We start from the raw sequence: 125,133 nt of genomic DNA on the forward strand, positions 1-125,133 counted from the left end.
GTACATGGGTTCCTACCAATCTACCTTCTGATCGTACTCCTATAAAAAATAAGTGAGTTTACAAGACTAAAACAAAGGCAGATGGATCCTTTGATAAATTCACAGCTCGTTTATGTTGAAAATACAAGTGAATAGGGTGTGTGCGGGAACAAGCTCTTGGATAGAGGCTGTAAAAGAGAAGATGTAATTGTGAAAGAACCTGTGAAAAGGTGAGAAGAATCTACTGGGAGAGAATAAAGGGTAGCATGAGAGAATTTAGGAGTGTGGAGTTATTCTGGGAGATAATCAGGGAAAAGAGAAGAGGTGGAGAGAATCAAGCAAGAGGTGGAGATATTCTGGGAGTGAATCATAGAGAAATCAATGGGATTTGTTGCTTGATATAAACTCTATAAATTGAGGCATAGAGAAATCAATGGGATTTGTTGCTTGATATAAACTCTATAAATTGAGGCATAGCCCTAATGAGAATTTGCTGGTTTTTGAGTATCCATGTCTACATTAATCTATTTGCTAATTACCCACTAATTACGTCTTAATTATTTTTTAATCACTTTGTTAATGATGTTGATTCTAGTGTTTGATCCACCATAGCTCATCATTATGCTCAAATTTCAATATGGTATCAGAGCCATGCCTAGAATCAATTAGGTTTATGAGCCCATTAGTTAATTAATTAGGATTAGTAGATAATTAGCAAAAAATCAAATTTTTAGTGAGCTTTTCACTTCCCCCTTCACCCCCAGCCAGTGGTGGAGGGTCTCTAGCACCTTGCACACATAAAATTAGGGCAAGCCCTTCTAGCATATGGTAGCCACCTCAAAGCTCTTCAATCCTATCCAAACAAAAGCGCAAACCGTCAAGCGATGAGGGAGAAATCGCAGATTTGCTGGGTGCCATTTTTCTGAAGTATTTTTGCCATTGCTACTTCATCAAGTCAAATCCTTCTAATTCCTCCTAGCCCAAGGGGTAATCAAGCATGCTCTACAAGCTGGTGAAGACAGAATTCAATTTCATCAAGTCTACAGTGAGATCCAAGCTCTTCATCAAATCTACAGGTGACTTTGGTAAAACAGAGATTAAGCTTTCAATATTTGGTCAAATCTTGTGTTTCTTGGCTTAATCCTCTACTAGACTCATTGCTATTGATGCCTTTGAAAGCATTTGAGCTCATTTGAAGTGGAAGGCACTAGATCTGGACTCCCCGCATACTCCATTTTTTGCACACAAAACAGAGCATTAATTAATCAGTGCTAATCACTGTATTTTGGTGCAATTGAGGGTTCAAATTAACCATTAGGTATCTGATACACATCCCTATAACTTCAGATTGCAATTCGGAGTTGGTTTGATACTCCAACCATCCCGTACAAATTGGTTACCCTTGATTTAATGAAATTTCTGGTAAAATTGTGCTGATAAAATTTATGAAAATCATCATTTTGCATTTAACCCTTGGTTAATGCCTATAAATATCACTCAAATTCAAGATTATTCACAGCCAGAGTTGCATTTGGAATGTGCATGAAAATGAATGCTATACGCATTATGTATTGGGCACATTACATCAGTGTAAAAATGGGAACAGACACTACCCTTGTCCAGAATAAGGCAAGAGGTAAGACCTCCCGCATAATTTTGGGTTTGCATTGCATAATGACAAAATATAAACATCAAAAACCCAAAGGAACTGTCAGCAAAACATTGAAACATGTTGCTCACATGGAGCAAAATGACCTGGGACGAGCTCATGGCCCCAGCCATGGAAGAAGAAGAATATCTCTTTCCAAGAAAAGGATCCACACCAAGAAGAAAAGCTGAAGGAAGACATGGACACGAGAAGAGAAGCTGCCACAAGAAGAAAAGCTGCCCCAAGAAGACTGAAAGAAGAGACGGATGCGTGGAGAGATGCTGCCACGAGAAGAAGACTGAAGACAAGAGAAGATGTGAGGCTCCAAAGAGTGAGGAGCCATGTGAAAATCTCTGAGAGAGAGAGAGAGAGAGAGACCCCACAACCCAATGTAACCTGCCCTAATAAAGTAAAACCACATCTGAGCCACCGTGATGTAGGCCACGTGGTAGATGTATGTGTGAGTACTTTAGTCAAGGTCACGGGCACTTATAGTAGCCTTAGACACATAGAGAGAGAGAGTGTCAAGGACTATGGAGTTTAGGGACTTGAGGCACTGGTCGCGGACTGTCAAGTAAGAGAAAGAAACTTGATACAGGGTCCAGGTGTGCTGAGATAACTTGAGGGGAGGAGTAGACACTGGTCGCGGACTACCAAGTAAAGGGGAGGCAAACTTGGTATAGGGTCTAGGTGTACTAGGAGTATTCACTTGAGGGGAGGTGTTGAAAATACAAGTGAATAGGGTGTGTGCAGGAACAAGCTCTTGGATAGAGGCTGTAAAAGAGAAGATGTAATTGTGAAAGAACCTGTGAAAAGATGAGAAGAATCTACTGAGAGAGAATAAAGAGTAGCATGAGAGAATTTAGGAGTGTAGAGTTATTCTGGGAGATAATCAGGGAAAAGAGAAGAGGTGGAGAGAATCAAGCAAGAGGTGGAGATATTCTGGGAGTGAATCATGGAGAAATCAATGGGATAACTCTATAAATTGAGGCATAGCCCTAATGAGAATTTGTTGGTTTTTGAGTATCCATGCCTACATTAATCTATTTGCTAATTACCCACTAATTATATCTTAATTATTTCTTAATCACTTTGTTAATGATGTTGATTCTAGTGTTTGATCCACCATAGCTCATCATTATGCTCGAATTTCAACAGTTTAGTTGCAAAGGGATACTCACAAATTGCAGGGATTGACTATCATGACACTTTTTCACCCATAGTTCGTAGTACAAGCATTTGAGTACTACTAGCTTTTGCAACTCAGTTTGATTTGGAAATACATCAAATGGATGTTAAGACAGCTTTTCTTAATGGAGACTTAAAGGAGGAAATATATATGGAGCAACCTGAAGGATTTACAATTCCCGGAAAGGAACATCTTGTATGCTAACTCCACCGTGCTTTGTATGGACTAAAACAAGCTTCACGATCACGGTACATCAAGATTGATCAATTTCTCACATCTCAGGGGTTTGTTTCTTGCTTCTGTGATCCAAATCTTTATATCAAGCGCAATGTGGATAGCCATTTTGTGATATTGGCCCTTTATGTTAATGACACTATACTTGTGTCTAATAATCTATCTTTCATGCAACAAGTAAAAAAGGTTTTATCCTCAGCCTTTGATATGGTGGATCTTGGCGACATCCATTCATGCCGTGGTATTCAAGTTCAAAGGTATTGTCATAATGGTATTTTGCTTCTTTATCAAACAAATATTATCCAAGATATTGTTCAAAAGTTTGGATTGACTACTGCACATTCGGCAAACACTCCTTGTATTGCAAGCTCTACTAGGAGTACTTCTGCAAATATTGAGGCTGAATCATAAGCTTTAAATCAACCCTATGCTAATCTTGTTGGTTGTCTTCAATTTGTGGGCATGAGCACTCGTCGTCCTGATATTCTGTTTGCAGCAAATATGTTAGGACAATACTTGTCCTCTCCATCTACAAGACATTGGTCTCAAGCTAAACGTGTTTTGAAGTACTTGAAGGGCACTGTAGATTTCAGACTTGTATATCGCCGTTAAGAAGACATATCTTCATCAACTTCTCTTAATCTTTTGGGTTATTCATATGCTGGTTGGGCAAGCTCTAACTTGTCCATGTGATCAAGCAGTGGTAATTGCTTCTTTATCAATGGTTGTTTGGTATCTTGGGCTAGCAAGAAACAACACTGTATTGCAGTTTCTACACAGAGTCTGAATATGTAGCTGCATCTTTGCAGCTCGTGAATTGGTTTGGCTTCAACAATTGCTTGCTGATATTGGTATTCTCCTTCCTCAAGCACTCCTCTTAGATGTGACAACAAAAGTGCTATTAGTATAGCCAAGGACTGCGTGCAACATAGCAAGTCCAAGCATATTGCAGTTCATTATCACTATGTTTATCACTATGTTCGACATGAAGTAAGGAAAGGAGCAATAATGGTAAAACATTGTCCAACTGATCAAATGATTGCAGATATTTTCACCAAAGGACTCCATGAAGCACATTGCACATGGACTTTAAGGTGGCATTGTACATTTATATGTAGGAGCTCGGGTTTTTCCCTTGTGCTCCCAAGGGTTTTTTTACTCGCAGTTGGAGACCTTTATTTGAGTGGGGGTGTTGGAGCTATATATAGCTAGTCCTAACTCACTCTAGGTCTTGCCTATATATATGTGACTTGTGACTAATATGATTCATTCTTGTGGAGCGTATATGGTGTCTCTTGTCTCGTCTCTCTCCCTCTCTCAACAATTAATCAAACGGTGATTTACATAAATCTTTTTTCCTCTCCATTTGTTTTGTGCTTGGATAGCACTTGAGTTTTTAAAAGCTTCATATCTTTTCTGTTTGAAATCTCTTTTCTATATCTCTAAGTGTCTAAATTATCTTAGATGACTTTAAGGTTTCTTTCTTGTGTAGTTGTTGGAGTATTCTATGGTAGAACCATTGCATGCTGTTTGCTTTAATCCTTCCTCCACCATATTGTGTATGCCTGAAATATGCATTTCGTGCCATATAGTGTGACGTTTCCATCCCTTGAGTGTTCCAAATACTAGGGTTTTCATATTTTTGGAGTATTCTATGGTAGAACCATTGCATGCTGTTTGCTTTAATCCTTCCTCCACCATATTGTGTATGCCTGAAATATGCATTTCGTGCCATATAGTGTGACGTTTCCATCCCTTGAGTGTTCCAAATACTAGGGTTTTCATATTTTTGAATAAAAAATGGCATATGGTTATAGAGAATATGCTGCATATCAACAAAGAGAGAATTAGTTATGCATCAATCAGTTGTGAATATCAACTAAAAGAACATAATCATGAACCTTACCATGTAGTGTGTTATGTTGGAATCTGTCCAAGCTATCTTCATGACTCTTTTGAAAGTTTGCAGGTTGTCTTGAAAGCTCTTTTTATCTTGTTGTGTCTAGTTAACTTTGTCACACATTCTAAAAAGAACATCAATTGATTGCCAAACCTTTGCCTTGGCATGCCTTGATTCACTCTCTTGATCTTTCACTGCATTATGGAGATTTTTCCATTGGTTGTACTTGATTCTGCTAATGTAGTTAGATTTATGTACTTTTCCTATCTTGGTGCTTTTGTGTTTCTAGATGTGGAGGGGTTTTGATAGAAATCTTCTTACTTTAACACCTTCAATTGATGGTTTCATTGATACATCATTCTCATTGGTTGACTTCTTAGTGTCTTTCAGAATACGAACGTTCCCTCCATGTAGTCCAATCTCAGACAACACCTTTTCCAATGAGCAAAGGGCTTCTTTTCTCTCTAACACCTTGTTTATCTTCCAAGCAAAGCCAAAGTAAAGAAACACCAATTTCTCAATGATACGACGCAACACATGAAGGGTACAAATATGTACATTAATGAGAGAAATCTCAAATACAGGGTGAAAGTTCTCATCAATCAAATTTCGTTTTGGTGGTCTTTTCCACCACTTAGAGTCTAGCTCTTTTGCGGAATCCATGCAATAAAGACAGGGTGACCTTGCGTTAGCTCCCTTGCTTCAATTGCATAAGCACTTGAGAGTCTTGAGATCACCTGCAAGATGCCACTGAACTTGGAAGTCTCCCTTGTTGTCGGCTAATGATTATGTTTTCCCTTCATCTGTTTGCTAATCAATTTAGGAATGGGTGTATGATGAAACACCCAAAACAATGTTTCACGGTCTTCTTTCTTGACCTATACAGATAAATAGATGATGTCAACTTTCTTCCTAAACAAGAGAAAAACAAGTATGTAGATAAATGCAATATGATTTACCTAAAATGATCCTAGCCACCATATATTTGTTTCAGATTGCATGCTGAAATATTATGGATTATCATCCTTCTTCATGCATTTATTGAGTGCTCTATTCATTAGTGTTATTGTCACTCTTTCTACCTTTTTCTCTTTGATAATCTCACATTCATCAAGCTTGATGATTGAAGCACACCCCCTGTCTCCTTGTAAGTGATGTCATAGAACTCTACCATTCTCATGCAAAAGCTCCATTTCTAGGAATATATTGTTGAATTGACTATATTGAATGTTGCCACTTTCTCCATTGAACACCAATGTAGTAGGGTTTACCGATGTATTGCAATATATTGTTGAATTGACTATATTGAATGTTGCCACTTTCTCCATTGAACACCTCTTCAATGTAGTAGGGTTTACCGATGTATTGCAATACCTCTGCATTCATCTTGTCCCAAAATCTCTAGACATCTGTAGGAGTTGGAAGTAGTTTCCCTTTGATTCCCTTGGCATCAAGAACTGAAGATAGTGACTTCTGAATAGCATTGTAACCTCTTCGACTGACTCCATTACATTCCATAGCTTCCTGTATTTCTGTTGTTTGTTGAAGACTGCATTACTACTCACAAATTGTTCTGTTATATCTCTTTTAACCACCTTGAACTTCTTTTCTTGCAACATTTTCTTTGCCATTCTTGATGTAAGAAAGGGTTTAAATTGCTTTGCTGGATGGATATTCGGATCAAAATTTTCCTTATTAAGATGCAGTACAACCCTATAGTCACAACAATGATAATTTCTGACATTAAGGAATAGTCAATGATAATTTCTAACATAGTCATACCTTATTGCTTTGATTCTTTTCTTTAAGCCACCTAATGATAAGTTCTAACATCAAGAACACAAAATAAACAAAGCTTTAAATACATCTCTTACCTTATTGCTTGGATTCTTTTCTTTAGCCCATCCGAGCCAGGCTTGAGGTTCTCAAAGTTCTTGAGCTTTCTCTTCCTTTGTCGTAGTCCAATGCTTGTTTCCTTTTGCCTAAACTGTTTCCATAGTCTTGCAAGTTCAATATCATTTTCCTCTATTCTCAATTTTAGTGCCTTGCATTCTTCTATTGAATGAAGAAGTTGAGCTGCTTGGTATTGAGAGTATTGCCAGTATCCTAGCAATCCATTGACTCCATCTCCTCTAAAACGTAATAGAGTTGTGGGATTAGAGAAGGGAGGATGGGAAGCGGTTGTAGGGTTGATAGGATAGATTGATCCATCACACCAAAGATCTATGTGCTGCAAACCAGACTCTCTCATGTTTGCCTTATCATTTCATGATGAGAGCGTTGCAGATTGTTTTCTGTGCTTTTGAATGGACTCATACTCACTATCAAGATCAATGTGGAGATGATATTTTCTCTTATTATCTACTTCGTTAAGCTCATTTTAGTAGAATGGTTACTTACACTGTTTCTCTCCATGGACTACGTGTAAGGGTGAAGAGAGGGTGATAATATCTTGCTTATACTATGAAGGGGTTTAGAATTTCAATTCTAAGCACGAAATGCTTCATTAAAGAGCCCTATCTTGGTGTATAAGATTCAAAAATAACTACTTTATGACAAGTTGACAAGAATTATATTAAAATAATGTTATATTAGGATTCGAATTTATGACAATCTTGTAGCTATTCATAAATGCAAGAATAGAATAATCGCATCTTAAAATTCGGTTGTTTTATATTTGAACATTTTTTCTAGAGAGAGAAAATAGGAATTCGTGAATTTCTTAGAAGGCCCTACAAATGATCTCCAAAATGTTCTAATGCCACACTTGAGGATGGCAGTCTTGAACTTTATGGTTAAACATTAGGGGATTCAGGGATACTTTCACACAATGGGGCATCATCTTCTACACGAAGATGCATTGAGCCAAGAGAGGGGACTACCACTAGTGGGAGACTACCACTAGTGCATTGAGCCAAGAGAGGGGACTACCACTAGTGGGAGAGTCAACTTATCACGGTAGGAGACCTGAGTAGACCTGCTAGGTGTGAGGGGATCAGGAGGAGTAGATTTTTTATTCAGAACACACATACAACCCACAATACAAGGGATGAGGAGGCTTGATCCATGTGGGCTCAATTACAAATTACAGCCTTGAGATGCATCCATGTGGCAATCATTCTGGATTCTTCATGATATGCTCCACAAGGAGCAAAGGGAGTCTCCAAACGTACCTCTCTCCTAGGATGATACTAGCTTCTTGGGACTAGGTGAAGTCCTCTTACTTGGGGAATTTAATGCTAGGATCAAGACTAAGCACATACAGATGTATGATTTTGAGGACCCTATCAGGTTACATGTGATAGTAGAGTAGGATGGCATATGGCTATAAGAAATCTCACAAGAGGAAGGAGACATCACTTTATATGAGAGATGCCTCCTACAACTTGGCTCATGCCATAGCCTTACTTTCTATAATGGGATGGCACGGTGACCTACAATGGGAGGGCTTACTAGTTTTCCATACAAGGGGGTCTCCAGCATAGCCGATTATCTTATGGGACCTCTAGACTAGCCACCAACAACAAAAATTACAAGCCTTGCTAAACCACACACATAGTGACACTTTCAACCATTATTTGAAGAAAAAAGTTGGGTATCATTGAACGACATTTTGTGTCGTTAAAACAATACCGTGAGATATGAATCTCATAGAATCATAGGTTTATACTATGGATCATTAATATAGTTCAAATCTCATTTCCCAGCACCTCCATCCCTTCAACTCCATCTCAACCCTCACCTCATCTCTTTATCTATTATCTCCTTCTTCTCAGATACCTCCATAGAAACCCTCACCTCATCTCCCTCTAATCAAAAGGTAGTACTATTTCCCCCTCTCTTCTCTCCCACAAGCATGCAATACATGAAGGTATATGCTTTTTAATGTAATGATTATACATGTGATTAGGGTTAAACTCATCCTTACCTCCATCTATGAAGAGTGCCTCTTGCTATTGCCCTTGCTTCTTTTCTTCTCCTTCTATTACCAATAAGTAGGGATATGTGGGTTTATGTTTTATCTCACCTAATATTTAATTTTTTTTATTTCTATAGGATATTTTCACATAAGGTGAGCAACCCTCTCCTCCACATAAGGTGAGAAACCCTCTCTCTCAATTTTTTTCAATAAGCTCTAGGTTTATGGTTCATGGCTAATCGGTTAGTAGGTCTTCTTTGTTTTGGTCCAACACCTTGCCCTTCCTATTTAGGTAAGCTCAAAACCCTTGACCCTTTCTATTAATGGTAATCCTCGGGTGCTATGGGAGTTCTCTTTCATGTTGCTAGTATATACATAGAGGGCTATATGCATAAAGAGGCCTCTATGCATGCATATTAGAGCATATGCATAGATCGGATATACGTGCATGCATATATATGATCTATGCAAAGGAGGAACATTCGAGATGCCTAGAGCAAGTAGGAGATGGATCAAGCTTGAACCTAGATCTAGGCAATGGGTGCTCACTTCAAGAGTTTGTTAGGGTTTACTTAGGGGTTAATCATACCCTTATCCTTTCTACTCCAACCTATTTAAGGGCACTCATCTAATGCAAGAGTACACCTCCATTATCATACTCATTGAGTCATTATGTTGTCTATTTTGATTAAGATGTGACTAGCAATAATCCCTCTTTTATTTAGTTTACTCTAATGCCAGCACATTGAGCTCTATCATCTTGCTCATGCCTACTTAATTATAACATGGTATTAGAGGTAGGTTTACCTCCCTTGAGATTACATTATCTTGTCTTATCATTTTCACTAATTAGGATTAGTGGTTAAACCTCCTTCCACACTCAACCAAAGTCAGAGTTTCCTTTTGTCGGCCCTTCTCAGCTCAAAGGCGAAGAGACGTGGAGCATCGATGCTGGAAAATGTGCACACAGTAGCCTGGGAGAGAAAAAACGCTCGTCGCCTTCTATTTTGGGGGAAACCACAAAATCGGCCACCTCACTCATCATTGCCTAATTCCTTTACCCCTAAGGGTCTTTGGCAACACGCTGATATGCTCAGTTTTGTGAATGGTGGCTGGGAATAGTCGGGTTAGCTCTGTGCACTCTTCAGAAAGATACATTACTTAAATAGAGATTAATGTCTAGGTATTAAGGCTAATCAAGTTCTTTAAAGCATGCTATTGAAACACTTATCTAATTGTTTACAAAGTTCCTCTATTCCATATTTTAATGTGTTGTAGTTTTATTGCCCCACAATAGTGAGTCTTCTCACTAATCCTTGCACTTCAAGGATTAAGCCTTAATTAACAAAGTTTAATCATGCCTTCATTATGTGAATCTACAAATGCCAAACATTTAAAGCCCAAGAGAAAAGGCAAGAAGTTAAAAACCAAGAACACAAAAGATAAAAAACCTTGGTAATCTTGAAGTGGCTTATGGGGCTCAAAATAGCTTCCCTTTTACAAATATGTCCATCTTAAGCAAAAAAAATAGCTTGCTTTATTGAACGTACTACTCAAAATAGGTGTGAACCTTTAACTATTTAAATGTGTACAACCTTTGTAATAAAATCAATTGTCCATAAGCAAGCTTTCATATATCCAAATAAATATATCCACTTGTCAATAAATATGAACGTCACCCAAAATAAAAGAAATGGCATGTGTGCACAAAATCGAGTAATAATCTGCCGACACCCAAAGCTGAGTGTCTCGAAATCTTTCGAATACCACCAACTTGCGTCCATTATTCAACCCAAGGATGTGCACTTACATCAGCTATACTAATCAATTAGTTGATTAAAAATATGAATAATCATATGAAACTCAATAAATCTAGACGATGTAACCCATACTTGCTTGCCTTTATGGAATCACGTGCGTATGCTCAAAGTTTTCTCAGATTTAGAAACCCATCTAGGAGAATTCATTAATAATGAGAATTATGAAAATGTTAAATTCCATGAATTTACTTTTCATAAGATAAAGAGTTCCTAGGCTTCTTAGTCAACCCTAATATCCAAAAGAAAAAGGAATTCATGACCTAACAAAAAACCCTAAACCTCAAAGACTCAGAGAGAGAGAGAGAGAGAGAGAGAGAGAGAGAGAGGAATCTTTGTAAAAATCCCATGCACCAAGTTTGGTTGTTAAGGGGAGAGCAGGGGTTATATAAATCTATTATCATAAACATATTAAAATCATATTTTAAATATATACATTTATTCAATTTAGAGAGAAAGTAAAATAATATAAATGTGTATATGTATATATAACTACTATAAATTATAGTTAATTAATTTTATATACATAATATATATTTGATATAATTATCTAAATAGATATAATATATCAATATTATAGATATAGTAAATCGCATAATAAATATATTAGATATTAAATATGTACACTATATATTCCACTAAGAAATTTGACGTATGATTAAGTAAATAGTTGAATAGTCTAGTAATCTTCATTTTCATCAATCAGATGAGCAAGATTATTTGCCATGTAGCTGTGCAAGCTTCTTATTAGTAATTGTAGTCTCACACATAGAATTTGACATAGTTATGAAAAGAAGGCATCCAAAGCCAATGAGTTCACCAATCAAATAGTGATGGGTGTGTATGTGTATGGTAATGTGTCCACCCTTTTGACTATTGTACTCTAATGGGTGGCCTCATATCTACACTTTCGACTCTTGTTTTTCCTTTTTGAAGGTGGAAAGAGCACCACTCAAAATACCTCCCTTTTGTCTTCTCCCTCTCCATCTGCTTTGTCCGCCCTCCTAGCTTTACTCATCCAAAAGAACATTTATCCTTTCCACTCTTATTATCCAAAAGGGTGATCATTTATCTATCCTTTCAACCCTTAAATTTTTTTTTTTTGCTTTTGACCCCCCTTTTTTGTAGTGACAATACCATCTACCACAATTCATTGATATACCATCTACCATAATTCATTGATATACAACAAATCATAAAAATGACTTTTAGGAAAAATATAGTTTCGAAATGAGGAGTGTGGTAAAAGAGAAACAATTTCCGTGACACTAGTACCTTGAAACTTGATGAAGTGGATTATTTAGTTAGGAATTTACTATTACAAAGACATGATATTTCAAGAAGTTAAAAATGCCCATTTTAAGAAGAATTCTTAGCTTGTATAAGAGGAATATTTGTGAAGGTCTAAGGGATGTGTGCACTAAGAAGTAAACTCAAAGTTTATTAAACTATGTTCTTCACCTAATAGAAGATAATATTGTTATATATATCACTAAGGAAGATGCTTCCTCCACATCATCTGGTAATGTAACTGATGATGATAATAGTGATGGTATAGACGATGAGGAAGAATAGTTAAACTCAATGGTGTCAGTGTCAAAGTTTTTATTATTTATAACGAGCAATGTTTTTTTCAATGTATTTGGTTTTGTGCTAGGTATAAATCACAATGTATACTTGTTTAAAGTGTAAAGCAATCATGTTCATGTCGGAGTTTTTCTATTCCAAAAATCATGTCATTTTCTTGAATGTTGATGTTGGTTGAAACTTTTTCTAGCTCATTTTGAGGAAGACTTTAGTAAAGATTTTGTTAAAATTACTTTTTAAAATACCCCTTATATGAAAGAAAATCTTCCAAGGATTCTAAATGTTTTGGCTTAATGGCTTGTGGGCTTGCCGATTTAGCGTCTTACGGGCTTGTGGGCTTGGCGGCTTACTGGCAACTTATCGACTTGTGGGGTTAGGAGGTTACAGGCTTTTTGGGTTGCACACATCTACATGCATAAGCTTTATGAAAACTTATGCATAAGCATAAAGATAAACCCTGTGAAAACTTATGCATAAGCCTATGAAAACTTATGCCTTAGAACACTACTACATGTTAGCCTAATATCGGCGCTTATACCGACGTCATTCAATGGGGTCTAAAAAAGCCCCGTCATCATCGGTATAAACGCCGGTATACGCACCGAAACCACGACGTCGGTATAAGCGTCGGGGAACAATACCGATGCCTATACCGGTGTCTATACTGACGTCTCACCGGCACTAATACCGACGACTATTCCGGCGTCTATACCGGCTACTATACCAGCACTTATACCGGGGTGTATACCTGCCGCTATATCGACGTTCACCGGCATCTATACCGACGTCAATACCGGCAGATATACCAATAAATATACCGGTGTACATACCGGGGAATATACCGACGCTTTACTAGAAATTTTTTTTTGGGCAGAATAGTGTTGCCTGGCTGCCTGCAATGAATAGGATCAACAACAGCAAACAGATAGTACCATTCTGTCTAAAATAGAGCACAAAAACAACCGTGCTCGTTTTTTTATTTTCCAGATCGATAAACAAGAAATTAAATTAAACATTAATACTCAAGAATGTTTTGATCATATACCATTAGTTTGAAGGTCATCTTACATCATGGTAATGCCTCCCAATTGATGGTCTCTCCTTCTTCAAGCATCTCAAATAAGGCCACAAGGCCATGTTTGTGAGCGTACTTCTCCTCTCGCCTACTTGGTGGGCGATTCATGGCCAACTCCTACACAAACGATTAACAATTATAACTTTTAGAAATCAACATTTAGCCCACATACATACATTTACATAAATAAAATTGCTACAAATACTTACGAATTCATGGCGCATGGTTTCGTAACTACCACTCCCAAGATGAGAAGCCCCTACTGTTTGGAGTCTTGTCCTTGCCGCCTCTCTTTGTTGTTGAAACCTCTCTGGTGTCTCTGTGAGTCATCTGAGCAATGGCTGCCCACTCTTTGTTGTTGAAACCTCTCTGGTGTCTCTGTGAGCTCCTGAGCAATGGCTGCCCACTCCCTGTCATCTAGCCAAACAGGTTTCTCTTTCCCCTCTCTAAATGCATCCCTCGCCTCTGACCTACGATGCCCCATCAAAATGCGAGCTGTATACTGTATCCACTCATTAGAGATGACATTCATAGGGTCAGAGGACTGAAACTCTTGATTTATCTTTGTATTTATATAATTTTTCTTCCCCTTATCTTGGTGATCCCATTTAGTCATGACAGAGTCGTGAAACTGTATAGTGCACAATTGTCGAATGCGTGTCTTCATTGCCTTCCCTGCACTATTCATTATTGGTGCCCCATCCCTAATTGTGTATATCTTGCTGTTGTCATGGTCATGTGCACCCCCCCCAGGGAGTGGAAGGTGACCCTATGGGTGTGCTATCAACAGATGAGAGCGAAGGACGACGCTCACGTGGTGGTGGTGTCACAGCATCTGTGGCACTACCACCACAACAACCTCCCCCTGAAGACCTACTACGTGAGCGCCGTCTATGTGAAGAGGTGGTAGATCGAGCTGTAAGAGGAGTGGAAGGCTATGTGGTATGAGGTGTGGGAGCTGCTGTCGTACCCACAGGTGTGGGAACTGGTGTCGGGAAGCCAGATGGTGAGGCAGATATCCCTGCTCCAGAACCCCAATAACTCTGAGCCATGGCTCTCTGCTCTCTGGAGTCATGGACGAAAGAAAACCATATAACTGTTGGGGACTCATGCCCTGCGGTATAGGATTAAATGAGAAATCAGGACTGTAGTCGTAGGGAGGGCAGTGAGTCACCCATGGCCTGTTGGACAAAAAACCATATGACAAACTTGTGCGAAATGAAAATTACACGGTAAACAATGAAAGAACCATATGACAAACATTAACAATGATAAACAACATTGGTAAAACTATATCAACTTGCTCCTACAGTAGTGACTATGATGGTAAACATTAACAATGGTAAACAATGAAAGGACCTTCAATGTCATAAAATCATTACAAATATGTCATAACTATTTGCATAATCATTAAGATACATCATTTTAAAAATCATTATCTATTCTATCATCCTCATTAAGATGAGTAGCCCCACATCACCTTGTTGTAGCTCAAATTCTTCAAAAATTTACTTACTGCGGGGGGCGACTTGAACCACAAATAGCCAGCGTGGATCTTTTAGATCCGCTTTAAAGACAACCTGCTCACAATGCTCTGGGCGCACAAAAGTATCTTGCTGATCGGTCCATACCTTTGTGGAGTCCACTTGGATGAGGCCACTCTTGTCTCTATGTACAGTTGCATGTGGCCCATTCGTGATTACCTTGAACCACTTCACATCAAAGATAAACAACTCAAAACTTCTGAAGCCAACCTTTAATATATCTTGAATGGTTCCAAAGAAAATCAAGCATTCCAGTAATTGTGTTATCATCACTTGCACTTGCACGACTTTCTTGAACAAACTGTGCTGTGACACCACAATCAAAGGTTGCTCTTCTTTGGTCTATTCGTTCTACTCGAAAATGACGTCCATGTGACCAAAACGCCCCATATTTGTGATACTACAAATAGCACATAAAGATTGTTGATGGAGAATCAAACAATGAGACATGTAGAGAAAAAAAAGAGAGACATGTAGAACTTAAACACTTACATGCCAATCGCATCCTTTTGTAAGCTCCTCCTCCTCCTCTGTTATAGTTAAACCAGCACGTTTGGCTTCTAAAATTGTAGCTTCTAGCCATCTACATGTGGGAAAGTCCGGAAGAGCTTGCATACCTTCTGGATATGGGAGATTTCTTGTAGTACGATTCCTTCTGAAACTTAAACGATCTTGTACTCGCTGTCGCTTGAGAGCTTCATATGTCTCAATCCACTTCTCCACTACATGAGAGTTCAAGATGCAAAATTTGTTGAATTTTTTTCCTCAAATTGTTATCCATCTTTCTCTTAATGCCTTGGCCTTGAGGTTCCTCACCAATGACTCGCCTGTTAGACTCTTGAGACCATAGTCAAGGTATCTCTGGATCTGAGGAACTTAAATATTCAGTGATGTAAACAAGGGACTCTTGTATCAGCCACCCTTCTGACATACTACCCTCTGGGCGAGCCATTTGGCGAACAAATCCCTTTAATGTCTTCATAAACCTCTCCAAAAAGAACGTCCATCTTGAATGGACTGTTTCAGCAACTGCAAACTCATCTACAACATGAACTAGCAGATGCATCTGGATTGTTAATAAACTTGTAGGGAAAAACTTCTCTACCATGCAGACTGCCTCTATGGAGTTTAAACGCGCTGTCTCCAAAGTGTCTCTCTTTATCTCTTTTGAAGAAATCCAGCGCACCAATGTGCCAATCTTATAGATAGTAGCTCTAATGTCTTCAGTGAGGCAATCTTTTATTGCTATGGGTAGCACAAATTGTAGAAACTTGTGCCAATCATGACTCTTTGAGGCCACTAAGATCATCATCCTTTGTAAATGCACTTTTCAAGCAATGCATACAACCTGTAGGAGTCCGAAACTCTGAAATTGTCCTCTTGACTTGTTGTTCCTCCATCTTACTAAAAACCCATGGGGCTCTTGGAAGTAGCCCCTTTCCATTGGGTCTAGTGCGAGCCCACAACTCTTGCATGCAACCAATCTCTTCCAAGTCATCCCTTTGGCCTTTAGTCTCCTTTTTTCCTGTCATGGTCTTCCACAGAATGTCAGCTACATTCTTGAAAATATGCATCGGGTCAAGCAAATGGTTTATAAGGAGATCACCCCAATAGGGAAGTTGGTGAAAGATAGAGAGCCTCTTCATCCCAGGACATGCCAAGTTGCCACATTCCTCCCATTTGATCTTCCAATTGCTTGCCTTCAATGCACTTGGAGGAGGTCTTCCAATTGCTTGCCTTCAATGCAATTGGAGGAGGTCTTCCAATTGCTTGTCTTCAATGCAATTGGAGGAGGTCTTCCTAGATTACCATCCCACAATTCATGATTTTCTGGAAGATACCTAACATGTCCTTGGTAGACATTCTTTCGTAATGCTTTTGAGTATCTTGAATCAAGTCGAGGACCACATACAGGACATGCATTGTAACCCGATATAGACAAACCTGAGCATTCTCCATAGCCAGGCCAATCAAGCATTGTCCACATGAGAATACCTTGCACAGTTGTAAGTCTTTGGCCACTCTGCTGCTTTGACATGTCCTTCACTTCAATTCCGTTCCAGAAGGTGCATAACGCATCAATAAGTGGTGCCAAATATACATCCATGTTCTTCACCTTGTACTTTCCTGGAACTATTAATGAGAGCAACAAATGACCTTTCTTTATTGCTAACCATGGCGGAAGATTATAATTCACAAGGCAAACAGGCCATGTGCTCCATGAAGAGCTCCTTAAACCAAAAGGGTTTACACCATCCATTGCTAGGCCAAGACGGAGGTTTCGAGGTTCTTCCTTAAAAGCCGACCATTTCTCTTCAATGTGTCTCCATGCGGGTGAATCAGCAGGCACACGCATCACTTCATCTGTGGATCGAGTTGTGGCATGCCATGTCATCAAGCTTGCTATAGATTTGCACCTGAACATGCTTTTTATTCTTGGGATGATTGAAAAGTGCCTAAGAACCTTTACCGGAACAGCTTCCCCCTAAACATCTTCTCTATATCTGTTAGAGCCACAATGGGGACATTCTTGTAAATGCTCATATTCATGGCGGAAGAGGCAACAATCATTGCGACAAGCATGAATATTATTGTAATCCATGCCTATGGATTTCAATAACTTCTTGGCATCTGCACGAGATGGAGGCATCTCGTTGCCAGGGGGCAATATCTGGTCTTTCAAAAGCCTACAACAAGTATGGTAATATCTGATCGTTACTATTAAGATTTTCTCAAATACAAGTTGAAAATTTATCATTTCAACAGTAGGTGTAATCTCCAAAAAAAGTCCTTACTTGAATAGTTCAGTGACACTTGTATTAGACCATCCAAAAATTGACTACAAATTTAGCATCGTAAGAGATGCACGCAATACAGATATGTTGGCACCATTGTATAATGGAAGGCGTGCAAGTTTACGCATGGCCTCTTCCTCTGGTTCATAATTTGACCGTTGATAATGTCGTGGTTGATGATCTTCATGTTCATGCTCCTCGAAGAGAGCTTCTTGTTGCTCGATGGAGGCATCCAACATTTCTTCCATTGGACCTTCTTCCATTTCCTGACCTTCTTCCATTCCCTCGGGTGCTGTTAATTGAGCTCCATCTGTCACTCCCTCCTGCGATATCCTCATCCTTTGTTGGGGACGAGAATTCACAGGCACAATGTTATCAAGATGCGGCTGCACACTTGCTTGGTTGTACGATTGAAACCGTAAATTTTGCAAGCGCTCCATTGGAAATATGCCAGCGTCATGAACATGCTGGTTACAAATCCTTCGTTTTCAAAAGATTTAGTACTTACATCGCATGCATGGACACGCTATTCTCTCTTCAAGATTGAGAGGCTCCATCTAGCAGGATAACATGTATATGTAGCTCATTAAATACAAATCATTATGCATTACACAAAGCATTATGTAAACCATAAAACAGGGCTTCTTTTCCCCAGCTGTGAGGGAGATTTTAAAAAATAACATTTAAAGCGTCAAACGGGCTTCTTTTTCCCCGCCGCCGCCGTTGAGGGAGACTTTAAAAATATTAAAAAAAGCGTCAAACGGGCTTCTTTTCCCCAGTCGTTCAGGGAGATTTTAAAAATAACTTATACATTAGCTTATCTTCTCTCCATAATGCATTAAGAAGGTAATGAGAACAAGGATGGAGAGAGAAGCTATCTCTATTCATAAATAGCTATTTATAAAGGCCTTATGCAAAAATCTATATGCATAGATTCTGTAAATAGAGCCTACACATTGAGCTCTATGCATAGAAGCCTATACCTAAAGCTGAATGCATAGAGTCTTATGCATAAAGCCTATGCATAATGATCTATACATAAGCTTATGTGTAATGCTCTATACGTAAGTCTTATGCAAGCTTTATGAATTAAGTTTATGCAATCGTATGCATAGTAAGGCTTGCAAGCCTTAAGTATAAGCTTGCATAATAAGGCTGCAAGACTTATGCATAAGCTCTATGCATAAACCATATGCATAAGTCTTATGCATAAGCTCTATGCATAAGTCTTATGCAAAAGCTCTATGCATAAGCCATATGCATAAGTCTTATGCATAAGCTCTATGCAAGACATGCATAAGCTCTATGTATAAGCCATATGCATAAGTCTTATGCATAAGCTCTATGCTATAAGCCTTATGCACTATGCTAACCCTTAATCCCATCACCCAATGGTGTAATAAACATGATCTTGTCTTACATGGATAAGAGATCTTACCTTGATAACATATATAAACTCTATGAATAAAGAGAATACCTTATGGATAGAAAACAGAGCATAAGAAATATATGTTATATGTATAAGAGAGTATAAACATTCAAAAAGCTTATGCTCTCCATCCATGCAAGGCACTCTACATCAAAAAAAGCTTTATGCATAAAAACATAACGCATGTGAAGCCTTATGCATAAAGCTCATCCATAAGATTTATACATAAAACATTATGTATTAAGCTTTATGTATAGATCTTAATTCATGCATTCAACTAGATTCATATAGCTCTATGCATAAACTCTATGTATAGACCTTGCATAAGCTTACAAGCCCTATGTATAGACCTTGCATAAGCTTACAAGCCCTATGTATAGAGCTTTCATAATCTTACAACCTCTATGTATAAAGCCTATACATAGAGCATATGCATTAAGCTTTTACAAGAAGGCTATGCATAGAGCTTTCAACAAGAAGGCTATGCAAGCTCTATGTACAATGTCCATGCAAGCTTTCAAGAAACCTATGCATAGAGATTTTATAAGCTTGCAAACTCTATGCATAAAGCCTATGCATAGAGCTTATGCATAGAGATTTCACAAGCTCGCAAGCTCTATGAATAGAGCTTATGCATAAAGCTTGCAAGAAGGTTATGCATAGAGATTGCAAGCTTATGATAGGTTTTATGCATAGATCTTGAATTAATCCTATGTATAAGCTTACAAGAACCCTAAACTAACCCTAAACCATAAAACAGGGATGCAATAATACGTAGAAAAAAGCATAAACCAGGAAAATCGAAAGAGGATCTACCTCTTTTTTGCGAAGCTGAAGGAGAGGATTGGTGAAAGATTGGTGAAAGAGCTGCAAAATAAAATATTAAACAAAATAATTAGTAAATTAAACACAAGAATAAGAACTAATACAAAACCCTAAAATCTCTATGCATGCATTAGGGGATCTATGCATACATAGAGAGCTCTCAACATGCATAGAGAGCCAAAAAAAACACAAAACCCTAAACGTCCTTTATCCTAAATTAAAAAGCAAAAGCAAGAGCATATTAGTAAAAGTGGAGAAGGAGAAGAGGAGAAAAGAAGAAAGAAGGAGAAAAGAGGAGAGAGGAGAAAAGAGGAGAAGGAGAGAAAAGAGACGTTGCATACCTTCTCTACAACGCCACGAAAAACAGAGAAAATACGCTCTCGGTTGTAAAAAACTTACGAGCGTCGGTATGTGCATCGGTATATACTTCGGAATATGCGTCGGTATATGCTTCGGTATACGCGTCGGTATACGAAAATTTCAAATTACCCCGCCCGACTTGTCTCCTCCAAGATTACGACGGGCGTACCGACGTTCGACATTTGCGTCGGTATTTTAACGTCGGTATGCCCTCAAGCTCTAGTAGTGAAATAAACCCATTTGTGTATAGGTCTAAGCATACATCTACATGCATAAGTTATATGCATAGAGCTAATGAATAGCTCATACACAACGAAAAGAAAAGATAGAAAGAAATAAAAATTTAATTACCCAAACTCACCAAATTTAAACATATAAACTTGAGAGGACTTAACTTAAGGGGTTTGAAGGATAAGAAACAAAGTAATTAAAAACATACATTATTTAGTTTAAAAAACATGCATAGAGCTATTTATAAGCTCATACTAAAAGAAGAAAAGCAATAAATTCTTTAATTGCCCATATAAAAACTTTAAGACAGAAAGTTTGTTGGACTTGCCTTAAGGGGATTGGAAGGACAAGAAGCTACAAAATAATTGAGAAAACAAACAAGCATTATTTAGTAAAAAAACCTTGAACATAGGGTTAATTGAGAGAAATAAAATGGAAAACAACACACCTTTGCATATAGAGTAGGAATGAAAACACTCGCCTTTGCTTGAGAGAGAGGAAGAGAAGAAAAACATGAGAATTAACATTTGTTAATGTGTGATTAGGAGAGGATTTAGATTGGGTTTGGAGTGCGAAAATAGGAAGCAAGTGCAAAAGAGGAAAGTTTAATAAAATACATTATGAAAATAGAAAGCAAGTGCAAAAGAGAAAAGTTTAATAAAATACATAATGAAAATTCTATGCATCGATATAAATGTCACTAACCCGTGCAAATAATAATAATAAAATAAGCATCGGTAATAAGCACCACGAGTGATGCTTCTACCAGTGCTTTATTGATGCTCCATAAAATGCCAAAAAACATTGGTACAAACATTGGTATAGCCCTTGTATATTATAGTAATAGCCGACATCTTCACCAAACGACCTCATTAGAGACAGATTCGAAGCACTTCGTTAGAACCTTGGCATGCACACCATCAGAGAGTCGGCATTACTTCCATGCCCATGCAACCAACCGACAACTCCACACTTATAGTAACTGACTTGAGACAATACCATAACAAGTACCATAACAACATCACGATAGAGACATATAAGAGACATAAGGGAACACACATAAGTAGCCAACAAGGAGAGCACCCATCTACAACAACGAAGTAGTAACCTACCTGTAAAACGAGGGTGGCGTTAACAATTGTGTGCCACCTACTTAATTGGACCACCCATGTGTTGAGGGAGTGGGAGTTTAATAGTGTGTGCTTGACACGTGGATTTCTCCTTTCCTGTCATTGTACTACAGCCATCAGACCCAAAAGCAATTAGCTTCGTTAGATCAAACTTACTTCTTTTTAGCTCTGAAAGAATGGTGTTAAAAATGGTCTTTACACTCCCATCACTCACACGAATAATACCATAAAAAGAATAGGCAGGAATACAATCATCAATAAGATAAGACAAATAAATAATCAAGTGTCCATGCTTGGAAATATCAGTTGATTCATCTACAAGAACACCAAAAAACGGACTTCGAAACACTTTCTTCAATGTGGTGTTCATCAAACACTTACCAATACAAAATACCATCTCTGCGCAGCCTTGTCATCATTATACAAGGATGTTGAGAATGGCACATGACAATCCTGTAAAAGACTAATCATATCTGGAAAACCAACAAAAGCATATCTCTTTTTTGCCATATGATAGGCAACTTTAAAGAGAGTTGTCAATGCCTCATCTTTAAAATTTTCAACCTTTTTCATGCTAGTTTGAATAGTTTCCTTCCCTTCAAGTAGAACTGCTTCCATAGAATGTGCATGACAAAGTGTTCTACAATGTGCTTTTAAATTACTAAACTTAAAAATAATGGAACCATCCTTTGAATATGCACTATGGTGATGGGGATACTTTAAACAAAACTTACAGTACATCTTAGCTTTCTCCTCGTCGTAGACAAGCCAATCAAATGTTTGAAGCCAACTCTCCTGGAAAGCTGCTCTTGCTTCTATTCTCCTTTGAAGCTCTAATCTCTCTGGCAAAGACAAACTAGACAACACCTCATCAGTAGTACTTGCTTTAGATGAATTAGTATTCTGACTTTGTACATCACCTTTCTTTTTTTTGCCATTAACCTTTGAAGCCATCCGACCAGCCCACTGGAGAAGCGTACCTTGCCTTTTTTTGTTATCTTTCATACCTTGTCTTTTACTGGTTTCAACATTGTTGGGCTCCATTGACACAAAGCCACTATAACAAACAAATCAGCTTACATGTTTAAACTTCCCATGCTATAAACTCAATCGCAAAAAACTATCAAATATTATACCAAGAACTTTAGAATTAAAGGGGCCCTTTTGCCCTCTTTGAAATCTTTGCCATCTACCACCAATTATGGACATCTCTGCATTTCTAGCAACTGCAGAACTAATCGAAGACAAATCAGGTATACTGTCATTAGTGCTGGTGGTTGGCCGTGGCTCTCCATCGAGCCCTCCTCTATGGACATCAAGTCTGTGCAGTGTCAGACGCATTGTGGCTGCAAAGCTTGATGATGTGAAGCCATGGATGTTTCATGTGCAGCAAGGAGAAGCTGTCGCTATTAACTCAGTCCTGCAGCTTCACCGCCTACTCCATTCTGAGAATTCTCACACCCCCATAGATGAGGTTCTGCAGTCAATGAAGAGCTTGAACCCAAAAATAGTCACTGTGGTAGAGCAAGAAGGGGACCATGCAACGGCCCACCAGTCTTTCAAGAGAGGTTTATGAAAGCCTTGCAGTATTATTGCACTATGTTTGATTCATTGGAGGCATGCCATCTTCCTCCTGAGAGCATGGAAGTTGCTCTGACTGAGATGTGTCCAAGAACACAATGGCTGTCTAACTCTAGGTTGCCATAGCATCCCTCTCATAGCTGCCTCAGCATGGCATTGTGGCTAGATAGCAAGCAAAAAGCATGTGTGTTAGATGGCCAATTGAAGAAACCATCATGGGGAACATCATGTAGAAATTATCTCATGTAGATGGAGATAATAATGATGTGCAGTATGTTGTACATGCTTAGAATGAAACGTACTCAGGCATTTGGGGCATCAGTATTCACTTGGATGCTCCTGGAGGCTGAGGCCAGTAGTCTCTATTTGCAAGCCATACGAGGCTGGAGCACATATCAGACCTTCTTTATACCTATGCCGGACCCATCAGACGCTATTCAGCCTGCAGACAGCCACCCATGAGGGACATGCGGGTGAGACCCTCTCATCGAGGTGGGGATCATGTCCGTGAAGCACCTCTCTAGTAGATGTGTAAGTTATGGCCAATCTCTCTTGCTCAGCACATGTATAAGCCATGGTCCATTTATCTAGCTTAACACGTGTATAAAGCCCTATTCTTGTTCTTGACAAGCGGCGCCAGCTGCTGCGTGTGAAAGAAGGGAACCTTAGAGTCTAGACAGTCATAACAAGGAGCTGGCGGCTACAGCTCTTTCTTTCCTGTACAGATGCAAAGGAGGAACTACGGAGTGTGTCGATATATATCGTGGAGGAGAAGGTGATTACATGGGCTGAGGGCACCATGGCAGTGTTGACATGGGCTGAGGAAATACTTCAGACTTCTGAACCATTAGCATATACTACGCTTGGCGGCTGCATAGAGGGAGAGAACATTGAATTTTACCTTGAAAGTTGAAAGTTGACAGGCTTGCCGCTCTGTTCGTCTTCGATAATGCAGATCTCTGGAAGGGACAACGCTTCGAAGTTCGATCCCACGGCAGGCTCGATTTTTGAGATGGTGCCGCCTTTCCCTTGAAGGCTTGATCTGAGCCTCTGAGGGCGATTGCTCCTTGCAGTCACCAGTGTGCACAGCAAGCTTGGAAGTTTGGCTCTGGAGACCTTGAAGGCTTGATGCGTTCGGCCAGGAGATGGAGGTTTGGCCGCTGGCGATTGTGGAAGAGAACCATAAACATGCAGACTTGCAGTCAGGGTTAGGTGAGCCTTGAGCCTTGAGGTGACGGTGGAGATAAGGTTAACCGTTACTGGGCAGTGGGCACGCCGCACCACTGGCCAGTGGCACACTGCCTGGTGGAGAATCGAGATAAGGAGGGTGACGGACGGTGAAGAATCGAGGGAGAATCGAGTTTGAAACTTTAAGGTTGAATATATATAGAATATATATATTCACTTACTATTTCAAACTCCAGTAGCATATATATTCACTGAAATAGTAAGTGAATATATATAGCATATACTACAAGATAGTATATATTGTATTTTTAAAACCTTCTCAAATTATGTGAGTAGTGCTTTTTTCCTTCTCCCACGCGTGCGAACCGGCCTAAAGCCTTTTGAGAAAAAAAATCAACAATCGGCATAAGCCTCCTCGTCCGGAATTGAACCAGCCCATGGCGATCGCGAGCAGGTCTTGGATAAAGTGAACCTACCTTTTCCCGAGCCCTGGAAGCGAGTGGCTGTATGAGTGGGTAGGTGGGGTTTTTTCTTCCAATCAAATATCGCCGTCGCCCAGCCGTATTAGTAAATCTGTTGTCATGCCCTAACTGAGTATCGTACAATCTTTACAGTACGACTCTTGAGTCTTAGGGCTTCTCGGTCGGCACGGCCTGTTTTGTGCTGGGAGGGCTTTCTGTCGTGCTTGAGCGCCATAGCGTGGAGAAACGAATTTTGAAGATTGCTACCAGGGGTAAGAAAGAGCTTCGCTGCTACGTCTGTGTCTGTGTTTTTTGCAGGAAAGGTGTGCTTCGCTGTTGTGTATAATATCTCCGGCAAAACCTGCGGCCTGTGGAGAGAAGGCCGTGTTTTTCTTCTCTCTCTCTCTCTCTCTCCCCATGCGGAGAGCCGGCTTTTTGAAGCTTTCTGTTGCGTTTTGCACTCGACTCACAAATAAACATCTTTGGGTGTTTTGTCGTGTTTTCTCCAGCCGGCGAGGATGGTGCGTCGCAAGATCAAGATCAAGAAGATCGAGAACGCAACCACGCGGCAGGTGACCTTCTCGAAGCGTCGAGGGGGATTGATGAAGAAGGCCCATGATCTCTCCGTTCTGTGTGATGCCGAGGTCGCCGTCATCATCTTCTCCGGCAAAGGGAAGCTGTTCCAATTTGCTAGCCCCAGGTAGGTGCATAAGATCTTGTATTCGTTTTTGGGACTGCTCTAGACTACTGACCTTGGCTCTCTGCAAACTTGGGTGTCCATTCTACGGCCCTAATTAACTCCGGCTAATTTTCTTCCTTCGTAAGATGTGCGAAATCTTGACCCAGTCTACGCCCACCGGCATGATTTACCGTGGAACTCACGCGGAGCTGCAGTCTGGGCTTAGCCCAGAACCACACGAAACAACAGTCTCTACACAGTCTTGGTCAAACAAGAACCTAACCACCATTGTTGCCGTTAGAGAAGAGCAATCGAGGCCTCCGGAGAATCGACCCCATCATTTTTCTTGTCCTTAAAAGAAGACCAAACAAGGTCTCTGAAAGAAGCGAGCTTCTTGAAGATGAGCAAAGATCTCTGCTCATCTTCGAGGCCTTTGGCTGCAGCTAAACACAGTATTGCACCATGCGGCCGCGGGCTATGCCGGTGGCCCAATCCACCACATACGGGCCTCGTTCCTAATTTAGGTTTATCCCTGCTTCTTTTACTTGACAATCATGCTTGGGTTTTGCCAGTTCTCCTTTCAAAAATCTACGCATCAGTTTTGTTTGGGGGGAACACTTCGGCCAATGTTTTTTGAGGCCATCCAACTTCAATCACTCTTTTCCAATCTTAGCCGTGGAAAACACAATAAAGAACGTTTTTTTTTTCAACACTAAGATCCAAAAAGCAGTGTTGAAGTCAAGCTTATACCAAAAAGTAGTAATGAAGTGACAAGCAACCGTTGTGTGCCTCGGGGCTTGACTATTTAGTTTTTAACTCTGTTTATATCTTCTTCATTTTCATGGCTTGATTATGCATCCAACTGATGTTGCTTTAAAACATGGAAAATAATCTTCACCTTCACGGCTTGCTTGTAGTGTACATCCAACAAATGTTGCTACAAAACATGGGAAGCAAGGAGCTCCATAGTCCTTAATCTTCCTATCGCTCTTGCAACTAGGGTTTCATCGCTAGCAGCATGATATGGGTTATTCGCGTGTTAGAATGCGCAGCAGAAGACTAACGCACGTAGGAGACGCATCACCATCGAGCTCCACGAACACCCCCAACGGGCACTGTAGTATCCCTCCACCACCGGGCTCCCATCTCCCAGTGAGCTACCTCCCAAAACACCGACCGTAGGAGATGATTATGACAAGGTGCTACTCTAGCCTATATATGGCTCTTCAACTTCCCATGCTTCCACTTATGGGATAATCCAAGGCACCTTCTAGCCATAGATCACAAGCTCGAAATCACCAACCTTCCAACACCCTCCCTCGATTCGCTTTCCTGGCTCTAATACCATGTCAGAATGCACAACGAAAGACTAATGCACGTAGGAGATGCATCACCATCGAGCTCCATGAACACCCCCAATGAGCACTGCAGCATCCCTCCACTGGGCTCCCATCTCCCGGTGAGCTGCCTCCCAAAACATCGACCGAAGGAGATGATTATGACAAGGTGCCACTCTAGCCTATATATGGCTCTTCAACTTCGCATGCTTCCACTTATGGGATAATCCAAGGCACCTTCTAGCCATAGATCACAAGCTCGAAATCGCCAACCTTCCTACATCGTCTTGTCAGCATGATATGGGTTATTCGTCTTGTTTGCAAGTGGAGCTCAAAATGTTACTTTCACCACGATTTGTGGCTTTTGTGTTTCTCCTTATTAAGCGTAGACATTGCATTCATTAGGGACATTTCGGTTACCCTATAATGAGTGTTTGTTTCTTTTTTCCCCCCTTTTTTCCCCCCCACTTCCTTACCTAGTTCCACATGGGAATTTCATCTGGCTACATGCACACCCCTATTAGTGCAACACTTCATTCGGATACCCTCACACTAATACTAACCCCACACACACCCCCGAGTACCACAAGGTGGTACCACCCTTCTCCAAGTATTGGCCTTGTAGTGTAACAATTATATAAGACTCATGTACGGGTAACACCCTTCCAAATATTGGCCCTATAGTGTAACGATTATATTAGACACGCATTGAGTGCTTGTCTCTTGAATTCTTGACCTCTTTGAGAGTCTTAACTTTTTTCCATTGAAGAAGAAGCTCAATTTTGACCAACAATTTCGTTGGTCTACATAGCTTTCACATTGACAATGTAGTTTTGTTTTCATGTGTATTATAGATTGTGAACAATGTAGATGCGTCAATGTTATTATATTTTGTAGAAAGCATGGTGATACCAATGTGTTAGTGGTAGTCACATTATTGTGATGATTTAAGTGGCAACTAATACTAATGTAAGGGCACACTCACACCCAACTCCTACAATGGGTACATCATCTTACAAGAAGGGATACCATGTTTTCAAATACTAGAAGGGGCACCACATTTTCAAATATTTTAAACTCAAAATATAGGATGAGCTAGAGGACAAGTTGAGTAGCACGGCTCAATGGAAGTGAACACTTTGTGCCGCTTCCAAAACAACCGTATGAAGAATGATATTGTGCAAAAAGAAGACCAAATCTAGACTGCATTGGTGTGTTGGAAAACATATTTGGGTGTCACATAGGTGTGGATAAGCAAGCTGTGGTTTGCTTTAGGAGACTAGTGCGATTATGATTCGCACCCTTCCCCTTCTCACTATTTTTTAATCAATCTTTCTAGGGTCTACATGAAGCATGTATATGAAGGTGGATACATTTGTACATAAGTGGTAGCCGAAGTGCCTATAAAAGTATGCGGCGTTAGTGACTCAATTCAAAGAGATTGAGGGAAAAAGAGAGAGAAAAGATAGGGAGATTTGCACAATACGTGCTCCTTATTGCTGCAAGAGAATCAAGTACAAGAGATGGATAAATCTACCCTAAATCAGGAGCCCTCACTTGGGGGAATGATAAAAAGAGGGATTGTGGACTTTTATTCTCATGAGTGGACTTCTTGCCCCAAGTCTCTCAGTGCCAAGTTGACTCATGTCCATGGTGCCTTTAAATGCATTTTAGCCTTCCTTTAACGTTGCTAGTAACCTTAGGACTTCATGTTGACATTCAGAGACCTATTTGAGTGACTTTGAGTGCTACTAGATACTTGATAGAAACCTAATAAGTAGGACTTGAACATAAGCCTTGACACTAACTTTACCCTAAGACCCAGATGATGCTTGGTTATATGTATTGGACAAAGACTTACAATATGCATAGTGCCCTTCTGATGTCCTTAGTGTGCATAATGTTGGGCATCCTCTATTGGGCACTGACGACGTTAGTGGAGATGTCGTAGTATCTAGTCCATACTATGCATAATGGAGTTGATAGTTATATAGTCTCGTGGGTTGACTACCATGAGTATATAACATGTACGTTCCTAAAAGGTGAACTTGGGCATGTTCTTGGATTCATCTAGGTATATAATTCAACCATATTAGCAGACATACATATTTCACATTGTGAAGTTTTCATCCGAGTTGCGGCTAGTTGATATTATGCTTATTCTTTCTATCTTTAGCGGTGCATTTGCCCTATCAACTACTTATTTGCCATACTAGTTCTTTCTATTTGCTACTTCCCTAAGTGCTAGGCTTCATTATGGTGGCTGAGTTTGCCCTGCATCTCCGGAGGTTTGACAAAAACTCAGTATGAAGGGCTTTGTGTGAATATATGCTCTTATGTGTGTGTGTGTGTGTGTGTGGAGTGCGTGTGTGAGAGCATATCTTGATATAGAGCTCTACACCCACTATTGGGCACTGATGACGTTAGTGGGGACGTCATAGTATCTAGTCCATACTATGCATAATGGAGTTGATAGTTATATAGTCTTGTGGGTTGACTACCATGAGTATATAACATGCACGTTTCTAAAAGGTGAATTAGGGCATGCTCCTAGATTCATCTAGGTATATAACTCAACCAAATTAGCAGACACGCAGATTTCACATTTTGAAGTTTTTGTCCAAGTTGTGGCTAGTTGATATTGTGCTTATTCTTTCTATCTTAGCGGTGCATTTGCCCTATCTACTACTTATTTACTATACTAATTCTTTCTCTTTGCTACTTCCCTTAGTGCTAGGCTTCATTATGGCTGAGTTTGCCTTGCATCTCCAGAGGTTTGACAGAAACTCAGTAGAAAGGGCTTTGTGTGAATATATGTTCTTATGTGTGTGTGTGTGTGTGTGGATTGCGTGTGTGAGAGCATATCTTGATACAGAGTTCTACACCCACTATTGGGCACTGATGACGTTAGTGGGGATGTCGTAGTATCTAGTCCATACTATGCATAATGGAGTTGATAGTTATATAGTCTTGTGGGTTGACTACCATGAGTATATAACATGCACGTTCCTAAAAGGTGAATTTCGGCATGTTCCTCGATTCATCTAGGTATATATATATATATATATATAATGTACACATGGTAACCTTGTATAGCCAAGATGCATGTGACATCCCATCTTGTTTATCTTGATGGGAGTTGCTTCCCATTAGGAATTTTTTGGACCCAAAAAGAGCCTCTTAAGGATTCCTAATTTTAAGTCTAGATTAGAGCTTAAAAAGTTGGGCTTAAGGGAGACAAAGGCTATGATAACCCTGACCCCTATTTTTTGCCTTGCCACATCAGCCATACCCCCCTAGTTTCACTTTTTAAAGGGAATGTTCTCATACTCTCTCTCTTACTTTTTGAATTTTTTATCTTCACTCTCTACAAATTGAATCTTTCTTGTCAGTTTGAAATTTCCTTTCTCATAAACTCCCACCATATCTCCCTTCCACATCAGCAAAACATTCTCATATTTAGGTGGGTCCCAAAAAGTGAAAAATTCTATTTTTTTTATTTTTTTACATTTTGAGGTGGGAAAAAAACCACCCAACCAATATGTATGAATTTTTTATCTTCACTCTCTACAAATTGAATCTTTCTTGTTAGTTTGAAATCTCCTTTCTCATTAACTCCCACCATATCTCCCTTCCAGATCACCAAAATATTCTCGTATTTAGGTGGGTCCCAAAAAGTAAATTTTTTTTATTTTTTATTTTTTTACATTTTGTGGAAAAAACACCACCCAACCAATATGTATGATGAAAATATTTTTTTTCCTCCAAAAAACTTGTAATTCAAGGGTCACGTCAGAAGCCTGTCAGGAGCTAGTATATCCATAACTAACTGTCAGGTCCCCACAACCCCATAAACATAACTAACTGTCAGGAAGCACTATATCCATGAGATCCGAAAATTGTGGGGACCCCAAAAATTATTATTTTTTAAATTTTCTCATAAATGTAATTTATTGATGAAAAACTCCATGTTAGTATTTTGTATATCAAAAATATCATTTTCTACTTAGAAAAACGGATTTGTGTTTAACTTCCAACAGCAAAGTTATAACAGCCTCTCTCACTCACTCACTCACTCTCTCTCTCTCTCTCTCTCTCTCTCTCTCTCTCTCTCTCTCTCTCTCTCTCTCTCTCCTCTGAGGATCTCTCTGCCTGTAGCTTCTTCCTCTGCTTAGCTATGGAGCCTTTGCAAGCTGTGTGTGTAGTCCCTTGTGAAGCTAGAAAACGGAAGGTTGATTTACACATTCGTATTCCTGAAGAGTATGGCAGCTCTTAAAAAATCCATCCTACTGATGCACAATATGTCCAAGCTCGTAGGATAGCGAAGGAGAAAAATGTAGATCTTTGGGTTGATGGGCATCTCTATCCAATTGACCCTCCATTAAGAGCAAACCCTCCTTTCCGTGATTTATCATCTTTTATATAATTTGTTGGTGAAGGAGAGCTTGGCTTATTAGGATACTGCAAAAGATTGGCTACAAGTGGAGCTTGGCAAACCCATATTCTCCAATCTCAATTGCAAGCATCATAATAAATCAAGAAATCAAGTTTTATCAGAGGAACGTTGAGTTGCTGATAAGAAGAGCCCCTTTCGCTCACACAGTGAAGGAGATTCTCCAACGATATAGAGTAGAGTTCTGTGTGCAGGACATTGTCCTTGAAGCATTGCAAGAAGCCTTCGAGACTTACCTTGTTGGGCTTTTTGAAGACACCAACCTCCTTGCAATACATACAAAGAGAATTACCATATCTACCAAGGACATGCAACTAGCTCGGCGCATTCGAGGTGAGCGAGACACGATCTAGAGATCTTAGATGTTAACCTTCTTTTTGAAGCAACTCTTCTGTTTCAAATCCCCCTTTGTAAAACAAGCCTATTTGGCTTTCATTTGTAACCTTCTGATAATTAAAATTTTAAGTTTCTCTTACAATGTCTCGGCGTCATCATGTTTTTTTAACATGGAGTGTCTATCATGTGGTGCCAATTTGTCACCCAAGGCATTAGAAATGCTTCTGGAGGACTGAGGAAGCTGTGCTAGTTCAGTGCGAATTTGACCTCTGCAACAACGGCGATCTAGGCTCAAAATTCGCACTGTTCTGGCACTTCTCCCCTAGCCACTCAGGATCATTTGTGATGCATTAATAATGAAGTTGAACACACTAATTATGAGAAACAGTAGTTTACAAGATAAAAACACCTTTAATTATGTGTGAAAATACAGTGTTTATCATCCAATGCATCGAAATTGCTCCTAGAGAACTGCAACGGCGTTGCAGGCTCAAAATTCATACTGTTCTGGCACTGCTCTCCCAGCCACACGCACGATCATTTTTAATGCATTTATAATGAATTTGAGTACACTAATTATGAGAAACAATAGTTTATAAGATAAAAACAGCTTTAATCATGTGTAAAATTACATTATTTATCATCCAATGCACCAGAATTGCTCCTGGAGGACTGGGAAAGCTATGCCAGAAAAGTGCGAATTTAGGCTCTGCAACGGTGCTGCCTGCAGGCTCAAAATTTACACTGTTCTGGCACTGCTCCACCAGTCACTCAGGATCATTTCTGATGCATTTATAATGAAGTTGAGTACATTAATTATAAAAAATAGTAATTTACAAGATAAAAATACCTTTAATCATGTGTAAAAATATATTATTTGTCATCCCCAATGCACCAGAATTGCTCATGGAGGACTGGGGAAGTTATGCCAGAAAAGTGCAAATTTAGGCTCTACACCGGCACTGCAGGCTCAAAATTTGCATTGTTCTGGCACTGCTTCCCCAGCCACTCAGGATCATTTTTGATGCATTTATAATGAAGTTGAGTACATTAATTATAAAAAATAGTAATTTACAAGATAAAAATACCTTTAATCATGTGTAAAAATATATTATTTGTCATTCAATGCATCAGAATTGCTCCTGGAGGAGAGCTGAGGAAGCTGTGCTACCAAAACAGTGCAAATTTGGGCTCTACAACAGCGGTGTAAGCTTAAAATTCGCACTGTTCTTGCACTCTCTCCTAGGCTCCCAGGATCATTTCTGATGCATTCACAAAAATATTGATGGTACAAACTAGAAAAAACAATGATACACTTGATGAAAATAAGTTTGCAAAAACTGTATTGTATTCATAATAAGAAGTGATACATCATCTTTACAAAAGCTTTCTTACAATATTGAGCTTCCTTCTCTTGTTATTGGGCAGAGTGTGCTCAAGGAGTGATTGGACTATTTCTTGAGGATCCTCTATGCCTATGCTTTTTGGCTATACCTATACGAGCAAGAAGCTTACCCCTAAATCCAGAACCAAAAACATCGAAGGCAAGGGATTTTTTAATTAGAACTATAGCAATTTGCATCTCCCAAGATTGATTATATACAGGATCCGATCTTGGTTGGTTATGAGGTTTTTCATATCTTCTCCAAGCTGCATACATGACATGCGACTTTGGGGAGTGTTCTTAGACTTGGTTTTGAAACTACTATTTGGAGCAGCACGTCACAGCCTACATGGTTGTTTTCTTTAAGAAGAGTGGTGTACCTAGCAGCTTGTTCTGTTGCTTTTGTAGTTGAGTTGCTGAGGAGATTGCTTGAGCTTTCTTGGTACCTGTTTCTATAGTCTTTCATCTTTGATTAAGGACGTCGTCTCTGGCTTCTTAGAGTTTACTCAGCATCCAGTGCTGAGAGGGGGTATTAGACATCATCTCCTTCTTGTTTGCTGGCTTCCTGTTTGGTGTCCTATTGTAGCCTCTAGGGGTGACCATGTTAGCTAGAGGGTCTGGTCACCCCTCACATATGTTTTCCCATATTATTTCCCATTTCATGGGGTCGGGGGTATTTTTTCCTAGTCATGGAGGACCTTTTCCCTAGTCAGCTGCCTTCATATGGGCATATATATAGCTAGTTTAAGTTTATATGCAACTGTGTCAATCCGATGTATAAATTGAAAAAGACCACAATATCTAGGAGATAAATTCGAGCATTTTTCTATTCACAAAGTCACAGAATCTTTAGGAACTTTTAAATAAACCAACGCTCCTAGTTCAAAAGAACAAGTAGAGTGTCCTCTATCAGCATACAACCGTGCCCTATCCTGAGCACTCCTGATAGAATCCCGAGCTTTGGTCAGCATTTCCTACATATCACGGAAGATACCCCTCGATACATCAAGCTCGATGTTCTTAAGACCAACTTCAATAGGTGCCCTGGGTTGATACCCATACATAAGCATGAACGGACTAAAATCAATAGCCGTATATTTAAGACTGTTATAGGTAAATTCCATCATTAGAGTATATTTTTTTCAATTTGATGCTTTTCTTGAGACATATGCACAAAGCATATCCTCTACAGTCTGATTCATACTCTGTTTGTCCATCAAACTACGGATGATCAGAGAAACTCATACTCAAAGTAGTTTCCTTGTTAACCATTGGGAATAAAGTAGAAAAACATGGCATTATAACAGCAGGAACCAGGGATTCATCGGCGTCCCGACGTACCCATATCTGCACATGGAATTATCGGTGTCCCGAGTTACCCATATCAACATAGAGAGTCATCAACGTCTCGATGAGTCACATATGTCCAACAAAGGAGAAAATCTAAATTTTCTTAATCCGAACACAACAAGATAAACTTGTTGAACTCTAAAGAAAGAGATTTCAACAAATGAAAATGCTGACGAGATTACACTCATCAAAACATGCAGGCTATAGATAAAAGAAGTTTATCTAGAGAATGCCCACACACTACAACTTTAAATGAATTCAGAAAATGAGATTGTCCTTGAATTTTGAGGTCAACATGCTAAGTGATGTAAGCAAAGCAACAATCTTGAGCCCAAATTATCCCATAAGATAATATATGTGAGGGATCGCTAGCGTCCCATACCACCATGATACCACCCATACATACCTTATTAATTTGTAACTCCCTAGTATGTCATCTAGGAAATATGAATAAAATCCTATATAAAAGGAATAAGATGGCCTTATCCTAGACTTTCACATACTAAAACCTATCTCTATATTCCTGAGACGACATCAAGGAATAACTCTTTTCAAGTACATCATTAGAAAAGAATTTTGAATTATTGGCGCCTTTCTAATGATAAGTACCCAATAAACTCAATAAAGTTAGGGTAGAGAAATAACGATTCACCTAGATATATACGCAACTAGGTATCTAAGTTGGAATATGTACAAAAGTACAAGGAACATAGTCCAAAATTACGTGCAAAAAACAAAGGAAAATGCTACCTTCAAAGCACATGATATTATCCAAAAGATCAGAAGATCCTTATAAAACCATGGATAAAAGCATAGAAGCTCCTCGAATCCATAAAAACCATAGTTGATCTCATAAAAATCAATGCATACCATCTAATGGTCATTAATCATGCCAAAAGAAGCATTAAAATTGGTGGCCAACTCATCAATTCGGAGTATATGAATGTAGTGTCATTCAAACAAAACTCCAAAGTAAGCAAGTGAGACACATGAAAAAACCCATAGACACAAGTGATCTATGCAAAACCTGCTGAGTCCATATAAAACTTGAAAAACATCCAATAAAATCCACCAAAACAAACAGATCAACTAACCCACATGGTAGAATTTGTCTTAGGCTTAGGAAATTAAGCATAGACCACACTTAAAAAAGTATAAAATAAATTATCATAGAAAAGTGTCAAAGGTGAAACACACTTTGAACGCAGATTATAGCCATCAAAAGTATGGAACATGTCCAAAAAGAATGACTAAACAATGGCAAAAAATCATGAAAATATCATTTAGAATTAATCCAAACAGAAATATCTACTAATACGAGGTATAATCGTATTAATAATATGCAAATAATTTGCATCTATCTAATTTCAGCATGAGAAAACGTACTTCAATATTAAATAATTCTCAAAAATATTAAATTCTCGAGAAATTTTTTTTATATCAATTTTCTCTTATTTTATAGGGCTTCAAAATACAATAATTTTGAATTCCACCAAATCTATCTTATGGCATTCCAAACCTATATTTTTTCAGAAAATTTTTAGCAATTTAGATTTGCCAAAATACCATTGATATTTTAAAAATAATAATTTTTAGGTTTTTTGAATATAATTTCTAGAAAATTCCTAATTTCTTCTAAGAATCCTATCCTTCACGAAATTTCCAACTTTGCCTAGACAGTTCTCAAATCCAATGAAAATTTCTAGTTTTAATGGATTTTTAAAATTTTTGGATCAAAAATATATATTTTTAAAGGAATTTGAATAGTCACGAGTGCCCGAATGGATACACCACATGCCAAACACCAATCCCACATTTTTCAGAAATTTAAAATAACCTTTGTTTAATTTTCCACTAATTTTCAAGGAATTTTTAAAATTTTTAATTAACCCCGAATGCAGTTAGAATACGAACGGTCAAAAAATTTCAGAATACCAATGGTTTTCTCGGAATACGGGAAGGGAAGCCAACAGTTTCCGAAAAATGAAAAGATAAAAAAAATCTGAATGTGAAAGGTCAAAAGATTTTTTGGAATGCGAAAGATCAAAAGATTTTTCGGAATTAGAAAAGCCAAAAGGTTTCTCGGGAATGCGGAAAGCCAAAGGTTTCAAGAAAAATAAATAAATTTTCAGAAGGAAAACAAAATATCTTAGAGAAGAATTTTTTTTCAAATATCTCTTATCCCTTTTCAAGATTTTTTGAAAATAAAAAACTCTTTTGTAATATATTTTAAAGCTTTTTTTAAAAACATAAAGCTTTTTGTAAGCTTTTAAAAAAAATTCTAACTAAGGTTTTTTTTTAAAAACCTTAAAAAAATGAATTAGGGGGGGGGAACTGAGAAGGTCAAAAGATTTTTCAGAATTCGAAAAGCCAGAAGGTTTCCCGAGAATGCGAAACCCCCCCACCCCACCCCCGCCTGCGCGAAAAAAACTGAGAAGGATGGAAATCCATCTCTCCTCTCCGTCTTCTCCACTCCATTCTCTCTCCACCCACTCCTTCTCTATTAGAGAGGAGCTTGATTAACTTTTGATTAACTATTTTAATTAAACCAAGCTTAATTATAATTAAATATTAATTACAATTAATGTTTAATTAAAAAAATCTCTATTAAGAGAAGTTCACACGGGCGGGTAGAAAATAGAAGAGAAAAATCAGATTTAAGAGGCGAAGAAGGTCCCACGCACACGGGAGAGCATTCATGCATCAACATGCTGCCCCCTACTGCATTTCAGTAGAAAATCGGTAGAAATTTGATAGCATACCCGCCAAAAACTCGCAAAAATGTATAAAGAATACATTTTAAACCATAAAAATGCTCTAAAAATTCTAAGAAATTAGAAAAAAATTCCTAAAAATTTCTAAAAATTCAAAAAATCCATTCTACCAAAAATATCAATAGTAAAGTATGTGGTATTTTGGTAAAAATTTCCATTGATGCTTATTTTAAACCACAAAAACTAAGAAAAAAGAACATTAAACTCACGAAATTTCCCCGCAACGTCGATTCATCCATTGAATAGTAGTAACACATGTTCCAACCGCCATATCAACAGTCCACATGCAAATCATCATACAAGTCAACAAAATAATATTTTTTATTTAGTAAATATTAAAATTTACTTCAAAAATGCCAAAAAAATTATAATAAGAAAGAAAAAATAACAACAATTAACTAGAGATTGCTCTGATACCACTGTTAAAATCCTAATGTCTCTCTAGATAATTTTTATGCATAAACATGCATAAAACAGGCATAAACTCATCCATCCGACCACCCTCGAGCCCAAGGGATGCACACATGAATTATAATAAAGTACATCATATCTTTACCTTGATGTCCCATACCATCAAGAGGTATAACTCCAATCCATCAGCATGTAGCTATATTGTGAAATGGTAAGTGAGTAGTTATGATCCTCTACACAAGAGAACATAACATAACCTAGTCTCAAGATAACATCAAGAGACCATAGCCTAAGCCTTAAGTCCCCTTGAGTGTGTCCCTTGCCCCTATTATATAGGAGGGCCCTCAAGTGACTCTTGAGTCTCCATTTTCCATATGTGACCCTTGGATACCTAACTCTAACCTTAAGCCTTAAGGTTAGTCCTAACCCATGCTCCCATGCTCACAAGCCTAATGTGGGTTAGCCTCCTAGTATATGCACACATAATGTGTATATAACATGAAGCATATTCAAATCAATCAAAATATCTCTCAAGTATGAAAACAAGCTTTTAATTCAAACAGTCGTTAACTTCTTTGTATCTTTTAATTATTTCAAGTCATACATGAATCTTTATTTTCAACATAATTAATTATCACGTTCTAACCAGTAAGATCATCTCTGGTTGGTATAGCTAAGTCATAACTATGCTTACGTATTAGTCCATCCGGTCTATATAGACGAGATAGTCAATCTTGATAACAATTTATAAGGTAAAGCCTGAGAACTGGTCACTTTGGGAGAGTAATATCTTCCAATCCATTTGGAATTAGAGAAAAGTCAAAACTATAAAGTTTTAGAAATTCTAACAGTCTATAAAACATATCTCAGTGATCATTCACTAAAAATGAGTTCTAAGGTCTTTTTGAGAGCATTCAAAACGGCCAAGGTGTTTTCAACATAAAACTATAAAAAACAGCCAAGTGCCCCACTTTGGACTCGAATAACTAAAAAACAAAAGGGATGTGGTTTTTCTAGAGTCCCATACACTCTTATATAGATTCTTGTCCTCTAAAACTTTCGTGTTTATCTCAATATTTGATTCTAATCACACGGAAAGATAAACTCTTCGCAAAATAGCTCCCAATGAAGATTAAACCTAAAATCTAGTCATAAACTAGTCAGATATTCTATCTTTTAATTCTTTAACTCCAAAAGTGTTTATTCTACGAGTCTTTAGACTAAGGCGATCATGTTTAATTAATAAATTCAAAAATTACTCATCACATACCATACATCAACTCAAGTTCTCTCATATACACGCTTATCAATTTATTTATTTAATCTCAAAAGACTTTAAGAAAAATAATAAAAAGAGAGTATGTGTACTTCTCGGATATATTTGAAGATGTCTTGATTGATTGGGAATCTATGTCTACTCTCTAGAAGTTGTGAAAGTGTTGTTTGTAGATTTGGCAAGCATCTCAGATCTGCTGCTAGGGTTGCAACCTGCAGAAGTTGTGGAAGCCTGATCTGATATCACGGCTGCAACCTACAATAGATATAACTTCACGCATAATTATCAGAAACTAATCATGTGGGTACTTAAAATTACCATAACGTGTGCAATCTATAATCCAAAATCAACTGTATATGAAAGTCGACTCTAAAATTATATAACGTTTTATTTTTTTTATCAAATGTCGATACCCATGTCTATATACACACTTAATGGTTGCTTTTGAGCATATTAACTAATAGAAAACTTAAACTTGAATTTTTACTTAATTTTATGACTTAGAATTTTTACTACTGAAAATCTGCTAGAATTCATTACTGAAATATGTTGCATCCAAAACTCAAGATGATCTTTAATCATAACTTGGTTAATCTTGGAACTATGTTACATTCTCTCTCCATTGAGAAATGGTTGTCCTGGATGATAAAAACATCTTATCCTTAATCATCAGACCTTGAGAAATAGTTTTTCTTACTCAACTATTATACTTTATATAGTACTTGAGAAGTCGTATGCTTTTGACTTTCAAGAAAACTACAAATATCCATATGTCTTTGTCTTAAGATTTTTTCAAGTAGCCTTGGAAAGAACGACTTGACGACTTGCTTGTCCAAGATCTTAACTTCATATAATAAGCTCTTAACTTGATTCTTCATTTCTTACCTATTTCTTAGATAAAATCAACATACTTGGTAATCACTGCATCTATTAAACTCTCAATACTATAGCATTATTTTCTCTTAGTATTGTGCTCTCTTTCGTTTATATCTCCGATAGATCTTATCTTAGATAAACAATTATATATGTTAAGCTAGTCATGTATATGCTAGTGTTTAGTAGGTCTCCTAAACTCATCTTAATTCTATAAAATTTAATTCTAAGTAAGAAACTAGATAGATCTTGAGGCATTACACAAAGTATCTTGATCTTGTAAATCAGTCACTATCCATGTTATAAATAAGCCTTCTTAGAATCACAACTTAATAAACAATAATAAGCCTTCTTATCATTGCATTGTCTTAAACTTCAAGGTAATCAAACAATTTGCAAACTCTTATTTTCACTTTGCTTGCAGCTTTAAGCTCAGTCAAATTTCTTCCTCACAATAGGGAAATGATATTGAGAGCACGTTCTCACCTGTGTTTCCTCTCCATCTCTCTCTCTCACTCTCTCTCCTGTGTTTTCACTTTTCCTTTTTTTGTTGCACATTCTATCACCCCTCCCCTTGGGTTTGCGTAACACCAGTAGCTTTTGGAGGTCTTGTCAGAATGCGTAGCGGAGATGATGATCGAATTTGGAAACACAAGAGCAAACACAAATGCAGAAAAAATAGCACAAGAGAGGGAGAGAGATAGAGGCGTGTAACTCTGCTCTATATACACAAAGAAGATCCTGAATACAAGACAAAATGACAAGGGGCTGAGGGGCCATTTTATATGGCCCCCAAACAGCAGTCGGCCTGCTGTAGGGCAGCTGATAGGAGCATGTCCACCACGACTAGTAATAAATTAGTTGGCCAATACTGTGTATAGTCATCCAGCACCAAGGTGTCCACACAGTTCGCCAACATCAGTAAACACGTACAGCTGCAATTGGCCACATGCGGACATCCTGCCACCTCTTAGGGCTGCCACCCAAACCACAGAAAAATAAAAAAAAGCAAGAAAAAATACAAGGAGTGAGGAAAAATGAGAAAACACCTACAATGGGCAAGCACACCCACAACAGAGGCCCTAGTGTCCACATAAAGACAGGAGATGACTTCTAACACCCCCTCTCAGCTCCTGGCTATGAAACCAACCACAGGGAGCTGGGGTGCCGCCTGAGCAAATCCTGAGATACGTCCACCGTACTGTCCTCCGTCGAACAGAACTCTAGCAAGATGTCATCAGCAACAACGATCTGTTCACACGAACAAAGTGCCTCTGGTGGATGACCATGGGTTCCTCTAGTGGAAGCCCAATCTTGCAATGCAACCTCTGCAGCCTCACCACCTTACAAGCAGCATCACAAGCAGCTCGGTACTCTGCCTGTATCAATGACGACAAGGCAAAAGATGACTGCCTCTCTTACTGCTCCATAAAACTGCTCCTCGGCCTTAAGTAGATCTCCTCATGTCCGGATCTCCTTCCCAAACTGAGTCACTCCAACCATGGAGTTGGACTCCATCAATCAATCCCCCTCCTATGTAAAAGAGTCCATGATCCTTCGCATGCCGCAAAAACTACAGGATACGGAATCCCGCCTCACAAAGCGTCATCTGCAACCATGAGCTCAACTACCTCATCAAGAAGCTCCTGTCCAATCTTGTGTCCATCAACCAGATCAATGAACCATTCTTGCGCTTGAAGGATTAAACCGTAATTAACATAGTTTAATCATGCCTTCATTATGTGAATCTACAAATGCCAAACATTTAAAGCCCAAGAGAAAAGGCAAGAAGTTAAAAACCAAGAACACAATAGATAAAAAACCTTGGTAATCTTGAAGTGGCTTATGGGGCTCAAAATAGCTTCCCTTTTACAAATATGTCCATTTTAAGCAAAAAATAGCTTGCTTTATTGAACGTACTACTCAAAATAGGTGTGAATCTTTAACTATTTAAATGTGTACAACCTTAATAAAATCAATTGTCCATAAGCAAGCTTTCATATGTCCAAATAAATATATCCACTTGTCAATAAATATGAACGTCACCCAAAATAAAAGAAATGGCATGTGTGCACAAAATCGAGTAATAATCTGCCGACACCCAAAGCTGAGTGTCTCGAAATCTTTCAAATACCACCAACTTGCATCCATTATCCAACCCAAGGATATGCACTTACATCAGCTATACTAATCAATTAATTGATTAAAAGTACGAATAATCATATGAAACTCAATAAATCTAGACGATGTAACCCATACTTGCTTGCCTTTATGGAATCACCTGCATATGCTCAAAGTTTTCTCAGATTTAGAAATCCATCTAGGAGAATTCATTAATAATGAGAATTGTGAAAATGTTAAATTCCATGAATTTACTTTTCATAAGATAAAGAGTTCATAGCCTTCTTAGTCAACCCTAATATCCAGAAGAAAAAGGAATTCATGACCTAACAGAAAACCCTAAACCTCAAAGACTCAAAGAGAGAGAGAGAGAGAGAGAGGAGGGGAATCTTTGTAAAAATCCCATGGACCAAGTTTGGTTGTTAAGGGGAGAGCAGGGGTTATATAAATCTATTATCATGAACATATTGAAATCATATTTTAAATATATAAATTTATTCAATTTAGAGAGAAAGTAAAATAATATAAATGTATATATGTATATATAACTACTATAAATTATAGTTAATTAATTTTATATACATAATATATATTTGATATAATCATTTAAATAGATATAATACATCATTATTATAAATATAGTAAACCGTATAATAAATATATTAGATATTAAATATGTACACTATACATTCCACTAAGAAATTTGATGTATGATTAAGTAAATAGTTGAATAGTCTAGTAATCTTCATTTTCATCAATCAGATGAGCAAGATTATTTGCCATGTAGCTGTGCAAGCTTCTTATTAGTAATTGTAGTCTCACAAATAGAATTTAACATAGTTATGAAAAGAAGGCATCCAAAGCCAATGAGTTCACCAATCAAATAGTGATGGGTGTGTATGTGTATGGTAATGTGTCCACCCTTTTGACTATTGTACTCTAATGGGTGGCCTCATATCTACACTTTTGACTCTTGTTTTTCCTTTTCGAAGGTGGAAAGGGCACCACTCAAAATACCTCCCTTTTGTTTTCTCCCTATCCATCCGCTTTGTCCGCCCTCCTATCTTTACTCATCCAAAAGAACATTTATCCTTTCCACTCTTATTATCCAAAAGGGTGATCATTTATCTATCCTTTCAACCCTTGATTTTTTTTTCTTTCGACCCCCCTTTTTTGTAGTGACAATACCATCTATCACAATTCATTGATATACAACAAATCATAAAAATGCCTTTTAGGAAAAATATAGTTTCGAAATGAGGAGTGTGGTAAAAGAGAAACAATTCCAGTGACACTAGTACCTTGAAACTTGATGAAGTGGATTATTCAGTTAGGAATTTACTATTACAATACCATCTATCACAATTCATTGATATACAACAAATCATAAAAATGCCTTTTAGGAAAAATATATTTTCGAAATGAGGAGTGTGGTAAAAGAGAAACAATTCCCGTGACACTAGTACCTTGAAACTTGATGAAGTGGATTATTCAGTTAGGAATTTACTATTAAAGACATGATATTTCAAGAAGTTAAAAATGCCCATTTTAAGATGAATTCTTAGCTTGTATAAGAGGAATCTTTGTGAAGGTCTAAGGGATGTGTGCACCAAGGAGATTAAACTATGTTCTTCACCTAATAGAAGATAATATTGTTATATATATCACTAAGGAAGATGCTTCCTCCACATCATCTGGTAATGTAACTGATGATGATAATAGTGATGGTATAGACAATGAGGAAGAATAGTTAAACTCGATGGTGTCAATGTCAAAGTTTTTATTAATTATAATGAGCGATGTTTTTTTCAATGTATTTGGTTTTATGCTAGGTATAAATCACAATGTATACTTATTTAAAAGTGTAAAGCAATCATGTTCATGTTGGAGTTCTTCTATTCCAAAAATCATGTCATTTTCTTGAATGTTGATGTTGGTTGAAACTTTAAAAGCTTTGTTTTTCTAGCTCATTTTGAGGAAGACTTTAGTAAAGATTTTGTTAAAATTACTTTTTAAAATACCCCTTATATGAAAGAAAATCTTCCAAGGATTCTAAATGTTTTGGCTTAATGGCTTGTGGGCTTGCCGGTTTAGCGTCTTACGGGCTTGTGGGCTTGGCGGCTTACTGGCAACTTACCGACTTGTGGGGTTAGGAGGTTACAGGCTTGTTGGGCTGCACACATCTACATGCATAAGCTTTATGAAAACTTATGCATAAGCATAAAGATAAGCCCTGTGAAAACTTATGCATAAGCCCTATAAAAACTTATGCCTTAGAATAAACCCATTTGTGTATAGGTCTAAGCATACATCTACATGCATAAGTTATATGCATAGAGCTAATGAATAGCTCATACACAACGAAAAGAAAAGATATAAAGAAATAAAAATTTAATTACCCAAACTCACCAAATTTAAACATATAAACTTGAGTGGACTTAACTTAAGGGGTTTGAAGGATAAGAAACAAAGTAATTAAAAACATACATTATTTAGTTTAAAAAACATGCATAGAGCTATTTATAAGCTCATACTAAAAGAAGAAAAGTAATAAATTCTTTAATTGCCCATATGAAAACTTTAAGACATAGAAAGTTTGTTGGACTTTCCTTAAGGGTATTGGAAGGACAAGAAGCTACAAAATAATTGAGAAAACAAACAAGCATTATTTAGTAAAAAAACCATGAACATAGGGTTAATTGAGAGAAATAAAATGGAAAACAACACACCTTTGCATATAGAGTAGGAATGAAAACACTCGCCTTTGCTTGAGAGAGAGGAAGAGAAGAAAAACATGAGAATTAACATTTATTAATGTGTGATTATGACAAGGTTTAGATTGGGTTTGGAGTGCGAAAATAGGAAGCCAGTGCAAAAGAGGAAAGTTTAATAAAATACATTATGAAAATTCTATGCATCGATATAAATGTCACTAACCCGTGCAAATAATAATAATAAAATAAGCATTAATAATAAGCACCACGAGTGATGCTTCTACCAATGCTTTATTGATGCTTCATAAAATGCCAAAAAACATTAGTATAGCCCTTGTATATTATAGTAAAAGCCGACATCTTCACCAAACGACCTCATTACAGACAGATTCGAAGCACTTCGTTAGAACCTTGGCATGCACACCATCAGAGAGTCGGCATCACTGCCATGCCCATGCAACCAACTGACAACTCCACACTTATAGTAACTGACTTGAGACAATACCATAACAAGTACCACAACAACAACACGATAGAGACATATAAGAGACATAAGGGAACACACATAAGTAGCTAACAAGGAGAGCACCCATCTACAACAACAAAGCAGTAACCTATCTATACTAACGAGGGTGGCGTTGACATGAGTGTGCCACCTACTTAATTGGACCACCCATGTGTTGAGCGAGTGGGAGTTTAATAGAGTGTGCTTGACATGTGGATGACTACTCAAGCATGTGGCCAACTAGTAACTTGTAAATAAACAAAAGTTAACCATAGTCACAGTTTATTTTATTCCCAAGAAAAGATTACCAAAAAGAAGGGTTTAGTGAATCTGTCCTGAGTTGTAACTACACCGCCTATTTGAGACATGTATGAGAATACTAAGTGGAATTGAGTGGGAGCCAACTCACATGCACAATCTTCCATCTTAATAAGCTTAGCTAATCTATCACTCTAATTACCAAGATTAAAAGCTCATTAGTTGCCAAGGAACATACTACTTTTGGTCACAGAAGAAGTCCTCGAAAAAAACTTACCGTTGGTGTCTTTTTCATTCGCTAAATCTCGAAAAACCTGGCTAGACCTTGTCTTCAAGAAAGCCAATGAAAATTAAACATTTTTAGTTTAAAACCGACCAATCATAAGATCATGACGAAGGGAAATCGGTCTCACTCATAGTACAAATTTGGTAACCACCTTTGGAACCAAACGACTAAAAAGTTACAAATTGTAATCTAATTTAGATTGATGATTACCATTTGGTAACTTTGCACTACCAAATAATAACTCCCTTTTAAGAAAAATTACCATTAGGGTTTTTCTATAAGCCTATATGATGCATGCTTAACAAGGCTCAAATTGATAACTTGAGGCTCACCAAGTAGAAATCACTATAATATCTTGCTATTTTTTCCAAGTTCTCTCAATAACTGATAGAAATAGCTTTAATTTTTTGAAACTCATACAACATCTAGCATGCATGAGAGAAATGAAGAGATCTTTGGAAACTTTAAGATCTAGAAAATTAGCAAATTGTAACTCAAAATTTGGAATATGTTACCAATGGTAATTTTATGAAAATCTCAAATTTATACTATGGTCTCACTCCAAGCTTACCCTTTTTCTCACTAGCTGCGAAAAGCACTGCATGGAAGAGGGAAGTCTTGCTTGAGAAACTCTTCCGGTCGATGACGAGTTGGCCGTTCTATAACTAATTTGGAAGAAAATCTGTCACATATAGCATATCACACGGTAAAGGGGAAGTCATCCAATTCCGTAGAATCAATTATTGTGATATGATATGTGAACATACGCAAGTCTAGAGAGAGAAAATCGGGATGTACGTGGCACGTGCGGTCTTGTCGACACTTCAAAGTTCAAACTTGTGAAGGCCAGGTGGAGTTTTTTCTTCCAATCAAATATCGCCGTCGCCCTGCCGTATTAGTAAATCTGTTGTCATGCCCTATCAGTATCGTAGAGTCTTTACAGTACGACTCTAAGGGCCTGTTTTGTGCTGGGAGGGCTTTCTGTCGCCATAGCGTGGAGAAACGAATTTTGAAGATTGCTACCACGGGTAAGAGCTTCGCTGCTACATTTGTGTCTGTGTTTTTTGCAGGAAAGGTGTGCTTCGCTGTTGTGTATAATATCTCCCGCAAAACCTGCGGCCTGTGGAGAGAAGGCCGTGTTTTTCTTCTTCTTCATTCTCTCTCTCTCTCTCTCTCAACCCCATACGGAGAGCCGGCTTTTTGAAGCTTTCTGTTGCGTTTTGCACTCGACTCACAAATAAACATCTTTGGGTGTTTTGTCGTGTTTTCTCCAGCCGGCGAGGATGGTGCGTCGCAAGATCAAGATCAAGAAGATCGAGAACGCAACCACGCGGCAGGTGACCTTCTCGAAGCGTCGAGGGGGATTGATGAAGAAGGCCCATGATCTCTCCGTTCTGTGTGATGCCGAGGTCGCCGTCATCATCTTCTCCGGCAAAGGGAAGCTGTTCCAATTTGCTAGCCCCAGGTAGGTGCATAAGATCTTGTATTCGTTTTTGGGACTGCTCTAGACTACTGACCTTGGCTCTCTGCAAACTTGGGTGTCCATTCTACGGCCCTGCTAATTTTCTTCCTGCGAAATCTTGACCCAGTCTACGCCCACCGGTATGATTTACCGTGGAACTCGGAGCTGCAGTCTGGGCTTATCCCAAAACCACACGAAACAACAGTCTCTACACAGTCTTGGTCAAACAAGAACCTAACTACCATTGTTGCCGTTAGAGAAGAGCAATCGAGGCCTCCGGAGAATCGAGCTTCGACTCGGCCCCATCATTTTTCTTGTCCTTAAAAGAAGAGCAAACAAGGTCTCTGAAAGAAGCGAGCTTCTTGAAGATGAGCAAAGATCTCTGCTCATCTTCGAGGCCTTTGGCTGCAGCTAAACACACTATTGCACCATGCGGCCGCGGGCTATGCCTCCACCACATACGGGCCTCGTTCCTAATTTAGGTTTATCCCTGCAAACTTGGGTGTCCATTCTACGGTCCTAATTAACTCCGGCTAATTTTCTTCCTTCGTAAGATGTGCGAAATCTTGACCCAGTCTACGCCCACCGGAATGATTTACCGTGGAACTCACGCGGAGCTGCAGTCTGGGCTTAGCCCAGAACCACACGAAACAACAGTCTCTACACAGTCTTGGTCAAACAAGAACCTAACTACCATTGTTGCCGTTAGAGAAGAGCAATCGAGGCCTCCGGAGAATCGACCCCATCATTTTTCTTGTCCTTAAAAGAAGACCAAACAAGGTCTCTGAAAGAAGCGAGCTTCTTGAAGATGAGCAAAGATCTCTGCTCATCTTCGAGGCCTTTGGCTGCAGCTAAACACAGTATTGCACCATGCGGCCGCGGGCTATGCCGGTGGCCCAACTCCACCACATACGGGCCTCGTTCCTAATTTAGGTTTATCCCTGCTTCTTTTACTTGACAATCATGCTTGGGTTTTGCCAGTTCTCGTTTCAAAAATCTACGCATCAATTTTGTTTGGGGGGAACACTTTGGCCAATGTTTTTTGAGGCCATCCAACTTCAATCACTCTTTTCCAATCTTAGCCGTGGAAAACACAATAAAGAACGTTTTTTTTTCAACACTGAGATCCAAAAAGCAGTGTTGAAGTCAAGCTTATACCAAAAAGTAGTAATGAAGTGACAAGCAACCGTTGTGTGCCTCGGGGCTTGACTATTTAGTTTTTAAGTCTGTTTATATCTTCTTCATTTTCATGGCTTGATTATGCATCCAACCGATGTTGCTTTAAAACATGGAAAATAATCTTCACCTTCACGGCTTGCTTGTAGTGTACATCCAACAAATGTTGCTACAAAACATGGGAAGCAAGGAGTTCCATAGTCCTTAATCTTCCTATCGCTCTTGCAACTAGGGTTTCATTACTAGCAGCATGATATGGGTTATTCGTGTGTCAGAATGCACAGCGGAAGACTAATGCACGTAGGAGACACATCACCATCGAGCTCCACGAACACCCCCAACGGGCACTGTAGCATCCCTCCACCGGGCTCCCATCTCCCGGTGAGCTGCCTCCCAAAATATCGGCCAGAGGAGATGATTATGAGACAAGGTGCCACTCTAGCCTATATATGGCTCTTCAACTTCCCATGCTTCCACTTATGGGATAATCCAAGGCACCTTCTAGCCATAGATCACAAGCTGGAAATCGCCAACCTTCCAACACCCTCCCTCGATTCGCTTTCCTGGCTCTGATACCATGTCACAATGCGCAGTGGAAGACTAACGCACGTAGGAGATGCATCATCATCGCGCTCCATGAACACCCCCAATGAGCACTGCAGCAACCCTCCATTGGGCTCCCATCTCCCGGTGAGTTGCCTCCCAAAACATCGGTCGGAGGAGATGATTATCACAAGGTGCCACTCTAGCCTATATATGGCTCTTCAACTTCCCATGCTTCCACTTATGGGATAATCCAAGGCACCTTCTAGCCATAGATCACAAGCTTGAAATCGCCAACCTTCCTACATCGTCTTGTTAGCATGATATGGGTTATTCGTCTTGTTTGCAAGTGGAGCTCAAAATGTTGCTTTCACCACGATTTGTGGCTTTTGTGTTTCTCCTTGTTAAGCGTAGACACTGCATTCATTAGCGACATGTCAGTTACCCTATAATGAGTGTTTGTTTCTTTTTTTCCCCCCTTTTTTCCCCCACTTCCTTACCTAGTTCCGCATGGGAATTTCACTTGGCTACATGCACACCCCTATAAGTGCAACACTTTATTCGGATACCCTCACACTAATACTAACCCCACACACACCCCCGAGTACCACAAGGTGGTACCACCCTTCTCCAAGTATTGGCCTTGTAGTGTAACGATTATATTAGACTTGCGTACAAGGGGGTAACACCCTTCCAAATATTGGCCTTGTAGTGTAACGATTATATTATGGGTGCTTGTCTCTTGAATTCTTGACCTCTTTGAGAGTCTTAACTTTTTTCCATTGAAGAAGAAGCTCAATTTTGACCAACAATTTCGTTGGTCTACATAGCTTTCACATTGACAATGTAGTTTTGTTTTCATGTGTATTATATTTTGTGAACAATGTAGATGCGTCAGTGTTATTATATTTTGTAGAAAGCATGGTGATACCAATGTGTTAATGGTAGTCACATTATTGTGATGATTTAAGTGGCAACCAATACTAATATAAGGGCACACTCACACCCAACTCCTACAATGGGTACATCATCTTACAAGAAGGGATACCATGTTTTCAAATACTAGAAGGGGCACCACATTTTCAAATATTTTGAACTCAAAATATAGGATGAGCTAGAGGACAAGTTGAGTAGCACGGCTCAATAAAAGTGAACACTTTGTGCCGCTTCCGAAACAACTGTATGAAGAATGATATTGTGCAAAAAGAAGACCAAATCTAGACTGCATTGGTGTGTTGGAAAACGTATTTGGGTGTCACATAGGTGTGGATAAGCAAGCTGTGGTTTGCTTTAGGAGACTAGTGCGATTATGATTTGCACCCATCCCCTTCTCACTATTTTTTAATCGATCTTTCTAGGGTCTACATGAAGCATGTATATGGTGGATACATTTGTACATAAGTGGTAGCCGAAGTACCTATAAAAGTATGCGTTAATGACTCAATTCAAAGAGATTGAGGGAAAAAGAGAGAAAAAAGATAGGGAGATTTGCACAATACGTGCTCCTTATTGCTGTCTGCAAGAGAATCAAGTACAAGAGATGGATAAATCTACCCTAAATCAGCAGCCCTCACTTGGGGGAATGATAAAAAGAGGGACCATGGACTTTTATTCTCATGAGTGGACTTCTTGCCCCAAGTCTCTCAGTGCCAAGTTGGCTCATGTCCATGGTGCCTTTAAATGCATTTTAGGCTTCTTTTAACGTTGCTAGTAACCTTAGGACTTCATGTTGACATCCAGAGACCTATTTGAGTGACTTTGAGTGCTCCTAGATACTTGATAGAAACCTAATAAGTGGGACTTGAACATAAGCCTTGACACTAACTTTACTCTAAGACCCAGATGATGCTTGGTTATATGTATTGGACAAAGACTTATAATATGCATAGTGCCCTTCTAATGTCCTTAGTGTGCATAATGTTGGGCACCCACTATTGGGCACTGACGACGTTAGTGGGGATGTCATAGTATCTAGTCCATACTATGCATAATGGAGTTGATAGTTCAATATATGGTCTTATGTGTGTGTGTGGAGTGCGTGTGTGTGTGTGGAGTGCGTGTGTGAGAGCATATCTTGATACAGAGTTCTCCACCCACTATTGGGCACTGATGATGTTAGTGGGGACGTCATAGTATCTTGTCCATACTATGCATAATGGAGTTGATAGTTATGTAGTCTTGTGGGTTGACTACCATGAGTATATAACATGCACGTTTCTAAAAGGTGAATTTGGGCATGTTCCTAGATTCATCTAGGTATATAACTTAGCCAAATTAGCGGACATGCAGATTTCACATTGTGAAGTTTTTGTCCAAGTTGTGACCAGTTGATATTGTGCTTATTCTTTCTATCTTAGCAGTGTATTTGCCCTATCAACTACTTATTTGCTATACTAATTCTTTCTATTTGCTACTTCCCTTAGTGCTAGGCTTCATTATGGTGGCTGAGTCCGCCCTGCATCTCCAGAGGTTTGACAGAAACTCAGTACAAAGGGCTTTGTGTGAATATATGTTCTTATGTGTGTGTGTGTGTGAATTGCGTGTGTGAGAGCATATCTTGATACAGAGTTCTACACCCACTATTGGGCATTGATGACGTTAGTGGGGATGTCATAGTATCTAGTCCATACTATGCATAATAGAGTTGATAGTTATATAGTCTTGTGGGTTGACTACCATGAGTATATAACATGCACGTTCCTAAAAGGTGAATTTCGACATGTTCCTGGACTCATCTAGGTATATATATATATATATATATATATATATATATAATGTACACATGGTAACCTTGTATAGCCAGGATGCATGTGACATCCCATCATGTTTATCTTGATGGGAGTTGCTTCCCATTAGGAATTTTTTGGACCCAAAAAGGGCCTCCTAAGGATTCCTAATTTTAAGGGATTAGAGTTTAAGAAGCTAGGCTTAAGGGAGACAAAGGCTATGATGACCCTGACCCCTATTTTTTGCCTTGCCACATCAGCCATACCCCCCTAGTTTCACTTTTTAAAGAAAATATTCTCATACTCTCTCTCTTACTTTTTGACTTTTCTCAAACTTTCTCTCTTACTCTTTGAAATTTTTATCTTCACTCTCTACAAATTGAATCTTTCTTGTGAGTTTGAAATCTCATTTCTCATTGACTCCCACCATATCTCCCTTCCACATTAGCAAAACATTCTCGTATTTAGGTGGGCCCCAAAAAGTGAAAATTTTTATTTTTTTATTTTTTTTTACATTTTGAGGTGGAAAAAACACCACCCAACCAATATGTATGAATTTTTCATCTTCACTCTCTACAAATTGAATCTTTCTTGTCAGTTTGAAATCTCCTTTCTCATTAACTCCTACCATATCTCCCTTCCACATCAGCAAAACATTCTCGTATTTAGGTGGGTCTCAAAAAGTGAAATTTTTTTATTATTATTTTTTTACAGTTTGAGGTGGAAAAAACACCACCCAACCAATATGTATGATGAAAATAATTTTTTCTCTCCAAAAAGCTTGTAATTCAAGGGTCACGTCAGAAGCCTGTCAGGAGTTAGTACATCCATAACTAAGTCAGGTCCCCACAACCCCATAAACATAACTAACTGTCAAGAACCACTAAATCCATGAGATCTCGAAATTGTGGGGACCCCAAAAATTATTATTTTTTAAATTTTCTCATAAATATAATTTATTGATGAAAAACTCCATGTTAATATATTTGTATATCAAAAATATCATTTTCTACTTAGAAAAATGGATTTGTGTTAAACTTCCAACAGCAAAGTTTTAACAGTCTCTCTCACCCACCCACTCTCTCTCTCTCTCTCTCTCTCTCTCTCCCTCTCCACCTAAGGATCTCTCTGCTTTAGCTTCTTCCTCTGCTTAGGTATGGAGCCTTTGCAAGCTGTGTTGTGTGTAGTCCCTTGTGAAGCTAGAAAACGGAAGGAAGATTTACACATTCGTATTCCTGAAGAGTATGGCAGCTCTAAAAAAACCCATCCTAATGATGCACAATATGTCCAAGCTCGTAGGATAGCTAAGGAAAAAAATATAGATCTTTGGGTTGATGGGCATATCCAATTGACCTTCCATTAAGAGCAAATCCTCCTTTCTGCGATGTATCATCTTTTATACAATTTGTTAGTGAAGCAGAGCTTGGCTTGTTAGGATACTGCAAAAGATTGACTACAAGTGGAGCTTGGCAAATCCATATTCTCCAATCTCAATTGCAAGTATCACAATAAATTAAGAAATCAAATTTTATCAGAGGAACATTGAGTTGCTGACAAGAAGAGCCCCTTTCGCTCAGTGAAGGAGATTCTCTAACGATATAGAACAGAGTTCCGTGTGTGCAGGAGATTGTCCTTGAAGCATTGCAAGAAGCCTCTGAGGCTTACCTTGTTGGGCTTTTTGAAGACACCAACCTCCTTGCAATACATGCAAAGAGGATTACCATATCTACCAAGGACATGCAAAGAGGATTACCATATCTACCAAGGACATGCAACTAGCTCGGTGCATTCGAGGTGAGTAAGACATGATCTAGAGATCTCAGATGTTAACCTTCTTTTTGAAGCAACTCTTCTGTTTCAAGTCCCCCTTTGTAACAAGCCTATCTGGCTTTCATTTGTAACCTTGTGATAATTAAAATTTTAAGTTTCTCTTACAATGTCTCGATGTCATCATGTTTTTTTAACATGGAGTGTCTATCATGTGGTGCCAGTTTGTCACCCAAGGCATCAAAAATGCTTCTGGAGGACTGAGAAAGCTGTGCTAGAACAGTGCGAATTTGACCTCTGCAACGGCGATGTAGGCTCAAAATTCGCACTGTTCTGGCACTTCTCCCCTAGCCACTCAGGATCATTTCTAATGCATTTATAATGAAGTTGAGCACATTAATTATGAGAAACAATAGTTTACAAGATAAAAACACCTTTAATCATGTGTGAAAATACAGTGTTTATCATCCAATGCATCAAAATTGCTCCTAGAGGACTGGGGAAGCTATGCCAGAATAGTGCGAATTTAGGCTCTGCAGCGGCGATGCAGGCTCAAAATTCAAACTGTTCTGGCACTGCTCCCCTAGCTACACTCAGGATCATTTCTGATGCATTTATAATGAAGTTGAGTACACTAATTGTGAGAAACAATAGTTTATAAGATAAAAACAGCTTTAATCATGTGTAAAATTACATTATTTGTCCAATGCACCAAAATTACTCCTGGAGGACTGGGGAAGCTATGCAAAAACAGTGCGAATTTAGGCTCTGTAGCGACGCTGCAGGCTCAAAATTCGCACTATTCTGGCACTGCTGTCCCAGCCACTCAGGATCATTTCTGATACATTTATAATGAAGTTGAGTACATTAATTATAAAAAATAGTAATTTACAAGATAAAAATACCTTTAATCATGTGTAAAAATATATTATTTGTCATCCAATGCATCAAAATTACTCTTGGAGGGTTGAGGTAGCTGTGCCAAAATAGTACGAATTTGGGCTCTACAGCAACGGTGCAGGCTCAAAATTCGTACTGTTATGGCACTGCTATCCCAGCCACTCAGAATCATTTTTGATGCATTTATAATGAAGCATTGATCATGAAAAACAGTAATTTACAAGATAAAAATACCTTTAATCATGTGTAAAAATACATTATTTGTCATTCAATGCATCAGAATTGCTCCTGAAGGGCTGAGGAAGCTCTGCCAAAACACTGCCAAACCAGTGCGAATTTGGGCTCTACAGCAACGGTGCAGGCTCGAAATTCGCACTGTTCTGGCACTCTCCCCTAGGCTCCTAGGGTCATTTCTGATGCATTCACAAAAACATTGATGGTACGAACTAGAAAAAACAATGATACACTTGATGAAAATAAGTTTACAAAAATTGTATTGTATTCATAAGTGATACATCATCTTTACAAAAGCTTTCTTTACAATATTGAGCTTCCTTCTCTTGTTATTGGGTAGAGTGTGCTCAAGGAGGAGTGATTGGGCTATTTCTTGAGGATCCTCTATGCCTATGCTTTTGGCTATACCTATACGAGCAAGAAGCTTACCCCTAAATCTAGAACCAAAAACATCGAAGGCAAGGGATTTTTAAATCAGAACTATACATTTAGTGCTCTGTGCCATAGAGGCTGCACAGAGCACCTTAGAGAGGGCTTTCAAAAAGAAGAGAGTGATGAAGGGAGATTGAGGGGTGTAGTCCCTATGGATAATGGCGATGCCATCCACAAGAAGCCGACCAAGATAGTGCGCCAACGCAGCATCATGTCCATGGACCTTGGCCTGGTCTTTGCTGCCGCCACCTTTACCTGTAAATGCGTCAATTTCAACCACCCTCTACAATCAAAGGAAAAATAAAAATATTTTCCTATACATAATTCCCATGGTTGTCCCCTCCTTACGCTTCCTAATCTGTAAAAATATAAAAAGTGGCACAATAACGATAAAGTGGGTTAATTCTAGACATGTAGTGGAATTAGATATACCTTTCTTATCATCAACTTAAAACTTGACTCTTCCACATTGTCAAAGCCCATGATGCTAAAGTATTGACGCAGGTCTGCTAGGCTCCAATGCTTGCTTGCTGCCACTCGCTGAATCCATCCATTTTGCATCATCATAGCTACCTCAACAGGCATAATTTCTTCTTCTGAGGCTTGAAGTGGGATCCATGTCCCGTGCTTTTGCATTCATCTTTGATAGTGCCGACGCATGTACAAAATAGAGCGTGCCTTCAAGAACCTGTAAGACAGTGTAGAATTTACTACATTACACTTGTACACATCACCTTGATGTGACCCCTCATTAACCTCCCAACCCTCTCCTAGTAATCCTTGAATTTGGTCAGATCGTACCTCCTTATAAATATACATTGTTTTTGTTTGGTGCATTGGCATGGAATTGAACATGTGCACAAAAACATGTAAAGGACAAAACCAATTTAGCCCTACTGACCTAGATGCCTTTGAAAACTTGAGTGATGTCTTGATATCACTTACCATCTGTTTTGGGTCATTCAGGATTGTTAAGAGGGGGGTTGGGGATCTCTTCTAGCTTGCCAAATAAACTTGGTTTTTCATCTACAAAATATGAGTGAGAAAAGAAAAAGATATTGTTTTGTACAAGATCACTTGGGCTTTGAGATACAAATATTGCCTCTCCAATGGATGTACGCATAGCATAGAAAACTCCAATGAGGCTTTGGAGTGGTTGTTCCTCAACAGAATTAGAGGGAAAAGTATCAGTTAGAGAGACATAAGAAAATGGAGGATCATAAGAAAATTTGAAATAAAAAATCCAATATTAGCATGTTGTTAAAGCTGTGTTTATGTTACACTGACAATTTGAAGAAAACATTGGTTGTTGGCCTTGAATGTACAGGTCTCCAAGGGTATACACATGTTGCACTATGGCAACTAGTCCTTTCTTCTTAGTATGCTTGAAGCCTTGTAGTCGCCCCTTCCAATGATGTATCATATTCCCGAGTTGACGCACTCAATGTGGTCCCTTAGAGCTTGGCTGCATGTAGACCCAAGCCCCAACCCTGAATCTTGTTGGAGCCCAGACTCCATTCTCATCTCTTGTGTTATGCAGTAGCACAAGCTCTTCCACCTTCTCCCTAGGTCTTCTCACATTACTGGAAGAGGCCATGATGGTAAGAAAAGAGAAGAAGGGAAAAGAAAAGCTTGTTTCACAACAGAGGAGTGGAGAGGAGAGAAAGTTCAGGGTTTTCTGTGCAGCAATGGAAAGCTTAAAAGAGAGTAGGAGTTTGAGAATAGGCTTCCTAAACCTAGAGTAAACTAAAGAGGGATAGAGTTTCTGCAGAAATGGAGAGGGAGGAAGCTTGAGAGAGAGAGAGAGAGGGAGATTGAGAGGGAGGGAGCTTGAGAAGGAGGGAGAGCTTGAGAGGGAGGGAGCTTGAGAAGGAGGGAGAGCTTGAGAGGGATGGAGTTTCTACAGCAATGGAGAGCTTAGAAAAGGAAGAAAGAGGGAGAGGGAGATTGACAAGGAGGGAGAGCTTGAGAGGTATGGAGTTTCTGCAGCAGCAATGGAGAGCTTAGAAGAGGAAGAAAGAGGGAGAGGGAGATTGACAAGGAGGGAGAGCTTGAGAGGTATGGAGTTTCTGCAGAGCAGCAATGGAGAGCTTAGAAGAGGAAGAAAGAGGTTCAAAATGAGCTTTCCAAACCTAGGGTATGTTGGGGGGGAGTTTGAGAGGGAAAGCACACTTTTGGAAAAAAAATATTTTTTTTTAAAATTTTAGGGTTTTTAATCTTCACGATTCTAGGTGGGGGGACCTCTAAATTTGGGCCTAGGAGGTAGGAGGACAAGAGTAGTAATTAGGCCCCATTAGCAAACCAAAACCTAGGCCCCCTAGGGTCAAAGAAGTCAAAAATGTGCACCCAGCCCTCTTCCTATTGGTCCATTCCTAATCAAAAGTTAATCCAAGAGGCCCTCTTTGGGTCCAAAAAATTCCTAATGCCAATTCTTGCATATTTTTTTGAAGAAACCCCTGTCTAACCTATTATTGTCGTAACTAGGCCTAGGGACATGGTTAATCTAAGACTAGGATAACCCAGGCTTAAAGGATTGTACTAAGCTAAGGCTAGGGTTAATCAAAGGTTGGGATAACCCAAGGTTAAGGGATTGTACTAAACTAAGGTAAGGGTTAGGGATTAACTGAGAAAGGGGCTGATAGGACTAGCACAAGGGCTAATGACAGCTCCCAAGGATGAAGTGTAGATTGCCCTAGAGTCAGTAAAAAGCCTACTCGAGACTTATAATTGATAAATTTTATAATAGAAGCAACGGGCCAAATATATTCTAGTTTTTACTATATAAGTAAGTTTGGGGTCACTTATGATTATTATGAGGTATCCATGTAGAAGAGGGAGGTCTATCAAGGCATGCAAGTCCTTAGATCTAAAGCACTTCTACATGTATGCAAGCCCTCAACTCTAGATAGTAGCTCTTTGTAGGCATGTGAGATCTCATGTCTGGAGTGACTCCGGGCAGTGAGCAAGTAGTCTAGTAGTATCCCCATGTACTTCCGCTCTGTGCAGTCTTTCATTGGCATAGAGCATTGTTACAGGTTACAAGAAAGAGATCTACTATGATAGTGTCATGCGGCGGTAAAGAGCATTGGGCGTTACTGACGAGAGGCATAGGTGCAGGGATTGGTGTTGGATGGACAACAAGGTCGAATGGATTATCGAGTTCTAAGGATCTAAGTGCTACTAGCCAAATGATGTGTGCATGAAGAGTGGTTCAATGCAAACCAACAACTTTACAAGGATCTTCTTGCAAGGTGATTTGGGTTTAGACACAAAGTGATTTGGGTAAGTCTCAAAGCTGATTTGGGTTTAGACACAAAGTGATTTACTTTTAGACTCTTTAAATTTTGAGCTTTTAAACTTTCTCGATAATCTACTTGCAAATAATCCCACCTGTACAAACTCTACCCTCCGATTGGAGTGCTCTACCCAATCAATGGGGCCAAATAAACCATAAAGAGAGGATTTAGAGATTTACCGGACAAACCTGTTTGTCCATGTTGATGGTCACGGACCACCAGTGGTTCACCTAAGGTTGTGTTTGGTGGATTGTTGTCTTTGAGGTGGGCTTGGAGGGATAGTGGTGGGTTGGCAGTCGTGGGGTCACGCGTTGTGTTGGAGGGTATTGATAGGAAAACTTTCCCACTTCCGCTACGTCGTCTTCTCTTCTTCGGCTTCTTTTCTGGTTGCCTCCATTCTCGAGCTTTTTGTCGGCTTTAATTGGGTTGCCTGTTTTTTTGGGTGCTAGTTGCGTCTTTGCTTTCTTAATCGGCCTTCTTTCTTCACCGAGTTCGTGGCCTCGGGTGCTTGATCATTTGCCGCTGGGTACTGCCTTGCCGGCTACTACTTGCTATGCCGCTTTATTTACTTACAGCAGTCTTCTTTGCTTGCAGCCTTTCTCCCCTTTGGCCGTTGCGCTTGACCTCCTGATTTTTTTCCGTCTTGTCCGGCTTGTTCTTTGTTTCTCCGCTTTCCGTTTGCTTGCTTGGTTGTGCACCTTGCGAGTGCTTTGCTTAGGTGGGCTTTTCTAACATCTTGGCCTCTTTTTTGGGCTGTCTTTCTTCATGTTGAACCCGACTTCGTTGGCCTTGGATTTCGGCCGTCACTCGTTGGGTATTCAGTGTGTCTGTGGGTAGGATCCAGTATGTCTGTGGGCTTTTCTGGGTGTGGGTTGCTATGAATAATAAGTAAACAATGAAAATAATGCCATGCCCTACCCCCTCTCTGCATCCTGGGTATATCTATCTAGGGCACACCTGCGGGCATTGAGCGTAAACAAGGTGATGGCGGCAGCAGTGGATGCGTGCGGGTTCTGGACGTTCAAGGGAGCAATGGGCGGCAGGAGTTTGGAGCTGTGGCCTGTGACGTGGAGGCACAGATCCAGGTTCACATGCCTACGTGGCAGCCTGCACCTGTCCACCTCGCCCACAGCCTGAGCTTGCCTAAATCCGTGGTCGCCACACATGGCCCTTTTTTACCTTTTTATCATTGGGCTAGACTAGGTCCACGTGGGCAGCCAGTCTGGTGGTATGGGACACTAGGGCACACTATGGACCTCAGGCTCGGGGGAAGTGAGTGTATGTCCGAGAGAAGAGTTGATAGATACAATCTATTTCGGTTATGAATCTCCGGTTCGCTTTTGTAACCCTAGAGAAGAGTTGATAGGTCCGGTGGTTCAATGCGGGCTTTTGTAACCCTCTGCTTTATGGTTCTTTAATCCTTGAACTTGGTCATGAAGTGATACTTCTTGTGAGTGACCAATGCCATGTTTGAAATGGTGCAAGACCACTTCTTTTGTAACCCTCTGCTTTATGGTTCTTTAATCCTTGAACTTGGTCATGAAGTGATACTTCTTGTGAGTGACCAATGCCATGTTTGAAATGGTGCAAGACCACTTCTTCCACTTAATATGATTAATATTTGGTCTAGTGAATTTTATTTTTAGCGTGATCATCCAAATCAGTCATCACAAACGTTAGCGGATGCTCTCTATCTCCATCGATTCAAGATAATTTTAAAAAATATTTACAGCGTGATCGTCCAAATCACAGACATATCCTCTCTCTCTCTCTCTCTCTCTCTCTCTTCAAACTGCAAACATCATCTTTGTCTTAATTCAAACTACAGAGATCGTCTCTCTTTGGATGCACCTTTTTTTAAAATAAAAATGAACATTTCTGATTCGCCATCTCCAAACTACCAGCGAGGCAGATTGAGCCAGTCAGGAAAAAGCCTTTTTATAGACTGTTGCAGAGAGAGGTGCTTGCTCCTCTCTCTCTCTCTCTCTCTACATCCTCCTCGTGTCCTCCTTTCGGAGAGAGAAAGACGAGCCTCCTCATGTCTGCCTCCTCTTGCTCTACGGCTCCTCCACCACCTGCTTGTGTGTCTGGAGAGAGAAAGATGAAAGAGAGGGAAGCTTTTATAGCTTCCATCCAAACTCTCGAGAATCTAGAGCCTTTCAAAGAAATCCTCACCACCTTCACCCCCCTAAGGTTGCTCTTGCAGAAGAAAAATAAACCTTATAATACCACCCCCTAAGGTTCCTCTTGCGCAACTAATTAATTAATGTGTTTTGAAAATTTGGCACCCATATTAGTAAAACTTAAGCACATCGAGGATGTCTATCTGAGGTTCCACTACTAGTCCCATATAATGCTTCAGCAGCTAACTACACGAGGTGCATTGTCTATTAACTCGCTGGTAGTCGAAACTGCATAGTGACATCATTGATTTTCTTTATAATTGGGAAAGAACCAAGAAAAGGAGTCATTCAAGGACTCACTCGTGTTGTTGGCTTCGAGAACCTTAGAAATGGTCCTCCCCGTCAATGAGTGAAAAGATATCCTAAAAACCAACCTTGTCAAGTGGCTTACAATGGATAATAAGAAAAGGAGTCATTCAAAATTGTTTATACTACTGAAAAAAATTAACCCCTTACCTTAGTGGATGAAGAAAAAAATTCTTTCTTGTTTATACTAATGCTAAAAATTATCCCCACTACCTTATGGTCACTCAGATATAACTCTTGAGGATGTCAAAATCTAATATGAAAAGATTATTGATTATGTATCTTTGTTTGATCATCCCTTTGTAGGTGAAGTGCCCTTGTCGGCTATAATACTATAGCAGTCATGGAAAATAGTGCTACTCATGATAGTCAAGCAAGTCATATTCCTATTGCCTACACTAGTACGGAGGGTCGTAACATAATCCAAAACAATGTCTTGAAAAGACTCAACTAAAATTGGTAGAGGTTGTATTTATTGCCATGGGGTACCTTAATCTCTTGGCAAATCAGACAATGGGCAACATATGTCAAGACATCCTTGTACATTGCTGGCTACCTTATGGTCACTCAGATATAACTCTTGAGGATGTCAAAATCTAATATGAAAAGATTATTGATTATGTATCTTTGTTTGATCATCCCTTTGTAGGTGAAGTGCCCTTGTCGGCTATAATACTATAGCAAAGTCATGGAAAATAGTGCTACTCATGATAGTCAAGCAAGTCATATTCCTATTGCCTACACTAGTACGGAGGGTCGTAACATAATCCAAAACAATGTCTTGAAAAGACTCAACTAAAATTGGTAGAGGTTGTATTTATTGCCATGGGGTACCTTAATCTCTTGGCAAATCAGACAATGGGCAACATATGTCAAGACATCCTTGTACATTGCTGGCTAATACCGCTCAAGTTTCTCCAATGTCATGTGGAGAAGTGCATTCCTGTGAGACTTAACTACACAAAGGTGATATTTGTGTAAGATCCAACCATCATGCACTATAAAAGGTGATCTTTGTATAAGATCCGCTCATCATGCACTATAAAATGACATGGTCAGTCTCAAGCTTGTGTGCCCATAATGTAGTTCTTTTGCATATCATGACTAAGAAGCCTCTCAAGGTCAATTAAGATGGAGTAAATTATAAAATTAAAAGTAGTAACTTCTTTTCTGCTAAGACCATATATGTACTATTTTTGTACACCATGAAGAATAACCCTCTCAAGATTAAGTAAAGTGGAGTAAATCATAAAATTAAAAGAAGTAACTCCTATTCTTCTAACACCATCTACAACTCGATTAGACTTTTTCATAGAAAGGTCGGTGAGATTATGGGAGATATGCCGCCAATGGTTTTTACAAGCTATGTGATATCCACTTTGGTGTACTAGAGTTATAGCATAGTTATAGTGCCAGCTCATGTAGTCGGGTTCACACTATGGACTAACCTTTGTAAATTATAGTAGGAGAGTACTTTTGCATATAGTATGTACTCTTATCTCTTTGTGTTATGGTTGTAGAGAAGAGATGGATATAGAAGAAAGTTTAGCCATCCATCTCTTATTTGCTTGTCTACTCTTGTGTATGTGTGTTTGCTTGCAAAATAAGCTCAAGGTAATCCTCTGCCCTACATTCTGTTAATCGTCACACAAACCACTATGAAAAGCTAATACTATAAGCCTAGTGGTCACTCAATTGTGATTTGAAGCCACTAAAGTGCTTGATGGCAATACAAACCGTGAATTTACACCTATAAACAATGTCTTTAGGTTTAAATTTTTACTAGGAGTTCATTGTAATAAACGGAGTAATTTCTTTTTGTCGAGTTCAATTTTCCACTCATGTAAGCCACACAATGGCCATCTTTTTACACAATGCCAACAGCACAATCAATGTCATCTTCGAACATTCTACGCATAGGTGGGGAGATAAGTCATCTAGTAGGAACAACTTTTGTAATTTGGCAAATAATGCTTCATACTTTTTTGAAGTACTAGCCTTATCCATGTTAGACTGGGTGTAAATGACAACATATTTAGCACTCTTTCTAATATGTCATTTACTTGAATTCCATGGTGACATGTTTAAGGATTGGTGTACATCAATTTATGTTTGTGGAAGAGTCAACAAGGTATTACCACAAAAAGCAACTTTGAGAAGCCTGCACGTAAGAGCACCAAGCTTGTGTGACCACACTCCAAGGAAAAGGTCATTGGTGAGACCTTATACTTCTTGGAAAAAAAACATCCCCTCATGGGAGGATTTCTAAGTTTCTAAAAAGCAAGAAAGGCTTTAGCCTTTTTTTCTTTAGTGAAAAAAATAAATCTCTTATGTGAATTTTTAAAGAATAAAATGACCGTGCGAATGTTGGCTGCTCCGGTAAGGCCCAAGAAGCCCACAATCTCACTATGTAGAAAACTACCATAGAGACCATCATTGAAAACGACCATAGAGACCATCATTGAAAACGACCACGAAAACCATTGAACACACGGTTATGAATAGCTAGCCAAACCACACCAACTAGCACCAACAAACACGACAATGTGAATACCACACCACAGAGAACGTAGCATGTAGATCGAACCTGGATTAAGGTGCACAAGAGCTCTAAAGCTCTCCCACCAGCAAAGGCAACACACACGAGAACCACATGCTAATGGAGGCGGTCACAATGGTGATATTCGACTCTCGACACCTTTCCTTGTGATGCCCTAATCTCGATGCCGCTTTAGTGCTGCTGGCAAATGATGATGGTGGTGATGATGATCTTTCCTTTGTTATGTGCAGTAGTCTAAATTTCTCTCTCTCTCTCTCTCTCTCGCTCTCGCTCTCTCTCGCTCTCTCTCTCTCTCGGGTATACACTTAGAAGAAAAAAGCAAAAGCTTTTCAAAAGCTAATGATGAAAAAACAAAGTCCTCTATTATCTTCAATGTCCACGCTTCTTCTTTTACAAGCATGATTCTCTTCTCTCTTTCACAAATAGTGTCGGTTAGGGTTTGCTGTAGACTAAGGTGGGTGAAGCTTCTTCATGTCGACTCTTTGTGTAGAGAGAGAAAAGAGAGGGTGGTGGAGAGAGAGAGTAATGATAGAGACAATATTACATGACTCAATTATGTTTATTGATGTGATATCAAACTCCACCAAGTATGGTCATCTGTTATCTTCAATGTCCATGCTTCTTCTTTTACAAGCATGATTCTCTTCTCTCCTTTACAAATAGTGTTGGTTAGGGTTTGTTGTAGACTAAGGTGGGTGAAGCTTCTTCACGTTGACCTTTTGGCTTTTCGAATTCTGGAAAATCTTTTGACCTTCTCAGTTCCCCCCCCCAATTTGTTTTTTTAAAGGTTTTTTTTAAAACCTTAGTGTTATATATAATATATATATATATTTTAAGCTTACAAAAAGCTTTATGTTTTTAAAAAAAGCTTTAGAATATATTACAAAAGAGTTTTTTATTTTCAAAAAATCTTGAAAAAGGGATAAGAGATATTGGAATCATTTTACTTCTCTAAGATATTTTGTTTTCCTTTTGGAAATTTATTTTTTTCTTAAAACCTTTGGCTTTCCACATTCCCGGGAAACCTTTTGGCTTTTCTAAATCCGGAAAATCTTTTCATCTTTCGAATTCCAGAAAATCTTTTGACCTTTCACATTCCGATTTTTTTTCATTTCATTTTCCGAAAACTGTTGGCTTTCCGTATTCCGGGAAAACAATTGGGCTTCTGAAATTTTTTGACCGTTCGTATTCTAAATGCATTTGGGGTTAATTAAAAATTTTAAAAATTTCTTAAAAATTAATGAAAAATTAGTCAAAGGTTATTTTAAATTTCTAGAAAATGTGGGGTTGGTGTTTGGCATGTGGTGTATCCATTCGGGCACCCGTGACCATTCAAATTCCTTTAAAAATATATTTTTTGATCTAAAATTTTGAAAAATTCATTAAAATTATAAATTTTCATTGGATTTAAGAACTATCAGGCAGAATTGGAAATTTCGTGAATGATGGGATTCTTAGAAGAAATTAGAAATTTTCTAGAAATTATTTTAAAAAAACCTAAAAATTGATATTTTTAAAATATCAATGGTATTTTGGCAAATCTAAATTACTAAAAATTTTCTAGAAAAATATAGGTTTAGAATGCCATAAGATAGGTTTGGTGGAATTGAAAATTATCGTATTTTGAGACTCTATAAAATTAGGAAAAAATCATGATAATTTTTTTTCTCGAGAATTTAATATTTTGGAGGATTATTTAATATTGAAGTACGTTTTCTTGTGCTGAAATTAGATAGATGCCGATTATTTGCATATTATTAATACGATTATACCTCGTATTAGTAGATATTTTTGTTTGGATTAATTCTAAATGATATTTTCATGATTTTTTATCATTGTTTAGCCATTCTTTTTGGACATGTTCCATACTTTTGATGGCTATAATCTGCGTTCAAAGTGTGTTTCACCTTTGGTTTCCTGGGAATGCGGAAAGCCCCCGCTAAAAAAATTGAGAAGGATGGAAATCCATCTCTCCTCACTCTTCTCTCCACTCCATTCTCTCTCCACCCACTCCTTCTCTATTGGAGAGGAGGTTGATTAACTTTTGATTAGCTATTTTAATTAAACCAAGCTTAATCATAATTAAATATTAATTATAATTAATGTTTAATTAAAAAATCTCTATTAAGAGAAGTTCACACAGGCGGGTAGAAAATAGAAGAGAAAAATCATATTTGAGAGGCAAAGAGGGTCCCACGCACACGGGAGAGCATTTCATGCATCAACGTGCTGCCCCTGCTGCATTTCAACAGAAAATCGGTAGAAATTTGATAGCATACCCGCCAAAAACCCACAAAAATGTATAAAGAATACATTTTAAACCATAAAAATGCTCTAAAAATTCTAAGAAATTAGAAAAAAATTCCTAAAATTTCTAGAAATTCAGGGAATCCACTCTACCAAAAATATCCACAGTAAAATATGTGGTATTTCGGTAAAAATTTCCAACGATGCTTATTTTAAACCACAAAAAATAAGAAAAAAGAACATTAAACTCACGGAATTCTCCCGCAACGTCGATTCATCCATTGAATAGTAGTAACACATGTTCCAACCACCATATCGACGATCCACGTGTAAATTATCATACAAATCAACAAAATAATATTTTTTATTTAGTAAATATTAAAATTTACTTCAAAAATGCTAAAAAAATTACAATAAGAAAAAAAAAATTAACTAGAGATTGCTCTGATACCACTGTTAAAACCCTAATGTCTCTCTAGATAATTGTTATGCATAAACATGCATAAAATAAGCATAAACTCATCCACCCGACCACCCCCGAGCCCAAGGGATGCACACATGAATTATAATGAAGTTCATCATATCTTTACCTTGATGTTCCATACCATCAAGAGGTATAACTCCAATCCATCAACATGTAGCTATAGTGTGAAATGGTAAGTGAGTAGTTATGATCCTCTACACAAGAGAACATAACATAACCTAGTCTCAAGATAACACAAGAGACCATAGCCTAAGCCTCAAGCCCCCTTGAGTGTGCCCCTTGCCCCTATTATATAGGAGGGCCCTCAAGTGATTCTTGAGTCTCTATTTTTTATATGTGACTCTTGGATACCTGACCCTAACATTAACCCTTAAGGTTAGTCCTAACCCATGCTCCCATGCTCACAAGCCTAATGTGATTTAGCCTCCTAGTATATGCACACATAATGTGCATATAACATGAAGCATATTCAAATCAATCAAAATATCTCTCAAGTATAAAAACAAGCTTTTAATTCAAACAGTCCTTAACTTCTTTGTATCTTTTAATTATTTCAAGTCATACATGAATCTTTATTTTTAACATAATTAATTATCACGTTTTAACCAGTAAGATCATCTCTGGTTGGTATAGCTAAGTCATAACTATGCTTACGTATTAGTCCATCCGGTCTATATAGACGAGGTAGTCAATCTTGATAACAATTTCTAAGGTAAAGCCTGAGAACTGGTCACTTTGGGAGAGTAATATCTTCCAATCCATTTAGAATTAGAGAAAAGTCAAAACTACGAAGTTTTAGAAATTCTAACACTCTATAAAACATATCTCAGTGATCATTAACTAAAAATGAGTTCAAAGGTCTTTTTGAGAGCATTCAAAATGGCCAAAGTTGTGTTTTCAACATAAAACTATAAAACACAGCCAAGTGCCCCACTTTGGACTTGAATAATTAAAAAACAAAAGGGATGTGGTTTTCCTAGAGTCCCATACACTCTTATATAGATTCTTGGTTTCTAAAACTTTCGTGTTTACCTCAATATTTGATTCTAATCACACGAAAAGATAAACGCTTCGCAAAATAGCTCCTAATGAAGATTTTACCTAAAATCTAGTCATATACTAGTCAGATATTCTATCTTTTAATTCTTTAACTCCAAAAGTGTTTATTCTATGAGTCTTTAGACTAAGGCGATCATGTATAATTAATAAATTCAATAATTACTTATCGTTAAACATACCATACATTGACTCAAGTTCTCTCATATACACGCTTATCAATTTATTTATTTAATCTCAAAAGACTTTAAAGAAAAATAATAAAAAGAGAGTATGTGTACTTCCTAGATATATTTGAAGATGTCTTGATTGATTGGGAATCCATGTCTACTTTCTAGAAGTTGTGAAAGTATTGTATAATTGGCAAGCCTCTCAGATCTACTGTTAGAGTTGCAACCTGCAAAAGTTGTGGAAGCCTGATCTGATATCGGGGCTGCAATGTGCAATAGATATAACTTCACGCCGTACAATTATCAGAAACTAATCATGTGGGTACTTAAAATTACCATAATGTTCGCAATCTACAACCCAAAATCAACTGTATATGAAAGTCGACTCCAAAATTATATAACGTTTTATTTTTTTATCAAATGTCGATACCCATGTCCATATACACACTTAATGGCTGCTTTTGAGCATATTAACTAATAGAAAACTTAAACTTGAATTTTTATTTTATTTTAAGACTTGGAATTTTTACTACTACTGAAAATGTGCTGGAATTCATTACTGAAATCTGTTGCATCCAAACTCAAGATTATCTTTAATCATAACTTGGTTACTCTTGGAACTATGTTACATTCTCTCTCCATTGAGAAATTGTTGTCCTCGACGATAAAAACATCTTATCCTTAATCATTAGACCTTGAGAAATAGTTTTTCTTACTCATCTATTATACTTGATATAGTACTTGAGAAGTCGTATGCTTTTGACTTTCAAGAAAACTACAAATATCCATATGTCTTCGTCTTAAGAATTTTTCAAGTAGCCTTGGAAAGAACGACTTGACGACTTGCTTGTCCAAGATCTTAACTTAATATAATAAGCTCTTAACTTGATTCTTCATTTCTTACCTATTTCTTGGATAAAATCAACATACTTGGTAATCACTGCATCTATTAAACTCTCAATACTATAGCATTATTTTCTCTTAGTAGTGTGCTCTCTTTTGTTTATATCTTCGATTTTATCTTAGATAAACAATTATATATGTTAAGCTAGTCATGTATATACTAGAGTTTAGTAGGTCTCCTAAACTCATCTTAATTCTATAAAGTTTAATTCTAAGTAAGAAACTAGATAGATCTTGAGGCATTACACAAAGTAGCTTGATCTTGTAAATCAGTCACTATTCATGCTATAAATAAGCCTTCTTAGAATCACAACTTAATAAACAATAATAAGCCTTCTTATCATTGCAATATTGTCTTAAACTTCAAGGTAATCAAACAATTCGCAAACTCTTATTTTCACTTTGCTTGCAGCTTTAAGCTTAGTCAAATTTCTTCCTCAATAGGAAAATCCTCTATTCTTTCTTCAATGAAGGAGCTTACAAAGTGAAACACTTTCAATTTTTATGATAAATGTGGCTACATAATCTTTCTATTGATAAACTTGCAATCTCCACAATAGGTATAGGTTTTCCAATCTACACTTATTTACTTCACGATGATAATTTACAACTTAACAAGAAAATAGTATACTACATGAAATTCTTTTCTTGCTCACTCTAAATTCTATATCACATCTTTGACCCTATAAGCAATAATCTTTACCATCATCTCCAATCATGCAAACCCACTTCTCATGACATAATATCTTGGCCTTTGTAGGCACTAACTAATCTATCCCTAATATGGCATCATATCTTCCCAAAGCCAACACAATAAAATAAAAAACATTACATTCTTGCAATGAAAAGAAGGAGAACTACACTGAACAATCTGATCATCTCTAGTTGGTATAGCTAAGTCATAACTATGCTTACGTATTAGTCCATCTGGTGTATATAGATGAGGTAGTCAATCTTGATAACAATTTCTAAGGTAAAGCCTGAGAACTAGTCACTTTGGGAGAGTAATATCTTCCAATCCATTTGGAATTAGAGAAAAGTCAAAACTACAAAGTTTTAGAAATTCTAACACCTATAAAACATATCTCAGTGATTGTTCACTAAAAATGAGTTCTAAGGTCTTTTTGAGAGCATTCAAAATGACCAAAGTTGTGTTTTCAACATAAAACTATAAAACAGAGCCAAGTGTTCCACTTTGGACTCGAATAACTTAAAAACAAAAGCGATGTGGTTTTTCTAGAGTCCCATACACTCTTATATAGTTTCTTGTCCTCTAAAACTTTCGTGTTTACCTCAATATTTGATTCTAATCACATGGAAAGATAAAAGCTTTGCAAAATAGCTCCTAATGAAGGTTATACCTAACATCTAGTCATAAACTAGTTAGATATTCTATCTTTTAATTCTTTAACTCCAAAAGTGTTTATTCTATGAGTCTTTAGACTAAGGCGATGATGTATAATTAATAAATTCAAGAATTACTCATCGTTAAACATACCATACATCGACTCAAGTTCTCTCATATACACGCTCATCAATTTATTTATTTAATCTCAAACGACTTTAAAGAAAAATAATAAAAAGAGAGTATGTGTACTTCTCGGATATATTTGAAGATGTCTTGATTGATTGGGAATCCATGTCTACTCTCTAAAAGTTGTGAAAGTGTTGTTTGTAGATTTGGCAAGCCTCTCAGATCTGCTATTAGGGTTGCAACCTGCAAAAGTTGTGGAAGCCTCTCAGATCTGCTATCAGGGCTGTAACCTACAATAGATATAACTTCGCACACAATTACCAGAAACTAATAATGTGGGTACTTAAAATTACCATAATGTGTGCTTAATCATGTGGGCACTTAAAGTTACCATAACGTGTGCAATCTACAACCCAAAATCAACTATATGTGAAAGTCAACTCCAAAATTATATCACGTTTTATTTTTTTTATCAAATGTCGATACCCATGTCTATATACACACTTAATGGCTGCTTTTGAGCATATTAACTAATAGAAAACTTAAACTTGAATTTTTACTTAATTTTAACACTTAGAATTTTTACTACTGAAAATCTGTCGGAATTTATTAGTGAAATTTGTTGCATCCAAAACTCAAGATTATCTCTAATCATAACTTGGTTAATCTTGCAATTATGTTACATTCTCTCCCCATTGAGAAATCGTTGTCCTCGATGATAAAAATATCTTATTGTTAATCATTAGACCTTGAATATATTCCTTATGATTGGATCACTACTGCCACCTCAAGAACTGTACTAGATATTGGGACAAATGTTTCCACAAAGTTGGTAATGGGCACCAAGGTAAGTAGGGAGGAGAGGCCTAGGGAAATCTGGTACATCTCCAAAGAGAATCGACCCGACTCCTTAAAGCCTTAAATCTTGCATTCTTTAAGGACTTCTTTTAGTGTTGTTCTCGATCATGACTTTAAAAATTCTCAATTGCAACTCCAAAGAGCCTTCAAATCATGTTGGAGAAGAGACTCAATCACACTAAAAGGACTGAATTGCATCTCACACTAAAAAGATTCAAAAATATAGAGAATTACAATAATTTAAAATTTAAAAGAAAAGCAAAATTTCAATATAAAAGTTTAAGTTTTAGAATTTTTAATCCAAATTTAAAATCACACATGTTATTCAAAGGTTCAGAAATATAAAGGATCATAATGATTATAAAACTTCAAAAAATAGAATTTAAATATAAAAAGGCTTTTATAGTTTTAAAAAAACATGTCCATTCAAATCATAAATTGATTTTTGTTGATTATTCATGCCTCTTGATAGTGTGCAAATCCTTCTGTAGTACAAGGATTCAAAAAATAACACCCCTAGAGTAGCGACGATGAACCTTGGCATAGAGGGACGTCATGTAAGTTGACAATAATTTTGCCTCATTTTGAGTATTTGTATCTCCCAATCTCTAAATAATAGGAAAATTTTGAAGTTCATAATTGTAAGGATCTTGAGGATCTCCATGACTCATTCCTTCACACCTCTTATCCAAACTCCATCATTTTGACCCTTAATTTTGACTTCTATAAGATAACACAAAACTTATAAAATTGGCACAAATTGCCTTTTACCCTTTCTTTAGGTTGTTCTTATGGAATCAAGATAGCTAATTAAAAAATGAAGATTGTATATAGAATCTATACTATGCATGATGGAGTTCATGGTTTATTTTCTTGTGGATGACTACTAACATGAGGTTATAAATTGCACTTTCTTATAAGGTGAGTTTGGGCATGTTCCTGGATTCATGTAGGTATATCTTCATGTTGTATTAGCGGACATGCAAATTTCACATTGTGAAGTTTCCGTCCAAGTTGTAGCCAATTGATATTGTGCTAATTCTTTCTATCTTTAGTGGTGCATATGCCCTATCAACTACCTTTCCGTTGTAATAATTATTTCTATTTGTTATGATCCTTAGTGCTAGGCTTCAATATGGCTAAGTCTGCACTATATCTCTAGAGATCTGATAGAAACTCAATACACAAATCTTTTTATTAATGTATGCTCTTATGTAGGTGGGTGTGTGCATGCACGCGTGTGGAGTGTGTGTGGGAGCATATATTAATACCAAGTTCTACACCCACAATTGGGCACTGATGACGTTAGTGGGGATGTCGTAGTATCTAGTCTATACTATGCATAATGGAATTGATGGTCTATTTTCTTATGGATGACTACCATAAGGTTATAAATTGCACTTTCTTATAAGGTGAACTTGGGCATGTTCCTAGATTCATCTAGGTATATATTTATGCTGTATTAGAGCACATGCAAAGTTCTCATTGTGAAGTTTTGATCCAAGTTGCAGCTAGTTGATATTGCATTAACTCTTTCTATCTTTAGTGGTGCATATGCCATATCAACTACCTTTTCTATTGTATGACTAGCATGAGGTTATAAATTGCACTTTCTTATAAGGTGAATTTGGGCATGTTCCTGGATTCATCTAGGTATATCTTTATGCTGTGTTAGTGTACATGAAAATTTCACATTGTGAAGTTTTCATCCAAGTTGTAGCCAATTAATATTGTGTTAGTTCTTTCTATCTTTAAATTATGGTGCATATGCCCTATTAAGAACCTTTTTCTATCTTTAGTGGTGCAATTGCCCTATCAACTACCTTTTTGTTGTAATAATTATTTCTATTTGTTATTATTCTTAGTGCTAGGATTAATTATGGCAAAGTCTGCCCTATATCTCTGGAGCTTTAATAGTAACTTAGTACATAGAACTTTGTATAAATGTATGCTCTTATGTGTGTGTGTGTGTGTGCGTGCGTGCACGTGGAGTGTGTGTGTATGGGAGAATATATTAATACCAACTTCTACAACCATTATTGGGCACTGATGACGTTAGTGGAGATGTCATAGTATCTAGTCTCTATACTATGCATGATGAAGTTGATGGTTTATTTTCTTGTGGATGACTACCATGAGGTTATAAATTGCACTTTCTTATAAGGTGAATTTGGGCATGTTCTTGGATTCATCTAGTTATATCTCTATGTTGTATTAGTAGACATGTAAAATTCACATTGTGAAGTTTTCATCCAAGTTGAGTGTGTGTGTGGGAGAATATATTAATACCAAGTTCTACAACCATTATTGGGCACTGATGACGTTAGTGGAGATGTCGTAGTATCTAGTCTATACTATGCATGATGAAGTTGATGGTTTATTTTCTTGTGGATGACTACCAATTGCACTTTCTTATAAGGTGAATTTGGGCATGTTCTTGGATTCATCTTGTTATATCTTTATGTTGTATCAGCAGACATGTAAAATTCACATATTGTGAAGTTTTCATCCAAGTTGCTGCGAGTTGATATTGTGTTAATTCTTTCTATCTTTAGTGGTGCATATGACCTATCAACTAACTTTTTGATGTAATACTTCTTTCTATTCATATGATCCTTAATGCTAGGCTTCATCATGGCTGAGTCTGCCCTATATCTCTGGAGCTCTGATAGAAACTCAGTACAGAGACCTTTGTATAAATGTATGTTGTTATGTGTGTGTGTGTGTGTGTGTGTGTGTGTGTGGGAGTATATATTAATACCAAGTTCTACACCCACTATTGAGCACGGATGACGTTAATGGGGATGTTGTAGTATCTTGTCTATACTATGCATGATGGAATTGATTGTTTTTTTTTTGTGGAGGACTACCATCACCACACAAGGTCTTGGACATGTTCACACTTCTAGGATAGCCATTGGATTCGATGTGAAATGAACCTTAGGTTGCACTCCATTCTAGGTAGTGGGTGCTCTTTTCTATGCAACTTTTAGATTAGCTACATTTGATTAACTCTTAATCACTTTCTTAATCATTTTATACCAAGCCTATTTATAGACTACTATCTAAATTGCTATTATGTTGAGCTCTTGCTTAATCCTAATCACTCCACATCTTGATTCATCTCATGATTAATTTTAGTAGTTAGCATCTTTCTTAAGCCACGATGGATTCTAACATGGTATTAGAGCCTAAATCTTCACTTAAAACTTTAGTGGTTATGCTTCTTTAATCCATGCTAATAATCATAGTCACTAAGCTCTATTCGTTATTAATCATTTTTTATTTTTTTAGGGTTCTTGCCTCTTCTTCTCCCCGCAGTCCATGGAGGATTGATTTCTCCTCATCCTTTCAATCTTGAGCATTGCCATCACTTCAAGACTCTTCCTAACTCAAAGATACTTTAGCATAATGCCTCAACTATGTGGATGGCATAGAAATGACCTTTCGCAAAAACTTGTGTTTTTGGGGGAAATGTCAATGGCGGCAGCATTGAAGTAGAATAATATAATTTCTCATAGCCATGAGGGTTTTGGAAGATGGAAAACACAATGACAAATTTAATATTTGATTAGATGTTGATAATAGCAAGCAAATGATCCACATAAGGTACACAAGTAAAATAGTGATTAATGCTTTCTTATTTTAATTGATGACATGATTAAGGCCTTCAAACACATCTAGAAACCCTTCTATAACATTGTCTTTAAGCACCGGGGTGAATATTTCGGGAGGGCCCTCAATTATGTGCTCTAAGTGGTTTGAGTTTTGGGCTGAGATTTTCACCCCCAAAATAATGATTTAATTGGTTATGAGGTGATTATGATTCACTTAAATCTTATTATTGGCCTAAGAAGAAGGCATTAAAGATTTCTTGTGATTATGAGTCATTAAATTCTAAGCACATCAAGTCAAGGATGATAATCAAGAAAATAAAGAAGTACAAGGCAAAAACAACCATACTATTACTCTCATGCAAAGATTTTAGGATTTTCAAAATTTCTCTTGCAAACAATATGCACTTATATGGTGATGGGGGGTTTCTAGCATGTGTTTAATCCCTTTGTAAACATTTTAGACTCTAACATTGGATTGATTTTTAAAGTGGTAAGACCTATCACATCATGTCAACATGATGTCATGTAACACATTCAAGAGATAAGTTTGAGGGAAATGGTTTCCACATATGGCAAACCAAAATCAAGTTTACACTGATGAGGAAGGCACTATGGGTGTCACAAATGAAAAAGAGAGAATGCCTACCACTAGAGAGGACAATGGAATTTTGGTGAGCAAGGATGAAAAGCCATTGGGCAATAATTATGTTAGGTTAGGCCCTAGTGACACCTACATCCATCACATAGATGAAAAAGAGACTTCAGTACAGGCCTCAAATACTCTTGATACATTGTTTAGACCTTAATCGAAAATCTCAAAGATCTATCTGCTCATAAATTTAAGATGAATTCAAATGACTCTCTTCCAACTCATCTTAACTACATAAAGAGTATCCTAACCCAGCTTGCAAGTAGCAAGAAACGCATTGAGAAGAGATCATTATGGCAGTTCTTTATAAGATATTTCCTCAAGAAGAGTATAGCAATATTGTTACTACTATTACCAACTTGCTAGCACCTACATAGGGGGTAGGCATGCCTAAACTTCTAGGACATCCATAGGTTGATGTGAAGGGAACCTTAGGTGGTACACTCCATTTTAGGCAATGGGTGCTCTTTTTTATGCTACTTTTGGATTAGATAGATGTGATTATTTTTTAATCACTTCTTAACCATTTTGTACCAAATCTATTTATAGGCTTCCATCTAATGCATATTCATAAGTCTTTTTCCACTCTCTACATTGCTATTAGGCTAAGCTCTTGCTTAATCTTATGTGCTTAATCCTAATCACTTCACATCTTCATTCACCATGATTAATCTTAGTGATTGCGTAAACCACCATGGATTCTAACAACCCACACATATGAAATGAAGCTTCTTAATATTTTAGATATTAATTCATCATAAAAAAAATCATTTAGTTTTGATCTTGGATTCAGTGTAAGATCCTTTTCATGAAAAACTTGATGAAGTGAATTAAAGTGTCTCTTTAGTTGAGGTATTGATAATCATAAATAAAAGAATTTATTTTTTTATCTTGATTTTACAAAGATTCCTTGTAATCTCCCTTTCATAGAAAAATTGATGAAGTGCACTAAGGTGCCTCTATAGCCCTTCTAGTGAATTAGGAATGAGAACATATTATAACTCAACAACTTCACTTCCAAATCTTCTTCACATTTATCACTACACAACAATTATTCGTGGAGGGTTTTAAAGTCTTTTATCAGTGAATTATTTGATTGTTAATAAGGTTGGAACTATGGGTCAAAAACAAATGCCCCACCTTGCATAGGTGTATGCATTTGCTTACATTGAGTTACTACTTGATATCATGTAATCTTTGATATAATTTACCAATCACAAAATTCTCTTGATTGATTAGGCGTTTTGCCAAATAATTTCTATTTAATCCTATGTCATATGAGAGATGTTCTTTCTCTTAGCCATACCATTTTGCTAAGGTGTATAAGGAACCATGCGTTGATGTCTTGCTCATTTTTCAACTATATATACATGAAACTCCTTTGATATATACTTCCTTCCTCAAAGAATGACTACTTAACATGCAACACATTATAGGGTATACTTTCTCCAACTAAGAGGAGATAATTCAATCTATGACAAATCAGAAGAAGATAATGAGACGAGGAGGTGAGGGCTAAGAGAACCTGTTTTGATATACCAATTGTTAGACTAGTGACAAAGGTAATAACACACACATACAAATGTAGCAAGTAAGAAGCGATAGAGAGAAACATAATAATCAATATAAATTGATGAGAATGAGTGAAGTACAAGTTAAGTGACATAATAAGGTCACTTACACATTCATTCATAAGAGTATGTATAGATGTGCGAGGAAAAAAAGATCATAAGAAAGAAAAAGGTGGCTTGGCTCATTATTAGCCTTCATCCACACACAACATAGATGGGTGGATACATTTGAGAGTACCATATCGATTATGGGTAGAATAAGCATGAACAAATGAAATATATGGTTCATGGGAATTCGGTACCTTCATTTCCGCGAACTCCTTTGATCCAAAAACAACTCGATTGCTAACAAATTTCGCCCTCACACCGGAACTAAGTATGCACGCACAAACCGTTCACTTGCATATTCACCCAATAATTTTGTTGCATTGATTTTTGCACGGATCAGTGTCCTAACTTCTAAGGTACCTTACACCTCTGCTCTGCCTCCTTGCTCCCCTCCATGCGTTACCGCGTGCCTCTGTGCTCTGGCTTCTGGGACGAAGACACCACTTTCTATGGAGGAGCATTTATACTTGCTTTTGTGCATGAAAAACTTGGTTGTTTTGTGAGAAAGTTAAAAAGTGTACAGCCATTGTAAATCTCATCATGTTTTTGTGGTGCTCTAATTTTTATTTTTTTTCTGCACTTTCTGCATTTCAGCATGCAAAGCATACTGGAACGCTACGTAAAGTGCCGAGAAGATTCCGAGTCTACTGACAATAATAATTCCTCAGATGTGAGTCGATTTCCTGATATGTAAATTTTCTGACTATAAGAATCTTAGAACTGGCATGCTGAAAGCGTAGCTCACAGACGTCGTCAATTGAACAAAACGTGATGCTCACTCTTCCTAGAGTTCAACAAAACGATCGTCAGTGATAAGGAAAATCTTATATTGTAAGGGCAAAAAGCCACATCTGATCCGCGTGTTGTGCTGCTGCAGAATACGGAAAAAGATAGGTTGGCTCAATACACTGAAAAGTTGAAAACGTTGCAAAGGTACCCTCTCATAAACGTTGCAAAGGTTACTGCGGGATGATCGGTTATATTAACCTTAACTGTAACTGGGTCTAACCCATGCAGAAATCTCATTGGTGATGATCTAGAGCGTCTGTCCCTGAAAGATCTCATCCACTTGGAGCAGCAAATCCATGAAAACCTGGGACGTGTTCGTGCAAAGAAGGCAAGTGCAATCTATTTGACCTAATTTCTTTCTCATTTGGTATTCTGCTCAGGACATTCTGTCTTTGTTTTGTCATCTGAGAAATTTCCATGCTATTCCATTTTTTTATAGGAGAATTTACTTCTGGAGCAGTTCGACGAGATTAGAGAAAAGGTACACCCCCCCCCCCCCCCCCCACACACACACAGACACAGAGGGTGGGTTTATTATCATCGGGATTCGGTGGAATGCCTAATTAGCCTATTAGACCAAGAAAATACAGTCTCTATACAGTTTGTATAGAAGATGCTAGCATCCCCTGATGGCACTACAAAAAATAAATGATCTATTAAATGGCTTCGAAATGAGCTAATGCATGAAAAGATTCAGACCATTGGGTTCTAAAATGCTTCCCTATCAGCGCTGCATGCTAACTCGGGATCACAGAAATATGGTTATAAAGCCAACAAATGATCTTATCTTCTTAGGGTATAGATAGTGAACCCTCCATGCGTCCATAGAACATGTTGAGATGATGCTCATGTGCCTGGCTGATTTGTGGTTGCTATCTCTTTGTGATCTCCTCTGTGGCTCCATGTATCGCGAGCCTACCAGACACTGGGCCTTCATGTAGACTACGCCTATAGGATACCGATGTCTCTTGTGGTCGGCGGTGACCTCAGAATTTCTGTGCTTTGAAAAAAAAAACTTATTTTTAAACCAATCAAAATAAGGACAACTCTTAATCCTATCCGGTTTTTATTTCCTAAATTTCTACTATATGCCGTTTTGATAACGAAAATATATAAAAATCATTCCTTAAAATAAAGGCTAAAAGTCAGCCAATTTTTCTTAATGTGGCCGGTACAAATACACTAGAATACTGTTTTTTATCGAGCACTACCTCACATGGAGAAGTCATTTACAATGGCGTGGTATGGCTCCCTCAATATATGCAAACCAATCCTTAGAAAGAAAGGAGTTTTTGGTTACTATCTTCCCACATTCAATTGTCCTTTTTTATAAGTCACTTCTATGCTCATGAACCTTACATAGTTGGAGGGCCAGATATTTGTGGTAGCTTGTTAGTGTGTATGGATGTACGAGTGTATGCTCCATGTGTATGTGTGTGCTGTTTATACACATAAATACATACATCCATACATATATATATATACATACATATATACATATATGTGTATATATGCATACACACACATATATGTGTGTATATATGTCTACACACACACACATATATGTGTGTATATATGTCTACACACACATACACACATATAAACATGCATGTATATATGTATGTGTGTATATGTTATGCATATATATATGTATGTATGCATGTATGTTTATATATATAAACATCCACTGAAGACCCAATGGGTTTAGGAGACCTAAAACTGTTTCAAAATTTAAGTTTACAAACATGGAAACAAAAACTACCAAACAAAAATAGGCTTGCATAGAATGAAGGTCTATACAATGCACATCATCTTTTACCTCATATTCATCACCAACTTCATCCTCTACTTCATGAACTCCTAATTGAGTTCCTGCCATTGCCTACTCTTTCTTTAAGTGTGAGCATCACCTTCCCTTAGGTTGTAGCTAAGCAATGAGCTTTCATTGATATTCATGTTACTTGGTTAGGCAAATTATCATCTCTAGTGGGCACATCATCTTCCACCTCATATTTATTACCACCATCGTCTCTTACCTCACGAGCTCCTCAAAAGTCAAAGAGCCTTTCTTAATAAGGGTAAAATCGATGATCATTAGTTATGTGAACTGTCCCTATGTAAATGAGGTAAGCAATTATGTCAGCACATCACATGGGATGATGGAGAAAAATTAGGAGATATTCTAGGAAAATATTGAGAGAGAATTTAGGAGTTGAATGAGGGAATCCCAAGGATAAAATATAGCGATCACTGCATGATAATATTCTTGTATCTCTTTTGCTATTTAAGAGCCATTAATTAATACAAAGTATCTTGTCATTTTTAGTATTATCTTGCTAATTAGACTTGTTGTTTTTTCATGGATTCTCAAGTTTTAGTATCTGATCCTTCTTAGAATGTTCTCTTTCTTTGTTTTTTCTAACCTCTCATGGATTTGATTTTCTTCTCTCTCAAATTAGGGTTTTGAATGACTTCATCCTTTTCTTTGTTTTTTTAAACCTCTCATGGATCCTCGAGTTTTAGTATATGATCCTCCTTAGAATGTTCTCTTTCTTTGTTTTTTTCTAACCTCTCATGGATTTGAGTTTCTTCTCTCTTAGATTAGGGTTTTTAATGACTTCATCCTTTTATTTTTCTTACAACATGTAGGCATATGCATTATGTGTTCCTACATATATAGTGGATAGTGACGATAGTAAAACCATGTCACAATCAAATGTCATCCTTGTCTACTAAAATATGGTGCTGGACTTTGTCTTTAGTAAGGACAAAGGTCCAAATTTCAAGGCTTAAGGTCTTCTATATCTTTGTAGAATATGTGCAACGAGTTGTCCTATAACTTCCATGCAATAAGCTTGAGCTCCTCAAATTCCAATCTAGATTTTTGACAAGGTTCCTCATTCATAATCAAAACAATCCACACCATTACTTTTGCATGCTCACAATGACTATTTATATAATGTGTTTGCTGATTTTCAAGACATTACACATGTCAAAATTGTTTTGAAGTCTTCGAGTGTTTGTTTCAACATTCCCTCCACAAAAGCATTCTTTAAAAAATTAAAGCTTCATTTTAGCTACAACCATTTCCATAAAATGGACAAGGTTTTGTTATAGATGTTTATATTGAGACACACATATTGCATACATTTCTCTCTATTGTCTCTTATTATCAGCACACTTTAATGTCATGCTTAGCATTATTTTTGAGCTACACTGTCTGCCATAGATCATAATCTCTAGGAAGAGGAACTTAAATTTTGACAAAGATTCATTACCTCTAGAAGAATAATCACATTAGCTTTAAACCTTTATATTAAGACACAAATTGGATCTCTCTCTCTCTCTCTTTCTCTCTCCTCTCTTATTAGCATACTTTGATGTCACATTTTAGCAAGTCAATATTGTTCTTGTGTGAAATCTCATGCATTAGAGATAAAAGAAATATGATTTTTGTCATTTAGGAAATCATTTATAGGGTAATTGTGTAAATTCATAGCTTAACTATACTTAACTTTTGTCAAAGTTAAATCAAATATGATTGTTGTCTTTTGGTGAAGCCGTTTAAAGTGTGTACAAAACTAGATTACACTATAATAGAATGAAAAGACCATATTAGGGAGGTTGGGAAAATCCCAATTCCCATTTTCCAAGATAAAAAAGTGGGGGCATGGTGAACCCTTTAAAGATTTTGTTAAAATCCCCTCATGTGAGATATCATTGGAAAGATCTTGAAGAGTAGGTTCTAAATCCACATTCTTCAACAACTTTGGAATTGGTATGCTCAAGATACATCAAAAAGTAGATTGAAAAGAAAATTCCCAAAGTAATGGGATTTTCCCAAACTCCCTAATATGGTCTTTGAAGGTATAGCCATGTGAGGAGCTAGGAAACTCAGTGTTATTTTTAAAGGCTTTTAGAAATCATTGAATGGCTACTGGCTTAGCTACAAGTGTCTCACTATAGTTAGGCCAGTAGTAGCTGTGGTAGACTTGTAACAAAAAAATAGGGAACTCCCCTTGCTTGCACTATAAAAACTACAATGCATGCAAGGGGAGCCACCCATTTTTTTACTTGTACATATGCAAGTGAATGTAAAGGCAACAAATTTTGACAAAATATGCACAAGTAAAAAAAGAGGGCTCCCCTTGCTTTTGCACTAAAAAAACTACAATGCATGCAAGCAGAGCCTCCTATTTTTTTACTTTTGTATATGCAAGTATGCAAATGAAGGTAAAGATAACAGATTTTCACAAGATTGAGGCCAAAGTATAGAGAAATTAAAGACAACTATTTTGCACAAGCCATAACATAGATTTTATTACTTAATCATTGAAAAAGTACATCTCAAGTAGCAAAAATGAGTAATGCCTTATTATACGCAAAGCAAGAAGATAAGAACATAATAAGGTGGTGTATAAGCACCAATCCTATGGAGTTGGGGCTGCATCAAGATCCTCATTCATGAATGGGCCGTTTTTCGTCATCATCTTCACCTTCCTCATCATCAACATGTCAGGAAGTACCTCATCCTCCCTAGAACCACTAATAGCTTCATTGAGTTCCTCTTTAGTGATGACTCCACCTTTAAGCAACCATTTCCAAGTCTTGTTGTTCTGATGGTAACACCAATAATCCACCTCTTGCCATGTAGGGTGACAAGGAACAATCATTTCTTGAAGAAAAAAAAAGAGAATAAATGTAAACATCACGAGAAGTAATTACAACTAATATGAATTGAAGGATTCAAGGACTTACAACTATTATGAATTGAAGGATTCAAGGACTTACAAAGTCCTCCTTTCAATGGTCCTTCCCACCTAGCTCCCAACACGTTGAGCTAAACTTTTTTATTTGTGAGTTTACTGTTTAATGCTGATTTTTGTTGTTTCCACTTCCTTGCATCTTGGATGCACTTTCTCCAGTCCTGCTTGTGCACCCATAAGGTGGTGGGGAAATAGCCTTCTTTGCTTTTACAATGTTCCTTGCCCTTCATCGAATCCACGATTTCTTCTTTTGGAGGAAATTCATCATCCTCATTTAAAGCCAATCCTGAAAGAACTACTCATCAATAGGGTTGGGGAATCTCTCATCTAGGCACCTATGGACATAGTAAAAGTATCATGTGGATTGTTGTTCTTCCCACCTCTTCAAGAAAGAGTTATAGGTGGAGTTCATAAGTTGTTTGAAGTGCATACTATATGTCATACAAGACTTATCCACCATGAAAACTCCACCATGACTCCTTACAATGTAGTATATGTAGCCCTTTGGATTTGGGTGTGTGGGAGGGAGGTGAATAGGTCCTCTCACTTATAGCTAGCCCCAAAAACATTTTCCTAGGCAAGACTCCCCCACCTCCACTACTCCTACACTGATCATGCAAATCAAAATATGTAGGGGTTTGAAGAGTAAAAGTGCATGCAAGGGTTTGATGAAGAGTAGTAGTGTGAAGAGAAGTTTGAAGAGGAGAAGTGTGGGAACTAGGCAAGAGTGGAGGAAAAATGAGTTTGATGAACAGTTGGAGGATTAGTCAATAGAGTGGGTATGTGAGGAAGTGATGTTGTTTCTCCTTTGAAAAGATAAGTGGATAGAGCATGGAGCATATAGTATGCTCTATGCCCTACCTAGAGTATACATGCTCTATGTATATGAGCGCGTAATATGCATAGAGCATGCATAAAGAGAGCAATATACATACTCTATGCATGTCACGTGCACATGCTCGTGTCATGGTGGCTAATCATCTGCATGAGTAGTCTTAATCTTGACTAATCCAGCAGCTAGGACAACATATAGGTGTCATCGTCAGATCATGAGCATTAGCAGCATCATTATCATTATCAGCACAACACATCAACAATGTCATTAGATCATAAGAATCTTCATCTCATCACCATGAAGGAGGGTTTGGGAACCCAGCCGCCGACAGCCTTCTCAAGCCTTCACCCTATATAGTTGATAGCCATCACAGAGACTTGGGTAGCATGTGGCTATGCAATAGGTTGAAGGTTAGTAAGGTTGGGAAAACAATACATGAAGCACAACATTTATCAGGTAAAAGAAATTAATATTCATGTCCAAGCTGGCCGACAAGTGCATCTGCTAGCCAACTAGCACCTCAGCATATTATAAAAGCATTTGACATCATTTTCAAAAATTAAGTCAATCATTTGATCATTTTTAGCATTGTAGAAAGTCAATAGAAGTTATGTAGGTCCATAGGTCAACCCCTTTGGGGCTAACCAAGGGCCAAGCCATGTACATTCATCAATATCCTTTTACACAATATTAAAAACAAGAAAAACCCTAACACCAATCTCTTTCTTCTTCTCTCTCTCTTGTCTTAATCATGTTTAGTCAGTATCTTGTTCTTAATCAGCAGGCTTAAGGCTATGGATCAATACAACAAGGCTTCCGTGCATGCAAGATTGGTATGCGAGCATTTAGGCTTAGTCACTAAGTTAGTCCCAAGGAAGGTGCAAAGTTCCAACAAGAAGGATGTACCAGGGTAGCAGATGGAGTGGTCTACAAATAGGCAAAGCTAGAGGAAGCATTCTGTGAGGGTATGCTTGTAGAACTAGTACATTATTAAGCTCTTAGATCAGTTACAAAGGCTTGGAAATAGGCATGATCATTTCTAGTAGGTGACCCACCACGATGCTAAGAGTTAGCAGGCATGGGGATAGCAATGGAGCAGATGCTCAATTCTTCAGAAAGACTTAGAAGTGGAGATTAGGAATGAAGGTGTTCAGACATAAATATCAGTTAAAGTCAAAGTCACGCAAAGTAGAAGGTCAAAGTCAGCAGTCCAAGGAGGAAGGATGACAGAGTGTCCACCCCATCATCAAGTTTAGTCAAAGCGAATGTCATGTGCACGCATGTGCTATGGCTAATAAACTACATGAACGATCTTAATCCTGACTAATCTAGTAGTTAGGATAACAAATAGGTGTCATTGTCATCACCATCACCATCAGATCATCAACATTAGCAGCATCATTATGACTATCAACAGTACATCATCAAATCATTAGCATCTTCATCATCACCATGAAGGAGGGCTTGGGAATCAATAGCCTTCTTAGGCATCCAATGTAGTATAGTCGCTAGCCATCATGGAGACCTAGGTAGTAAGGTTTTGGTGTCTTTGCTATGATGGCCGCCGATAGCCCTCACCATATATGTATAGGTCAGCCTCATCATTCATCAGTGTGTACCACCTCTTGACTATACCCGACACCATCTGCTACTAGTATTACTACTGCCGACGCATACACAATACATGCGTTATCATCATCACTTGTGAGTCTTAGCACATCAACATCTTACTACTGGCGGCCACACCTTAGGACAATAGCGCACTCTCTGCTATTGGCCACACCGTGGGACAGCTGCCCTCTTTGCTACATTCAGCACCTCAGCATTACATATATGTTCATGGGACAACAACCCCCTCTGCTACATAAATCATACAAGCATTACATATCTGATCATGCAACAACAGCCTTCTCTTCTCTAATGGGATAGCATCCCTCTCTACTACATAGAACGTTTTTCCTCAACTCAGACCATTGGGAGAGCATCCCACTCTCTTCTACATCACGCCATTGAGACAACAGCACAATCTTTCCTTGTCTTCACCATCGGCACCACTCAGGATGATAGCCCTCTCTGCTCTTCACCATCGGCACCACTCAGGATGATAGCCCTCTCTGCTCTTCACCCTTCAGGTATGTAGTAGCACCCTTGCCACCAGAGCCTGCACACTTCAAGTACGCAACACCCTTGTCACTAGAGGTTGCACCACTACACCCAAGACGGTAGCGCTCTGCGCTCTTCATCTACCACCTCAAGTACCGCAACACCCTTTTCACCAGAGCGTGTATCACCTCATCTTTCGCTTCCACTACTACCTCTCTCAGTGTGCCTCTGCATCCACCGACACAAGCCTTCACAACACGAACCTCCTCTTAGAGTGCTTTGGCTCACCTCGACACGAGCCTTCATCATCAATCGCACTTGAGGTCCGATATCATCTCTGCTTCTGCACTAGTCTTCCTACGTAGAGTCATCTCACATCAAAGGGCTCTTGTACATATGTTCACTCACCATTATATATAGACTTACTCACATATTTCATGTTGTGTTGTTTTGTTTTGATTTCTTGTACATCTGGTGCTTTCATCCTTTTGCCCTCACATGGTATCAGAGCTATCGTGAGAGTAAAGGGATTGAAGACCTCGAGAGCACACAACATGGATTGTCTACCCGCACTCTCGGAGGACAAATTCTTCTTACTAGAAGTTGATTCTCGAAAATCTTTTCTAGACCACATAGGGAATGAGACTTCTTGCTTAGTGGAAAGTCCCATTCAAGATCTTACTTGGGGAGACGATCAATATCATGTATTAGCGTCTGTTGCATCGTGCATTATGCATAAGCCTCTTGCATCATGAGAATGAGTCTCATGTATTATGCATAGTTGCATCATGCATGAGTCTCATTCCTAATTCATGAGCCTAATGTATAAGCCTCTTGCATTAGGCATGAGTCTCATGCCTAATGCCTGAGCCTGATGTATAAGCCTAAGCCTTATGCATTAGGATTATGCCTAAGCCTCATGGAGAAGACTAAGCCTTATGAATGGTCTTTCAACGATGAAGAAATAGTACATATAGTATATGTATGCATAAATAGAGCTTGCAAGCTCTATTTATGTATACAAAAAGTATATGTATGCTTTATGCTTGCATACATAGAGTATGCATTATATATAAAACATAGACGTAGAGATTGAAAGCATAAAAAATTAAATGATTAACAAAAAAGGCAAAGAGTAGTAACCTAAAATAACAAGCTGAGTGGATTGGAGAGGAGTCGCACAAGATGGTGAGCTTCTCAAAACACTTACAAAAGAAACACCTAGATATTTGTTTGAAAAATCAAAGAGAAAAGACCATTAGAGCATGAGGGAACATGAATAAAATAGAACATTAGAGATGTTTACACACTTGGCACACTTGGTGGGTCGGATTCCCAATCCGACGACTCGAACCCACAATCATAGAGTCATGCTGGTGTCGTGCACATAACCTAAATCTAGTGGAAGTACAGTGTAACCATTTCATGGCAACATGCCAGCGCTGAGAACCCATCAGATACAGTGCCATCCATACGTGATCATACAACTGGAAAACATAAAACCATGTGCGGATCAGAATGTTGATACTTGAGGGGCATGGAATAGAGCAGGTACCGAACATGCATAGCCATAGGCTCAGATGAGCAACCATCCGCGTCCTACCATGTTGAAGTCCCTTGCACATCGAAAGAGGTCTGCAAGCTTTAATCCCGGAACCATGTGGTACTCATATCCATCCATTAATACGACTGTATGAATTTTCGGCCCCTCCCTGAGAGCACGCAGGCGGGCACATGTATTCATCTTGATGCCTTCAAGCTGAATGTGATGGAAGGGAATTAAAGCGTCTTTGTCATGCGGAGTCTGAGCAGATGCTGCAATCATTGCATTCCAACATAGAACATTCCTACCAAGCAGTCCATTAGAAATGTGCATGCTTGTTTCATGACCTTCGCGTGCATGACCACCAAGGATTGCTTGTACATTAGATATGCTTACGCACTGTCCATACGCATTGATTAGCGTGGCTTGCCACACCCTGAATTTGGTCAATCCCAGCAGAGTTCATGTTGAAATGGAGTTGTGGACACACCTCCGGACTGTCCGTCGCAAGGACAACGTGAAACACCTCTGAACTTGGAGCTAGCAGTACGAACGGCCCAGTTTTCGGCTTCCGCCCGTCAGCCCAGCTTTCGGTTTTCGCAGGAACGACTTCCGGGTTCCGCTAGTCAGCCCAGCTTCCGGGCAAGGCTTTCGTGTTCCGCTTTCCGCACATACACCAGGTTGACAATTCCACACCACCCGCGGGTTATAAGGTCCAGAGAATTCCGGGTTGTATACACGAGCCGACTTCCGGCTTCTGCACTCTGGCCTATGCGGATTCTGCATTCCGCATTCCACCCTCCGGGTTATAAGCTCTGGAGGCTTCCGGGTTCCGTATTTCACTCGGACTGCTGACTGTGCAGCTTCTCGACATGTTGACTCCAGAAAGCACTCGTTGGAATGAAAACAATGTAAAACAAGGTCACGATCTCCTTAGTTGGCATACCCTTCTTGCTCAGTGTACCACAGGGTTACTGACATCTTTGAGACCACATCAGTAGAGACACCCTCCATTCTTATGTGTTGAGCCTGCCCTTGTTCTATGTGCTTGGCAAATGATGTGTTCTGCAATTCATCAAACATCGCCTGTAGTTCTGTAAGGAAGCTGCAACTAGCATACATGTCCGCCAAGCTGCTGCCAACTAAGGGATCTTCTTCGAGTCCCTCCTTCATGATCCTGGTGTGTAGTTCTAGACCCCTCTCTAGGCATCCAATAATACCGGAAGATTTCAAGTAGCATCTGAATGTCACAGAATTTGGCGATATGCCGCTTCCGTTTCAATCCACAAAGCACGTCCTCACAGAGCCCATGGTCAGAAGATGCAGCCATCAGCACTTTCCAGAAGGTTATGCATCAAACCTCTAGGCTGTCAAACACTAGCCATGCTTCCGCAAGCGAGCCATCATTACTACAAGCTTTCAAGCTATAGACATATGTGAGAGCATCTAGGGGCACCCCCTCTGCTTGCATCTACTTTATACAGTTAAGCGCTTCCTCACCATGCCCATGCTGAGCATGTATTTGAGGGCCTCTATCCATAGCTCCTATGCTGCCACAGGCTTTCAAGCAGCAAGCGACCGTGACTGCATCCCAAAGCATGCCATTCAACAACATCTTGTCCAAATAGATCAATGCTTCCTCACCAAGATTGTGATCAGCATACCCAGCTAAGTGTACTCCATGTGACAACACAATGAACTGGCAGTGTATCAAACACTCTTGGTTCTGGTGCAAGTGACCCACATCTGCGGAGAACCTTCTCATGAGCAGCTGATACTAGATCATCATGACTATCTACCCCATCAGAAAAATTCGATGAAGTGCTAGAGGCATCCATGGGCATCATCTAGCTCTTCCAGCCTTCATGCTCCTTCAACCTTCTTACCAACCATCCCATCATCATGGTTAGAAATACTATCTGGATCATCCATGACATTCTCTAGGCTCTTACAGCCACACTGCTCCTCCACAACCTGACTATTGTCCTCGTGTATTTGAGCATCCAGGAGATCATCCTCCATGCTATTCGGGAGATCATCCTCCATGCTATTCGGCATACCTATTGGAGACTTCAGGACATGTGAGGGCATTCCTGGGCTATCTCGGCCACACAGCTCCTCCACTGCCTCACCCTCCCCCTCATCCATGGTTGCGTGTTGCAACCCTTTCGGCTCATTTATTGGAGCATCCTCAATATGTGCCAAGACCATTGCATCCAGAACAATAGAATATGGTCATCCATGCTGTTGGGGAGCATCTGATGATCATGGCTGTATGGAATGGAGATCACATAGAGCTTTTCTCTGTGCAAGGATGTAGGGCAGATCCCTACCATATTCGCCAGGATTGTGAGCAACGTGAATAGCATCAGCCATGGGGTATTCCAGCTCATTCCGACACTCATACTCAGACTAGGAGGCAGATTCGTGACAAAGTCCATGGAAATGTCTTGGTGGAAAGGACCCTCAAGAATTGGCAAGGGCTGTAACAACCCTATCTTCTTTCCACAAGGAGCCTTCACCTTTTGACAAATATCACAGCTTTGTACATATGTAAACACATCATGCCTCATCTTTGGCCAATAGTATTGCCGTTCCAATTTCTCCATAGTCGAATTCATGCCCCTATGACCACCTGTAATGGCATCATGGGCATCATGGAGACCTGAACAACTTCATGACACACAGTCGGCCTTTGTAGAAAAGCCAACCATCGCGTATCAGAAAGTGGCATGGTCCTGTGGCATCCAATGCCTATTCCCACTCTGTACCGGATTCTTGGAAATTCGCGTCCGTGTGCTTCATGTCATCTAGTCCTATACCAACAAGATCAAGTCTAGTGGTTTGAATCGTAGTCACCTATCCCTTCCTGCTCAAAGCATCGGCCACTGGATTGGCCTTTCCTCAAAGGTACTCAATCATACCACCGAATTGCTGGAATATCTGACTCCAGCGGTGTTGTCGATCACTCCACTGTGCACTTGGCGTTGTGTGAATCCAGTGTAATGCCTGATGGTGGTCAGTGCAAACCTCAAAGTCACGGCCATACAAAAAATGTTTCCAATGTTTCAAGGCCTATATAACTGCTAGGAGTTCACGATCATAGACTGAGTAGTTTCTCTCTACGGGTAGTAACTTACGAGACATGTAAATTACTGGATGACCATTCTATTGCAATACACCTCCAATTGCGATGTTACTTGCATCGGTGATCACCTGAAATGGTTCGTCCCAGGAGGCAAGTGCTAAACAAGGCGCTTCTGATAAAGCCACCTTGAGGTTCTGGAATGCCTCCAATGCTCGTGGAGTCATTTGAATCTTTTGCCTTCTTGTCTTCACTCCCTTAAGCAGATCAGTGAGATCTATCGAGAGGTCAAAAAACTTATCGATGTGGGTGGAGTATGCCTAGCATATACCCACAAAGGATCTAATGTCATAGGCTATTTGAGGTACTTCCCAGTTGACAAGCTCGGCCACTTTAGCCGTGTGCGCTTTTGCCGCACAGGTCATAGCTGGGGACTTGCCGAACACCGTATGCGAGCCACGAATGGCTGCAAGCATACAACCAGGAAAATTAAGCTCAAACAGAATGCAAGGGTGTGTCACTCACCACTCTAACTGCCACTGTGAAGGATTCTCGCGTCGCAACACTGAAGGAGGAGCCGCCGTCGCCGCTCTACCGCCTCGCCGCCGCCGTGCCGCTACACAGTGCTCGATCGCTCTCTCACTCTCTCTCTCTCTCTCTCTCTCACACGCAGGAGAAGGAAACCAAGGAGATAAGGCAAGAGCACTCTTGTATTCAACACATGAGAATAAGAGTTTTAGGGTTACATTTGGCTCTTATAGGTGACTTGGCCGTTCACACATGGGCGTCCATACATGGCCGGCCGATCCGAACCCTTACCCTGTTGATATTCAAGGTGCGTCCAATCCCTTTGTCCTTAACATATGGTGCTGACAAGCCCGGTCCATGACTCAAAATATTTAAATTAATGACGTAAAACATAGTACGTCTCAATGTCCGTACAGGTTAACATGCCCCCCTTCCTAATGTAGAATCCGTTCTCGAAAGCTATGGTATGGTAAGCTCGATAGGGTTGTTGTGGTAGACCGTCTGCAAAACAAGGAAGTAGAGTGAAAGTATGCTAGAATTCAAAAGATATAAAGTGTATAAATTCAAGCATGTTAGACCACAATGGATGTTGCTATAAGACTTAGTTTAAGGGGCCACACGAATGAGCTAGTGTAGCAAACTAACAGGAGTTTAAAATTATTGAAAGTAAATCAAGATTTAGCAAGGTGTCAAAGATTAATCAAGGTTTATTAACTGGCCTAAGTCAAGGAAAATAACCAAGCTTAATAAATAAACAGATGACCACACTGTGTCTACTCTAAGAACAAGTTAATACCGCGAGCCAAGGGACACAAGAACCATCAGAGTTACAGGAGCCTTTTGCCTTTATTTTTTTATGCACGTGACAATTTTTATACACAATGGTGATCTTCCTAAGGCAAAACTAACATCGATCCTAGTACCATGTTTAACACAAGGCATTATCCAGGAATCTATTAGTTCACCTTAGGCAAGGCTACTCCCTACCAACCAAGGCATCGGGGTCTGGAGTAGAATACTCCTTGCCTACCAAGTATCAATAAGGCGATAGGCCAACATTAAAGCGCATCATAGACTTGTATTGCCATTTATTGTAGGCTTTTTTTTTTAAATTTATTTCTTTTGATCTTCGCTCCTGAACTATAGTTTGTCTTGCATCCTTTCGACAAAGGAGTAAAGCTATGTCCTAGAGGTCAACACACACATGGCCAGGTGTCAAGCATTAAGATGGTTTGACCCTAGACCTAAGACAATCGTATTCTAAGGTTAACTAAAGACTGCATGCATTCTCAAGAATATATCCAATAAGGTTAAACTCATTAATGATTCACACTAGCACGTCAGGCAACTTCAAAAACTAAGTATTACATTGACAATTTCCATGTGGTCATGCATTATAGTTCATGCAATTAATTGAACAGTAAAAACGAAAGAGAGTGGGTATGGAAGAATTACACCTGTATTTTGGAGATCTTCTTGATTCGATGAGAAAAATGCCTTGCGATTTGATGAGATATTTATGTATGAGCGTTGCGGCTATCTCAGGACTTGAAAGCGAACCCACCTCAAACTTTTCCACCTGTATAACCAACTAACAAGCACTATACCTCGAGAGGCGCATCAGTGTGAAAAATTAAAGACTTGTTTAAGGAATCCAAACTAGAAAAAACTAGAAAACACTAACCTACCTACCAGTCACCACACTACTACTAAGGATACAGTAAGAGAATGTTGTAGAGTCCTGGCTCTAGCCCTAAGGCTAAGCCTCTATCCGCATCATCCAAATAAATAAAGTCATCCTCAGTAGTGCCATGAGTTTCATCCGTCCATTTATCATTGTTAGATATTTCCTTTTCATTTTCCCATCCACATAAACTCATCAAGAATGTAACCATGCGAGGATAGTCATCTTGTGGAAAAGGAAAGCATTGGGCTATCGGGGATATGTCCTCTTTCTACGGATTAGGGGTCAGTCATGGTCAATAGGCGAATTAGCCATTCCAATTCCTTAACATTTTTCTCTCTGGCTAGTACATCTATATGATCCCATTCAATTTCAATTACAGGATAGCACATGTGAAATATCCGAGAAAGGTACAGATGATACCTCTCACCAAAGGTGGGAGTGGATGAAGTGTATGATGATCGCGCATCTGCCATATCTGCAAACACAGATATAGCATCAATAGGTTTATGATAGGTCAATCTAGTTCTTGATTGTATATACGGATATTTCTGCTCTTAACGTGCTCTTGCTTTTTTTACTATTTTTTGCTTTTCTTTTCTTTTCTTTTCTGTGTATGAAGCTATATATATACATCCCCTTGAATTTGACAATTACATGGTCAGGGGAGAAGGTTAAGGAGGAAGCATTAGAATGTCGAGCGTGAGTACATGCTCCCCCTTTCCTTGGATAGATCATATTTTTTGCAATGATGTTGCAGCCTCTTGGAACCAATTTGTCTAGCGGGTCATAGGTTGTGATGTGCGCAGATAGCTTTTTATAACCCTTGTGGCCACATCCAATTGTTGCAGAGATGTTAGTGTACGCTCCCATTGACGAATGGATGAAATGGTTTCCGACGATACTATTACAAGGGGAGACGTAGACTCATCGATCTTTTGTTGGGTGTTGACAAGAGTAGGTATAGAGCATATAGAAACTTCTATATCAACGTGTGCCTGTCATGAGGAGCTAGAAGCTTCATGTGGCTCCCCCCTTCCTGAGCTAGGTGGTAATGATCGATATCGTTTGGGAATCCAAACTAACTCTGGAAGAAGTGGTGCGGAGCACTCTGTTACCTTTCCCTTTTTACCACAGTCTTGAATTGTCGTTGGGGTGGTAACAATTGGTTTGTAAGGTTTTACAGGTCATGTAGAGGGATTCAGCTTATGTTTAGGGACCCAAATCTGGTCATTCCCCTCCTAGTACCCTTGGGCTACTAATAACTTTTTAGGGATCCATCGTGATGTTACATTGCCCTTTCTCGGGTGGGTAGCTGTTTTCTTCCTACGAGGCTTCTTGTCTGAACGAGATTGAGCAAGGGAAGTAGCTGTTAACGAAGCTTTTGGGACCTATTTGTATATATTTTTTGGCATAGTAAGCGGAGCTTTAGAGACCACCCTGCATGTTTTCACTCTTGGCGTTGAAGCGTTAGAGGGGTGGCAAATAATCAAAGATGGTTTTGCCACTGGACTTTGTGATTTTTCATTATCTAGCATTTGAGTGGATGACTTAGGTGCGGGATTTTGAGCGGTCAGACCTAGTGTTGGTTCTTGCGTTGTGACTTGTCTGGTTGCCCAATCGATATTGCACTTGGTGGCCATCATCCATTTGCGCCCTAAGTTTATAGTCCCTTCCATGGTACCCGTAGGCATAACCAAAAAACTTTGAATTACGGTCCCCTTGTCATAGGCAACCGGAGTGTGCAGAATTCCTAAGATAGGGGTTTTCTTCTTGTTGATTCCTTGAACTTGGATAGCACTCTTGGATAAAGGTGGTTTTCCAAGTTGACACCACACGCCATATGATAGCAAATTGTGTTGAGCTCTTGTATCCAATAATACATTATACAGCACCTCCCCGTAAGGACTCTGTAACTCAATTGGGTATCTTAGCAGATTCCAATGAATCCTCGTCTGCCTCCTCGAAAAATGCTTGTGTAATCCCCAAGTTGGCCTCTCGTTGGTGCCTAGCACGCTGTTGATGTTCTTTGGCTTCAACTCTCGCTTGTATCTTCTTAAGCTCAGCTTGTTCTTTAGCTGCCTTCTTTTGATGGGTTGCATGTAACTCCTCTTGGCTCAGGGGGTCATAGTATCTTTTGAATTTACTCCCATTAAGGAATCCAATGGTTTCAACTCCGTCGAGAGTCTCCACTCGGATGGTACCTTGCGGGGTAATTTCACATACTCTATACGGTCCCTTACCAGCATATTTTAGCTTCTTCTTTTCGTTACACACTCCATACATTAGGACTTTATCCCCAATCTTGATGTCCTTGTCCTTCAGGTGGCGATCAACAAACCATTTTTTTCTTCTATCCTTCTCCACAAGGGCATTGTATACAGCCGATTGTCTTTCTTCATTTAGCCGCTCAAGGATATATAGACGCTCTATTAAGGGATTACCATCCCAACCCTCTTGAGTAGCAACACGAAGACTAGGAATGAAAAATTTCCACGACATGACTGCTTCTTGGCCATATACCATCTTGAACGGCGTGTAATTAATAGCCACTTTGTACGCAGTACGATAGGCCCATAAAGCTATTGTAAGCTTTAGATCCCAATCCATGCGATGAGCTTCAACTGTCTTTGTCAAAACAGAGATTAAGGTCTTGTTGGTACTCTCGGCTTGGCCATTCGCTTGTGGATAGTAAGGAGTAGATTTATGATGGGATATCATGAAATTTGTTGTGAGCTCCTTAATCACTTCATTTATAAAATGCGTACCATTGTCGCTCACAAGTTCAAAAGGACAACCGAAGCGGGTGATTATATTTTCAAAGAGGAACTTGGCTGTTGTCCTTGCATCTGCCTTACGTGTTGCCTTCCCTTCAGCCCATTTGGTCATATAGTCAGTGGCCACAATAATATAGCGAGATTATGTGTTTCGGGCCGCTGGGCTAATTGGATCTACAAAGTCTAAACCCCACTTTTCAAATGGTTGGTTTACTTTGATTGGATGTAGGGGCATCTGATCTTTCCTCTGGGGTTTCTTGTATCGTTGTTGGCATTCATCACAACCCTTCACAAAGAGTGATGCATCTTGGAACATAGTGGGCCACCAATATCCCGATTGTAAGATCTTTCGCACAGTTAAGTCTCCTGAGAATTGACCACCGGCTACGCCCATATGTGCCTCTTGCAAAATGTATAGATACTCATCCTCTCGGGCACAACGCCTAAGAACGTCATCCTTTCCTCTTTTATAAAGAGTCCCGGCTATCAGGCAATAACGGTTCGCATTCTTTGATCAGCTTTCGAGCTAGATCTTTACGAAGCTCCTTGGGTGGAAAGCCATTAATCAAAAAGTTAACAATCTTCTCACTCCATTCAGACATTGTCTCCACCATGAACAGGGAAGTGTCAGGTAAGTCATCATCAACCCCCGTAGGAGCCTCACCATTAGGTATGCGAGACAAATGATCAGCCATGACATGTTTTTTGCCAGGTCTCATAACAACAGTGAAATCAAACTCAAGAAGAATCAATAGCCATCGTGTGATTCTTCCTGTGGAGCATGGTTTGTTTACCAGATACAACAATGCTTGATGATCCACATACAAAACAAACTTGGTGGCAAGGAGGTAATAACGAAATTTCCGTACTGCATATATCATTGCCAACCCTTCTCGCTCTGTAGTGGTGTAGTTCATCTCAGCATCGTTCAACTGGCAAAGCTAATGGGGTAGTCTAGCTTGTGTTCTCCAGGTTGAGTTAACACACACCCAATAGCAAAGTTTGATGCATCAATATGCACATGGAAGAGTAAATCCCAATTAGGCATTCTCAAGATTGGAGCACTCGCCAAGGCCTTCTTTAATAGCTCATAGGCACGGTCACATTCTTCGGTCCAAATAAACTCGATGAGAAGCTTATACAATGGTCGAGCTATCTCGGCGAAGAATAGAATAAATCTTCGATAATAACCAACGTGGCCCATAAAGCGTTGGACTCCCTTATAGTTGGTGGGTCGGGGTAATTCCAGAATGACCTTGATTTTACTCTCGTCAGTGGAAATCCCATTTTTGGACACTATATGCCCTAAGATAACTCCGTGTTTAACCCGGAATTGGCATTTGAAAGGATTCAATGAGATGCGATATAATCTACACCTTTCAAATATTTTTCGTAAACACATCAAGTGCTCGTCCCAAGAGGAATGAACACAAAGATCATCTAAGAAAGCTTCACAGAAGTCCCTTAGATATTCCTTAAAGGCCGTGTTTATCGTTGGAATGTTACAGGTGCATTGGTCAAGCCAAAAGCCATGACGCGAAAGGCAAACACTCCAAACTGCGTGATAAATGCTGTTTTAGCTTGGTCCTCGACTATAATTGTGATCTGATTGTAACCTGAGTACCCATCTAAAAAGCTATATGCCTCCGTGCTGCCTGCCACTCTTTCAAGCACATGTTCAGAATATGGCAAGGGGTAATGATCCCTTCTGGTGGCTGCATTAACCTTTTTGAGATCAACGCACACTTTGAGTTTCCCATTCTTCTTTGGTACGATGAGGAGAAACCCATTCTGAGTGCTCAACAGGGTATATGAATCCACATTTTACAAGCTTTTCAATTTCCTTTTGTACAATCTTTGCGTACTTAGGATTCATTGGGTAGGGACGTTGCTGGACTGGTTTAGCAGTGCTAATCATTGGAATCGTGTGTTGCACCACCGAGGGTGGAACACCCTTCATATCATGATATGTCCAAGCAAATATGTCCTTGAATTCTTTAAGAAGCTTCTTAAGTGCAGCTTCCTCTGACTGGTGGGTGAGGTCTTGAGCAATAAAAATTGGTTTAGACTCCTCACCCGGATCTGCTAAGTCTATCTCCTTAACTACTGCAGGGCCATCGTAGACACCGCTACTCCGATTGGTAGGCATTTGTTTTGGGCTTTTGTGTAGACCACTTTACGTTCCCCTGTGGTGAATGATTTGAAATGCTCGGGTGCGGGGTGTAAGTCTACTAGTTCTTGTTGTGCCAGGCTTTTTTCTTTCAACTCCGTCCCCTTTTGTTGTTGAGCTAACTCTTGGTTTTGCCGCCTTCTTGCAGTACGACTTAGTTTCGGCTTCTCTTCGATCTCTAATTGGGCGACGTCATGAGGTTGCGGAATACGCCACATGACACTTTGGAGGTACTGTCCCCAATTATCCGCTATCTTCCGATGAGCGTCAATAGCTCCTACATAACTAAGCCATTCTGTAGTGGATCGCTCTTTGTTTATTGTGGTTCGCACCTTAGCTCGATAGCATTGGCGCTTATGTCTCATTTTCTTCTTACCAAGTTTTTGATTTTTGTTTCTATCAGATTCGAACTCACTTGGTCGATCTTTACTTGTGTCCCCCTCACTCTCGGATGAACTTTAGGAGGTCACTGTCCTAGGCCTTGAGCACCTTGCTTCCACATTTGGGTGAATATTTTATTCACCCCCCCCATCTGGCTCAGAGTCAGTTTGTTCTTGAGATTCATACTCAGAGTTACATTGGTCAGAGTCTTCACTACTGTCAGTTGAGTTTGCCACTTTCTTACCATCAGGAGTCAAGTGCATAACACCTATCATGTTTATTGGCACTAACGGTGGCATATCTTTCCCCTCAGGTGTTACCCAACTTGTGTCTCTATTTTCCCATGTGTCTATGGTTGCCGTTAGGTGTACCCAATCCACGTTATCCGACTCAGTCATACCCGGTAGGACATCCATATAAGGAGAATTTTTCCCATCATCGGTCTCTTTTTTGCATGTATAGCAATACCTTAATGGGGCGGAGTGAATAGTGGTATCCGATCGATTATCAATGATAACCTTGCTTCCTAAAGGATGTGCACGACCATTCTCAAGATCAACTCGAATGACAAAGTCCTGGAATTGTAGGTAGACATGGTTTTTCGACCAGTCATGCACCATTTGTGCTTCCCTCATGAAAGGACGTCCTAAGATCATTTGATATGACATAGGATGCTTGGAGAAATCCATTACAATGAAGGTATGTTTTACCTTGTATCCCAGGACCTTGATCTTAAGGTCCCTTAACATAGGTTTAGCAATAGTTCCGTTTGTCATCTTAACCACTATGTTTGTGACTTCGAGGTGAGGTCTCCCCATAGATTCCCAACAGTTTTTAGTCACAATGCTCACTCCAGCACCACCATCAAGGATTCCCTTTAGAGTTAATCCCTTGGTAGTAATGGGGAGGGTGGCATTAGATTCGTCACCTTCAAAGTACAGTCCCAACTTGTTCACAGGTATTTCAACGAGACCGAGTCTTCATCTAGGTTGGGTCGTAGATCCCAATGTTCCCCTTCATCTTGAAGCGTGTTGGGTCTATCCATATTTGCAAATTGTGGTAGCCCCGCCTTTAGTTCTCCATTGAGAAATGCCCGAAGAGCTAAGAATAGCTCAAGATCTCCGTATAATTTGGATATGATCGTGGTTCTGATTTCAGAGGATATGAAATCCATTAGCTTAGACACATTCAACGGTACTTTTCGAGATATCGCTCCTTGACTAGGGACTGGTGAAGATGGAATCACTTCCTCTTCAATGGGGTCAGGCATTCCCTCACTAAACATTCTTTCAAGCAAAAAGGGTGTTTGCCCACTTCCTGATGTCCTATCCTCACTTTCTTCCCGAATGATACTAGGTATAGCTAACGGTTTATGGTTCCTGTGAGGGTGAACTTGCGTAGGAAACACTGTGTCTGGAATTTTGATTTTTCTCGGGTTTGGCTCCAGTTCTCTTTGTGTTTCTTCCACCAAACCCCTTAAGTGTTGCACTTGTTCAATCTCCTCAACTGGGTTTGGGTAAGTTCCAATATTTTTCTTGAGGGTTTTTGGCCCACGTGGCTTGTCTTGGGGAGTCTCAGTCATTAGCTGACTTGGTTGTGGGGCCGAGGAAGTTTCCTTTTGTTTCCCCTTATTTATGTATTCACTTGATTCCCCTTTGTTGAGCTCGCGAGTGGGGTCCTCCCTTAAGGTAGTGGCTTTGGTCCTCATGGTTTCTATTGAATCGGAATCATCTTCGGGATCATTCATATACACGAGGTCGTCTCCTGTCCCTATGTTAGTCTTTGAACTAGGCTTGGAGCTCGTGGCATTAAGCGATCTCTTCCACCGCGTTTTCTTTTTCTTTGCTCGAGCAATTGATGCAGTATCCCTCTCCTCGAGAATGTAGTTTTGATTTTGAAGCATTGACCGTGTAACTACATTCGCGGGTACAACGGGTGTGGTTCCTCGTGCCTGGTTGTTGGTGACCTCAACCAAATTCAATGGCGTAATCTTGGGTGAATTAGGATTATGTGGACATTGAGCAATCAAATGATCTATGCCACAACGATTACATGTAAGTACCGGCATTCCCGATGTGCTCCCTTGATTTGGTTGCATCTGAGTAGCGATCTTCTGTAGCCTATTTGGGCACTCCGCTACACGATGCGGTCCACCACACTCGTAGCATTGAAGAGGTGGTCTCCTTGCCAAGGTATTAAGGATTTGCCCTCTTGTGGCGAGAGCAGCCGCTTGATATACTGGCTTGACTTGCCCGAAATGATCCTCCATGTAGTACTGGGGAGTCATTTCAAACGTATCAATCCCGTATGGAGCAGTGGGGTCTATCTCCTCTTCATAATCCCCACACGTACTATGTGACTCACAACCCATCTGGTTTATTGGGGTAATCCTTGGATGTGGAGTTGTGGTCCTAGCACTGGTGGTGGTAACGGCACAGACTGGACTACATTCGGATTCCTTGGAACTATGTGCTGTGACGGTTGCTCGACAGGTTGTGCAGGCATTAGCGCGGGTACTTGAGGTATGTTTGACCAGGCTAGTGGTGCCTGATTTGCCAACATTCGCTTAAGTACTAGGCAATCTTTAGATTGATGGCCATACTTACCACATGCATTGCAATTCCCATTGAATTTGACTCTGAATGTGGGACATTCACTCGTACTATGTGGTCCTAAGTAAACCGAACACCATTGTTACTCTCTTCTTGGGTACATATGGCTATTTTGAGGAGCTCGATTATCCCTAAAGTATTTTTGGAGAGCCTTAGTAAGATCGGTCACAGACATTTCGGATATCTTAGGCTCCTTGGCAATAGGTTTTACCGTCATTGGCTCGTGCCCAGATACTTGCGAACTAACGGATTTTATCTCCGAAGACACCTTTTTACCTGCAAACAATCATCAAGTTGTCTTCTAACTGGATTGCATTGGCAGTGACTGCTTCCCACGTTGTAAGACCTCTAATGACTAGGCCATTGTATATGTCCTCGTGGCGCAATCCTCGGATGAATCTATCGAGCAGTTGGTTATTATTGAAGTGCTCATCGGGATGAATCTATCGAGCAGTTGGTTATTATTGAAGTGCTCATCGGGAGTGCAGCGAGAATTTAGATGCTTCAATCGACTTGTAAAGTCTCTCACTGACTCCCCTTCCTCGCGTTCAACTTTTTGGAGTTGAGATGCTACTCCCGAAAGCACACCCTCACGTATGTATTCTTTCAAGAACAATCTCTTGAGAGTGGGATAGTGAGTGTGCTCTTCAACCCTTAGGTTCAATACCAATCTTCGGCCTTCCCACTCAAGGTTAAGCCTAAGGCTTTACACTTATGCAGCTCATTGTGCTCTTCCAAGGAATCACACACGTGTTCGAAGACTTCAATGTGCTTCCTAACATCCTCGTTTTACCACTGAAGTTTTGAGTGAGCTTGGCCACTTGTACAGCCTTGCTTCTAGGTTCTCTCTCAGGCATGCCCCGCATGTTTTTCGCAATGGATTGTCTGATCGTCTAAGCAAACACTGCGAGAGATCACCTAGGCGAGCAGGTATAGCTGGTGGAGGTACGTCTGGGATAGCGTGGTTGATAGGAGTTGGCGTTGGTCTTGGTATGTAGGCAGCTGACGTAGGATATGATATGTGACTAGGCCTAGATCCTCTTGGATAAGGGTTGTGATAAGGCGGTCGTGGAGCATACGCCATTGGCATACTAAGAGGCGTAGGAGCTACATGAGCATGACTAGCGATAGGTACATATGGTTGATAGGCACTGGCACGCACTGTTGTATGTACTGTTCCACTAGGTAGCGGCATCGTACTAACTACATCGGTAACAGGTGCACTTTTCGTTATGCTCATCATCGGGGTAGGCATTGTGGATTCCTTAATGGAAGGTTGAGCCAAGGTTGGAAAGCTAAAGTTACTGCTCGTGGGCTCAACCTGCATTGAGACTCTAGGCGAAACAACATACGAAGGGTCTATGGGACTCACCGAGGTGATAGGGTTGGTTGTTTGGCCTTGCCCGTATCCAAAAATCTCATAGGGCCAGTGGAAACTAGGTTCACTCCCCTATTTTGCCTCTCAAATTGGATAATTCTATGAATAACCTCACATATCATGTGTTGTTACTCCTCTAGATTAGTGGCGCTAGATGTAGATCGTATGACTTCTACATGGTATGTGTAACCCGTGTATAGGTCGGTTAGAGTCTCTGTGTGTAGATCATATTCCCAATTTTCATTGAGAAATATCCCATCTAGACTTGGTGTGTCAAACGGTTCTCTTGAAGTGGACGCAATGTCACTTCTCATGGATTGGCTTCGAGGGACCTCTACTTTAGGAAGAGCATCAGAAGGTGGTAGCTTAGTAGGGCCCTCATTAAACGAAGTGGGTAGAATATCCACATGGACACTCTTTGGGAGGGTAGGGTCTACATGAGATGTGAATGGCGAATCCACTACCCCTCCTTCTTCATTTACTTTGCTTATCGCATGTTCAGAGCGTGTAGCTCTACTAAAGGTCTCTATTAGATGACTAAACATGCTAGATCCAGGTTGTGGGGCCCAAACTGGCATGTTTTGGCTTGTCTCCTTAGGGTTCTTGGTAGGGTGCCCTTCCATGGCTTCTGAGTCAGAGGACGAGTCACTATCCACTATTCGTGGATCTTGGGTTGCAAGATGCCAAGGTGGAGGGATGGTGTAAGCCTACGTAAACTGAAACGCTTTCTAGTGGCTCAGGCTCTAGTACCCGACCAGAGCGTAGATGCATGTGACGTGGGTACCCTACGGGCGTTGGTAACTACCTTTGAAGTTCACACAAGTGGTTTCTTAGGTGTTTCACACCCCGTTTTTACTTGTTTTTGTATTGTTTTTAACCTGTTTCTAACCCCCTTACTTATGGTCGAGCCTGAACTATGGCGTGTGATAGCTCGAAACGAGCGTATCGTTTAAAGGGTCCTAGCATGCTTTACAGCATCGTGTTCGCCTATCCAGAGCTCCTGTGGTCCTCAAAACAGTCTGTTTCTTTGTGGGGAAAAGGGTGAAGGCCTATTTGCTTGTGGAGGAAAGGGTGAAGGCTTTATCCCACATGCTCACTTCACTCCTTGGGGAGTGGGCTACATATAGGGCTCAACTTCCCATAAGCTCTCACTTGAAAGAAAGCTATGGAGGCTCACTCTCCTATATATATATATATCAAAAGACCGAGACCGGGGTTGGGGTCATTTGGGGGTTTTTCTTTTCAAAAAATTTTTCTTTAAATAAAAAATCTTTCCTCTTCACATGTTTGGTTTTTTCTCTTTTAAAAAAAATTAATTTTTTATTTTTATTTTTATATTTTTTTTCAAAATTAATTTTTTTCTTTTTTTAAAAAATTTGGGATAAGTTTTCTAGGGTTTCTTTCTGAGGTTCAGACTTTGCCGTGGCGTAGTTCGCACACAGCGCAGGCTCGGGGATTCAGAAATCCCCCCTCACACGCAGAAAACTAGAGAACAGAACGCACGCGGAACGGAAAAATAACAAAAGAAGCAGAGTTGTAGAAGACAAATTGCAAAAACAGATTGCAAAACAGATTACAACTTTCACTTCGCAGCAACCCGAGCTGCAAACTAGAGCTTGGTGCAGGGCATCTCCCCGGCAGCGGGGCGGCGGCGGCGCCAGAAATGTGCGCTTTTGCCACACAGGTCGTAGCTGGAGACTTGCCGAACACCATAAGCGAGCCACGAATGGCTGCAAGCATACAACTAGGAAAGCAAGCTCAAACAGAATGCAAGGGTGTGTCACTCACCACTCTAACTGCCGCTGTGAAGGATTCCCGCATCACAGCAGTGAAGGAGGAGCCGCCGTCGTCGCTCTACCGCCTCGCCACCGCCGTGCCACTACACAGTGATCGCTCTCTCACTCTCTCTCTCTCTCTCTCTCTCTCACGCAGGAGAAGGAAACCAAGGAGATAAGGCAAGGGCACTCTTGTATTCAACACATGAGAATAAGAGTTTTAGGGTTACATTTGGCTCTTATAGGTGACTTGGGCGTTCACACATGGGCATCCATACATGGCCGGCCAATCCTAACCCTTACCCTGCTGATATTCAAGGTGCACCTCTCATCGGCGATCACCTAATCCCTTTATCCGTAACATATGGTGCCGACAAGCACAGCCCATGACTCAGAATATTTAAATTAATGACGTAAAACATAGTACGTCTCAATGTCCGTCATCATAGGTTAACAAGCCGGATCAAGTCAAATGCCTTCAGCACTAATTATGTATCCCAAGTAATGCACCAGGAACATATAAAATTCTGACTTCTTTTCATTGACGTAGAGCTTGTTGCTTTCCAGCAACCTAAGGACTTTCTCCACATCAACGTCATGCTGCTCAACCGTAGCTGAAAATACCAGTATGTCATCCAAAAATATGAACACACACTTTCCAATCAAATCTCGAAAAACACGCATCATCATGCAGTTAAATGTAGTTGGGGCTTCGAGAACACCTTTGCTCCATTCAGCCTCTCGAGAATATAATCAATTCGAGGCATCGGGAATCTTCTCTTGATAGTCAGCTTGTTGAGTGCACACAAACGGGAAGACCCATATTTCTTCTTGACAAATAAGATCGGTGCTGCAAATGAAGACACACTGGGACGGATGAAGCTAGATTGCAATAATTCTTGGAGTTGGCGGTCCCCAACTCCGATTCCATTGCCTTGGAAAAGCGATACAAAAACTTGCTTGGGGGTTCTGAGCCTGGGAGGTCAATCTTGTGGTCCTCCAGTCAGGAACGGGGGAAGCTGGGGAGGGAGGCTGTATTGAAGAAAAATCTTCTAGAAGTTTTCATGGAGAGCGGAGTACTTCTTGGAAGCACTGGCCACCGTATGGGCTGTCTGGATGTATATCATCCCACACTGTGCGCCTTTCTTGACTGCTCGCTTATCCTACAAACAAGTGGCTTGTGAGCGGAAAGTTTGGAATTCCTAGCTCACACTTAATGGTCACTGGGGCGTTTGCCACATTCTGATTGATCTGGAACGTGTGCTTGTCCCACTTGACATCTGGAAGAAACTTGTGAAACCACTGAATACCCAAAATTATGACGGTCGTTGTCATGCGTGTGCTAAAACCCTCAATCTGTTTGTCCACCGACGAAGTCAGGTCGAAACGGGCACGCCTAGCGGCCTGTTCCGTGCTAAGTGACCACATCCTCCGTGCTACTTTTGTCAAACAAGACAAGGACTCTCTGGCCACCTATGTAGCCAAAGGACTTGATTTATTTATTGCGCTTATACTCCTGGTGATGGGCGCCCTTCTGCTTATCTTCGAGCTCCCGGCTAATAATTGCTCCAATTGAAGCACGTGGGTTTGAAGAACTAGGGTAGTCGCTGGAGTCTCTGTGGAAGCTGAGATCACCCCACGGATGCTATGGAGGCAGCGACGACGGGGGCGGGCTTTGGAGGCTTCTAAGGACAATCCCGAGAAGTATGTCCTTTTGTATGACAAAAGAAACATCTACCCTCCTTCTTGTACTAAGAAAGCTCCTCAGCACTCAACTTGCCACCTGTCTTGCTTGTCTCTGCTTTCTTGTCTGGAGTAAGCTTAGACGCATTGTTCGAGTTCTTGGAGCTAGAGGCTCCCGGGCTCTGTCGTGGGGGGAAGACCCCATTTGGTTCTGGCCTTTGCCCCCAGAGGCGGTAGCCCTGGGAGAAGCCAGCTGGGAAGTCTTGGGCTTGCCCCCATTATGTTTCATTTTTACACTCTACGCAAGCGAGAGTGCGTCTTCAAAGGTGGCTGGCCGAAACATACGCACCTCCCATTGGATTTGCGTGTCAAGTCCATACAAAAACTACCCTTTCTTGTCCAAATCAGATAAGCCTAATTGCAAACATAAAGTCAAAATTCTATTGGCAAACTGAAGGACTGGTTGCGCGTTTTGACGCGCTCCCCTGAACTCATCTTCCAGTCGCTCTCAAGGTAGTGGGGCAGTAGAAACCGCTGCTTAAGGTCGCGGATAAACTTGTCCCACTACCTAATCTAGTGTGGGCATGAGCCCACTGATTCCACCAAGGAATGGCCTCACCTTCCAAGTACCAACTTCCAAGTACCAACTGGCTAAGATCACTCTGTCAGTATTTGTTTTTCTAACTGCAGCGGCAAAGTAAGCTTCAAACTTATGCAACCATGAATAGAGAGTTGTGGGATCGAGTTTACCATTATACTTACTGAAGTTCATTTTCTCAGGAAAATAATTTGAGGGCACCATCAGTGTCAATCTCGCATCCAAAGCTGCTAGGTAACGCTCGTGCTCCACGCGTCACATGGCTTTGTCTTCACGTTGTCGGATCTCCAATGCACAAATCTACAACTCAAGCAAAGAGCGCGGCTGCGGCTGTGACCCCGCGACGAGAGGGTCCCTATGTTGAGGATCTGGAATTTGGGATACGGAAGGAGATGAAAAACGCGACGTTGGAGAATGGGTATGCTCTTCTAGAGCCAAGATCTATGCCTTCTGCTCGTCGAACTTGGTTGTTTGGTCTGCGATTGCTTGTATCATCTACTGGAACATATCTGTAACACTCAAGCCTAGTGCCCTAGTTGGGCTGCCTAGTGCACTCTAGTCCCATGGTTCTTGGTCTCTCTCGTCGTTGAAGCTCCCCATAGCAAATGCATTTCCTTTTCAGAATGCAATTTGACCATCCACTATCTTTGTGTGTGGGAGACGTCCGAAGGCTTCCGGAGGATGAAAACCAACCGTCCTTCGAGGGACAGGAGTCACTCTGAAAAGGGTAGTCCATTGGCGTCTGACAACCAACCACACGAGCGAGAAAAAATTCTGATTTCTTTGCTGAATCTTTGCACTTGAAGTAGGCTTTGATACCACTATTGTTGAGAGAGGGAGAGAGAGAAGACAAGAGACACCAAATACGCTCCACAAGAATGAATCATATTAGTCACAAGTTGTTGAGAGAGAGAGAGAGAGAGAGAGAGAAAAGACAAGAGACACCACATATGCTCCACAAGAATGAATCACATTAGTCACATCATATATATATAGGCAAGACCTAGAGTGAGTTAGGGGTAGCTATATATAGCTTTAACACCCCCACTCAAATAAAGGTCTCCAGCAGTTAGTAAAAAAACCCTTGGGAGCACAAGAGAAAAACCCGAGCTTCTACATATAAATGTACAATGCCACCATAAAGTCCATGTGCAATGTCTATAGGCTATGTACAAGTCTAGACAAAATTGACATGACGTCAGATGTGCTAATCTCCAAAAAGAGAGGCCACCGCAACTCCAAGTTCTGATCGCAAAAGTGTAAACCGAGCTTCATGGAGTCCTTTGGTGAGAATGTTTGCAATCATTTGATTAGTTGGACAATGTTCTACCATTATTGCTCCTTTCCTTACTTCATGTTGAACATAGTGATAATGAACTGCAATATGCTTGGACTTGCTATGTTGCATGTAGTCCTTGGCTAGACTAATAGCACTTTGGTTGTAACATCTAAGAGGAGTGCTTAAGGAAGGAGAATGACCAATATCAAAAAAGCAATTATCGAAGCCAAACCAATTCACGAGCTGCTAAAGATGCAGCTACATATTGAGATTCTGTAGTAGAAAGTGCAATACAACGTTGTTTCTTGCTAGCCCAAGATATCGAACAACCATTGATAAAGAAGTAATTACCACTGGTGGATCTCATGGACAAGTTAGAGCTTGCCCAATGAGCATTTGAATAACCAAAAAGATTAAGAGAAGTTGATGAAGATATGTCTTCTTGACGGCGATATACGAGTTCAAAATCTGCAGTGCCCTTCAAGTACTTCAAAATACGTTTAGCTTGAGACCAATGTCTTGTAGATGGAGAGGAAAAGTATTGTCCTAACAGATTTGCTGCAAACAGAATATCAAGATGAGTGCTCGTGCCCACAAATTGAAGACAACCAACAAGATTAGCATAGGGTTGATTTAAAGCTAATGATTCAGCCTCAATATTTGCAGTACTCCTAGTAGAGCTTGTAAGACAAGGAGTGTTTGCGGAATGTGTAGTAGCCAATCCAAACTTTTGAACAATATCTTGATTCTTTCCAAGGTTGGATCAAGTACATTCTTCAAGGTTCTGACTAGGTTGTCGTACTCTTGAGGCAGGAGTCGAACAACCCACACACTACTGTACCCAATAGAACTTGCACTTCTTCCAGACTTTCCTTCAAAGCACGGTGGAGTTGGCATACAAGATGTTCCTTTCCAGGAATCATAAATCCTTCAGGTTGCTCCATATATATTTCCTCCTTTAAGTCTCCATTAAGAAAAGCCATCTTAACATCCATTTGATGTATTTCAAGTAAACGAGCTTTGAATTTATCAAAGGATCCATCTGCCTTTGTTTTAGTCTTGTAAACCCACTTACATTTGATAGGAGTACGATCAAAAGGTAGATTGGTAAGAACCCATGTACCTTTCGAGATCAAAGACTCATATTCAACTTCCATGACTTCCTTCCATTGTTCCTTTTGTGGAGAGGACATAGCTTCTGCATAAGTTGAAGGATCTTCACAAACAGCCAATACGTGATTAAATGTTTCAAGATCATCATCATATACATGATTTGCACTGTGCTCAAGTTCAATAGGAAGATCAACATAGATATCAAGATCTGTAGTAGCAGTCTCCTTTGAAACCGTACAATGAACATCAATAAACTTGTCTCCAATATCCATCAAAAGAGTGTTGTCATCATGTAAATCATTGTCCAAAAGTAAAAAAGGAAAAGAAGTGAGTAATGTTTTTGTATCATCAGCATCATCTGTGGACCATGAACCTCCCATCAATTGCTCATTGCATATAGCATCTCGACTAACAATTGCCTTTTGAGAACTTGAATCGTAAAACTTGTAACCCTTTGAGTTGTTAGAATAACCAATAAGAATAACCTTCAAACTTGAAGGTTCTAGCTTGTGTCGTGTCTCTTTTGGGACATGAAAATAAGCAATACACCCAAAAACACCATATTGGGAAATATGGGAATTTTCCACAAGTTTGGGACACGTGGTCAAAAGTTTGGATTAACCATAACTTGAACACCACTAATCCAAAATGAGCGCTTTATAGCTCTTTAGATTTTATTTTTCAAGCACTTTCCAACGATAGGTCATATGATAGGGTTTTGAGAAACTTACAAACATGTTATCCATGTCCCCCTTTTTTAAGTATTCAAAAATGGGAATTGGGAAATTCCCAAATTCACTAATATGGTGTTCAAAGACTTTGAAATGTGCAACAGGAGGAGTTTGGCCTGTCCAAGCTGTGATTGGAATCTTACCAGAAGGTATAATAGTTGGAAGATGATTATAAACAAAAACGGCTATCAATACTGCTTCTGTCCAAAAAGAGAGAGATAATCCAAAATGAATAAGCATGCATCTGATTGCATTCAAGATTGTACGATTCTTTCAACTCCATTCTGTTGGGGAGAATATGGAATGGTATACTCATGGTGGATACCGTGGTTGATGCAATGATCATGAAATAAGTTGAAAATATATTCACCACCATTCAAGATTGTACGATTCTTTCGCTCTACAACTCCATTCTGTTGGGGAGAATATGGAATGGTATACTCATGGTGGATACCGTGGTTGATGCAATGATCATGAAATAAGTTGAAAATATATTCACCACCATTATCACTTTGAATAATTTTGACTCTTCGACCAGTGTGATTCTCCACAGATATTTGGTACCTCTTAAATGTGTCCAATGCTTCTGATTTATGTCATAGCAAAAAGACATTTATATACCATGAATAGTCATCAATAAAAGTAATGAAGTAATGGTAGCAAGACTTGGATGGCGAAAAGGGTCCACAAATATCAGTATTAATGAGATCCAAAAGATTATTTGAATGAATATTTGTAGACATTGAAAATGGCTTACGATGATGTTTGCCTAGAGCACAATATTCACATATCCCCATATGCGAGTGAGATTTGAGGTCCATACTCTCACAAGATCATGGTGATGATGAATATCAAGAAGCTTTGAGAAATTTGAGTGAGAAATTTGAGGTCCATACCTCTCACAAGATCATGGTGATGATGAATATCAAGAAGCTTTGAGAAATTTGAGTGAGCAAATCGATGATGCCATAGCTTACAATCCAGATCTCCTAGAGCTGTAACAACATTTGCAACATCCTCATTCATCAAAGAGATTACCATGTCGAGGAGCAACCGCAATAGTGGTGCCATCCTTTTCGATGCGACAGTTTGTATTATCAAATCCAACAAATAGACCAAGATCTACAAGCCGCGCAACAGAAAGTAAGTTTCTTTGTAAATCAGGAACATATAAAACTCCTCGTAATATTTTGGTTGAGGAAGAAGTTTCCAAATACAAGTCACCAATACCCATTACTTGGCAAGTTGTATTATCAGCAAGATAAACCACTTTCTTGATAGGAATTGGATGATAATTGTGTAGCCATTGTAATTGATATGTCATGTTGCCAGTAGCACAAGAATCAACAATAAAGAGAGAACCATCACGAACATGTAGTACCTTTTTTGGAGAGACATTATAATGAACCAAATCAGTCTCTTGATAAACATTGTCTTCATCATGAGGATTTTGTTGAGTAGCATAAGCTTGATTTCAAGCTTCATCATAACGCCTCTTGAAGCATTGACTGGATGAATGCCTTGTGCTCCCACAATATTCACAGGTTGCAAAAGAGGAAGAACTCCTTGATAAATGAGGTTGCTTATTTGTAATACCGTGTTCTTCATCATACTCTCATGCCCAACATTCAGATACCAAGTGACCAGTTTTGTCACACTAAGAACAACGCTTTTGAAGAAATCTCAAACCAGAAGAATTACCTCCTCTTTGGAAGCCACGAGATGTAAATTGGGAGGAGGAAGAAGGGCATTACTGAAATGGACGTCTCTGGACAGCAAAAGTTGTCTCTGATTCTGTGTACTCTTGGGCAATCATGACCGTTTCATGAGTTATCTAACGATCATGACATTGAGAATATTCAATCAAAGAAATACATGTATGCTCAAAGTCAATTCCATCCTTGTTAGATAATATAGTGACAATATTATCATACAAAGGATCCTTCACCGTATCAAGGTGTGTAACCAATTGAATTCGAGGAATAGGATCCCCTGCAGAAAGTTGATTCATAATACCTTTGAATGATTCAATGTGACTAGACATGGATGTACCTGCCTTGAATTGAAGCTTGCCCAGAAGATTACGGAGATACAGAATCTCTGTAACAGTTTTCTTCTCAAACATAGTGATAAGATAGTCCCATAAAGCATATGACATGGATTGAAAAACCGTTTTGATAAGATTCACCACAGCACTGTACCATCTACGCACCACCACCTGGTTTTGGTTTTAAGGATGTGATAAAGAAACAATTCTAATTACAACAAGTGGAGCTATAAAATCATGTAGGCAACATATATAATCAAAGAACCAATTAACCCTACACAAAACTATTACCAAAGATCAATCTTGTAAGACATGAAATCATAATCATAAATTGAACAAGAAGACATAGATGCTTCCCTTATGACTAGAATCGCTCTGATACCATGTTAAGAGAGGGAGAGAGACAAGACAAGAGACACCACATATGCTTAATAAGGATGAATCATATTAGTCACAAGTCACATATATATAGGCAAGACCTAGAGTGAGTTAGAGCTAGCTACATATAGCTCCAACAACTGTAACATATGCGGAAGCTTCGGAGAAGATCGGTAACTTCAATGCTCATAAAATCAGCACTCTTTTCACGATGGAATTAATGCACAAACTAAATAAGATGTGCAAAAAAATAGAGAGAGAGAGGGAGAGATGGAGAGGACACAGTATTGGGTCCCAAATACCCTCTGTAGGGCCCCCACCACCGATGGTGTATTTGCTTTATTAGAATGATGTAAATCTGAAAAGAAAATACAGAAATCTTGACCTTTCTTGGCAAAGAAAACTCTACCCTTGATCTGCAGTCCTTCACCCCTTTGCTTTAGCAACTCCTTAGCTTGTCTAGCCCTTGTATGCTTGAGCTCTTCGTGAAATCTGAGATGAAACAATGGGATTGTGGGCTCCTCTATTTATACTACGCTAGGATGAGGAGTCGGTCACAGCTTAAGTCCAAGGTCAGCTACTAGCGCTGAATTGTCCCATGACTGATAACAACATTTAATACTAGAAAAATCCCATAAAAGCTGCGCTTCATTCCCTAGATGGCTCGGCTTTATGCGCATGACTCCTTAGGGACTGGGGCATAGTTTTTAGGCTGTTTGGGGACTAGGCAACTTGTATGGGCTACCCCCATACGTGCCCTTACAGCCATAACCAGGTTGTATAGCTTGTATGCTTTCCCCTCATCTGCCCGGGCTGTCCTACAGCCTTCAATGGCTGGTGGGTTCAGCCAAGGCCTTCCTAGCCCTTACGGGGGTGGTTTCACACCATCCCCATGCCCACACTAAGACTTGGGGTAACCCTATGGGTTGGCCCTTTGTTCTAAAAGCAAACCCTAACTATCTACACAATGATCTGGCATCCGGTACCATACCAGATACACAGAATCACTGACATCATTCCAGAGCGAGACTTACAGCACGGAATGGCACTGTTCCATGTGCAGGACAGTGCACACCTGACCTTGGACTTCTCTGCAGGTCAATGCACACCTGACCTTGGACAACTGAGATGGATCCCTTGTTGACTTGTCTCGGGCGGACCAGTTCACCATCCCAGGTCCTGCACCTTCTGTACAGATATGTCTACATGGCATCCAAGTGCGGGATGCACGTGACAGGAACTAGAGAAGAAATTAGCACAGCAGTGATTAGGACATATGTAAAGAAGGTCATGACTGCTTTCCATGCATCAATGGACCTAGCCGGAGTAAGAAGAAATTGCTACAGCCGATTATGATTTTAGAAACCTTCATCAAAATACAACAACAAGTACAACAAAGGGCAGCTCTGCAGACAGGGCGATTACGATGGTAGAAGTGGTTCTTCCTTCTTGGCATTGCTAGGGAGGTTGTAAGGAACCCTACCCATACTATCTTGGATGCCTCGTTCTTGGTCAGCTGCCAACAAGCCTACGATCCATGTGCAATAATAAGGTGATGTGAGGGAGTTGTCGTTGAGGAAATCTCCAAGGTACTGAGATGACCAAGAGACAAGATTTTTGTTAACAAGGTGGACATCAAGTAGTTGCATACATGGTTGCTTTGACAACAGACGGGCGCAGTTATCGCTATTGTTATCCTTTGCTTTTGGCCACCTAAGATTGATGGTAAGAAATCCCAAGATAGTTCTGCTGGATGAGGCCCCACATTGGATGCAAAAGCAAGGTTGTTGGTGCAAGAAGCATTGAAGAAGATAGCTATCTACAAGGAGGATAGTGTACTTGAGATTTTTTGAGAAAGGAGAGCTTCATTTCCCTAAGGGGTTATGGGGTTGGGTCGCCAAGGTGTTAACGGGGAAAATGACCTAATAGAGAGAACAAAAGAAACAGGAAAAATACAAAGAAAACCCAAGAGTTTCCATTGGTTCTCTTAGCTAAAATCCATGATTGCCAATAATACGTGAATGCACATACAAAAAGTACCAAGGTAGATGATGGCCCAAGGTAGGTAAAGAATGGCGGCCCTCAAGGTAGGTGAAGTTAAGGTTTATGGCGGCTAAGGGTGGTTCCCATACAATGCATGCACACGAGCTTAACACCTCGCAAGTACTTCCAATTTCCACCAAGTCTCCATAGTTTCCACCAACTCTCTCCAACTCCTCCCAAATCCCTCGAATTTCTCCCAGTTTTCCCAATTTTTTTTAAGTTCCCAATTTCTTCCGATTCTCCTATTTTTTCCCAACTCCTCGCAATTCGTTTTTGCAGCTCCTCTAAATTTTCTTTCTCTAAAACTTCACCAATTTCTCTCAATCATTTTAGTTTTTTATATTTTTTAAAATTTCTATTTTATTTTTTCTTAATTTTATTTACAAAAAATGTCACACATAAAGTACTTATGTAGATGTACACTTTGCATACTTGACTAGGTGCACTTGGTGTACTTGTTTTTGGGAAGTTTATCAAGAACGCCATACCTAAACTACACAACTACCTAGTTTTTTGGAGAACGATTTTATTTTGTGTTTACTTGGCTACAAGGATATTAAAAGTGTGGATACAAGTGACCATAATGGGAACCTATGAAAAAAGATATACTTTTATATGTGGCTCATAGATAAGGTAATGCAAATATATGGTCGGCATGGTTGCTAGGTCTAAGAAGCTCAAATGGACCTTTCCTTGAATGGTTTCAAATGTTTCTAGTGTTGTTGTGGAAAGGTGTGTCAAATATGGGCATTACTATTTCTTCAAAGAATTATTATCAAAATAGAAATATGCAATATATGGCAACCTCAGGAGTAAGTAAAAATATAGAACTGTAAATTGTTTTCGGTATTATTGTAGAAAAGTGTATCAAATATGGGTGAGGCCATATACGAGTTCTAATATAGAGAGTAAAGAATCATAATTAAGATAATAATTATTTTTTTGGTAAGCTGAGGAGTCAGTAGCTATCAAATGTGTTCTATACAAGTTTTTAAAGTGAAAGATTTCATCAGAGCAAGGGCAAAAGTCAACTACTTTATAGAGTTATGATAATTGGGATCTCATAATTTTCCTATACTCTATGCTAGTATAAGTGTAACATCTACACTCGAGCATGTCACCACCTACTATAAAGCTACTTGGGTCACTCTAACATTTGGGATGCACATAGATTAATGGGTAGATACAGAAGAATACGACAAAAGTCAAATTCTAATGAAGATGCAAGCCAATAGGTCACCTATGGTGTATTTAAAATCCAACAAGTTGCTAGAAATTTGAAATATGATTATCTTGTCCCATCACAAAATGCTCCTTTGCCAAGAATGATATAGAGATAAAAGCCTCAGGTAAATTATTACATCAAAGGAGAGGCACATTGTAATGAATGGTGGGATCCTTAGTGGCTTGGATTCGGGAGGGCTTAGCACTCTAGTTGATGGCCTATAATCATGTGATTATGCAAGGGTAAGGGGCACAACCCCTCCCCCATGCATGTTTGTTGCAACATATCTACCCATGTGTCCCTTTTACTTTTTCTCTTCATCACTGAGGCCTTGATTAGCTTTTTAATATTGTACAATACAAGTCTTTAGGGACCTATCCTCCCTTTCCATAGGCTAGAGAAGCAAAACACTTCCCCAATTCTTATTTATTGTACAATACAAGTCTTTAGGGACCTATCCTCCCTTTCTATAGGCTAGAGAAGCAAAACACTTCCCCAATTCTTATTTATTTACAACATAGCTACCCTTGGTCCTTTTAATTTTTCTCTTCATCTTTGAGGCCTTGATTAGCTTTTTGATCTTGTATAATGTAAGTCTTTAGGGATGTAGCCTCCCTATCTACAGGCTAGAGGAGCTTGTGGATGTGGAGTTCATAAATGATGACATTGGTGCTATCTACAGGCTAGAGAAGCTTGTGGATGTGGAGTTCATAAATGATGACATTGGTGCTATCAGGTTAGAGAAGCTTGTGGATGTGGAGTTCATAAATGATGACATTGATGCTTACCTCTGTAGCTCTTTGTGTCAGGCTCCATTTAACTAAATAAATGATGATTTTGCACCTTTATAAGGCAAAAAGGGTAGCCTTGACTATCCAACCAAGTGGTGGGATAAATCTGTTACATTTAGATAATTTAAATGGGGAGTAATCTTTTCAAGGATACATGGGCAAGATTATGACTCGTGAGCATTTGATTTTTTATTGTGTGGGAACTAATTAACTGGCCAGTGTTTAAGTCTTGGTAGGAGTGATTGACTCGTAGTTTTCACCTTTTTGACTCATAGATTTCTCAAAGGACAAAACTATCATTTTTTCTCTTTCTTTATAATTGTGGGAAATGGGAAAATGTTTTGCTCAATAGTGGAGGAGACATTCCTAGGATCTCAACATGCTCAACAACTAGCCCTAATCGTTAAGGCCAACTAGGGCAAGAGGTACCTACACCAAGCCTAGCAATCTACTAGAGCAGAACAAGATATGAAGTAGACCGAAGAGAAACCCACTACGCTTAGGCACTACTAGCACACAATGTCCAAGAAAGGCCACATGTATTGCACAACACGTATGACAACCCCCCAGTTGTATTGTGCAATAAATAGTACGATCTCGCACATGATTGCATGATGTGCATGATGCCCAAGATGACTCTCCAACAACCATCCACATAAACCATGAATGCCCAATGCCCAAGAGAGAGTTTCCATGATGATATTTTAAAATGTGTGGAATTCCAAAACATTACATTTTACTTTTCAGCATGGATGTTACACATATTTATAAGTAACGAGGTTCGAAGTATATGGATCACATGGATTTTTTTAAAATTAAGTTCCATTATGTTAGTGTGTAACATCTAAAATCTAGTTAACTAAAGCCTCAGACTTTGCCTTTGAAATAGAGGAATTTTGCTTACTCGACCGCATATATCAACTGGCACAATCACATGGCTTTTGGGATGGCTCTCTTGCAAACTATCTTTTGGCTACTAGTTGATGCCTTCTTAAGGTCTTGTGTTGTATGCATAACTTCCTCTAGGAAAAAAGTGACAAGGAAGCAATGCAGGATAAGCTCACCTACTAACAAGCAATTGTCCAACCTCTTGAGTTCCCACAAACAGAAATGGACCTCATCAATTCCATGAAATAAAGCATAGATATGAAATAGATATGCTAGGTACGCTTAATATTCCCAATCTTCAACCAAGGGGAGAGCTACATAAGGATTTTCTCTTACCCTACATCTTGACTTGCACCATTTGGATCATGTACACAATGGGATTTTACAAGTGTTATTATGTACAAAGTTAATACCTTGTTTAAGGGACAAATTTGTGGCTAGCCTTTTCTATGCTTGATACTCCCTTTGCCCCATTTCTTCCAGTCACTATAACCTGTCATAAGAAGAGAGTAGTCATTGGTGTAGAACGATCTTACCCCCATAGTCTTTTGAATATTAGACAATGCCATAATATTAATGATAGCAACCACATGGCCACTTCTAACCTTTTACGACCTAAAACATAAAGGAAGAGATTATACTTTTGAGGTATCATTCTCTCCTATAGATGATACAAAAAAATCTTTGAGGACAAAGGGAGTGGGGTCATGAACCTCTTTATGGACCATAGCAATGTATGTGTTATTATTTGAGTAGCAAGGGTGTGGGGTCATGAATCTCTTGATAGGCTATAGCAATGGATGCATTATTGATCGAGTAGTTGAGTTGGGCCAAATACTAGATAGGGTGCCTCAAGCTTGGGGGTGAATGTTTGTGCTCCTCCATGGCCACTCTTATAGTCCCATTGTAGTTGGGATGGAGAGTGGCTCATCATAAAGCTTAGTAATAAATAAGGGTTGTGTGGACCTCCCACTCATACGTTAATAGGAGAAATCCGCAAACCCACATGAGAGGCCAAGGCATGTGCATTTGTCAAAAGTGCGCAGCGGAAAGCAAGAGACATAGGCACAGCGAGAATGAGAACAAATTTGCATAATGATGAAGAAGCATGATACAATCAGCCTTGTGCAAGGGGTGGTCCCCGTATGTGTGGGCATGATGAACTACTCCTCTAAGGGAGGACATGGGCCTACAAGCCCCTGTCAAAGTGAGTACAAATGACAAGGAGGCAAGCCTTATATAGGCCCAAGATAAGCTGGCCGACTTGCTCCAGAAAAGTCTCACGACTGGACAAAAATAAACATGTGATAATGGGTGGCCAACCCTACAACCAAGGGCCTAAACATGAGAAAACAATAAGGTGCTGCCCAGGCTAAATCTGGGCACCCCTGATACACAACTTGGGCACACTACCAAGAGATGAATAATGCTAACACCCCCTCTCAGATCCTGGGAGAGAAACTGGTCCAAGGAGCTGGATAAGGAAACCTCCAAAGCAAGTCGAAAAGTCGATCTGCTCCCGCCTCTGCCACCTACTCCAAGAAACTGCTCCCGATTTAGAAGGCCAGCAAAATCCAAAGAATGAACCACCAGATGTCCATATCTGCAACCCAATCTATATCACACCTGTCACACAATGTGCTCCCTCTTCAGCCCAAGAAAGGATGTCGTCTGACTCTCTACCTCCAAGAAAAATCTGCTCCTTAGAGAACACCACCAAACTTTCTCCCTATTGGCACCCCCTCTAGACACCCTAGAGGCCCACAATGTCTACATCAGCTCAAGTACTCAAGCCTCCAACTCTGAGCTTGTTGAGCACCACTCTCCAAATACAAGGTTTTCGGATCTCCATGTATAACACTCCAAGTGGAAGAAACATACCTCCAACACTGTAGCTGACAATCCTGCCTGCCCTTTAAAACCTATATCCATAACTCGCCGTCGCGTGATGGGACTACTACTCACACACCCCTATGAGTCACCCAATCACATGGCAACACCCCCTGAGCTCTTTGGTGTTAACTATAGCACTGAGCTCAAGAAAGCTCTCCAATACCAAAACCTGACACCCCCAACTGGCAAGCTCCCAACTAGTCACGTGTCCATGTGGAACCAACCATCCACAACTCATCATCCCAAAGCACAATCTGATGTCAATCATCTGCTCCAATTTGCTGCTCCACTAGTACCTACCTATACCCAATGAGCCTGTACACCTGCCATGCATCCTATACCCATCTTGCAAAACTGAGCAAGTACCTGTGAGCCTTGACAACAGCTTTCGTCACCAAGTGACCTAGCATGTCTCTGCATGAATGCCGATATCACCCTATACACCAAGCTCCCAAATCAATGCTTATCCTAGGGATGAAGACTCCTGTGCCTGTACCCTGTAATCCAGAAGGCCATCTGCCTAGGGAATAGGAGTGGCTCACTGCCAAGTAACGGCATCCCCCTCTCAAGGTGAACACCCTGAGAACCTAAAGGAAACACCTGTACACCAGTAAAACTATGCTAAACTGGCACAAACTCATGGACCCCCTCTGCTATCGAGAAAGGACTAACTGTCTTCCACACACACCTTGAGGATGAGAATCCAAGTGTGCACCCATTAGTCTGAAAACTCTGACAAAACAAAGATTGGCCAAGCAAGGGCTCAAGGCCATGTGGGAAGGCACCATTCCTAAAAAAGAACACCTACCTCCACTGCCTCCAAGAACGCAGATGAGTTAATGCAAAAAACGCTGCTATAAAGAGCCAGCAGCACGTGTACCAAGAAGAAGAAAGGGAAGAGGAAAACACAGCAACTTCAGCACCTCCTGCTGGCTGCTATAAACAGCCAGCAGCACGTGTACCAAGAAGAAGAAAGGGAAGAGGAAAACACAGCAACTTCAGCACCTCCTCTGGCTACCCTAGATCTGTAGAAAACACATCCATAGGTGTCTCCCTTGCTTGCTACCTCATATCTATAGAAAATGCAGCCAGGCTGTCTGCCCTGCTTGCTGCCCCATATCTACAGAAAACGCAGCCATGGTGTCTCCCCTGCTTGCTGCCTCATATCTGCTGTCCTATATCTACAAAACGCAGCCAGTAGGGACTGCCATGTAACTCCTTCAACCACCTAGACAAGGCCAAAACGCTCCCTCCTCCTCTGCAACTAGCAGTATAGAAAAATGCAGAAATCCTTCTCTCTAAAAATACACCAGAACACCTTCTGTAGAAGAGCCTCAACCCGGTGCCCTGATACCATGTCAAAAGTGCGCAGTGAAAAGCGTGAGAGACATAGGCACAGAGAGAAAGAGAACAAATCTGCATAATGATGAAGAAGCAATGATACAATCAGCCCTATGCAAGGGGTGGTCCCCGTATGCAAGGGGTGGTCCCCGTATGTGAGGGCATGATAAACTACTCCCCTAAGGGAGCCGGGCCTGGAAGCCCTTGTCAGAGTGAGTACAAATGAGGAGGCAAGGCTTATATAGCCCCAAGATAAGCTGGCCGACTTGCTCCAGAAAAGTCTCACGCGATTGGATAAAAATAAACATGTGATGATAGTGGGTGGCCAACCCTACAACCAAGGGCCTAAACATAAGGAAAAAATAAGGTGCTGCCTGGGATAAATCTGGGCACCCCTGATACACAACTTGAGCACACTACCAGGAGATGAATAATGATAACACATTTGGCTTTGGTACACTCAAGTTACTCCACTCAAGTCTTCTTACTTTGTGTTTGTGTAGTAGTAGAATCCTCTGACAAGGGCGCACTAGTGATCAACTAGTATACTAGATAGGGTGCCTCAAGCTTGGGGGTGAATGTTTGGGTTCCTCCATGGCAACTCTTAGAGTCCCATTGTAGTTGGGATGGAGAGTGGCTCATCATAAAACTTAGTAATAAATAAGGGTTGTGTGGACCTCCTACTCATAGATTGTTAGGAGAAATCGACAAACCCCAAATGCATGTAAAGAAGAGGCCAAGGCATGTGCATCTACATTTGGTACACTCATGTCTTCTTACTTTGTGTTTGTGTTGGAGTAGTAGTAGGATCCTCATACAAGGGAGCACTAATGATCAACTAGTATGCTTGCATTGTGGATTTCAATGATGCATCAACTCATCTTTATATATAGCATGTTGCTTGTTGCATAATATGTGTGTGCATTTGTAACAAGGCTCAAGAGATGATGACAACTCTTCTGAGGAAGCTCTTGATGACATTGCACTCTTGATCCCAGAGACTTTGATGATATATGGTGCCATTAACTCACTTGGGCATTGGATTGATGATGACGGTGTAGCTATCACATCTTGAGAAACTTGCATTCGGAAGGCTTATATCACTTGCTTTGAGTATGGTGTTGGCATTGACATGGAGCCTTATGATAGACATTCGTGGTGGGTGGGGACAAAATGGCAAATGGATGTAGTGTTGTTGTGATGGACTTGTTAAGTGGAAGCTTTGCCATGTGAACAAGGGCTCTGGGCTATTAAACCTTCAAGAAAATAAACTAATTACTAGCTCCTTGCCACCATCAGTTTTAGCTTGTTTGCATGCTGGATTTGAGGCCACTAGACCATGAGGCCACTACACAAATATAGAGACAATGAATAAATGCACATACACCTCGTGAACTGTGAATTTGTAAAATATCCCAAGGTTTCAAAGCAAGGTAAGTATACCCGTGATAGTTATAGCCTATTTCGTGAATGGTTGAGACTCAAGAGTTGTAAAAATCTGGATGCTTCACTACCCAATTGAAGGTTTAAGTTGTACAAACCACATGGGAACTTTGAAAAATTTCCCATGTCATGAACATAGACACCGGAGATTTTTCAAAATACCCATGTGGTTTTGCATAGCCAATGGGAAAGAAAAAAAAAAGGCCATCCACAACATGGGTTCTTAGGGATGATTAAAACTTCTTGTGAAATATACCAATATAGCATTAATTCGCATGTTATAAGCAATCATCTTTTGGATTGGCCAGTCATGCAGCAAGGTAATATTTCCTTTTATTGCTGTGTAGGTCTCGGATGCTAGGAAAATATCCAATGCAAACTCCAACGCTCTGGCCAAACTAGTGGACTCTAATTGTCCCTCAGAAGTAACTGGCTCACGTAATTCATACGGTTATGGTGATCCAAATGTGCAGGACGTCCCTCAGAATGATGCATCCCTGCAATTCTGGTTAGTAACCTCATATGTTCTGCATAACTACTCCAACGTCCTTAATTAGAGTTGCTGGTTATTGATAGAGTAAGAGTAAGAGGCAGTGTCGCATAACATTTTTCTCAACAAGTCACCAAATTTGGAGGCTAGAGCCTTAAAAATTTGAAGGTTTTTCATGAGATCTTGCAGATTGTTTGTATCTAAGTTTTTTATGAAAATTATAGGTGAAAACAAGAATGTTGCAGGTCCACTGTAATTGCAGGTTTTCTGTGAAGATATGTTGTAAGAGGTCTTCCATATTAAAGTCATTTAAGAGAGTTTATTTGTAAACTGTGTGTTTTGAACCATTATGCAGGGTAGACTCAAGTGAGCAGAGCAATCAAACTTCTGCAGCACCTCCTGTTGCAAAGCGCTCAAAAATAACTGAAGACCTGAATCGATCACCAGAATGTATGGAGTAATTGATGACCAAGTTTATTTATTTTCAACTATGTGTGAATATCAACCCTTTCTTTTTGGGCCTTTGACAACTTAAATACATAAGATGTTGTGATGACCAGTAGTAATGGTGTGAAGTATCAAGTAGTAATAGTATTTATTTTCAACTATCTATGAATACCAACCCTTTCTTTTTTGGGCCTTTGACAACTTAAATTGTTGTGATGACAAGTAGTAATGGTGTGAAGTATCAAAAAAACTAATTCAAAAGCACTTCTTGGGCCTTAGGTGGCCTTGAAGGGAAAATATTTCCCATAGATGTTATAAACTACCTCATGGTTTGTTTTAGATGTATGTTTTGTTGTTTACATACAGTTTGAAAATGTTCATAAACAAGTAGTAAGGGGTAAAGTCTTTGGAAGAGATAGTTCATACTTACACAAGAAGCTTGGGTGTGTGCAAGCAACATGGGAATATTCATGTGGCATGACAAAATTTTGAAATTCCCCATATGGTTGGCATACCTTTAACACAAGACTTCTTGTGTTAGAGTGCTTCAAATTTCCTACTTGGAAAGAAGATACAACCTTGAAAAATGGAGGATTTATGACCACCTGAGCGTAGCTGAGTTGATTAGGTGTTTGAATTCCTGTAGCCAAGGTGTTGGGATCGATACCACTCAGTGCACTGTTGTCGGGGCGTCACCTTCAATACCAAAGACAATGTCGTAGACATCTTCACTAAAACTCTAGGCAAATAGCTCTTTTTCTGGACTTTTCTCCCTCTTCACTTTTATGAGGTATGCCTTCAACTTCTTAAGCTCAACTGTATCCTTGTCAAGGACTTCTTCCAGATCAGCTATAGTCTTCCCAAGCTCCTCTGATAGGATAGAGTCAGACAAGTCACTTAATCTTCCTGTTATTATTGGAACCTAACTGCCTGCTCTTCATGAAAATCCACTCCTCTACTAGGCTCATGCATGGCATGGCACAAGACAAAAGCTTTATAGAGTCCACTTGGTACTTTGCCACCCATCTCTCGCAGCCCCTCATAAATTTGTTTCTCTAAGTCAGAAAACTAAAATTACTGTGGATTGAACAAAATGTGTAGTTTATGCGCGAGCGCTCCATGTTGCCACGTCCAACTAGCCGACCTTGAATATTGCTGGGCTAGATCCTAGCCTCTGAATCCTCCCGATCTTTCTTGGCTGCTTCGGCTTAATTGGCCTCCTTTAATCTTCTCGTATTGCTCTCTCTAATTGTTGAAGACCATCCTACAGTCGTTAATTTTCTGGTCTCCCAAGGGATCTATCCGGAGTTCCTGCAACTACCAGATCATTACTGGCCTCCTTTAATCTTCTCGTATTGCTCTCTCTAATTGTTGAAGACCATCCTGCAGTCGTTAATTTTCTGGTCTCCCAAGGAATCTATCCGGAGTTCCTGCAAAACTACCAAATCATTACTGGCAAGGCGCTTAATTGTAGGTACTAGGGCGAAGCCGGGAATCTGGACCCATGCAATATCTCCTGCCTTGGGGAATTGGGCCAACACCAGCCACAATGGTGAAACGGTTGACCACATCTTGAGTAAGCGTCACCATTAGAACTAAGGTAGTCGGATGAATGATTGTGGTTGTTGGGGTTTCCGTGAAGGGTCGTCTGCCGGATAGGGTTGTTGTGGTGGTGATGATACATGTTCTTCTCTAACCTTTCACCCCCTGTCCCGCTGTTAAAGCACTAGAATGATTGTTATAGCTACACCCGTCCAACCGTCCAATCTCATGCCATCCGCAGTCATCGCGCGTTTGTTTTTGGGGTCCCTTCACTTGCGGCCATGCACTCAAGGCTTTCCATCCATGACGGTTCTATATTCCCGCCGCCCTTTGACACGGCACGGCACGCCCGGCCCTTGGCTCCACTGTTTCTAGCGTTTCCTAGTGCTGTTTTGATATCAACAACCTCGTCTTAGCAAGGTGGGAAGGGCGACCCTCAGACACACTTGGCACAACTTAACCCCCATCGCAACACGGGAGGCCTAACGTGCCTACTTGGATGCGTGATTGATTCTATGTGTGCCTAGGTATGAGTCCATGCTACGCCTCTCCCTTGCACCTCACCCCATATAGATGCATAATATTTGGTGCAGGCTAGCATACCCAAAGCCCATCAGGTCTTGGATAGGAATCCCAATTGTCACATACACCCCCTTTTGGGAATTGATGCCCTCGTCAATTTATTTCGAACTAGAGTGAGTCTACTAACCTCCTTCAATTATGATCCATGTGCATACTTGCAGCTAAGGTAAATAAATGTGAGAGGTCTTAACCTTGCTTTATAGCCATGAGAAAAGTCAATGTCTAACCCATTACAAAGAAAGAATTGTGCATATTTTTATATTTCACATTTATTTTGGCTCGGACTTGAAGCGCCTGCTTTAGAGTCCATCGAGTCCCCCAAAATTTGGGGAGGTGGACTCCATGGCCTCACCAAAACTCCTATCTGGGCTGAGTAAGCAATGCAGCTTTGCCCAAAATGCATAAACCTTCATGGAAGTAAAGACTTGTCCGCCGAGTTGATGCCAACTTGGTTACAACATCTTTCTTCAAATTTGACTTCACATTCCTTCTTTGGAGCTTTGTTGTGAGCATGTTGCTTGGCTTTGCCCCTTGAGCCATGTGTGCAAAATTTTCATGCAAGAGTTGCCCAACCTTACTAAAACCAGCTTGCTTTGTGCCATCTTATGCTAACCCTAAACTCTGTTGCCTTGGACCTCTTTGCCCTGAATCAACTTGATGGTAGGTGCATTAGTCCTCTTTGACAAAAGTGCCTTTAGCCCACCTGACTCCAAGTGAAACCACCACGTTTCTTTTGGCATTCGAACCTTTGCACCTCTTCGGCTTTGGTTCATTTGGTTTCTAGCTTGGCTCGACACCAAGACCTGCTTCGCCATGCTCTAGCCAACTTGTTCCTTAACCTATTCAAGCGGTTTTGACGTCTAGATATACCTACTCCTCATCACCAAGGTGCAAAGTCCATCCACTTAATTTTGCTTAGGCCACCATGACACCATGGCAACCTACACAAGATCTTTGTTTCTTGACTCTGCACCATCACCTTGAACCTTGGGTTCGGAATGTGTCTTGCCGTATGGTGAAGATTCCAGTCTTCTTTGACGCTATTCCAACAAACTATGCTTGGTCAGCTAAGTCCTAAGTTTCACTTGCTTGCATTATCTCGGGATGCACCCTTCCACTTTGCACCCTCTTCGCCCTTTGACTGGATTCGAGTGCTTTCCACAACCAAGTTCCCTTCATTGAACTTTAGTGAGCGAGTTGCCACTCTGTCCCACCCAATTACATGTACATTGCCACTTTGATATCTAGTTGTTTCATCTTTTGGTTGCCTGGATCTGCACATCTTTTGGTTGCCTGGATCTGCACAACTTTCACTTTGCACATTGCCACTTTGATATCTAGTTGTTTCATCTTTTGGTTGCCTGGATCTGCACATCTTTTGGTTGCCTGGATCTGCACAACTTTCACTTTGCACAAATGGATGTTTCCATCTTCCATCCCTTTTGGTGGAGCTAAACAACTTGGGTCCACGTGTTCAACTCTAGCTATACTTGTTCAGTCTCTCACATAGAGTAATATGTGCCTAGCACTACGGTCCTTGTCCTATGCTTGAGCGTTTGCATGCAATTGCCTTCATCAAGCCTTTGCTTGCATCTGTTTGACCTTGTAGTGGCTAACAGCCCCGGTCCCAATCCAGGGTGCTTGCCGGTCCATAAAGTGCCACTTTATCTTCTTTGCCTGCCTTTGTCATTTTCTTCAAAGCATCACCTTCCCAAGGAGGTTACTCTGTGAGATCTCAGGCCCGTTGTTCTTGTTGCTTGAAGTGCTATTAGCCCCACCAAGATCAAAAGCTGCATGTATCTCAGATCTGCTCGAGTACGTT

The 125,133-nt window shown here is 39.7% G+C and overlaps 1 protein-coding gene across 1 annotated transcript; it reads left to right on the top strand.

Annotated features, from left to right (window-relative positions):
• The first annotated feature begins 46,900 nt into the window (after positions 1–46,900).
• On the top strand, positions 46,901–121,374 carry LOC147605887 (MADS-box transcription factor 23-like). The gene is made up of 7 exons (XM_086792637.1): positions 46,901–47,114; positions 76,966–77,041; positions 77,249–77,304; positions 77,389–77,488; positions 77,600–77,641; positions 120,598–120,758; positions 121,096–121,374. The coding sequence occupies exons 1-7, from the start codon at positions 46,933–46,935 to the stop codon at positions 121,199–121,201; spliced, it is 723 nt and encodes a 240-aa protein (XP_086648763.1). The 5' UTR covers positions 46,901–46,932; the 3' UTR covers positions 121,202–121,374.
• The last annotated feature ends 3,759 nt before the right edge of the window (positions 121,375–125,133 follow it).

Source organism: Cibotium barometz, chromosome 58, assembly GCF_041138505.1.
Source record: "Cibotium barometz isolate CiBa-2024 chromosome 58, ASM4113850v1, whole genome shotgun sequence".
Lineage (NCBI taxonomy): Eukaryota > Viridiplantae > Streptophyta > Polypodiopsida > Cyatheales > Cibotiaceae > Cibotium > Cibotium barometz.

Excerpts from the sequence above, each read along its gene's own strand:
- LOC147605887 (XM_086792637.1), top strand. The coding sequence starts at position 46,933 with ATGGTGCGTCGCAAGATCAAGATCAAGAAGATCGAGAACGCAACCACG. Across the intron at positions 77,642-120,597 it reads TCGACGAGATTAGAGAAAAG|GTCTCGGATGCTAGGAAAAT; the intron begins GTACACCCCCCC and ends ATTGCTGTGTAG. Across the intron at positions 120,759-121,095 it reads GATGCATCCCTGCAATTCTG|GGTAGACTCAAGTGAGCAGA; the intron begins GTTAGTAACCTC and ends ACCATTATGCAG.